The 144,179-nt window shown below is 39.3% G+C and overlaps 4 protein-coding genes and 1 pseudogene across 8 annotated transcripts; 1 reads left to right on the top strand and 4 right to left on the bottom strand.

Moving 5' to 3' along the window:
- Positions 1-30,940: 30,940 nt before the first annotated feature.
- On the bottom strand, positions 30,941-38,003 carry rps14 (ribosomal protein S14). The gene is made up of 5 exons (XM_041802224.1): positions 37,895-38,003; positions 36,061-36,212; positions 34,210-34,371; positions 32,509-32,585; positions 30,941-31,050 (listed from the first exon to the last, which is right to left on the bottom strand). The coding sequence occupies exons 2-5, from the start codon at positions 36,207-36,209 to the stop codon at positions 30,983-30,985; spliced, it is 456 nt and encodes a 151-aa protein (XP_041658158.1). The 5' UTR covers positions 36,210-36,212; positions 37,895-38,003; the 3' UTR covers positions 30,941-30,982.
- Positions 38,004-41,718: 3,715 nt separating this feature from the next.
- Positions 41,719-86,139, bottom strand: camk2a (calcium/calmodulin-dependent protein kinase II alpha). Of its 2 annotated transcripts, XM_041801123.1 has the most exons (18): positions 85,929-86,139; positions 82,642-82,736; positions 72,832-72,891; positions 62,137-62,191; positions 59,952-60,017; positions 59,743-59,815; positions 58,858-58,960; positions 58,671-58,754; positions 58,484-58,578; positions 58,192-58,314; positions 58,015-58,098; positions 57,335-57,377; positions 54,447-54,487; positions 52,317-52,365; positions 52,141-52,216; positions 51,970-52,064; positions 50,712-50,940; positions 41,719-50,629 (listed from the first exon to the last, which is right to left on the bottom strand). In XM_041801123.1, exons 1-18 carry the CDS (start codon positions 85,988-85,990, stop codon positions 50,626-50,628), a joined length of 1,437 nt encoding a protein of 478 aa, XP_041657057.1. In that variant the 5' UTR covers positions 85,991-86,139; the 3' UTR covers positions 41,719-50,625. The 2 variants fall into 2 exon arrangements, with proteins under 2 accessions (XP_041657057.1, XP_041657058.1); XM_041801124.1 differs by lacking the exon at positions 41,719-50,629 and having other exon boundaries at positions 50,708-50,940.
- Positions 86,140-99,389: 13,250 nt separating this feature from the next.
- Positions 99,390-104,153, bottom strand: sra1 (steroid receptor RNA activator 1). Of its 2 annotated transcripts, none has more exons than XM_041801603.1 (6): positions 103,924-104,153; positions 102,163-102,276; positions 101,625-101,711; positions 101,391-101,554; positions 100,889-100,997; positions 99,390-99,939 (listed from the first exon to the last, which is right to left on the bottom strand). In XM_041801603.1, the coding sequence occupies exons 1-6, from the start codon at positions 103,946-103,948 to the stop codon at positions 99,662-99,664; spliced, it is 777 nt and encodes a 258-aa protein (XP_041657537.1). In that variant the 5' UTR covers positions 103,949-104,153; the 3' UTR covers positions 99,390-99,661. The 2 variants fall into 2 exon arrangements, with proteins under 2 accessions (XP_041657537.1, XP_041657538.1); XM_041801604.1 differs by having other exon boundaries at positions 101,391-101,551.
- A 4,122-nt stretch (positions 104,154-108,275) lies between these two features.
- On the top strand, positions 108,276-134,181 carry apbb3 (amyloid beta (A4) precursor protein-binding, family B, member 3). Of its 3 annotated transcripts, XM_041801744.1 has the most exons (13): positions 108,276-108,566; positions 119,868-120,031; positions 120,207-120,265; positions 120,395-120,443; positions 123,065-123,214; positions 125,530-125,657; positions 128,060-128,065; positions 128,258-128,372; positions 130,067-130,145; positions 130,224-130,307; positions 130,690-130,805; positions 131,607-131,786; positions 132,019-134,181. In XM_041801744.1, the coding sequence occupies exons 1-13, from the start codon at positions 108,518-108,520 to the stop codon at positions 132,286-132,288; spliced, it is 1,449 nt and encodes a 482-aa protein (XP_041657678.1). In that variant the 5' UTR covers positions 108,276-108,517; the 3' UTR covers positions 132,289-134,181. The 3 variants fall into 3 exon arrangements, with proteins under 3 accessions (XP_041657678.1, XP_041657679.1, XP_041657680.1); XM_041801745.1 differs by lacking the exon at positions 128,060-128,065; XM_041801746.1 differs by lacking the exon at positions 131,607-131,786.
- Positions 134,182-139,493: 5,312 nt separating this feature from the next.
- LOC121519120 lies at positions 139,494-139,855 on the bottom strand (annotated as a pseudogene).
- Between the last annotated feature and the right edge of the window lie 4,324 nt (positions 139,856-144,179).

Raw genomic sequence — 144,179 nt, 5'->3', positions numbered from 1 at the left:
TACTTGTGTTTAAATTCTTACTTGTGTTTAAATTCTTACTTGTGTTTAAATTCTTACTTGTGTTTAAATTCTTACTTGTGTTTAAATTCTTACCTGTGTTTAAATTCTTACTTGTGTTTAAATTCTTACTTGTGTGTTTAAATTCTTACTTGTGTTTAAATTCTTACCTGTGTTTAAATTCTTACTTGTGTTTAAATTCTTACTTGTGTGTTTAAATTCTTACTTGTGTTTAAATTCTTACTTGTGTTTAAATTCTTACCTGTGTGTTTAAATTCTTACTTGTGTTTAAATTCTTACTTGTGTTTAAATTCTTACTTGTGTTTAAATTCTTACCTGTGTGTTTAAATTCTTACTTGTGTTTAAATTCTTACTTGTGTGTTTAAATTCTTACCTGTGTTTAAATTCTTACTTGTGTTTAAATTCTTACTTGTGTTTAAATTCTTACTTGTGTGTTTAAATTCTTACTTGTGTGTTTAAATTCTTACTTGTGTTTAAATTCTTACTTGTGTTTAAATTCTTACCTGTGTGTTTAAATTCTTACTTGTGTTTAAATTCTTACCTGTGTGTTTAAATTCTTACTTGTGTTTAAATTCTTACTTGTGTGTTTAAATTCTTACTTGTGTGTTTAAATTCTTACCTGTGTGTTTAAATTCTTACTTGTGTTTAAATTCTTACTTGTGTGTTTAAATTCTTACTTGTGTGTTTAAATTCTTACCTGTGTGTTTAAATTCTTACTTGTGTTTAAATTCTTACTTGTGTGTTTAAATTCTTACCTGTGTGTTTAAATTCTTACTTGTGTTTAAATTCTTACTTGTGTTTAAATTCTTACCTGTGTGTTTAAATTCTTACTTGTGTTTAAATTCTTACCTGTGTTTAAATTCTTACTTGTGTTTAAATTCTTACTTGTGTTTAAATTCTTACCTGTGTGTTTAAATTCTTACTTGTGTTTAAATTCTTACTTGTGTTTAAATTCTTACCTGTGTGTTTAAATTCTTACCTGTGTGTTTAAATTTTTACCTGTGTGTTTAAATTCTTACCTGTGTGATTAAATTCTTACCTTTGTGTTTAAATTCTTACCTGTATGTTTAAATTCTTACCTGTGTGTTTAAATTCTTACCTGTGTGTTTAAATTCTTACCTGTGTGTTTAAATTCTTACCTGTGTGTTCCAACTTTTACCAGTCTACGATGGCATATTGCATTCACTTGAAACTAAAATCCCTTTTGTTTTTAAGACATACCTATCTCATAAAACCACGATTTCTAAAAATTTGTTTTTAAATTTCTGGTTTTTATGACATAACTATCTCATATAAACGGGATTTTTTTTTCATTTAGTTTTTCCTAAAAACAGGAATTTATTCTTAATTTCCTGTTTTTCTGAGACAATATCTCGTATAAACAGGAAAATCAAAAATAAATTCCTGCTTTTAGGAGATAGTTATGTCATAAAAACAGGAGGATTTTTTTTCTATTTTCAAGTGAATGCAGCACGCCACTGTACCTGTCTGTTTAAATTCCTTAAATAGAAATTTCTCCCGTCGTCTAGTGAGGACTATCTAGATTTAGGACTTTGTTTTATCTTGAAAATGTAAAACTTTTGAGGTTTAAGTTTAACAACACTGACACGTAATGGCGCAGTGAACTTATTAAAGCTGTTTTATACTAACTTGCAAAGGCACAGTGTTAATTTTGGTAAGTAAAACTATTCGTTGACAGCTTTTTTTTCAATGACAAAAACTAGCCTTAAACTAACATAAAATAGATCTGTGATGACTAAAACTGACATAAAGTTTCTTTTGTCAAGATGACTAAAACTAGACTAAAATGTAATGTAGTTTTCGTCAGACATTCAAAAGCCATGATATTTCTCCACTGTGGGTAAATCTGTCAAAAAACAATGCATCTGTATCTATTCTGCCTCTCAGCTGTAGAAAGCAGGGACCCCAGGTTTGACGGAGTGTGTGGAACACACTACCCTGATTTGGTATCAGAGTTAGGCAAGAGAATAAATGCTTGGACTAAAAGTAAAAACTAAAATATGAGGACTTTTTATGGACTAAAACTACACAAAAAAGTTTTGAGCTTTCGTGGAGTAAAACTGGGCTAAAACTGAAAAGGAAATTACACTAAGTAACTTTAAAGCGTACATTGTAAAATTTGCTAGAATTGTCATGAGATGTACTCCAATGCTTCAAACAACTTGTAGGACACACAGTATACCTCTGTTCTGCATGACTGATTGTGCCTTTCCTCAACCACAGACCAATTCATGAGAGTTGTACTCAAATGTTTAAACTGGGTAGGTAAGTGAAATATTGGGATGGGATAAATTGTTGACTTAAAAATGTGTAGGCGCGTACAGCTCTTCAGGAGGAATGGCAGGCAATCCCACAGAGACAGATTAATGGCTTCATAACATCTATGCCTCGGAGAGTGGCCGATTTGGTGCAAGCAAATGGAGGTCATACCAGATACTGAAATTTGGACTTGTAAGAATGGGTGGTACTGTCAACTTTTTATTGCGTGATTGAATAAACTGTTTCCTTGATTCCTGATTTTTGTGTGTATGTCTCCCCCAAGATGTGTGCAATAAGATCAATACCTACAATTGGAAATATAGTTCATGAATTTCAAGTAATATATTCATGAATTTCAATGTGCATTTTTAAAGTTACTTAGTGTACTAAAATGGGACGAAAACTAAAATGTATTTTATTTAAAAACTAGTGCTGTCAAACGATTAAATTTTTTAATCAGATTAATCACAGGGTTGCTGTGGATTAATTTTGATCAATCATGATTAAATATCATTCATATTTAATCTGTATTAATCATGTTTCATTTTGCATAAGCAAACAGACTCAAGAAAAAAGGGAGTATGCCAGGCCTGTTCAATTACATATTCAACTGGGCCAAATTTTTAAATCTAGAAATGTAGCCAGGCCAGACATGTTTGGTGCCCAGTAAGCAGCTGGTAATGTCAAATCTCGAAACAATACCGATCAATTAGAGGAAAAATATTCACTTTTATTCATAGTCTCCCTTTTAAATTTGGCAACATGACAAAAGCACATCAAATAGTGCATAAAAACAACAGAGCTGTATTTGAACATAACTTGAGGTAGTAGAATTTTTTTCACCTGAATAAAAATTAAATAAATGGAATGAAAAAAATAAAATGAAGTTCCGTAAATAATAATTTTGGTCACATTTTACTGAGGCATATCTTAAAGTGCATAGAAACTAAATTTACACAGCTGTAACTACTGTTGAAATGGACATGTTTAATACTTGCTACTTCTGCCAGCATCACTAGCATCACTATTATCATATATTATACACATATTATCATAGCATCACTATTGAATTTCCCTTTGGGGTTAAATAAAGTTCTTGTATTGTATTGTATTGTATTGTAGCCACGCCTCAAAATAGAAAAGTGCATTATAGATGGAATGTCTTGCCAGAGACGTTTCAGGGATTTTGAGTCATTCTGTGCTGTAGATGGGTTAATTGGGTTAAGATTTTTAATCAGATTAATCATGATGATGGATTAATCTGCATTAATGCATCAATTTTGACAGCCCTATTAAAAACTAAAATTAAAAATTAGGAATGCATGATAATTATCGGTACCGATAAATTATCGGCCAATATTGCATATATTTTACATATTTTTATTATCCCAATAATAAAATATTAACTGATAAAATCCACCGTTAATAAAGGCGTTTGTTTTCTTTCTCACAAGACTACACATTCAAAACAGCAGGTGGCGCCGCAGTACATGACCCATTGTTAAGCACCAGAGAAGAAGAGGAAGCAGACCCTGTGCTAAATGCTAACAACACGGTGGCGTTATTCTTATTGGTGTTATTATTACTTAAGGGGAAGATAACATGACCGCGTGTGTAGAATTTGCAAAGGTCCCGAAGAGTAGAAAGAAGTCCTTGACAGATCTTATAAGTCACTTATAAGTGGTATATAAGGTGAGGGGGCATTAGGACCGAGTCAACGGCTTATACCAGGCAGAGCACTGATTGTAAACAGGCATTAAAAAAACTACAGAAAGTTTGCCAGAACCAAAAGACGCAACATTATAATAACAAAATTAGTCTGACAGTCTCCTGATCCATCACTACTTTCATAGACGTATACCTGCCTGCTCTGTTTGGCGTGGTTTCAACAAATGCGTTCAAACCTGGTAGGACGTTGCAAAACGAGAGTGCGCTCAAGGCTTTCAAGCCTAGCAGTGGATACTGTACTACTTTTCCACTGAACTGCAATTACATTGTTGAATCTGAGGTAACATCAATAAACTGCTCTTCTTCTGCAGTGCTGAAGTTATAAGCTAGTGTTGCTTAGCCTTGCCGCGCCCCCACTGTCATGGCCCTGCGCCCCCCGGGGGGGCCCTTGGCCCACTTTAGGAACCACTGGCTTAGCCACTTCATTATATACAGGTGCATCTCAAAAAACTAGAATATCATGAAAAAGTAAAATATCTTTTGTCACTTTTCTGAAAGTGAAACCCATATGTTATATAGACTTGTTACACATAGAGTGAAATATTTCAAGCCTTTATTTCTTGAAATGTTGATGATTATGACTTACAGATAAGAAAACCCAAAATTCAGTGTCTCAAAAAATTAGAATATTACATAAGATCAATAAAAAATGGTTGCTTTAAACAGAAATGTCAGGCTTCTGAAAAGTTATGTTCATTTCTATGCACTCAACACTCGTTTGAGCCTCCTTTTGCATGAATTACTGCATCAATGTGGCGTGGCATGGAGGCAATCAGCCTGTGGCACTGCTCAGGTGTAATGGAAACCCAGGTTGCTTTGACAGCGGCCTTCAGGTCATCTGCATTGTTGGGCCTGGTGTCTCTCATCTTCCTCTTGACAATACCCCATAGATTCTCTATTGGGTTCAGGTCAGAATCAAGCACAGTAACACCATGGTCATTGAAGCAGCTTTTGGTACCTTTGGCAGTGTGGGCAGGTGCCAAGTCCTGCTGGAAAATGAAATCGGCATCTCTAAAATGTCCTGGTAGATGGTTGCGTCAACTGTAGACTTAGAAAACACAGTGGACCAACACCAGCAGATGCCATGGCAGCCCAAATCATCGCTGACTGTGGAAACTTCACACTGGAATTCAAGCAATGCGGATTCTGTGCCTCTCCACTCTTCAAGGTCCCGGAGTCTGGAGGAAGAGTGGAGAAGCACAGAATCCACGTTGCTTGGAGTCCAGTGTGATGAATCTATGGGGTACTGCCAAGAGGAAGATGAGACACCAGACCCAACAATGCAGACGACCTGAAGGCCGCTGTCAAAGCAACCTGGGTTTCCATTACACCTGAGCAGTGCCACAGGCTGATTGCCTCCATGCCAAGGCGCACTGATGTAGTAATTCATGCTAAAGGAGGCCCAACCAAGTATTGAGTGCATAGATATGAACATACTTTTCAGAAGCCTGACATTTCTGTTTAAAGCAACCATTTTTTATTGATCTTATGTAATATTCCAATTTTTTGAGACACTGAATTTTGGGTTTTCTTATCTGTAAGTCATAATCATCAACATTTCAAGAAATAAAGGCTTGAAATATTTCACTCTGTGTAACAAGTCTATATAACATATGGGTTTCACTTTCAGAAAAGTGACAAGATATTGAACTTTTCCATGCTATTCTAATTTTTGAGATGCACCTGTATACATTTATTTCTGATGGTTTTTGTTTTGGTCTTATTTGTGTAGTTTTAAAACAACATACAAAGTTTAAACTGACATTCAATGGGATATTTGTGGCAAATGTCAGAGAAAAACTTTTGCAGACTGACTGAACAAATGCATCCATCTTTCAAACATGCTTTTTAGTACTTGGCACTGTGCCTTGTTGCACAAGCTACATCTTAGTAAATGTTTCAAATGTTAGCAGTGAATGGAAACTGAATGGAATGGACATCAGCCTTTTTTTTTTTTTAACTTTTTTTTATGGATTGTGGATCCAAAATAAATGTTTTTTTTCCTTTTCTCACAGACTCCAGTCATCAGAGGCAAAGCGTTGGTCTTCAGAGTTATTCCTGACTCCCATCAAACTCAGCCTGAACATGGACAGAGACTTCATTTCCAGGAAGGTATCCTCAGCTACACCAGGATTCAAAGGTAGGTCACAGCCCTCTCCATCAGTGTCCTGACCAGCCTCAGGTAAGTCCCGCTTTTTTATTGGCTACAGGGAAAGCTTAGGAGGTAAAACAAAGAAAAACAAACAAGTCTAGAACAATAAAATGCTGCTAAAACTATGCTGGACAAAAAAAAGAAACGTAAAACAAACAAAACCAAAACTCCCCAAGTAAACTGTACCCAACTGCCTCAGCCCAGTAAATAAAACGTGATCAATACAACAGAAATGACATTAAAAAAACAACTTTAAAAAAAGCGTGTATCGCAACATAAACATTTTTTAACATTTATGACGGGATCAAATATGTTTAACTTCTGCTGGTTTAAAGAAGAAGTGGACAACATTTGCATTTCGAAGGATGCAGTGATGATCCAAGGCCACGTCTGGACCTGACCATTGACCCTGAGATGTCAAAGACCAGGTAATGGTAGGTTAATGATTTTTAATTTTACCTTTTAAACATCATTTTTAAGTTTGGACTGCTTTTATCTTTAGTTTTGCTAATGATAAAAATATGAGCAAAATATGGTAAAACAAAACTGAGCATTCATGTAGAAAGAGGGCTTTTTATTTTCATTTACTTAATGGTTAATCAAAACTAGTATTTGTGCTGGAAATGGGCCTGTTATTTCACAATGCTAATGGTAATACAAAAAAAATTGTCATGCGAGCAATGGGCCATTTTTATTTGACATTGCTAATGGTAAAATAAAACAAACATTCGTGCTGTAGGCAAGCTTTTTTCATTTCATGTGCTGGATATAGGCCTTATTTTTCAAACTGCTAATGGTAATACAAACACGCATTCTTGCTGGCATTGGGCCTTTTATTTCACACAGCTAATGGTAAAATAAAACAAGCATTCGTGCTGTAAATGGGCCTTATATTTCACACAGCTAATGGTAAAATAAAACAAGCATTCATGCTGGAAATTGACCTTATATTTCACACAGCTAATGGTAAATAAAACAAGCATTCCTGCTGGAAATGGGCCTTATATTTCACACAGCTAATGGTAAATAAAACAAGCATTCATGCTGGAAATGAGCCTTATATTTCACACAGCTAATGGTAAATAAAACAAGAATTCTTGCTTGAAATGAGCCTTATATTTCACACAGCTAGTGGTAAATAAAACACGCATAGGTGCTCAAATTTGCATTTTTTGTTTTAAACAGCTAATGGTAATACAAAGCAAGCAGTCATGCTGCAAATGGGCCCTTTTATTTTAAACACAGCTAATGGTAAATAAAACAAGCATTCATGCTGGAAATGGGCCTTATATTTCACACAGCTAATGGCAAATAAAACAAGCATTCATGCTGGAAATGGGCCTTATATTTCAGACAGCTAATGGTAAAATAAAACAAGCATTCGTGATGGAAATGGGCCTTATTTTTCACACAGCTAACGGTAAACCAAGCATTCATGCTGGAAATGGGCCCTATATATCACACCGCTAATAGTAAATAAAACAAGCATTTATGCTGGAAAGGGGCCTTATATTTCACACAGCTAATGGTAAATAAAACAAGCATAGGTGCTCAAATTTGCATTTTTTGTTTCATACAGCTAATGGTAATACAAAGCAAGCAGTCATGCTGCAAATGGGCCCTTTTATTTTAAACACCGCTAATGGTAGAATAAAACAAGCTTTCATGCTGGAAATGAACCTTATATTTCATACAGCTAATGGTAAACCAAGCATTCATGCTGGAAATTGGCCCTATATTTCACACCGCTAATGGTAAATAAAAAAAGCATTCATGCTGGAAATTGGCCTTAAATTTCACACAGCTAATGGTAAATAAAACAAGCATTCATGCTGGAAATGGGCCTTATATTTCCCACAGCTAATGGTAAATAAAACAAGCATTTATGCTGGAAAGGGGCCTTATATTTCCCACAGCTAATGGCAAATAAAACAAGCATTCATGTTGGAAATGGGCCTTATATTTCAGACAGCTTATGGTAAACCAACCATTCATGCTGGATATTGGCCCTATATTTCACACCGCTAATGGTAAATAAAACAAGCATTTATGCTGGAAAGGGGCCTTATATTTCAAACAGCTAATGGTAATAAAACAAGCATTCATGCTGGAAATGGGCCTTATTTTTCACACAGCTAATGGTAAATAAAACAACAATCGTGCTGGAAATTGGCCTTATTTTTCACACAGCTAATGGTAAATAAAACAAGCATTCATGCTGGAAATGAGCGTTATATTTCACACAGCTAGTGGTAAAAAAAAACAAGCATAGGTGCTCAAATTTGCATTTTTTGTTTTAAACAGCTAATGGTAATACAAAGCAAGCAGTCATGCTGCAAATGGGCCCTTTTATTTAAAACACAGCTAATGGTAGAATAAAACAAGCATTCATGCTGGAAATTGGCCTTAAATTTCACACAGCTAATGGTAAATAAAACAAGCATTCATGCTGGAAATGGGCCCTATATTTCACACCGCTAATGGTAAATAAAACAAGCATTTATGCTGGAAAGGGGCCTTATATTTCAAACAGCTAATGGTAATAAAACAAGCATTCATGCTGGAAATGGGCCTTATTTTTCACACAGCTAATGGTAAATAAAACACGCATTCATGCTGGAAATGGGCCTTATATTTCAGACAGCTAATGGTAAATGAAACAAGCGTTAAAGCTGGAAATGGGCCTTATATTTCACACAGCTAATGGTAAATAAAACAAGCATAGGTGCTCAAATTTGCATTTTTTGTTTCACACAGCTAATGGTAATACAAAGCAAGCAGTCATGCTGCAAATGGGCCCTTTTATTTTAAACACAGCTAATGGTAGAATTAAACAAGCATTCATGCTGGAAATTGGCCTTAAATTTCACACAGCTAATGGTAAATAAAACAAGCATTCATGCTGGAAATGGGCCTTATATTTCCCACAGCTAATGGCAAATAAAACAAGCATTCATGCTGGAAATGGGCCTTATATTTCACACAGCTAATGGTAAATAAAACAAGCGTTTATGCTGGAAAGGGGCCTTATATTTCACACAGCCAATGGTAAATATAACAAGCATTCCTGTTGGAAATGGGCCTTATATTTCAGACAGCTTATGGTAAATGAAACAAGCGTTAAAGCTGGAAATGGGCCTTATATTTCACACAGCTAGTGGTAAATAAAACAAGCATAGGTGCTCAAATTTGCATTTTTTATTTCACACAGCTAATGGTAATACAAAGCAAGCAGTCATGCTGCAAATGGGCCCTTTTATTTTAAACACAGCTAATGATAGAATAAAACAAGCTTTCACGGTGGAAATGAACCTTATATTTCACACTGCTAATGGTAAATAAAACAAGCATTTATGCTGGCATTGGGCCTTATATTTTAAACAGCTAATGGTAATAAAACAAGCATTCATGCTGGAAATTGGCCTTATTTTTCACACAGCGTCCTGTAAAAAACAAAAGAAGCATTCCTGTTGGAAATGGGCCTTATATTTCACACATCTAATGGTAAAATAAAACAAGCATTCATGCTGGAAATGAGCCTTATATTTCACACAGCTAATGGTAAAATAAAACAAGCATTTATGCTGGAAAGGGGCCTTATATTTTAAACAGCTAATGGTAATAAAACAAGCATTCATGCTGGAAATGGGCCTTATATTTCACACAGCTAGTGGTAAATAAAACAAGCATAGGTGCTCAAATTTGCATTTTTTGTTTTAAACAGCTAATGGTAAATAAAGCAAGCAGTCATGCTGCAAATGGGCCCTTTTATTTTAAACACAGCTAATGGTAGAATAAAACAAGCATTCATGCTGGAAATTGGCCTTAAATTTCACACAGCTAATGGTAAATAAAACAAGCATTCATGCTGGAAATGGGCCCTATATTTCACATCGCTAATGGTAATACAAAGCAAGCAGTCATGCTGCAAATGGGCCCTTTTATTTTAAACACCGCTAATGGTAGAATAAAACAAGCTTTCATGCTGGAAATGAACCTTATATTTCATACAGCTTATGGTAAACCAAGCATTCATGCTGGAAATTGGCCCTATATTTCACACCGCTAATGGTAAATAAAACAAGCATTCATGCTGGAAATTGGCCTTAAATTTCACACAGCTAATGGTAAATAAAACAAGCATTCATGCTGGAAATGGGCCTTATATTTCCCACAGCTAATGGTAAATAAAACAAGCATTTATGCTGGAAAGGGGCCTTATATTTCCCAAGCTAATGGCAAATAAAACAAGCATTCATGTTGGAAATGGGCCTTATATTTCAGACAGCTTATGGTAAACCAACCATTCATGCTGGATATTGGCCCTATATTTCACACCGCTAATGGTAAATAAAACAAGCATTTATGCTGGAAAGGGGCCTTATATTTCAAACAGCTAATGGTAATAAAACAAGCATTCATGCTGGAAATGGGCCTTATTTTTCACACAGCTAATGGTAAATAAAACAACAATCGTGCTGGAAATTGGCCTTATTTTTCACACAGCTAATGGTAAATAAAACAAGCATTCATGCTGGAAATGAGCCTTATTTTTCACACAGCTAATGGTAAATAAAACAACAATCGTGCTGGAAATTGGCCTTATTTTTCACACAGCTAGTGGTAAAAAAAAACAAGCATAGGTGCTCAAATTTGCATTTTTTGTTTTAAACAGCTAATGGTAATACAAAGCAAGCAGTCATGCTGCAAATAGGCCCTTTTATTTTAAACACAGCTAATGGTAGAATAAAACAAGCATTCATGCTGGAAATGGGCCTTAAATTTCACACAGCTAATGGTAAATAAAACAAGCATTCATGCTGGAAATGGGCCCTATATTTCACACCGCTAATGGTAAATAAAACAAGCATTTATGCTGGAAAGGGGCCTTATATTTCAAACAGCTAATGGTAATAAAACAAGCATTCATGCTGGAAATGGGCCTTATTTTTCACACAGCTAATGGTAAATAAAACACGCATTCATGCTGGAAATGGGCCTTATATTTCAGACAGCTAATGGTAAATGAAACAAGCGTTAAAGCTGGAAATGGGCCTTATATTTCACACAGCTAATGGTAAATAAAACAAGCATAGGTGCTCAAATTTGCATTTTTTGTTTCACACAGCTAATGGTAATACAAAGCAAGCAGTCATGCTGCAAATGGGCCCTTTTATTTTAAACACAGCTAATGGTAGAATTAAACAAGCATTCATGCTGGAAATTGGCCTTAAATTTCACACAGCTAATGGTAAATAAAACAAGCATTCATGCTGGAAATGGGCCTTATATTTCCCACAGCTAATGGCAAATAAAACAAGCATTCATGCTGGAAATGGGCCTTATATTTCACACAGCTAATGGTAAATAAAACAAGCGTTTATGCTGGAAAGGGGCCTTATATTTCACACAGCCAATGGTAAATATAACAAGCATTCCTGTTGGAAATGGGCCTTATATTTCAGACAGCTTATGGTAAATGAAACAAGCGTTAAAGCTGGAAATGGGCCTTATATTTCACACAGCTAGTGGTAAATAAAACAAGCATAGGTGCTCAAATTTGCATTTTTTATTTCACACAGCTAATGGTAATACAAAGCAAGCAGTCATGCTGCAAATGGGCCCTTTTATTTTAAACACAGCTAATGATAGAATAAAACAAGCTTTCATGGTGGAAATGAACCTTATATTTCACACTGCTAATGGTAAATAAAACAAGCATTTATGCTGGAAATGGGCCTTATATTTTAAACAGCTAATGGTAATAAAACAAGCATTCATGCTGGAAATTGGCCTTATTTTTCACACAGCGTCCTGTAAAAAACAAAAGAAGCATTCCTGTTGGAAATGGGCCTTATATTTCACACATCTAATGGTAAAATAAAACAAGCATTCATGCTGGAAATGAGCCTTATATTTCACACAGCTAATGGTAAAATAAAACAAGCATTTATGCTGGAAAGGGGCCTTATATTTCAAACAGCTAATGGTAATAAAACAAGCATTCATGCTGGAAATGGGCCTTATATTTCACACAGCTAGTGGTAAATAAAACAAGCATAGGTGCTCAAATTTGCATTTTTTGTTTTAAACAGCTAATGGTAAATAAAGCAAGCAGTCATGCTGCAAATGGGCCCTTTTATTTTAAACACAGCTAATGGTAGAATAAAACAAGCATTCATGCTGGAAATTGGCCTTAAATTTCACACAGCTAATGGTAAATAAAACAAGCATTCATGCTGGAAATGGGCCCTATATTTCACATCGCTAATGGTAAATAAAACAAGCATTTATGCTGGAAAGGGGCCTTATTTTTCAAACAGCTAATGGTAATAAAACAAGCAGTCATGCTGCAAATGGGCCCTTTTATTTTAAACACAGCTAATGGTAGAATAAAACAAGCATTCATGCTGGAAATGGGCCTTATATTTCACACAGCTAATGGCAAATAAAACAAGCATTCATGCTGGAAATGGGCCTTATATTTCACACAGCTAATGGTAAAATAAAACAAGCATTCCTGCTGGAAATGGGCCTTATTTTTCACACAGCTAACGGTAAAATAAAACAAGCTTTCATGCTGGAAATGGGCCTTATATTTCACACAGCTAATGGCAAATAAAACAAGCATTCCTGCTGGAAATGGGCCTTATATTTCACACAGCTAATGGTAAATAAAACAAGCATAGGTGCTCAAATTTGCATTTTTTGTTTCACACAGCTAATGGTGATACAAAGCAAGCACTCATGCTGCAAATTGGCCCTTTTATTTTAAACACAGCTAATGGTAAATAAAACAAGCATTCATGCTGGAAATGGGCCTTATATTTCCCACAGCTAATGGCAAATAAAACAAGCATTCATGCTGGAAATGGGCCTTATATTTCACACAGCTAATGACAAATAAAACAAGCGTTCATGCTCGAAATGGGCCTTATATTTCCCACAGCTAATGGCAAATACAACAAGCATTCATGCTGGAAATGGGCCTTATATTTCACACAGCCAATGTTAGAATAAAACAAGCATTCATGCTGGAAATGGGCCTTATATTTCACAGAGCTAATGGTAAATAAGACAAGCATTCATGCTGGAAATTGGCTTTTTTAAAAATGCTTATAGTATTACAGAGCAAGCATTCATGCTGCAGATAGCGCCTTTTATTTTAAACAGCTAATGGTAAAATAAACAAGCTTTCATGCTGGAAATGGGCCTTATATTTCACACAGCTAATGGTAAAAAAAACAAGTATTCCTGCCGGAAATGGGCCTTATTTTTCACACAGCTAACGGTAAAATTAATCAAGCATTCATGCTGGAAATTGGCATTATATTTCACACAGCTAATTGTGAAACAAGCATTCATGCTGGAAATTGGCCTTATATTTCACACAGCTAATGGTAAATAAAACGACCACTCATGCTGGATATGAACCTTATATTTCACACAGCTAATGGTTAATCAAACAAGCGTTCATGCTGGGAATGGGCCTTATATTTCACACAGCTAACTGTTAAAAAAAAAAAGAAGCATTCCTGCTGGACATGGGCCTTATATTTCACACAGCTAATGGTAAATAAAACAAGCATTCATGCTGGAAATGGGCCTAAAAAATTCACACAGCTAACTGTTAAAAAAAACAAGCATTCATGCTGGAAATGGGCCTTATATGTCACACAGCAAATGGTAAATAAGACAAGCATTCATGCTGGAAATTGGCTTTTTTTAAAAAAGTTATAGTAATACAGAGCAAGCATTCATGCTGGAAATTGGCCTTATATTTGACACAGCTAATGGTAAATAAAACAAGCTTTCGTGCTGGAAATGGGCCTTATATTTCACACAGCTAATGGTAAATAAAACAAGCTTTTGTGCTGGAAATTGGCCTTATATTTGACACAGCTAATGGTAATAAAACAAGCATTCATGCTGGAAATGGGCCTTATATGTCACACAGCTAATGGTAAATAAGACAAGCATTCATGCTGGAAATTGGCTTTTTTAAAAAAAAGTTATAGTAATACAGAGCAAGCATTCATGCTGGAAATTGGCCTTATTTTTCACACAGATACCTGTAAAAAACAAAAGAAGCATTCCTGTTGGAAATGGGCCTTATATTTCACACAGCTAATGGTAAATAAAACAAGCATTCATGCTGGAAATGATCCTTATATTTCACACAGCTAATGGTAAATAAAACAAGCATTCATGCTGGAAATGATCCTTATATTTTGCACAGCTAATGGTAAATAAAACAAGAATTTTTGCTGGAAATGGTCCTTATATTTCACAGCTAGTGGTAAATAAAACAAGCATACCTGCTGGAAGTTTGCCTTATATTTCACACAGCTGATGGTTAAAAAAAAACAAGCATTCATGCTGGGAATGGGCCTTATATTTCAAACAGCTTATGGTAAATAAAAAGCATTCATGCTGGAAATGGGCCTTATATTACACACAGCTAATGGTAAATGAAACAAGCATTCATGCTAGAAATGGGCCTTGTATTTAACACAGCTAATGGTAAATACAAACAGTGTTCCTTCGGCCTCCGGGTCCTCCTCCACCTTAGAAAGGGTTCCTCTGGTCTCTGGGTCCTCCTCCACCCAAAAAAGGGTTACTTCAGCCTATGGGCTCTCCTCTTACCCTAAAATGGGTTCCTCCGGCCTCCGGGTCCTCCTCCACCCAAAAAGGGTTCCTCTGGTCTCTGGGTCCTCCTCCACCCAAAAAAGGGTTACTTCAGCCTATGGGCTCTCCTCTTACCCTAAAATGGGTTCCTCCGGCCTCCGGGTCCTCCTCCACCCTAGAACTAGTTCCTCCGGCCTCCGGGTCCTCCTCCACCCAAAAAGGATTCCTCCGGCCTCCGGGTCCCCCTCCACCCTAGAACTGGTTCCTCCGGCCTCCGGGTCCTCCTCCACCCAAAAAGGGTTCCTCTGGCCTCCGGGTCCTCCTCCACCCAAAAAGGGTTCCTCTGGCCTCCGGGTCCTCCTCAACCCAAAAGAGTGTTCCTCCAGCCTCTGGGTCCTCCTCCACCCAAAAAGGATTTCTCTGGCCTCCGGGTCCTCCTCCACCCAAAAAGGGTTCCTCTGGCCTCCGGGTCCTCCTCAACCCAAAAAAGGGTTCCTCCAGCCTCCGGGTCCTCCTCCACCCAAAAAGGATTTCTCTGGCCTACGGGTCCTCCTCCACCCAAAAAGGGTTCCTCTGGCCTCCGGGTCCTCCTCCACCCAAAAAGGGTTCCTCTGGCCTCCGGGTCCTCCTCAACCCAAAAGAGTGTTCCTCCAGCCTCTGGGTCCTCCTCCACCCAAAAAGGATTTCTCTGGCCTCCGGGTCCTCCTCCACCCAAAAAGGGTTCCTCTGGCCTCCGGGTCCTCCTCAACCCAAAAAAGGGTTCCTCCAGCCTCCGGGTCCTCCTCCACCCAAAAAGGATTTCTCTGGCCTCCGGGTCCTCCTCCACCCAAAAAGGGTTCCTCTGGCCTCCGGGTCCTCCTCAACCCAAAAAAGGGTTCCTCCAGCCTCCGGGTCCTCCTCCACCCAAAAAGGGTTCCTCCAGCCTCCGGGTCCTCCTCCACCTTACAAAGGCTTCCTCTGGCCTCCGGGCTCTTTTCCACCCTAGAAAGGGTTTCCTCCGGCCTCCGGGTCCTCCTCCACCCAAAAAGGGTTCCTCTGGCCTCCGGGTCCTCCTCCACCCAAAAAGGGTTCCTCTGGCCTCCGGGTCCTCCTCAACCCAAAAGAGTGTTCCTCCAGCCTCTGGGTCCTCCTCCACCCAAAAAGGATTTCTCTGGCCTCCGGGTCCTCCTCCACCCAAAAAGGGTTCCTCTGGCCTCCGGGTCCTCCTCAACCCAAAAAAGGGTTCCTCCAGCCTCCGGGTCCTCCTCCACCCAAAAAGGATTTCTCTGGCCTACGGGTCCTCCTCCACCCAAAAAGGGTTCCTCTGGCCTCCGGGTCCTCCTCCACCCAAAAAGGGTTCCTCTGGCCTCCGGGTCCTCCTCAACCCAAAAGAGTGTTCCTCCAGCCTCTGGGTCCTCCTCCACCCAAAAAGGATTTCTCTGGCCTCCGGGTCCTCCTCCACCCAAAAGGGTTCCTCTGGCCTCCGGGTCCTCCTCAACCCAAAAAAGGGTTCCTCCAGCCTCCGGGTCCTCCTCCACCCAAAAAGGATTTCTCTGGCCTCCGGGTCCTCCTCCACCCAAAAAGGGTTCCTCTGGCCTCCGGGTCCTCCTCAACCCAAAAAAGGGTTCCTCCAGCCTCCGGGTCCTCCTCCACCCAAAAAGGGTTCCTCCAGCCTCCGGGTCCTCCTCCACCTTACAAAGGCTTCCTCTGGCCTCCGGGCTCTTTTCCACCCTAGAAAGGGTTTCCTCCGGCCTCAGGGTCCTCCTTCACCCAAAAAGTGTTCCTCCGGCCTCCGGGTCCTCCTCTGCCCAAAAAGGTTTCCTCCAGCCTCTGGGTCCTCCTCCCCCCAAAAAGGGTTCCTCAAGTCTTTTTTATAGTGTTTAGCTGTGAATTTTAATTCACAACCTGACCTGACCCACAATCAGAGGACCCCACTGGCCGGCCTTGTGTTGGTGTTCAGGTGGATGGTTCATGTGACCTGTTGGTCCACTCCCACCCTTTAGCGGGTTTCTTGGCCTGTTGGTCCACTACCTCTCTTCAGAGGGTTCCTTGACCCGTGAGTCTACCTCCTCCCTACAGAGGGTTCTTTTGCCAAGATGGTTCACCTCCACCCTTCAGTGGGTTCCCCTGGCCTTCTGCTACACTTCTATCCTGCAGCAGGTAGGTCACAATCACCAGGTGAGTCAAGTTTATTCAGTTCCTAAATGCTGCTTGGTTGATCACTTACAACAACCACAATAAATAATATGAAACACAAAAAGCAAAAATCCAAAACAGAAAATTCCTCAATATAAAATTAAACTGAATTCAAATGAAAAACCAAACATCTGTTCTAAATGAAAAACTAACTTTTCAAGGTTCAAAAAGTGTGTTCAATATCAATGAAAAAAGCTGTCTTTCATATTACCAAAAAATCAATACAAAACATAAAATGTGTTCAACACAATTATAAAAAGAATCAAAGAAATAACAATATTCTTCCAAGGGAAACCAACCACTGAACAACAAATTTCAAAGTGCTATGACATCAATCGTGGGTAAAATCCTTTTAAGGAAACAATGAAACAGCAAAAAGATGTTCTCAAAGAGCTTTCAAGGAAAAACAGACCAGCTTTGGAACAACGACAAAAAAACAAAATTCTCAAAGAGCTTTCAAGGAAATAACTATGGAACAACAAAATTCAAATTGCTCTCAGGAAAATATCACATAATTAGCAGGTTTTTCAAGGAAACTACAGAACAGCAGCGAAAACATTCACAAGGTGCTCTGGAAGGAGCTACAGCCCAACACCAAGGAAGAATTGTGACAACCAGAGAGGCATCAGACCTTGTTTTTATCGCTCCTGCACAGTCACCCAGCATTATGAAGAAAAGGAAATGATGAAGATGACAATAGGACCCAGAAGCCATGGCGTACAATGATAACCTGTCCTGTTTATGTGTGTGCTGTACTGGTCGTGTTTGCAGTCCTTTGTGTATTTGTATATCTCTCTCCCGGCTGGTCTTAAGAAGTTGCCAAAATACCCAATGCTGCAGAATTGGGCATTTTGGCAAAAATTTCAGGGACGTGCTGCTGTTTTACATCATGACGTCAACAAGGAGATGGTCTTTGGTTCCTCGTCCACATGAGAAGTTGAGCCAGGCATCCTCGTGCTGGGGTGGGGACCATAGCTGAAGGTAAGAGTTGGGAAAAGTTGGGACTTAACACACTCATGTCATGTTTCACTCAAATGATTTCTAACTTAAGCCCAACTTTGGATGGGTTAGGACCATGGTGTACAGATGCTGTTATGATGCAGACCCCGATGCCCTCCATCTCTGATGCGATGCAGAGCCAGGATTCAGATTGGGTCGTCGACTAACCATTGGATACCTGAAGCCATTGGAGTCAGAGCTGCTCTAACGTAGATCCAACAGCAACAAGTGCGTGCAGGTGAGCATCACATTCTGCTTTTTAAGTTTTATTTTTGGGCCTCGACTTTAACACCATATTCTTAATATGATGTTGCACTCTTGGTGGGAAACTTAGTCATACTGCCATTTTTTGAGATTTTAGCTAAAGCTTTAGAAATCTGAGTGTTATTTTCCATCACTTTACCCTCAAAACCAGTTAAAAACGTTTTAACCTTCCTTATTAATGGTTTTAATCTTTTATAGAAGTATTCATTTCAGTCATTGTTTGGGGAAGTGTAAATACTAAATGGAACTCTTAAAGGGATCCATAAATCTACAATCTACATTCTTTTACAGGTCCTGCTGGTGTCAGCCCTGACTCCTGAAGGACTGTGCAAACTGCAAGAGGCTTCTGGTCATCATCAACCTGAGCCCAAGTCTGGAGGGGATCCTGACTTTGTGGAAGACTTCCTGCATGGTTCCGGTCCTGAAAACGTCTCACCTCAGGGAGCTGAACCACTTCAGACCCTCGCCTTTCATCTGATGAAGTCCAAGAGGAGATCAACCTTGGCACACCTGTCCCTTGGTGAGCTCCAGCCTGGACCCCCTGCAGCTCGCCTACCAGCCAGACATCAGGGTGGACAACGCCATTGTCTACCTGCTGCACAGGTCCCCGGTTCACCTGGAGAACCCCAGCAGTGCTGTGAGGGTCATGGTCTTTGACTTCTCCAGTGGAGTACAGGCAGATCATTGTTGGCAGAGACTGGACATTAAGAGGGTGGAGATGTACAAATACCTGGGCGTTGGACTGGTCACACCTGCACCTGCTGAGGAGACCGAGGTCCTTCGGAGCATGCAGGACTCTTGTTACAGACATTTTACGATAGTGTGATGGCATCTGCTCTCCTGTATGCAGTGGTTGGCAATGGAGGAGGGAGCACAGAGAAAGACTAAACTGGTCAGGAGGGGCAGGTCTGTCCTGGACTGTTCCCTGGACTCTGAGGAGGATGCTGGCCAAGCTGGCATCCATCATAGACAACCCCTTTCATCCTCTGCATAACACTGTTGGGGCCTGAGCAGCCCCTTCAGCCAAAGACTGTTACTCTGACCCTCTAAGGAGTGTGAGATCATTCAAGCCAGGGACGGGCAACTTTGGTTGCCAAGGGGGCCACATAAATTCTGTTTTGTCCTTCCTGAGTGCGACGTTGTTTTAAATTGTCAGAAAGGACTGTTGTAATAACTTATAACCAGGGCTTTCTAGATTAATTGCGATTAATTATGATGCATAATTAGTGCATTATTACTTTAAACCAGAGTAATCTCACACTGAATTGTCTCTTTCAACACACTCTGGTTCAGCTGCTTCAACGTGTCCCTAAAGCCACAGTTATGAAAAAGAAGTCAATCACTGATCCTCATTTTTTTACTTCCCTTTTAAAAACTCAGACAGCTCTATAGACAAGTCAAAAGTCATCTGCACCTTACGTAATCAAACGTTTACTTTACCTTCACTTGGAATTTAAATTATGATTAATGTGATTAAACTTGATGTCATTGATTGCAATTAACTGCAGGGATTCTGAGATTAATCCCAAATAAAAATGTTGATCATTTGACAGCTGTACTTACAAATATTTCATCAAATTTAATGAACCAGCATTTATGTTTTGAAAGCTCGAATGTAAATAGAACATCTTAATGAGTTAACATGAAATAAAACAGGATTTCAGCTTCTTCTTAAATGGCATGACCAGTTTTTGTGGCCAAAGTATCTTTTACTTGCATCTCCTTTTGAATGAATGAATGAATGAGCTTTTATTGTCATTATACACAAGTACAATGAAACTCTGTGTGGCTTTCTCTTCGATTAAATACAAACCAAAAAAAAAGAGGTAGACAAGAATAAATACAATAACATAAAACAAGAACTGCGAAAATATTTACATTAAAGCTTGATAAGAAAAAAATAGCTAAAACCAAAAATAGCTAAAAAGCAGCACCTTGCATGCATGTTTTCAGAGCAGCATTGTGAAATGGATAAAGTGACTGAAGTGGACATAAATTGACTGAGGCATATGAGCAAATGTTTCCAATTCCAGTTGTTCCCCTAAATGTATCTATTAATGCTTCTTTAAAGGGTTCTACTTCAGAAAAACACAGCAGGTGGATTAATTATCGGTATTATTCACACCAATGCCTAGTAAATTCTTCCACTGAATCCTTTGAAGCTATTGAAACAAAAATTAACAAAGACATTATGTTGGCTGATAGAGGGGGATTATGTGCTTTTATAAATGCAGATGAAGGATGTTGTACTAATGTGAAAAAATTATCTGACATGTCTAATATCACTAGGGCTACCCAAGAAATGAAAGACCTCAGGCAGGAGTTTATCAACATTAATGCTCTGCTGAATCAGGACTGGTTTAATAGATGGATGCACAGTACTTTTGGTCCTTTTTGTAGTATAATTACATCTATTTTCCTCCATGCTGCATCAGTTATTATTTTGATATTGTTGACTTTTATGTGAATACCATGCATTATGGGTACAGCAGCGACTTACAAAGTTAATGCTTGTTCGTACCCCTGACCTTTATCCTGTACCAGACTGGGAGAAGCCAGACTGGAGGACATCATGTGAGTCCTCAGATGACAAGGAGGAAGAAAGAGTAGGATTGTTTGTGCTTAATGTGTAAAACTGAGAAAAGCAGCAAAAAAAATGAGTTACAGGTGGCAAAAAAGGTCCAGAAGTAGCAAAAAAAGAGTGAACAGTGACTAAAATGGGCAAAAATCAGAAAAAAAGGTGGAAAAAATTGGCAAAAAGAGGCATTTTATTGTAGCAAAAAAGGGCAGAAAGTGGCAAAAAAGGTCAAAGTGGCAAAAACATGGTGAAAAATTAATGAAAAGTGACTACAATAGGCAAAAATCAGAAAAAAGGTGGGAAAAATGGGCAAAAAGTGGCATTTAATTGCAAAAGGCAGCTTATAAGTTGATTAGGGACCTGGGTTCTGAGCAGGTTCGGGTGACGGCCGTCAGGTCCACCAAAGACTGTGAGGTTCCCTGGGTTTGTAAAGTTAAAATGTCATTTCTTTTTTATGATCATAGAAGAATCAAAAGGGTGGAATGGTGTAAGGTAGACATTGTTTCCGACATTATTTCTGATTAGTCTGCATGACTTTGCAATTTGTAATTAGTTGTATAATTCAGGAAGTTCTTGTGTAATGAACAACGGGTAACTCAAACCTAAAGAGATCATGTATCATGTAATATCTTTTAATGGCTGGTATATGTAACTCTGGACAGAGTGCCCTGCTACGTGTAAAACTTGCCTTTGTTTGTCACACTGTATATTTCTCTGGGATATGTCTGTCAATGGTGAGTAGGCATCTGAATTACTGGATTTGCTTAAAGAGTGTGGATACGAGGAAAACTATTCAAGTATAACCAGTGTGAATTTAGATGAATTTAGGTCAGAAAAAGGGATAAGTGGACCAAATCATGGGCAAATCAAATCCTGCTAAAGCCAAAATAACAAACTTATTGCTTAAGAAAATTTATGACTGTGAAAAACATGTTGAATCTAACTTGCCAAAAAGCCGCAGATCCCTTTTTGCACAGCTAAGGTGTGGTATATTGCCACTAAACATCGAAACTGGTAGATATAGAGCGGTGGACAGGATGAAAGAATCTGAATACTGCAAACTAAATGAGGTGAAAAATGAAATTCATTTTATTCTGTACTGTTCATTGTATCATGATCTACAGGAAACTTTGTTTAGTAAAGTCCAGGATTCTGGTCTTGATTTAATTTATATGGACGACAGTACTTTAATGAAATATCTTTTTGATAATGCCTTTGCTTTGTCTGACTATCTCTTTAAAGCATGGGGAAGGAGAAGAAGAGTTACTTACAACAAATAAATGTATCAGACTGTTAAGAGGCTTATACATTTCTTTTGAATATATATTTTATTTTGTTTTATTTTATTTTATTTTGTGCTGGTTTATAGTTTTGGATTATAGTATTGTTGGCCTGATTCCAGAATATTTACTGTTTTGTCAGTTAATGTGTCTGAATAATTCCATATGGGATGGGTCATGTAAATGACCAGACACGTAAATAAAATATTCATTCATTCGTTCATTGTATATAAACTCATGTCACCCTGCAATAAATTGGAGAGAATGGAAACATGCACTTGTTTAGTGGTCCTCTTTCTCTTCCCTCTGAATCAGAGCTGTTGGCAGGGCCAAGGGCATCAGCAGCATTTTGAATGTGGGGGGGGGCATATTTTGCCAGGGTCCTCCCCCAGAAAATTTTTAAAGAAGTAGATGCAATTTCCCACATTCTGGTGCATTTTATCAGTTTTTAGATTGAAAATTATCTCCTTCTTTCATTGTTTTTCCTTGGAGCCAAAATGGTCTGCAATACTGACAATTACTGAGGCACTGGGCATTAGAAGATGTTGAAAATACTAAACTTCCCAATAAGCCATGCGACATTTTCCCTAACTACCTGTCACCTTTCAGCACTCACCTCAGCAACAGAGCTGTCTCCACTGCCCCTGCCACTCACTCTCAATCTCAACCACCTACATCAGGAGACATGGAGATGCATTGAGCATTCTTTCATATTGATAATTGAAATAAACTTAATGTAAATTGATCATATGAAGATTTCTGTGATGTAGCTCAGTCGTGTTATCAGCATATCAGATACACAGGTAGTATAGCAGCCTAACAATATTAAGAAGAGATGTCTTAGGTCCAAAGTTATTTGGGGTTTTTCTTATTAGTCGAAAGGCGTGGCCATGGCGGCCCCTTAAATTGAAATGCTTCATCATGTGATAAAAGTGGCTGGTGCTCACTAAAAAATTTCCAATTATTACAAGATTGGCCAAATCCTGCTGAAATTAGCCCAGGCACATTCCTCAAGGTTGATAGTACTCAAATTTGAATGTCAAGAGTCCTTACCTAAAATGGTGTGGTGGTGACAATTTTTCATTCGCCATGTAACAGAGAGTAGAATTATCTAGTGCTCACAAAAGTTGTAAAGCCATGAAACTTGGCAGAAAAACACCCAGTAGCAAAACGAGATGATTGATAGGATGATTGTCGGTGGGCACAGCTTTTTGGCTCAGTAACGCCCCCTACATTAATTTGAAAATTCAGCCCCTGCAGCAGGATTAACTGAGGATTTTGAAAATTCTTGAGATTATAAATCATTTTAAGTTCTACAAAAATGCCTTTCGGACCCATGCTGTAAAACAAACAGGAAGTCTGCCATTTTTATTTTTGTGGTGAAAAAGCAGCACATTTAGCATGATTATCACTACAGCCATTTTTACACAACTATCCTCTGAGAACAGAATCCCTTTTCTTCTTTTTTTTTTTTTTTTCTTTTTTTTTAAGGTTTGGTATTTAAATGTCAGTCAGATCCACTAATGTGCCTGAAACTGCTGTAGTATGCATGCCAGGCCAGTAGTTGGCAGTGTGACTGACAGTGAAACACATGCATGCACACCTTTCCTTCCTCCTGGTGGTGTCAACAGACAAACATGGCTGACACACAAATGTTTGTGTGGACAGATGAAGTCGGGTTGCTTCCTAGTGACAGTCAACCACTAAATAAATAGATATTTCAAAAATGGGAACATATAAATGTTGGCAGGAAGTGAGCAGCACAAACAAACAGCACATTTTTGTGTGGTCTGTGCAGCACCAGGCCAAGATCAAGTCTCTGACGGACTACATGCAGAACAAGGAGCAGAAGAAGAGACAGCTGAAGGAGAGCCAGGACGCTCTGACCGAGGAGCTCGCCAAATAACTGTTTGGAGAAATTTCCAGAAAGCAGAAGAACAAAATGAATCTATGTTGATGTGGTTTGTTGACATTTCTCCAGACAGTTACTCTGCCGTTAAAAAGCGCCCAATCAGAGCTTAGCGAGCGTCTCCTCTCAGTCTGAACCAGGGTCTGCTGCTGGAGCAGGAGAGGCTGATGTCAGACGAGGACAAACTGAAGACTGAAGAGCAGGAGAAGGACGCCAAGCTGCAGGAACTCATGTGAGTAAAGGACTCATCCGTACGTTTATGTGGAATGTGAGTTCATGTGGTTTTTGTTTGCAGGCTGCTGAATGAGCAGAGGGAGCAGGCCAGAGAGGACCTGAAGGACCTGGAGGGTCAGGGTACCAAAGTATCATTTATTTTGACAGGGCCTGGAGGGTCAGGGTACCAAAGTATCTTTTATTTTGAAAGGGCATTTGAACGTACAGAAATCAAGAAAATGGACAACTTCACTCGTTTTTCGATTTGTGTGCAGAATCGAAAAACAAGTGAAGTTGTCCGTTTTCTTGATTTGCGTACGTTCAAATGCCCTTTCAAAATAAAAGATACTTTGGTACCCTGACCCTGCAGGAGACCGTGGTCAGTATTTCCTGTTTCTACAGTGGAGGAGATGAAGTTCCCATGAGGGCTCAGTGATCATCCATGCATGCAAATAAAGACTCCATCCTGTAAAACTTCAGCTGTGTCTGCGTTTTTGTTGCATAACCCCCTGCTTCCATCTCTGACGGCTCCTCAGGGGGGCGCCGCGCCACGTCCCCCCTTCCCCATCAGGCATGCCTTGATCCAGGTACCAGCCACAGTGGGGTTTGAACCCCAGCATCCCTGTACAGAACTGGTCTAGTCCAGTCCTCTGTGCCACCGCCACCATACCTTTCACACTACCGTCTCTTCTCCTGGCGCATTTATCCTCTTTGTTCAGGATGTGGCTTTAAAATTCAGTGAGACCAAGATGGGAGTCGAACCTGGAACCTCCAGACTCTGAGTCAGTCCACTATCTCTTTAGGCTACAGAGCCAGACCTGCAGCAGAGCCTCAGAGGGGCTTTTCCTTCTTTATTTGGACTCAAATCTTGAAAACTTGAAGACATTGGTTAGATTTGAAAGGCCAACTCCTGTCCAGGTCTCCTGAAGTCTAGATTTGGAATCAGACTTTTAAAATAAATAAACCCATGGTAAGATCTGATCTTGTGAACTCCTGATTCACAGTCAGTTGGCTTTTCCACTGATCCACTAAGACATGCACCTGTTTGATAATCTTTGCTGCTGAAGACCGTTTTCGCATCTTGAGTTGCACATCTCTTTACTCCTGAGTCAGCGATTTACACCAGCAGCTTCAAAAATCCAGAGAAAATTTGAACCAACAACCTCATGACTCCAGGGCAGATACCTGTCCAACTGAGCTAACACACAGGCTAAAGCTGGCTGCACTTTCTCTGAGATTTCACATGTGGAGTAGAACATCTCTACGATCCACAATCTTTGCTGCTGGAGACCATTTTCATACTAGAGTAGAACATCTCTACGATCCACAATCTTTGCTGCTGGAGACCATTTTCATACTAGAGTAGAACTTCTCCATCATCGACAATCTTTGCTGCTGGAGACCATTTTCATACTTGAGTTGCACATCTCCATGAGTGATGATCTTTGCTGCTGAGGACCATTTTCACATCTTGTGTTGCACAGCTCAATCTTGAAAACTTAAAGACATTGGTTAGATTTGAAAGGCCAACTCCTGTCCAGGTCTCCTGAAGTCTAGATTTGGACTCAGACTTTTAAAACAGATCATCCCATGGTAAGATTTGAACCTGTGACCTCCTGCTTTGCAGTCAGTTGGCTTTTCCACTAATCCACTGAGACATGCACCAGTTTGATAATCTTTGATGCTGAAGACCATTTTCATACTTGAGAGGAGATATACATAATAAAAAAGCATTGACGAAAAATGATAAAACAATCTTGTACACATCTTGAGCTCTCTTTTTTCTCCTCTGGTTGATCTCTATCACCAACAATTGGAACATTCAGTTAATGCTTTCAGCCACTCAGTCATTTTTTTCCTGTGGAGTGAGCATGCACACAAGGGAGGCTGCAAGCATGCAGGAGAGAGAGATAGAGGAACAGTGGCTGAGCCAAGCAGAACAGAAAGAGGAGCTGTGAAAATGATGATACAGTGATTTGTTCTTAATTTGGAGCTGCATTCAAAATTTTCAGGGTGCATGCCTCCTTCCCACTAGTTTTACTGCCAAAATAATGGCAAGCTCTGGAAATTAATGACGTAACATAACCCATTGGTCCTTTTTTGTGTTTAACCAGGATGTGATTTTAAATTACAGAGCCCTGTGACTCTATGGCTGCAGCTCGCTAAATGACCACTTGATGTCAGTGTTTCTCCTCATTATTCAGCACTAATGTGTGTGAAGAGTTTTTAAGTTTGTTATTCTCCTAAACAAAGCTTTATTTCTGAGACAGACCACTACTGTCCACTGTTCACCATCATCTCATTCTTTTTCCTGCTTCAGTAATGAGCAGAAACAGCTGATCTGATTTTTACTTCCCTGATGTGATTTTCTGATAGACAGAAACACATTTCAACATTTATTAGACCAGTGTTATTAACCAAAGAGCCAAATTGTTCAAAATAAATTTGCAAGAGCCACAAGCTAAGTGGAGAATAGCGGCAATTAAAATAAGTTAAAGGTGGCAAAAATGGTCATAAAGCAGCAAACACTGGGAGAAAAGTGGCAAAAATGTGGTGGGAAGTGACCAAATAATGAGTTACAGGTGGCAAAACTATTTCAAAAATTAGTGAAAAGTGACTAATGTGGGAAAAAATCAGAAAAAAGGTGGTAAAAATGGGCAAAAAGTGGCATTTATTTGCAAAAGGCAGCTTAAACGAGAGAGAAGTTGCAAAAAATTGCAAAAACCAGGAGAAAGTGACAAAAAGCAGTGGCAAAAAAGGGCTTAAAGCGGCAAACACTGGGAGAAAAGTGGCAAAAAAATTGAGTTATTGGGTGGCAAAAATGGTCCAAAAGTGGCAAAAATGTGGAAAAAAATGAATATATAGTGAATAAAATGGGCAAAAATCAGAGAAAAGGGTGGTAAAAAATGGGCAAAAGAGGCATTTAATTGCAAAAGGCAGCTTAAATGGGAGAGAAGTTGCAAAAAGGGCAAAAAAGTGGCAAAAAGCAGGATAAAAGTCTCAAAAAGGGGAGAAAAATGACAAAAAGAAGTGGCAAAAGTGGGCTTAGAGCAGCAAACACTGGGGGGAAGGGCAGAAAGTGGCAAAAAAAAAAAAGAGTAATAGGTGGCCAAAAATGGTCCAAAAGTGGCAGAAACGTGGAGAAAAATGAATGAAAAATGATATGGGCAAAAATCAGGAAAAAAAGGTGGTAAAAATGGGCAGAAAGTGACGTTTAATTGCAATAGGCAGGTTAAATGGGTGAGAAGAGGCAAAACGGGAAAAAAAAATGGCAAAAAGCAGGATAAAATTCTCAAAAAATAGAGAAAAGTGACAAAAAGAAGTGGCAAAAATGGGCTTAGAGCAGCAAACACTGTGAGAAAAGTGACAAAAGGGCAGAAAGTGGCAAAAACTGGGAGAAAAGTGGCAAAAAAAATGAGTTATTGGTGGCAAAAATGGTCCAAAAGTGGCAAAAACGTGGAGAAAAAAGGAATATAAAGTGACTAAAATGGGCAAAAATCAGAAAAAAAAAGGTGGTAAAAATGGGCAGAAAGTGACGTTTAATTGCAATAGGCAGGTTAAATGGGTGAGAAGAGGCAGAACGGGAAAAAAAATGGCAAAAAGCAGGATAAAACTCTCAAAAAGGAGAGAAAAGTGACAAAAAGAAGTGGCAAAAATGAGCTTTAAGCAGCAAACACTGGGAGAAAAGTGGCAAAAAAAATCAGATCCACGACTGAAAATAATTTCGACCTTAAAGAGAATAATGGAGACACTTCTTGTGGGATTTTGCACAAATCTAATCTTTAAAAGTCTACAGAATGTTTTTCTAACTTCTTTTTTAAATATATCAGTTTTTTAATGCACCACAGATTAAATTTAAAATAATTCTGATTATTCTAATTAAATGAAATTGAGAGGTTCAGTCAGCCACTTCACAACAGAAAATACCCCATAAATAAGTTTTTCAGGTATAATGTAGGCGAGAATTACCAAAGTTTTTCTGGGTTTCAAGGGATGACACACTTGTAAATTGCAATTAAGGTGACAATTAACCTTTCATCACATTCACACTGTTAGTCAGTAACGGATGTTTATTTTTGTTGTTGTGTTGATTGAGCTCTGACGTCGTGAGAAGGTGCCTGCAGGTGTGGCGCCACCTCCTTCAAGAAGTCCTGCCCCATTGAACAAACCGTCTGCCTGATGAAGGTCTAGTTCAATGTCTTTAACAATGTAAACAGATGGCAAGATTTCACAAATCTGCACTTTTTTCAGCTCCTCATAACTTTGGCACTCTGGGCTATTTTCACTATTCTACTATCAAACTCGTCAGCTTCTTGTGCTCTTTTCAGCAAATTTTAATACTTTTTTATACTATTTATACTTTTTCTACTATTTTTTTTTTTTTTTTTTTTGCTGATCAAACTTGATCAAGATTTTCTCTCAGACGTTTCCAGTGGCGTACATGGAGAGACTTAGAGTGATGACATCATCACTAGAGTGCAGGAGGGGAATTGTGAGAAGAGGCCGCACTTCCGAACAAACTGCTCTCCTGAAAAAATATTTAGTCCACATTTATAATATAAACAGCAAAACGTAGCCACACAGCTCCTCTTGTTCCCCAAAAAAGATCTGAGGTCAAAAGGATCAATGGTTTTGGCACAATGAGCTTCAAAGTGTGACCGGCATCCCTTCAGCTCCCCATCTGCAGCAATACAATTGTTGAACGAAGATTCCTGAGTGCAGATTTTGGAACCACTTTTTTTTATCTTGCTCTTGGAGCATGACTTTTCACTTCCCACACATAAAAAATGTATCACTGCACGCAGCAACTTCTGCTGATTCTCATGATACCTTTCGTTTTCTGCTAGGTTTCACAAGTACAGCTCAAATTGACTTTGAGTGCATGTTCTGACCACTCAACTCAGTTTTCTGAGCTGTTTTAACAGAATCATGCATCAACACTCTTAAACGGTCACATAGAAGTGGCTTTATCGTTTTTAAAGCACTCTTCTGAACAATATAATAAAACAATGTGCTTAAGTGTAAATCTTGAGTCAAATTATAAATGGCTCTTTTTAATTTTTTTAAATGTATTTTTCACTAATCAGGTATTGCACTCTTCAGCTTTAATGTAATTTTCAACAACTTTTACACTTTTTAGCTATTAATATGCTATTTTTTTTTAGATTTTTTAAGGTATTTTCAGCTATTCTTTTGCTTTTTCAGCAGTTCAGCTCTCAGCATCCCCACACAATTTCAGCTGAAAATGCTTTTGTATCTAGTTTGAAATATTCCCCCAGAAAACCTTAAAAAGGGAACTTTGACCTCAGAAATTATCCATTGCAGGTTACATTAATCAGTTTCCCTTTCTTGTACAGTTGGCTTAAATTGTCACCTTTGTTTGTATATTTCCATTGCCCTTATGTGCAGTTTTCCCCTTTATTTGCCATTTTTAATCTATTTTACAGCTTTTTAAGCCCATGTTTTGCCCCTTCTCACCCATTTAAGCTGCCTTCTTCCATTAAATGCCACTTTTCCCATTTTTGTCTTTTACACCACATTTTTAGTTTTTTGACCAATTTTGCCACCTGTAATTTGGTTTTTATCAATTTTTGCTGTTTTTCATCAGTTTTGCCTCTTTTATCTTGCTTTTTGCTACCCCCCCCCCCCCTTTTTTTGCCTGTTCTTGCACATTTAAGCTGCCTTTTGCCATTGAATGACACTTTTGCCTGTTTTAGTTATTCAGATTTTGCCACATTTCACTGTTTTTGACCATTTTTGCCACCTGTAACTTTTTTAACCAGTTTTTGCCATTTTTTGACCATTTTGTCACTTTAACCTGGTTTCACCACTTAGATTGTGGCTCTTAGAAATGTATTTAACAATTTGGCTCTTTGGTTGAGTAACACTGGTCTAGTATCAAAATGTTGCAAATACATACCTTTCTTGCAAGCTGGACAGTGTGCAGGTGTTTTCGTTGAACAGCTTGCTGGATACCTTGCCCTCTGACGTACCGGTCCTGAGAAATAGATGTGTGAAGCAACCTTTCCATTGGGTTTCAAGGGATAAAAGCAAAATATGCTAAATTAAACAAATCTTTGACCTTTTGTTCTGGGACCACAGGTGGATTTATTTAGCTAGAATGGCTCATGTGCAGCTTTAAACACAGAAACAAGACTGGGAAATAAACTAAATGATCCATCAGATCTCTCTGGGACATCCCGTCTGCAGAAACATGGAAACAATGTTTCTCCATCTATGTTTGATCTTCATATAGAAATCTGACCTGGAAATTTATCCTAATGTAGACTCATTTGTACTGCCTGCTGTAAGCACTGAACTTTGACCTCTGAACTGTCTCTATAGACCTTACAGTACTTCCTGATGAGCAGTCTAGCTCGTATCTGTCGATAGAACTGATCAAATCTGCAGCCACAAACACGTCCAGTCTGGCTGTGAAGGATTTCAGTGACTTTTCTAATCATGCCCTCTGACTTTCACTTACATGATGAATATTTCTAAATCCTGATGAAGTGGTTTATCTGGCTGTAGTTCATGCTGAGCTGGGTCCCAGAGGAATGAATGGACTCCAGCCTCCTCTCCTCCATAAACATCAAACTCTAGAGACTAGTTTAGACCCTCAGACAGTCCGATAAAGAATAAAGCAGTCTTTAAGTTTAACCTCTAAACATGTGAATGTGGATCAACACCAATGAAGAAACAGATCTCACACACACTGGAATTTAACGCATTTATTTTCTGAAAATCTTTGCTGCAGTTTACAGACGGCGACCGCGACGACCGCCCTTCCTCCTGGTCGAGTCTGACGGGATCGGAGTGACATCCTCTGAAAATACGGAGAAGAGACAGGAAAAGGAGGGGTTAGACTTTTAGATCTGCATGAAGAAGAAATCTAAACCAACAGGCCAAAGCAGACAAGACGACAGGAGACAGCGGTCTACACAGACATTAGGGCTGAACGATTTGGAAAAATAAACTAATTGTAGTTGTTTTTTTACCCAATATTGCAATGGTGATTTGAAATGCGACTATTCCTGAAGCTCCTCATTTTGTGTATTTTCCAACACGAGCAATAAAATCATTCGATATCACAACCAACACAATATTAGACTAAACAAAGGCTGAACAGTTTAGAAAATATATATAATTGTGATGGTTCTGACTTTTATTGCTAACTGGATATGAATTGTTGTATTGTCACTCATATATGAAAAGAAAAAAGTATAGAATTGAAGGATTTTTTTGAAGGATTTAAAAAAGGCACCTGAATGATTGCATAATTATATAATGCTTAACATCTCTGCTGCAAAAAAATAAGGTATAAACTGGTATTTTGACAAAAATTCAGGTTAAAGAAATAGTGCACCTTCAGCGATTTGAAAATTACAGCAGGATATACTGCAGTTTAACCTAATTTTCGACTAATTGCCCAGTCTATATGGCCATATCAGGATATTTCATACTGGGATTCCTCTGATGAGGAGCAGACTCTCGTCATTCTTCTAGAGATCAGGACAAAGTTTAGTTCTTTCAGATGAAAAAGACGACAAGGCGGCTCAGGAATAAACCAACCACTGGTTTACAGGCAGAAAAATACCAAACATCAGCCACTTTGCTTCACATTCTTGTCCAGGCACTTTGTTTGTAAAACCAGTCCACCAGGGGGCGCTAAACCAAATCAGTAAATGACCATCCCCACTGTAAATGTCTTGTTTTTAACCGAGGACTGCTCATTAAAAAACGGCTCCTCATACTTTACTAAACAGGAAGCCAATGCTCTGTTCACAGTCATTCATTTCCACTGCGGGAGAAAAACGGTTATAAGTGCACTTCAGCGTTCACAACCCAAGCGTCCCTTTGCTCAGTTTCTGTGCTGCATTCCACCACTGTTCTCAATCATGGGGTCAGGAATACACCCCTAGGAGGGAAAAGGGGGCATGGAAACTAGAGAAGCCCTGAGTGGACATCCATCTTATCTGGTCATTGTTGGATGTTTTCTAGAAATCTTGACTCATTTATGATGTTTTTTAGCAGGCGGTGTAGATTTGATCTCCCAGTGCAAACTAACATTTCAACTACAAACTACATGTTCTAGGAATGTTTAAGACTTTTAAGTTCTTTAAAAATTAAAGGACTTTCTGAGGACCAGAGCCACAACTACATTCACGCGTTTGATGAGCCGCAGCAGAAGTCCAGAGTTTTAGTGACTGGGGAGAATCAGTCTGCTCTGACAGCTGATTGGATGATCGACCCTGAACCGCTGTACGAAGATCTTTGTACTCACCGATGCGTCCGATCTTCATGCCGGAGCGAGCCAGAGCTCTGAGAGCAGACTGAGCTCCAGGACCAGGAGTCTTCGTCCTGAAACAAATTTATGGATTAGTGATCAACAAAATGTTATTGATCAGCTGAGTATCAGTGAGAACTTAAATAACACCCGTTTGATATCACAGCTTACAAAAACAGAACATGAAATTTACTGATTTTAGTTTTCACACACTCATGCACAGCTTAAAAAATACACAAAACATTGGCAGTTTAATTTTGAGTTAAAACACTCCCTTCAAAAACACATCAAAATACATAAAGGGTCACAGTGTAGTAGAAACATGGCAGAAATGTGTGCAAGAATGTGCAAAAAAAGAATCCAAAACAGATTTAAATTCTATCCAAATATTTTTTAAAAATATGAAAAATTTAGATTTTTCTAATAATTTAGTCTTTTTTTTAGTCATTCATCTCCACAATTTTGATAATTTGTTCAAATGTTTTAAAAATTTAAACATGAAGTTGAAATGAACTTTCAGAAGTTTGTTTAATTTCATTTGTGTTGTGAAAAGAATGTAAACATTACAGTCCTCAATGGAGACCAACTCTGGTCATCACTCCTCTCCAGATTCATGATTATATATAATAAATCAGGCTTTAAAATAACTCCTTTTCGATAAATTCAATTATAATTTAGACCTTTAAAGAGAGAGGAGAAATTAAATTAAAAATATTCAATATTAAAATGATTCAGAGAGAAAAGCACAGCAATAAATGAGTGAAATACAGAGAGAAATAAAAATATACAAAATTAGAAACAAGAATTAAAGAAAATGTAAATTTTAACTTTTTACGGGTACATTTTCAGAATTACAGCTGATAGAAACTCCAGGGCCTGAATTTCAATGAAGGATGACGGGAACCACACTCTACATTTAATTCCTGCTGGTCTTCCTCTCAAAGCAGGAAAATCCCACATAAATCATTCAACAGTCACGTTGTTGTGTTGTGAATGTCTGCACAGGTGAGAAATGAAGGTCGGTCTCAGCAGATGAGTGACACGTGTGGATCATTAGAGCTTTCTCTCCTCGCACCTGTGGGCAGGTGTGAGCTGAGGCGACAGCGTGGTGTCTGTCGCCCGCTGGTGTTCGGTTAAACCAGGTAGGCTCTGGCTGAGAGAAGATCTGTGATGAACTCATCCATAATCTCCCCCAGCTCTGTGCGCTGTTACAGCAGCGTCAGACAGACTGACAGCAACGATGTGCTCTTGCTTCATGAATAAAACGACTGGCTGAGGCCTAATAATCCCGGGTGTCAGTATGAGCAGGCAGCAAGCCGTCCAGCAGGTTCTTTACATGAGACAAATAAATCAGCCAACATGAAAACGAGACACTATTACCATAGTTACAGATGCCAAACAAGACAGTGGCATGTACTTGAGTGTAATAAATGTAATCTTTATGCCACATCCTATCTTAAGTCCAAAAGTTTGTCCGCTTTACTTTCACACCTCAAACGAACCACTCCAGGGTTTGTCTGGAAGCCGGCTGAGACCGCCGTTTTTAAGCAGACCAGGGTGGTGCTTTCACGCCACCCCAAAGTCTGCTTTATGAAATCTTTGGTAGTTTCAGATTAAAATCATTGGCAAATCTGACAGATTTGATCATTTCAGAACGGGAAACAGAAAAACATTGACCGTCTTGAGCGCGCATGTTACCTGTTGCCCCCAGTGGCCCTCAGCTTGATGTGCAGCGCTGTGATGCCGAGCTCTTTGCAGCGCTGAGCGACGTCCTGAGCGGCCAACATGGCGGCGTACGGAGAGGACTCGTCTCTGTCAGCCTTCACCTTCATCCCACCGGTCACACGGCAGATCGTCTCCCTGGAAACACACGAGCCAATCAGAGAGCTGGTACACAAACGCTACGACACAGCTGGAGAAGTTATGATACGTTTAGTCGTCACCGCTGTTTTCTAGAATTAACCCTCCTAGGTCCCTAAAAAAAGTGCGACACCCAGGTCTCTAAGGGTAAAAAATACTCTCCAATAAAGAGTGCCTTAAAAAATTATGGAATTATCATTCCAGTTTTTTTTTTTGCATAAATACCTGAAGAAACTTCAGTCCTCCCCAAGTGCAATGAAAAATATCGGCGTTTCAAAATTTTAACCCCTTAAATGCCAGCTTTTGTAATGAGAACTTGTTTTTGTTGAAAGAAAAAACACAAAAAGTGAATTATTTTCCATCACATACATGCAAAACTGAATTTTTTTGTTTGGCACGATCTGGGCCTGGGAGTTTCAAAGATTGGCATCAAGATTGATTTTTTACAATTTTTAATATTTTCGTAGTGCCCGATTGTATATAAAGTGCAACACCCAGGCGCCTGAGGGTAAAACATACCCTCCAATAAAGAGTGCCATAAAAAAATCAGGTATTAATGTATCATTCCATTTTTTTTGCATAAATACCTGAAGTAACTTCAGTCCTCCCCAAGTATAATGAAAGATATCAGCGTTTCAAAATTTAACTCCTTAAATGCCAGTTTTTGTGATGAGAACTTGATTTTTTGTTAAAAGAAAAAACACAAAAAGTGAATTATTTTCCATCACATACATGCAAAACTGAATTTTTTTGTTTGGCATGATCTGGGCCTGGGAGTGTCAAAGATTGGCATCAAGACTGATTTTAAACAATTTGTTATTTTCGTAGTGCCCAATTGTATAAAAAGTGCAACACCAAGTGCCTTCATTCTGTTCCAAAATTTTAACCCCTTAAATGCCAGTTTTTGTGATTATTACTTCTTTATTTTCAACCCTCCTGTGTCCCTAAAGGTATTTTTTTTTTTACCCTTTTGGACTTTATTTTGTGGATAACTTTGGTTGTGCTGATGCACATGCCATAAATTTTGCTGAGGGTTTTTATTTTGGGATTTCAGGGAAAAAATGTTTTTAAAGTCTTTAATTCACTGTGTAAAAAAGTAGTCACACCTGACTCCCTAAGGGTATTCTTTTACCCCGTCTACTCCCATTATAAACACATTTTTTGAGTACACTGCCATTGCAGTTTTTCTTTCATTCCATGGTGTGGAAATTCCTTCAATTTTTTATTTTTCATTGCTTTTTAGTAAGTGGTGATATTTTCTCATATGCTGTATAGCCACCATTGAGAGGCGATGTCAGCATTTTTACATCATATTATATCAAGCACGATGTTTTATTGATTAACTAACAGTCAGTGAATCTCATCAACCATCTTCCAGCTAGGTTAACTATGTCCTTTAAGAGCGTGTTTATGACAACATGGGAGAGAATAGCTGTTTAAGAGGCGCCACTGGCCTCTTAACTGATGGCTAACTGTCCCCCCATCATTTGATCAGCATGTAGAGATACCAGTCCACGCTCCGAGAGCCTCAGAGATGATGGACTGTTGGAATCAGAGTCCTGATATCAGACTGATTGTTCATGTGGGAGATGAAGTGACTTCACCTGGTATCTGAGTGACTAAAGGGATCATTAATGTGGAGTATAAACAGACAGTGATTTTTAAGGGGGGGGTCTGGGTTTGACTTACTTCCCGGAGAGGTCGGTGACGTGGACGAAGGTGTCGTTGAAGGAGGCGAAGATGTGACAAACTCCAAAGACGTTTTCTCCTTCAGCCACCTGAGGACCCAGACTGATGACCTGCTCCTCCTTCTTCTCTTTTCCTTTACGAGGAGCCATCGTCTGAGGAGGAGAGAAGGTTAGATAGAAACTACAAACCCTGAGGAAAATTTAAGTTAGACAGTCATCAAACTGCACAGTGGTATAAAGATGACCTGTAATAGTCTCCTGTCATTTCCCAGTATCAACTTTTTATTTTATACCATGAATCCAACATTACTGCTGACCCTCCAACATTTAGGGGTGGACTTCTACTCAGCCCATTTCCCTCACACCATGCCAAAGTCAAGTACACATCTCTTAAACCTCTCCTTTATAAAATCAGTCCCGATGAAACTCATGACATGTCAGTATTCTGTTTCAAAGCTAAGGATGCCTCAACACAAAGCAATGATCTACAGAAGACTAATCATTAGAGATTCGGCACAGGTGTAAAATCAATTATCTTGACCTTAATATCAAATAATCAGAATTATGTTTACTGCCATAATAGAGTAGATCTAGAAAGTCTTTCAAAGAGCAAGGTGCCAAAGTGCATCACAATAAAAGAAAACAAAAATCTCAAATGTTCAAATCTGTATCATGTAGTTAAAAGCTCATTTTAAAGGAGAGCCCTGAGCTCCTGTTTAAAAAGGTCTGACAAAGTGGAGAGGAGGAAGAGCTCCAGAGCCAGCACCACAAATCCACAACCCTCTTCAGGTTGTAACCACACACACGGGACAACAAGACTCAAGTCAGCAGACCTGAGGGTGGACTGGGACAGAGCAGGCCAGTCAGAGACATGTCCATGCTGAACTTTGTCAACAAAACAAGGATCTTTAGGGGGTTTAGAAGCTGATTGGAACTGATGTAAGGTATTTAAGAAGTTGATCATGTGAGTTTACAGAATCAGTAGCCTAAAAGCTGCAAATAAGGTTCATGTTTATCCATAAAAACTACTTTTAGGAGCTCTTATAGATGATGCAGAACTCATGCATTACTACAGTTATGTCAGCTCTACTTGGAGTAACACCTGCAGAGGAGACTAGCATCCTGGCATTTACTGGGCTCTAATAACGCAGACCCTGCAGTCTGGGGACACTGTCACACTAATGCTTTCAATAAACAATTACCTGTCATTCAGGTGAAATATCAGACGGGGAATAAGTTTGTCCTTTTTTATGCAAAAACACCAAATAAGCCCCGTCCGATAATGGAAGCACCGGGTTAAGACGCTCACACGGTGGATAATGCTGACTACAAGCTAACACAGAGGCTGACAGCCAGCGTTCGCAGTTAAGCAGTCATGTTAAAAGTCTGACTAAACATTTTAATCAATACACCAATACATCGATTACAAGAATAGCCTAGAGTAGACACATGACGTGCTAGCATTAGCATGTTAGCTCTGGCCAACAGTGTAGTCTCACCCTGACATCGTATCCCAGTTTTTTATATATCTCCCGGTCTAAAAACTCTTAAACAACCCTTCTAGAACACAAATATTGCTCATTATTCAGAATACGGCATAGCTATCCCGCCTTTACACCCTCCGCTTTGAGCTAAGATGGCGACATGATGCAGAAACACCGAAACGAACGCAGAGAGAAAAACACCAATAACCGGTAAAAAATATTTAAACCAGAAGATAATTTCACCTTTACCTGGCAGGTAGACTGTCAAAGATCGATTACAGACACGGTTAATGATCGGATGATTGAAAGAAAATTAGATTTATAAAGGATTAAACTCAGACGTGAACTCACCTCTGTGTGTCTCTGTGAAGCACAAACTAGAAAGGAAAGAACTTCCGCTTCCGGGGTACACTAAAGACATCCGGCGCGGGAAAAGTCTGCTGCTGCCACCGCGTGGTTATTTCAGGGGACAGAACGCTCTTTTTGTGTTTATTTATGGATTTAAAATATTGACCATTTGATCGTTTCCATTTATTTATTTGAACTGAAAATAATTTAGCTACGATTAAACATGCCTTTAAAAAAACTGTTGTAACCTCTGCTGTTTTTTGGTTTTGTTTTTATTTTATTTTACTTTTGACGTGTTTTATTGGTAAAAGCGTCCCATCCTGGTATTTTGGCCAACCAATCACAGCCCCGCTCCTTTCTGAACAACGTTCAACTAGATGAACTGCGGTCAGTAGAAAAGACTGGAATTTAAAGCTGAAAATATAAAAACTGTAAGGTTTAAGGTTTTTAAGGTTACTTAGAGCCTACATCTACCTACAAGTGAGCTAGTATGAAAATATGAAACTCAGAATAAAGAAGCATCTTAAATTATAAAATAAACAATAGGATATTTCTACAAATAATTCATACTGGCACCTTAAAATGCATGCTGTTAAAGAATCATGTCGAGCTTTCACTCCCCCTCTAAATCACTGTTGTAGTGTTTTGTAGGTTTGTTTTTAATTCTAAATGTTGTGACTTAAACTGTATTTAAATTCTATATTTATTAATAAAAGTGTTTTAATTTTATTTAATTTTAACATTGACTTTTAGGGGTTTAATACCTGTTTTTTTGTAAAACCTTCTTTTTAATTGTTCATGCCTTAGAACTCCTGGTTAACTTATCTCGAATGCCAACCCAGGAAAAGAGTGGTGCAGGAATGAGTCCTCAAACACGGAAGTAAGTTAGCATTTTAGCACTTCCGGTTCCCTCGTCTGAAAGTCTATGGGAATTTTGAACGTTTTTGGTCAAATGCCTGAAATAAGGTCTGTGGTGAACACAAGTTCAGGAGAGTTTAACGTTTTATCCTACGGCATAAAATACATCCGAAACGTGCCCCACCCTTGAATCGTGAATCTTTTCCTGTCTTAATAAAGGCGGTTGCTATAAGATAGCTAACAAGGACTACATACGTCATCATCCAAAGCGCAGCGGCAACTGAGCCGTTCAGTTGTAGCCGCGTGTGATGGCGTAAATTCAGTCGACCTTGTTGTAGTTCAATACAGCATGACGTTAGCTTTTTACTTTCGACAGTTAGATTAACGAACCAGATATGATGCTTATATTATCAGTTTATGAAGATTATGAGCAAAACATGTAAGTTTTATAAACTTTTATTGGACACAGAGCTTATTCTCAGCAATAATCCAAAAACCCATTTAAAAATCCCATGGGCTCGATGACGAGAGAACCCGTGATACACAAACTTCCGGGTCTGCCTACAAAATTACGTCACGACTGCACCACTCTATACACAAAATAAACCAAGAGTACCTTGACGCAGACAAGATGGCCGACATACATCCAATCCATCCCAGAAGTCTCAGCTGGAAGTCTGTACGTCTAAGGTTAGGCTTCGGCATTAAAACCCCAGTGGTTAGGTTCAGGGTAAGGCCGTGGAGAAGGTAATTTATTTCAGATCCAGCACCAAGGGTTGGGCTTAGGCACAAGAAAGACTGACAAACACTGGCAGCTGAGTCCAACACGAAGAAGAAACATCTGCTTGGGACTTCTGGCTTGGATTGGATGTATAGCGACGCCCATGTCGGCCATCTTGACTGCAGTTGGGTCCCTCTCAAATAAACCGGATGTTTGGATTGAACCATGTGGAATCCAAGCTCATCCAAGGTGTCTTTAGAAAGGTAACACTCTGAAGGTTCCTTATAAACTATCAGACTCACTGTAGCTGCTACTGGTTCTGAATAATTTTATTTATTTTATTTTATTTAACCTTTATTTAACCAGATAAAACCCGCTGAGATCGAAATCTCTTTTACAAGGGTGACCTGGCCAGGAGGGCAGCAGCACACGTCATAATAAATAAATAATAAATGTTTATAGCAGGGTTATTATAGTTAACTAAAGCTGACTAAATAACTAAAACTAAAATTTAAAAGTCTTTTTAGTAACTAAAACTAAATAAAAACTAAGCTTTACTAATAAAATGAAAACTAACTTAAACTGTATTGTGCGCTTGCAAAACTAACTAAAATGAAATAGAATTAGGGACAAAATCTCCTTAGTTTTAGTCTTTGATACTAGTATACTGACTGACATGAACACCCAAGCCTGGAGAGAGTAAAACTGCCTGATTTGATTGAAGACAACTTCACACAATGGTAATTTTAGGTCCTCAGTTGTATACCAACATTAAAATTGAATAATTACAGTGAAAAGTGTAGAGCCCTTTTGGGTGTCGCCCCTGGCAGTTATCCCACATTGCCGCAAAACTAACACTAAAACTAACTAGATAAGAACTCAGAAAGAGCAGACCTTCGCCATTAGCCTTATCTCCCAATAGTGAAGAATCCTTTATAAAATTCCTGGATCCATCCCCATGTGCCCCCCACCAAGGCATTCGCTGATCACTCCCTCCCTGGTGGGGTGGAAACATGGTGAGAAAAAGCATCGGCCTCGCTAAAGGTGGACTGTCATGGTGGAAGCATTGCCTGCCGGTGCCAACAGATGCACTGACAGTCTCACCCATGATCTCACCGGACGACTGGAAGTCATGGCAGAGGGTGAATATTCCTCTATTCCTCCCAGCATTGTGAGTATTCTCGAGACAATTCGCTGTCTTTCTCTCTGTTACACTCTGACTCGTCTCCTTGACCGGGCGTGCGTCTCTCAGACTCTATAAACTCCAAAACTTTGAATAGAAACACACTCACAAATGCTGCTGGGATTGAAGTTACTCATGTCTGCCATCTCCTGGTGTAAAGTGGTAACAGCGCAGACTTCAACCATTAGCCCTATCTCCCAATAGTAAAGAATCCTTTGAAAAATTCCTGGATCCAGACGCTGATCCGGATCACTCCCAAATTCTAATCAGTACTTCCTTATGCCATTTCTGACATTTGCTTAACTTTTGTCCATAACTTTTTGAGTTATGTTGCTAACAAACTTACTAACATGCTAACTAACTAACAAACCCTGCCAATCACATAAGCTCCTTGGCATAGGTAGTAAAAACTAAACTCAAATGAAGCATTTTTGCACATAAAGGCTAAACTAAACTAAACTAAAAAAACAACAACAACAAAAAAACAGCAGGAAAAACTAATGAAAACTCAACTGAAATTAAAAACAAAAGGTAAAAACTAAATAAAAACTAGAACCAATGAAAAATCCCAAACTATTATAACCCTGGTTTATAGTGAAACAGAGGCCTGTAGATGACTGTCGCTGCGAGGGATTAGACGGAAAACTCAACAGGACTAAAGCACGAAGTCTTAGCTAGATCGGGTTCAAAGCAGAGAACAGGAAATGAGGATTTATCAGCTGTTTTTATGAGGAAAATACCAGGTGGTTTATAACTGGAGACTCAAAATAACCATGGTCATATAGCCTCAGCAAAGAGGCTGCTACTCCTGAACGCTTCAACATACAGACATCATCCTGGTCTCTATGGACAGGGTTTTACAGAGGAATCCTGTCCATAGTCCAAATGGTGAGCTGTGGCACTTTAACTGTTGTTTGTATTCTGATGAATGCATTAATCATGTCTATTGTGGTGGATTTATCCTAAAATGGTTTACATGGTCAGAATCCTGAGAAATCGATCGACCAGGGTCAATCAATCAATCATTAAATCTATCTATAGAAATACAGACCAATCAGACGCAGCGTTTGACCACCTCCGTTTATTTACAGAAGCACTTTAAACACGATGCAGAAGAAATACTCCAAAAAACTACAAAAAGGTTAAAAACACTCTCTCTCTCTCTGTCGCTCGCTCACACGGTTACACACAGAGCATGCAGCTTCAGTTAATACAGTACAGTACAATATTGATCATAGTAGAAAAGCTGAGTGAGTGATCGAGCTGATTATTGGATCTGCAGAGCGCTGACACGGCCGACACAAGACCAAGAGGAGACGCTTTGGATTTTATTCTGACCAAACAAAATAAAACCTGCTAATATCCAGAAATGTAAACATGTTTATTATTGTTGGATATTTTATTGATGGATTATTTTGTTCTTATTTGTCTTTCTGAATTAAATCCAAAGATTAAAGATCATTGATGGAGGAGCTTCAGACAGTTTTAAACCTTTATAGTCAAGTAGATTTTCATATTGCCACGGTGGGAGACTTTCATCTGAATAAGATTTCTACGGAGGCCCTTAAGGGACATGAGCTGGAAAAATACAAATGCTTCTGCTGCCCCAAAGAAACTCTACCATAGTCCTGCAAAATCAATCAAATGCATCTGAGTTTTTCATTTTTCATAATCCACACATGCTGCTAGCTGAGATTAGCTCATGCTCAGAACCAGCCATTTGGTAGCGAACAGCCAATGATTGCTAACAATGCTCAGCAGCAACTGAAGCTCCTCCTCCCCCAGTGTCGTATCCCGCCGTGGCCGGTGAGCGCTCACAGCTGCAGTTTAAAACAGAGACTTCCACCTCGAAGCTTTAGCATCAGGTACAGATGTGAAGCTGTCGGTCTGAGCCAATTAGAAAAGAGATTTCAGTCAGACGGACATTCAAGGTTGGAAGTCGGTGCTTTGGATGGATGAGGATAAATATGAAGCAGCCACACTCACTGGTAGAAACAGGAAATAAACATCGTAGCATCTGTTCGTAGAATAAATCTGCTTTAAGATGAGTTCTTCAGTTTCAAGCATTAACACCAAAAAGAGTTTTTAAAAAATGACATCTCAGATATCAGCAGGCAGCGTCTCAAAGACTTCCACCAACCACAAATCAAACTTTCAAGTGTCAGAAAAGGTTTAAGGTGAGCTTTAGAAAACACACGCCAGTCTAGTGTAGAAAAACAGCCATTCAGTCTGCAGGCGCCATCTAGAGTCCAGTCTGAGATCACACTGTCAAGGCATAAACCACCCTGGTTTAAGGTTGTCAAACATTTATATGTTGTTTTATCTGAGGTCAGAACCTGTTATTATATTTCTTTACATGATAACAGCGCCATGAAACAGGAAGTTCAAGGTTGACTAACAGTAATATGTTGTTTTATCTGAGGACGGAACCTTTTATTGTATTTCTTTACATGATAACAGTACCATGAAACAGGAAGTTCAAGGTTGACTAACAGTAACATGATGTTTTCTCTGAGGACGGAACCTTTTATTGTATTTCTTTACATGATAACAGCACCATGAAACAGGAAGTTCAAGGTTGACAAACATTTATATGTTGTTTAAACTGAGGACAGAACCTTGTATTATAGTTCTTTATATGATAACAGCGCCATTAAACAGGAAGTTAAAGGTTGACAAACATTTATATGTTGTTTAAACTGAGGACGGAAACTTTAATTATATTTGTTTACATGACAATAGCGCCATGAAACAGGAAGTTCAAGGTTGACAAACATTTATATAGCGTTATATCTGAGGATGGAACCTTTAATTTGTTTCATCTTTACATGACAACAGCGCCATGAAACAGGAAGTTCATGGTTGACCAAAAATTAAACATTTTAGGACGGAACCTTTTATTTTGTTCAGGGTTCCCATGGAAAACAGAAACTTACAGAGCCTTCAATTAGGGTCATGTATACTGTGTTCAGACCATATAAACGCCCCCCTATCATGGGGTTCACAACTTCACTTGATGGCAGCGTTATGCACACACTCATTACAACTCTGGTCAAAAGCCATTTAGAAGAAATAGAGACCTGATTCTCTAAGGCCACGTCGACATGATAATTCATGCTGTATATAGTCAGAGTCTTAATTTTAAAATCACGAAACAAGCTTTCTACCAGTAACCATTAAAAAAAAGGAAAGAAAACACAGAAAAAACCTGCCCCCAGGATCAGTGTACTTTCAGACAGCTCAATTTTGATCCTCAGAAATCCACAGAAAGTCACGTTTGTTTTCAAATTTCCATTTAAAATAAAATAAAGAAAAACAAAGCCATTTAGCTATTGTTCTGGAATAAACAAAACATTCATTCGTCTCATTTCTTCCATTTGAGTAACAAAAACAGAAATATGTTTTCTTGAATGGGTCCAATTTTATTATTTTGTTGTTCCATCTGTTTTTTTTTTCTTTTTTTTTGATTTCTTGTTTTAAAGAAAAACTGGAAGAACAGGAAAACATGTGACCCTATGAGGAATATAAATATTTCCCAATAAAGCATGCAAGTCCAAATAAAGCCAATAACCCCGTCAGTTATTTCATTTAAGTTGAAAATACAAAAACAAACAAAAAATAAAAATCCAAAAATAAATAAATTTAAAAAATATAAAAGAAAAACGGTTCATTTTTATTTGTTTTGTTGTGTTTAGAAATTAAAAAGGAAGATTAAAGAACAGAAAACTGGGGATGTAACATTCTTTTATTCACAACATCTGCACCAGGCCACACATACAGGGCAGAAAAGAATGTTATATTATCTGTGTTCTGTTCTTTGATCTTAATTTTTTACATCCAGAAACAAAAAACAATATTCTCTGAAACATTCGGTTTTTGATCTACTTGGGTTTAAAAAAAAAAAAAAAGTTTTGTATCTAAATGGGGTTTCATAGGTTTTTTTCTTTAATTTGTTTTTTAATCAAATTATTTAAAAAAAAAGTTTTTTATCAGGTTATTTTAAAATACAAAAGAATTAGTTTTACAGAATCAAAATTTTTTTTAATCCAATTAGGGTTTTTTTTTTAAAACCATGTCTTTTTATGGCTTTTTCATGGCTTTTTAAAAATCTAATTGGGGTTGGATTTGTCCTCAAACAGGTGGTTCCTCCATCTAGCCTGAAAGGTCAAAGGTCAATGGGAAACCTGGACAGTGTGTTTTCGAGCTGGGACACCAAATGGCGCAGAGATGTCAAGTAAAACAAACAAAAAAAAAAGGCAGCGGCGCCGGGGCGAACACATTCAGCGTTGCTAAGGAAACTGGTGTCACACGCTATACTGCATATCATACCAACAGAAAAAAAGCTGATAAACACTAAGTGATCTCTACAGGGTGATTCACACGAGCCGAGTCCAACATTAAAAAGCTTTAATATACAAACGCCAGATACCGATCAATCAATAATAATAATAATAATCATAATAATATCGTCATCTTGGTAAGAATCTGATTGTACAAAGTTCTACATTCTCCTGACGGTAAAAAGCTGCTGTAAGCGTCCCAGACGAACACAACGGGTCAAAAACCGCAGAATATCAAAGACGGCACTGCTGACGTTTCGTTAGCTCGCGGCTAGCAGACGCCACAGCTCCCAATGAGGGATGCTAGCAAGGCTAACTGGGCAGAGTCCGCCGAGCGCCACCGCGAACATCAAAACGCAGCAGAGGCCGAAGCCGAAACACAAAAACACAAACCGTGCATGCAGAGAATCACATCGTCTGTACAGAAGGTAAACGCCATCACAGCAGAGGAAGTATACTCGCTCTCCCAACAAACGCCACCCAGAAATCCAACGCTTTAACTGCGCCGCCATGGCAACAAAACCTCATATCTCCTGGGACAGAAATCGCCAACTAAATCTGAAAACAGCGGCTCTGAGTGGGCGGGCTCATCTGAAGGTCACGCCAAAAAAATGGAGGGTTGAATTTGAGTCATTTTGAGTGTTAAGGCCCCGGAAAGACGAAAACAGAGATATGAGGTTTCACACAGCCACCGCACCACCAACCACCAACGCATACGGCTAAACTCCAACGCCAACTGCCAGCCACCAATGGTTAAACAGCTACAGCTAAACTCCAACACCCACGCCAGTGTCAGAGGTCTGTTGTATGGAGGCTCAGAGGAGACATTGACCTGCTGCTCTTTTATTGCCCCGAAAAAAGTATGAATTATTTCCCTCACGTTTTTATGTGTACTTCTCTGAGTTTTATCAGTGAGGAAAGTCTGATGTGATTGGCCGATGATTCAGTGACAATACTGTCATGTTTTTTATTCTAACTTGTAACATTAGACAAAAAAAAAAACATTGATTACTTTAAGTCATCGCTGGGACTCTGTGGTACGGTGGCCCAAAAAGTCAACTGCAAAAACATTCCACTGAATGAAAACATTTAAAAAATACAAAAATATCATGACACACAAAAAGACTGTGAAACCAGATGTTTAAAAAAAATGGCAAGATGCAAAATAATTTAATAAAAACACGAAAATCAAAAGTGAAATGCAAAAGTGCATCATAAAACTCAAAAAGAACTTTGGGAAACAAAAAAATCATGCAACAAAAACATTTTTTGGGTGATGAAGGAAAATTTTATGAAGGATGAAAATAAATGTGAACAAAATATTTGAATAATTCCCAAAATGAAAAAAAAAATGAGCTTAAATTGAAACAGGAAAAGTCAATGAAACCTGAAAAAAAAAACCTTCTGTGAGATGCAAAATCATTTTGTGGCACTAGAAAATATTCAATGAAACTACAACAAAAAAAATTCATAAAACTGAAAATTCTAAAAACGTTTTACTTACAAAAAATGAGATGCAGGAACAGTTTTTTAAAACACAAAAATTTATGAAATGGACAAAAAAAAAAAAAAAGATTTGAAAAAGATTTGATGAAGCAGGAAACAATTTTTTGAAACAGCCCAGTCCGGCTGCAGACTGCAGATCTCAGACACCCTCTTTTGCAGACCTGTAAGACACCATCTCTGTCAGGAGGAAACACACACTAAAACTTTCAAAATAAAACCAGATTAAACCTCCAGTTAAGGTAATGGCAAGGCGAACAACACCAGCTGATGCCTTCAGCCCTGCAGCGAGGATGACATCTCAGATTCAACGACGGGGTTCCAGTGTAAGACCAAGACCTGGTCTTTATGGCCAGACTTCTCTCTGCAGTCAAAGATCAAACAGTGTAAAAAATACTGCTAAATAAAGGTGTACTCTCTAGTATGAGTGGGGATGTTTTAGTCCACTAGGGGGCAGGTTTCCTCAGTACTACTGTGTATGTAATGTTTTCTAGTTAAAAGGTTTTTATGGATCCTTTTAAAGTTCGGCTTTTCTAATGGTTGATAATCAATGATGGTTCTAAACGATTTAATGTTGCTGGGTTGCTCTGGGTTAGGACCAGAAGAGAACAAGGCTGACTAACCCGTCTGCTTAGAAGAATAAAGCGGTCCTTAATGAAAATTCTAACAAAGCTACCATGGTCAGAGTGAGCCTCCATTTGTCTAACTACTTCTAAAACAGGAAATACGCTAGACCAGCACATTACATCACTTCCTTCCTGACAGAGGCTTCTTCACAGTACGGGTCTGCAAGATGTAGCGTCTGAGATGTGGGGTCTACAGCCAGACTTCTTTGAGATGAAAAAACTTTAAACAAAATACAAAGTACAGTAGAGACACAAAGACGTTTCATAAAACTTGTAAACATTTAAACATTTAAGGACAGAATGTATTCGGAAACATAAAGACTGTTTCAAAAACGGAGCTTCTATTCCTGGAAATCTTTTTAGCATTTGACCATTTGGACCACCGTACCATACAGAGGACATCATTATGAAAAACTGTTGATGTTTCACTGTGTAAAGGATTTGATTAGCTGTCTGTTTTTTCACTGGAATTTCTGGTAAGCTTTTTTTGCTTCACAAATTTCAGGATATCATTATCTACTTCCTTCCTTCCTTCCTTCCTTCCTCTCTCAGCAGGTTTCCTCTCTCTCTTCCTTCCTCTCTCTGAAATTTTATTCTCTGATCAGGATCACATTAGAGCCCACAGAAAGCTCGTTAAGGTACCTCATTAAGGCCGAGCTCGTTAAGACCCATGGCGGGAGGTTGGGTGGTGGCGGAGCTGCGGTGACCGTCGATGGAAGATCTCCGGTGAAAGAGCAATGGAAGATTGGCGAGCTCTCTGAGCCCGATGGAAGCAGAGACAAGCGTCCTGAGGTGGACGCCGTCGTGAACATCTCATATTTAATTGTAAATTATTACTGTTATTACATCATCTCTGTTAAAACAAGTTATTGATGCTGAAGTTAGTGTCGGACCCAAACATCTCCACGCCACATCTACAATACACCAGTTTGAGTTTTTCATCATAAAACTATAAAACAAACATTCTAAGACTTTATAGATGAAATAAAAATATAATAAAGAATCTATCTCTATTATCACGTTATAAACATTTAAACTGGCATGACGAGGAGATGATGGGTCTCATTATAATAATCGGTTACCATGACAACAGCTGATGTTATGTAGCACTATCTAAAGGTTTTATGTGGAAACCTCGTATCTCCAGAGCACATTAATGATCGCTATTTTCACAACATATGAAGCCCCGCCCCCAGTCAGCAGCAGAAGTAAAGAATAATTAATCGCATTTATTCTCAGTGAATCAGCTTCCCTGGTTTATAACTAATAGGAACATTTATTCCTGTAGGTAGAGGTCTGATTGTTTCCAGTCATTCAAAGCTGCTGTATTTATGCAGAACAACAACGTCAGTAAATGATTTTTAATACAGCCCTCCATCATGGCCCCCTTTATACCTCACATTAACATCCGTGCTGGGTAATCTCATACCAGGTGGTAATCCTCAATGTGGACCCATAGGTCTGTTCTGATCCAGTACTTTGTAGGCTTTAAAGCAGGGGTTCTCAGCTGGTCTAGGATCAGGACCCACCCACCCTCCTGAATGAGTAAAGCCGGTTACACACCGCCGCGTGGTAACTACCCTGAAAACCGCCTCCCTGCCGGAGGAGTCCCCTGAAATGCTGAGCGTTTTTTAAAGCAGCTGCTGCCGCCGCAGTACAGGGCAGCAATGACCTAGAGGTGCTTCGGTGGACGTCACAGCAGAGCCCGCCCACAAGTCCGTCACACACCCCCTCCCCAAAAACATGTGGAGTACCTCACAATCCCTGTACATTAACATGTATAATGTACTATAAAACGGGGGGAAAAATATGGTTCTGTCATCAAAATAATTCCCCCTAGAAAACACGTTTCAGTGGTTGGTTCCACAACTTTTCTTCTGGTTGTCTTTGTACAACGGTAGAGCTCAGGATATTCCGACACCAACATTATGAGCTCCTCCATTGTTTGCTTAGACGCATGAAGTCTGCTATTTCCAGGTTCTCTCCCTCCTTTGGAGTGATTGGCTGTTGCCAGGCGGCTGCCACCAGAAAGTTCAACATGCTGAACTCCGAGCGGCAGGGCAACACCTGTGCGCGTTCACGTGGGCGGCAACCGCGTCTGGGTCCTACTGCCGTTAAAACCGCTTCCCGTCTGCTGCCCGTCCCTCATTAAAATGACTGGAGGCGGTGAGTTGCCGCGTGGCGGTGTGAAAAGGGCTTAACTGAGAAATTTTCCACAATTTAACTGTATTTAATAGAGTTCTGAAGTTACTGTAGAACCCTAGTCCCTGTCCTGTGACGAGGTGAGGTGGACATTTGGGCTTTTTTCTAAAGATTCAGAGAAACTAAAACATCAAAATCAGAAAAGCAGAGGGTTTTTCAGAAAAGGAGCTAAACAGGCGTAGAACTCGAGTCTAATAAAATAGAAGGATTTATTTCAGAGTGGGCCCTCCAGACATCATGGACTCTTACCCACACCTTTGTGACCCACTGAGACCAGCACTGCGACCCACTTTCGGGCCCCAACCCACCAGTTGAGAACCTCTGTTTTACAGGAATGACATCATTTCTTAAAGGCAAAGATGGAATGTTTTATGTGCTTGGATGACATCACCTTTCAGGATTCAAAGGATGACGTCATCAAAGTCAGAGGACAAAGGGATGTTAGTGAAGCTGGGGTTGTTGGGTGAGCTCATGGATGAGCTTGATTCTAACGGCAGGTTCTTTTAGTAAGCTAAAGATACCGACTCACATTTAAGAGCTGCTTTCAATTGTTGTTATTTAAAGTATAAAAGCTAAGCTGATGGATCATCCAGATTCATGTCTGTCATCGAGCAGATCCACCCGTCAAAGCTCCGGTGTGAAACCAGGTCTGAGAACGAATCTGACCAATCAGCATCATTAGAAGAAAACACAGCCGTATATACCATCGAAACATCACCAGGAGACAAGCTGGGCCGAAAATAAAAAAAGAGGGTTTCACGTGGATGGACTGTGAGTTAGACTCTCTGATTCTAGATTGCTCTAAATAGATCAATAGCTCATTGATTGGTGTTAATAAAGGTGATGTCATCAGTTATGAATAATGTGATTGATCAATGCTGACCTATAAAGAGTTAAATAAGAAGGATTCATATTAAACATGCCAAAGACTGATTAATTTGATCTAAAGCTTTTTGTTGGGGTCAGTTGTAGAGCGGAGCGTGACTCCTGTCAATCATCCTGAAACAGGGAGTGAATAAAGCTGGAGATACGAGGTTTCCACACGCCATTACAATCTTTGCTGTGAAGGTGATTGGTTAATTACGAGGTGGAGGGCGCGACTGAAGTCCAGATGAGCTGAAAGAAGGAAGCTGATTGGTTGGTTGTGCAGTTCACTGCTTTCTGGCCCCGCCCTCTCCGTCCTCCATCTTGTTTTTGTCAAACTAAATCCACATCGGTTGGTATCAGACGCCTGGCCTGCTGTCAATCAATCGGTTGTCAAGGCGAGAGTTGATCCATCAATGACCCGCCCACTGTGGTCGTTAACTAGAAGGAGAAAAAATAAATAGCTTGAAAACAAAAAACATACCTTTGACAATTTAAAAACCGACCAATCAGCTGCTCTTACTTGCTGAGCGTGGAGGGAGAGCCTGAGCGGTGGAAGTGGACAATCTGCCACTTGCCATCCCGGCGGTGCCACACCCTGGTCTCTTCTGATTGGGCGGTGCGTGGCGTGCCGTTGGCGTCAATGTACTGCGTGACTCTGATGTAAGCGATGCAGGCGGCCTCGTCACCCACCAGGTGGATATGAGGGTTCAGGATGGTGGTGTGGACGGGTTTACTGTTCTTTGACCACACTGGGGAGACACGAAGAAAGGTCACCTGGACAGAAATGACAGAACACGGACTACAAACATGGCTGCAGACAGCTGGGACCACAGGGACTACTAACATGGCTACAAAGAGCTGGGACCACAGGGACTACAAACATGGCATTAAAGAGCTGGGACCACAGGGACTACAAACATGGCTACAAACAGCTAGGACCAAAGGGACTACAAATATGGCATTAAAGAGCTGGGACCACAGGGACTACAAACAAAGTTACAAACAGCTGGGACCACAGGGACTACAAACATGGCTTCAAACAGCTGGGACCACAGGGACTACAAACATGGCTACAAACAGCTGGGACCACAGGGACTACAAACATGGCTACAAACAGCTGGGACCACAGGGACTACAAACATGGCTACAAACAGCTGGGACCACAGGGACTACAAACATGGCATTAAAGAGCTGGGACCACAGGGACTACAAACAAAGTTACAAACAGCTGGGACCACAGGGACTACAAACAAAGTTACAAACAGCTGGGACCACAGGGACTACAAACATGGCTTCAAACAGCTAGGACCAAAGGGACTACAAATATGGCCGCAGACCTGTTGAGATCATATGGACTACAAATATGCCGACATATGTCTGGAATCTCAAGGACTCATTTGGGGTTCACGTCCATCTCAGAGCCTTTCTGACAGTTAATCATGTATTCCAGAGTGTGCTCTTGACTCAGAAACCCAAAGAAGCCTCATTACCCAGGGTTACCTGCTCAAAGTAACTCAGAAAAGGATATACTTGGATGTATTGGGAATTTCTGAGTTCAGAGATCTAATGGAAAGTACCAGGAATCCCAAGGACTACAAAAATTGCTAAAGGATCTCTGAGCTGGGATTTAGACTCTTGAGGACTTTCAGGACTACATATCCAATGGGAATTTTTGTACTTATGAATTCCTAGATGAGATGGAAGGAACCAGGAACACAAGGACAAAAAACATGGCTGCAAACAGCTGAACAATACAACAAACAGGATGTTCAACTTACAGTTTTCAAAATAAAAGCGGTGGAAATCTAACCCTTCGACCAGGTTTCCCAACGCCTCAGGCTCGAACGCCGTCACTGCCGGGTCACACATCTTCCTGTGGGCATAATTTCACAATAAGAGTCCGACTTAATCAGAGGACAGTCAGACTTTAGTGACAGTGTTTTACGTACGTGTAGCTCTCAAAGTCTCCATTGCTGATGGCCTCGATGAGCTGCTCTGTGACTTTAATGATGTCCTGCTTCCTCACTGACACAAACACAGAATCACGTTTTATTTTCAACAAAGTTTCTGAATGTTTTTGTCTGTCAATCACTGATCGATCATGAAGGTTCTTGTGTATGTGTACCTCTGGTATCCTCGTCCTCGATGGTGGTGTTTGTGCTCTCAGACGACTCCTACACAACAACATGATGATCAGAATCAGTGACGATGATTCAGAACGTTGTCTTCTTCTGAACGAAAGCTCATCTCAATCATGTTGACATTTGTGAGGATGTCTGTGTGGACGATGGAGTCCACCCTGCTACTATGGATGGTGCTGTTATTTCTGAGACGCTAACAATGACCCTCTTCCCACTTCCACATCTACCCCGCACACAGCGTCATTATTGCTGAACAACTCAAGAGCACATTTGAGTTTGTCTGAAAAATCAGAGATTGGCAGTAGGGGGCAGTAGAGGGCAGGTCCCACAGAACCCTGCATTCCTCAGGAGCAAGACTTTGACTTTGCCACTGCAGGTCCAAGATAATCCATTCTTTTTTACAGAAACTAGAGTACTGTGACTGGACTCAGTCTGGACTGGACTCCTTTTTGATCATAATTCCATTAAAATGGCTAAAAAGAAGTTCAATATCGGGTTTACTGGTGTGGATTTAATCATTAAAGTCCCCAAAAGACACAGGAGTTACAGGCCCACTGAAAATGCTGCCGCAAAGATTTAAAGGCATCAGTAGTGTCAATGGGAAAACACAACGGCTAGCTTGAAGAGGAAAAAGAAGTAAGATGCAGCGGTTTAAGGTTCAAAAGTTATTTAACTTTATAAATTGTGTCACTTCTTGTCTTGTATGACAGCACTGGTCTGGAAGGCATTTTAGCGATCACATTATGAGGAAAAATGTCATGCAGACAACATTCTTTGCAGCTTGGTTGTCCCTTGGTTGTTCTTTGCTGCCGCTGCGCCAAAAATGGAAGCCCGTTCATACAGTGGAAGCAAAGAAGAATTGATTTCTGGTTAATAGCACTAACAGCGAGCATGGCTAAATGAAGCAAAATATAAAGTTAAACTAAACAGTATCGGATCGGTGCATAAACTCGTGTACTTGCCGATACCGATACCTGAATTTGAAGCAGTATCAGACGTATTTCCAATACTGGTATTGGCATCAGAACAACCCTACTTTTAATCTCACAACTGTGACTATGATTGCCTTACTTTCACATTTTGTATTTTTTATTTGGTGGAAACGAGCTTCCACAGAAAACAACTCCTTTAGAATAATAGCGAAAATAGAACTAACATGATTGGTCCATCCTTTACTTCTAACAATAGGCTCTATGCTCGCATCACATCCACATCTGGCGTTAGGCCGCTCATAGGCTTCCGGTCAGAAGAGCGAACGCAGAAGAGAACGGCGTATGATGGCAGATTCGTTGCTGTTTACCGGCCATTTGCAGGAGTTAACTGAAAACAGAATTCAATTCGGCTAAAGATGAACATATCAGCACACAGCAATGATGTCCAGATGTGTTTTTGACCTGACTTTGAAACGTCATTTTAGCATGTTTGGATGCCATTATGCTGAAGAGTAAACGAACAACAATGAACAAAAAAAGAGAAAACTTGACACTTAACCGCAATATTGGAAGGTTTACGATGACAGAAGGTTACGTTTTGGCTTAGCACATATCGCTTGGTGAAGTTGTCAGGATGGCTAATTTTTCACCAGAAATACGTCACACCCCGCCGTGCATAGAGCCCATTGGTCAGTTCATCAAAAAAAGTCCAAGAGCAGAAATACGAGACAAAGTTTGGTACAAAAAAGATCCGAGTGTCACTTTCGCAAGTTAATGGACTCAACCTGAATGAGAGGAGAATGAACTGGACAGAAAATCTGATATCTAAAGATTAGAGATCAATCAGACGTTTAGAACAGGGAAGCAGTTTAGAGCACAAAGGAAGGTTTGAATGAAAAGACTGAAGAATCTGAGACTAGAACCAATGAGTCAGGATCTTAAAACATTAAAATGTGCTCTCGAGTTTTTCAACAATAATGACTCCATACTATCTTCAGACTCTGTAGAGCAACAGACCCAGTATGGACATACTTTATCTAACGGATTCTCCAGTTTAATATCATGATCGATCAATAGCCATAGCTATAATAATCAAAAATAATCAATAATCATAGCTTTGCGTGTAAGCAAAGTGGCATCATGGGTTACAGAAGAAAATAAAAATAGTGATGATAGTGTTACCTTGACGCCGTCTGCCTTCTTGTTGCCTCCACTCTTTCCTCCTGAACGAGGGATGAGGATGAAGAGAAAGAGAAGCAGCAGAGTGAGAAAGAACGGAACAAACGCAGAGAAGAGCAGAGACGGCATCGTACCCACAACCTCTGACACCTAAGACACCAAACACAACTTTAACGCCACAGTACGGGACTGACCGGAGACTTTTCAAACCAGACACTCAAACCACAGAGAAAGAGGAAGAACTAAATGGTCAGTTCAAAGAGAAAAGTCTGGTTTTTAGTCTCATGGTTGGTCCAAAATGGCAAAAATCATCCATGTGGTCTCGGTCTGTCTCTGTAAGCACAGTGGGGGAGGAGGGGAGGGGTCAGGCAGAGGGTGGAGGTTAATTTTAGTCGGAGCTGCTGATGGTTGGAGAGCAGAAAGTCAGAAACACATTCCTCCTGTTGGACACCAGCTGACAGACAGACAAGGCCCTGGGGCCACAGATAACACACACAAACACACACACATGTAAAGGGTAGGAGAAACACACTTCACAGGTTTTTAAAGGAACAATACGGAGAATTTCCTCTCTGAAATCTCAACATTAAACAAACTAGAACCACTGCATGGTGGTGATACACCTCCAAACAGTGAAAGTACGGCGATGGGCTGTTTACTGTGATACAAATGTCAGAAGCAAGGACTGACCATGAAGCCTAATGACCTTTACATTTCACCTTTGACCTCCAAATTTCAAACAGTTGAATAGGATGAACAATACTGGAAGTTTGATGAAAATCTGTCAAAGAACTCTTGAGATATGGATATTGGTGTACAAAGTCGGAAAGACGGCTAAAACCTCTGTCATCAGCGATCACTGAGGCGCTAGAATTAGGGCTGTCAAGATTAATCGCAGTCATTACAATTAACTGCAATTAAGGGTGCCTGATAAAGCAATCTTAGGTCGTGAAGAAACAGAATGTATTGAGATCTGCCAGAACTGTTTTATCGTAGAATCAGCTCAATTACTTTTACCTACATCCCCAAGCAACGGTGGTTCATGGCTGGAAGCGAAACTGAACGTCAGTTACGTTTTATTTGTAAATAGTTTCATACAAATAACTCTGGTCATGTCTGTTGTCAGACCTGGCACAATCGTTTCAGATTGGAGATTTGTAAGACAGAGTTGTCTGATGACAGATATGGAATCTTGAAATTTGCAACATTTGTTTTTTTTTTTTTTTTATTACAAAAATGGACCAGTTCACTGTATTTTTTTTTTTTTGGAAAAAGGAACCAGCTCTTAGAACCAGCTCTTAGAACATCTCATGAAACAAGCTCTTAGAAACAGCTCTTAAAACCAGCTCTAAGAAACCAGCGCTTAAAACCAGCTCTTAGAACATCTCATGAAACTAGCTCTTAGAACCAGCTCTTAAAACCAGCTCTTAAAACCAGCTCTTAGAACATCTCATGAAACAAGCTGTTAGAAACAGCTCTTAAAACCAGCTCTTAGAACCAGCTCTTGGAAACAGCTTTCAGAACAAGCTCTTTGAAACCAGCTCTTAGAAACCAGCTCTTAGAACCAGCTCTTAGAACCAGCTCTTAAAACCAGCTCTTAGAACATCTCATGAAACAAGCTCTTAGAAACAGCTCTTAGAACCAGCTCTTGGAAACAGCTTTCAGAACAAGCTCTTTGAAACCAGCTCTTAAAACCAGCTCTTAGAACATCTCATGAAACAAGCTCTTAGAAACAGCTCTTAGAACCAGCTCTTAGAACCCGCTCTTAGAACCAGCTCTTTAAACCAGCTCTTAGAACATCTCATGAAACAAGCTCTTAGAAACAGCTCTTAGAACCAGCTCTTAGAACCAGCTCGTAAAACCAGCTCTTAGAACATCTCATGAAACAAGCTCTTCGAAACAGCTCTTAAAACCAGCCCTTAGAAACCAGCTCTTGGATACAGCTTTAAGAACCAGCTCTTAAACCAGCTTTTATAACCAGCTCTTAGAACGAGCTCTTTGAACAAGCTCTTAGAAAGAGCTCTTAGAAACATCTCTTAGAAACATCTCTTAGAAACATCTCTTAAAACCCGCTTATAGAACCAGCTCTTAGAACCAGTTCGTAGAATCAGCTTGTCCTCTGTGCCGACTATGGCCTACTATAAAAATAGATGTGGAAAGCTCCCAACATCCTCAGCTTCACCAACATTCTCTCCTCTGTCTTTGATGATGTCATCCTTTCTATACTTTGATTGGTTTTAGAACGCTGACATCCTACGAAGCATCTAAAAAGTACATTAACATGAAGGAGAAAAGCTGTTAAAGAGGCACTTAACTGCCCTTCTTCATTCTTATCAGCAGCATCTTCACTGCACAAAGCATGCTGGGATACGTAGTCCTGCCTCCATGTCTCTTTGTCCTCTAAGGACTACTGTCTTAAAAAAAACTTCTGGTAAGTGATGTATATCCACAAACCAAGATAAAATGCTGTCAGGTATGACAGAGCATGATGATGGGGTGATCACCAGAGCCCTTAGTTTCTCTCTCTCTCCCTCTCGCTCGCCCTCGGTGGTTTCCATGCTATCTATAGCTCAGTGGTATCCCGAGTGTGTATGAAACTCAACGACAGCTGCTGACACATACACACATGGTGTTAACCCGTTAATTGTGTGTAAGCTGGCAGCTGATTGGTTGATCTCTGACAGTTTAACCCTCAGCTACTGTAGGTCAAAGGTCAAACTTGACTGATCACATAATAACCAATATAAGGTATTCTTTTTTTCCCAGTACTTTTAAAATCAACAAGTTATAAAGTGATTGACACAATGCAGAAACCAGGACGACTAATGACCAATAAGAAGCCTGGAGTCAGTTTACCTGAAGACAGGTGAGCATGTGAGCGGTGATCTTACCTGAGAAGTTTCTGGTGGCCAACATGGTGGTGAGGATAGCTCCCTAAAACAACCGAGGACACAAGGAAGGAATTAAATCACGCAACATATATTTCTGCTATAAACATCAGTCTACATCAGCTGTGAACATCAGTCTATATCAGCTCTAAATACCAGCCTATGTCAGCTGTTAACATCAGTCTATATCAGCTGTTAACATCAGTCTATATCAGCTGTAAATATCAGTCTATATCAGCTGTAAATATCAGTCAGATCAGCTGTAAATACTAGTCTATATCAGCTGTTAACATCAGTCTATATCAGCTGTTAACATCAGTCTACATCAGCTGTGAACATCAGTCTATATCAGCTCTAAATACCAGCCTATGTCAGCTGTTAACATCAGTCTATATCAGCTGTAAATATCAGTCTACATCAGCTGTAAATATCAGTCTACATCAGCTGTAAAACTCAGTATATATCACCTGTTATTATCAGTCTATATCAGTGGTATGTACTGGTACATTTTGAGGGTCTTAGACTACATTAGCTGTCTTCCTTCCTTTCTCCTTACACATTAATGTATTTTCAGGACTGAGGTTTTAGCTTTAACTACATTTACATACTGGTATCATTTATCTGGTTAAGTGAACCGTATCTGTTTTCAGAGGTACTAACCCCATGTTTAGACGAGGCCTTACCTTCAGTTTCCTCCTGGCGTTGAACTTCTTCAGACACTCGACCGTCTCCTGTCTGTGCATACAGGACGCCACAGTGGAGCGGTGCTAGAGGAACATCATCACCATCGTTATCATCATCTTTAAATCTATATATAAAGTTAATATAAAGATATGACAGAGGAGAGGGGTCAGCCTTACAGATATCCACGGGTGTTTGAGCGCCTCTGCTGCTGTGATCCGTTTAGACGGATTTATGGTCAACATCTTATTAATAAGATCTTTGGCTTCAGGAGTCACTGTGTCCCACTCTGGGGAGGGAAACTACCAGGAGGAGATTGAGGAAGGAGAGGAGAAAGCAAAGGAGACAAATAAGTAAAGGAGACAGGAGGTGACAAGGTAGCAGAGGAGGTAAGAACAGGAGACACCAAGTCAGAGGCCTGCCCCAAGTACACATCATGACCAATGAGAGCTCTGCCATCATGTGACCTACATCATACGCTCCAGCTTTGATCTGCTGGTAAAGACGATGTTGATCTTCATCCCAGAATGGAGGATAACCAACCAGGAGGATGTACAGGATCACACCTGAGGAGACAAGGAGGCATGAGAGGAGACAAGGAGGCATGGGGAAGGACAGGAGACAAGGTAGGACAGAGTAGAGCAGAATGGAATCTGACCACAGGCCCAGAGGTCTACAGCTTTCCCGTAAGGATCCTTCCTTAGAACCTCTGGAGACAGATACCCAGGAGTTCCTGCAAAACCTGCAGATAAAAAAGACACAGTGGTATCAGAATATAGCTTTAAACAGAGACGCTGCTCAGCAGTCATAGTACAACAGGACTAGAACTACAGGATCTGACATACCGAACCATGCCTGCTGATCTCCCTCCACCTCAATGGCGAGGCCAAAGTCAGCCAGTTTCACAGCCGCTCCTTTGGACTTGGAAGCCAGAAGAAGGTTCTCTGGCTGGAGAAACACGGAAAAGATGCTAACCATGCTAACTATGCTCAGTGGTGAAGAAAGGATGAACTGACAAAGCTAATACTGCTTGGTTTACAATGGAGGTGCTAACATGCTAGCTCCTGTCATTTGTAGACATAGGACATGATACTAATGCTAGAATTATGTACTGGTTTACACAGGGAATGCTAATAATGCTAATTCTGCTGATTTGATGAGATAGACAAGACTAACAATGCTAACTCTACTCTTTTGTTTACATAGGAGGTGCTAATAGTGCTAAATCTGCCTAATCCACTCATTTATTTATTGCTAACAGTGCTAACTCTGCCTAAATCCATTTATTTGTTTATATAGGAGGTGCTAACAATGCTAACTGTGCCTATCTCCTCTCATTTGTGTATACATGAGATGCTAACAATGTTAACTCTGCCTAACTGCACTGATTTGTTTAAATAAGAGATGCTAACAATGATAACTTTGCCTTACTCTTGTCTTTTGAATGTTGTTTAGGGCTCGCTCTTGTTTCTTCACATGAGGATGCTAGAAATGTTTTTATAGGAGATGCTAACATGCTCACACAGCTCACATGCTTACACCCTCTTTTAGTCTCCTGAACCCAGAGGTGACCCAGCGCTGCACTAATTAGCCTAGCACTCACACCCGTACTTCCAACAAATGTGCAATTCAAGAAAGAGCTTGGAAAAATACCAAGTCGATAACTTATTATATTAATACTAACATTACATTAAATATACATTATGTTAGATTTTTAAACGGTCAGGTACCTTCAGGTCTCTGTGGACCACGCCCATCTGATGACAGTGAAGCACCGCCTCCAAAATCTGCTGGATACAGTGACTGTGGACACAGAGGTCAAAGGTCAGAGCCTGTTGTGTGTGTTGAGGTGTGTATTCATGTTTAGACAGATGTAAAACTACAACAGAACATGACACTGATCCAGATTGGAGAATTTAACGCCGTTTCGGTGTCTTACCTGGCGTCAGCTTCACTGTAATATTCTCTCGCTACAATATCTTCAAATAGCTCTCCACCTGTTACCCTGCACACAGACACAGAAATGAAGGTTATATGGAGATTTTACTGGAAGAAAACTGTAAGTGTACAGTGACACATTTAGCCTTTGCCTAATTCACCCCTTTGAATTAGTACTGCAAGCAGCTTCAATTCACATGCTAAGATCCGGAGCTGGAGGCTAGTGGCGCTTCTTTAACAGTTTTTCTCTCTCATGTAGTTTTCAACACAAATTTAACATGCAACTCAGCAAATAAATCATGTAGGGTCAGATTGACATGACAAATGGGGGTCAAGACAGGCCAACGTGCAAGGATGAATTGTAAAGTAAAAGACAGTCTTCAAAGGCAGGGATGGAATGTTTCATTAACATTAAAGTTTGATGTCTTCGAAGGTAGGAATGGAATGTTTCATAAACATTAAAGGATAATGTCTTCAAAGTAAGGATGGAATGTTAAATAATCATTAAAGGATAACATCTTCAAAGGCAGGATTGGACTGTTTCATAAACATTAAAGAATTAAATCTTCAAAGGCAGGGATGGAATGTTTCATAAACATTAAAGAAATACATCTTCAAAGGCAGGAATGAAATGTTTCATAAATATTAAAGAATTAAAACTTCAAAGGCAGGGATGGAATGTTTCATAAACATTAGAGGAAAACATCTTCAAAGGCAGGAATGAAATGTTTCATAAATATTAAAGAATTAAAACTTCAAAGGCAGGGTTGGAATGTTTCATAAACATTAAAGAATTAAATCTTCAAAGGCAGGGATGGAATGTTTCATAAACATAAAGAAATACATCTTCAAAGGCAGGAATGAAATGTTTCATAAATATTAAAGAATTAAAACTTCAAAGGCAGGGATGGAATGTTTCATAAACATTAAAGAATTACATCTTCAAAGGCAGGAATGAAATGTTTCATAAATATTAAAGAATAACATTTATAAAGGCAGGGATAAAATGTTAAACAAAAGCATAACATCATAAGATTCAGGGATGGAATGTTAAATAAACAAAAAAGATTTACATCATCAGACGCAGGGATGGAATGTTTCATAAATGTAAAAGGATGTCTTCAAAGGTAGAGATGAAATGTTTAATACACATTAAAAGATAACGTCTTCAAAGGCAGGGACGGAATGTTTTATAGCCATTAAAGTATTACATCTTCAGATGCAGGGATGGAATGTTTCATTAACAATAAAGTATAATGTCTTCAAAGGCAGGGATTGAATGTTTCATAAACATTGAAGAATTACATCTTCAGAGGCAGGGATGGAATGTTTAATAAACATTAAAGAATTACATTTATAAAGGCAAGGATAGTATCTTAAATAAATGTAAAAGAATAATGTCTTCAAAGGTAGGGAGGAAATATTTAATACTCATTAAAGGAAGACGTCTTCAAAGGCAGGGATGGAATGTTTAATAAATATTAAAGGATAATGTCTTCAAGTAAGGGATGGAATTTTAAATAAACATTAAAGGAAAACGTCTTCAAAGTTAGGGATGGAATGTTTTATAAACATTAAAATATGTCTTCAACGGCAGGGAGGGAATGTTTCATAAACATTAGAGTATAATGTCTTCAAAGTTAGGGATGGAATGTTTAATAAACATTAAAGGAAAAAGTCTTCAAAGTTAGGAATGGAATGTTTGATAAACATGAAAGTATAACATCTTTAAAGTTAGGGATGGAATGTGTTATAGGGTTTGATGACATCATCTTTCTAAAGCCTATTAAATACTTTAAAAGATGACATCATCAAAGCAAATGATGGAATGTTGGTGAAGCTGTTTGTATATCAGTGTTGTAATGTTGTCATGTCATATTCATGCTTGTAAAGAACACACATGTTTACCAGGTAGCTCATTAATCCTCTAGGTACTGGTTAAACTGAATGAATCTCAGTTCAATGTGTCTAGGTTGGTGCTGCCAACTCTCCGTCTCAGCTAATTCACCCTCTTTTCATTTACAACACCAGCAGCTACACTGTGCATAGCGTGCTGGGTTACTAAGGCCAAAAGCTCAGTGTGTCATACTCATGCATGTTAAGAAAATGATGAAATCACTCATATGGAACACAAACCAAGTATTAAAGAGCATGAAATCATATTAGATAATAGAGAACAGACTCACAGGTCAAAGATGAGGTAATGATGAGCCTCCTCTGAAATGCTGTCATGTAGCCGAACTGAAAGAAAGAATTATATCATTTTTCAGTAGAGGTATTTCTACCTGACAGTTGGGTTTATAAACTTCTTCCACAAGGACCTACACCTGTGTTATAAATGTCCACATCTAAGAATAGATCGTCCCTGGTTCTGGTTGGATTGGGAGGATAGGGTGTCCTGATTGTACTTGGACTACAAGGGTGGGGTTTCCCAAATTTTTGATAGTTTAGAAGGGGAGGTGTTGGACCAGAAGTGTATTGTGCTCTAATTCTTGTTAGATTGAAATGGTAAAGTGCTCCGATTCTTACTGGAATGGAGAGGTTTGGGTGCCTCAATTTATGATGGATCACAGTGGAAGGCGGCCCTGTTCTCCTTAGAGTTGAAGTGTAGGGTGGCCCAGTTCACGTTGGAATTGCAGGGTAGAGTGTCCTTAATTCTAGCTGGATCTGAAAGGAATGGGTGCACCTGTTGTAGTTGGATCTGGACGGTGGGTAGGGGTGCACCTGTTCTAGCTGGATCTTAAGGGTAGGAGTGTCCTGTTCTTGCTGGATCTGAAAGGAATGGGTGCACCTGTTGTAGTTGGATCTGGACGGTGGGTAGGGGTGCACCTGTTCTAGCTGGATCTTAAGGGTAGGAGTGCACCTGTTCTTGCTGGATCTGGAGGGTGGGGGTGCACCTGTTCTTGCTGGATCTGGAGGGTATGGGTGCACCTGTTCTAGCTGGATCTGGAGGGTAGGGGTGCACCTGTTGTAGTTGGATCTGGAGGGTATGGGTGCATCTGTTCTAGCTGGATCTGGAGGGTGGGGGGGCTCCTGTTCTTGCTGGATCTGGAGGGTAGGGGTGCACCTGTTGTAGTTGGATCTGGAGGGTAGGGGTGCACCTGTTCTTGCTGGATCTTGGGGGTGGGGGTGCACCTGTTCTTGCTGGATCTGGAGGGTAGGGGTGCACCTGTTCTAGTTGGATCTGGAGGGTAGGGGTGCACCTGTTGTAGTTCGATCTGGAGGGTATGGGTGCACCTGTTGTAGCTGGATCTGGAAGGTGGGGGTGCACCTGTTCTAGCTGGATCTGGAGGGTGGGGGTGCACCTGTTCTAGCTGGATCTGGAGGGTGGGGGTGCACCTGTTCTAGCTGGATCTGGAGGGTGGGGGTGCACCTGTTCTAGTTGGATCTGGAGGGTAGGGGTGCACCTGTTCTAGTTGGATCTGGAGGGTAGGGTTGTCCTGATTTCTACTGGGATGGATGGGAAGACCACTGTATAGGCTCACTGTTAGTGTCTTATTTGTTCTTCTGACTCTAACAGACATTTGGATTTATTCATAATTTTATCACACAGTAATCCACCCGTTCATAGTCCCAGTCTGTCTATAAAGTTGTATCGTACTACCATTAGACTGATATGAAGACATTTGGGGACTTTCTGAGGGACTTGGACCACGGTGTTGTGACCAGGGGTCCATGGGGACTTTTCAGATAACCGAGATCTGTTTCTATGCTGTTCCATTTACTTTAGTCCCCTTACTGATATTCACATACATGTCTAAATCATTGACATATACTTCATACTTGATGCACATCTTTTAGGACTTTATCTGGAGGTCCCTTGGAACCCGAGGCCCCTGGAGGTGGCCTACCTTTGCCTGATGGTAAATGCAGTGATGGGGATGATGAAGATGAAAAAGCTGTCTGTTGCTGCTCTCTGCATAGATTGTATAATAGGATATATAACAAGCTGCCTACATCCACACTGATCCCTCTGCTGCTCTGTGTGGGAGTGTTGGAGAGAAAAACCTGATTATTGCTCTCTGAGTGCTTTCACACAGGTACGACTGTGGCTGTGTGCTTGTGTAGTTGTGTATGTGCTTGTGTAGTTGTGTATGTGCTTGTGTAGTTGTGTATGTGCTTGTGTAGTTGTGTGGTTGTGTAGGAGGAGAGAGGGTTTGATGCCTTCACCTAAGGACACAGTTTCCTAGCAACACACACACATGGAGTTATGTAACACTCCTCAGTATCTGCGGAGCATCACCTGCCCACACAGCGCTCTGATTGGATGCTGGGCTCAGCTGCTGCATGCTGATTGGTTGTTTGGTCCTGGTGAGGTCATATTTGAACACCTTCCTGTCTGTAGATCCGTTTGACTTTAATAAAGTTTGTTTAATGATCACATCATCAGCCCCCTCCATCAGCCCTCATCTTCCTGCGGGGCTTTTATTGTGAAGTATCACAGGAAATATTGTTCAGTCATTGGGAACAACTGCTCCAGCCTTTTCCCGCACTCTGACTTTAACACATGATTTGAGTTTCATATGCTGGACGTGACATCACAGGAACATGGCTGCCATGGTTATATGGTTGATTTGGACCTACTAATGAGTAATACCTTGGGATGTCTAATGATGGACATTTTTAATCGCGATTAATCTCTGAATTTCTGTAGTTCATCGCAATAATAGCATCTTTTTTTGGTCTTTAAAAATGTCACGATTTTGCATTGTAAACTGTTGTTGTGTCCTGTAGTATTTCTCTGTCCTAAAGTACGGCTGGGTCAAGGATGACATCATCAAAGCAAAGGATGGAATGTTGGTAAAGCTGGGGATGTTGGAGCCTTTTTCCCTACATTTTTGACAAATAGAAGGCAAAATTTGGCAACTTTTGAAGAACTGTGTGGAACTGACGAGAAGCAAGGGTTTCCCTTTATAATGGATGGAATCATCTTATACAGCAAAGATGGAATGTTTTAAAAGCTTTACAGGATGACATCCTCTTCAAAGGCAAGTATAAAATGTTTTATAAGCTTTAAAGGATTACATCCTCTTTAAATGCAAGGATGGAATGTTTAAAAAAACTTTAACGGATGACATCCTGTTTCAAGGCAAGGATAGAAAGTTTTAAAAGCTTTAAAGGATGACATACTTTTCAAAAGCAAGGATGGAATGTTTTATAAGCTTTAAAGGAAACCATCATCTTCAAAAGCAAGGATGGAATGTTTTATAAGCTTTAAAGGAAACCATCATCTTCAAAGGCAAGGATGGAATGTTTTACACTCTTTCAGCCATTCTCTTAAAAGGCAAAGGTTTTTCAGCAGTAGAAGAAGTCTTAGAAGTAGTAGTAGTAGTACAGGTTTGCCCTGATTAGAGAATTAGTATTCTGGTATTTCAGCAGCAGCAGCAGCAGCAGTAGTAGTTGTAGTATTAGTACAGGTATGGGTTAAACGAAGTAATGGTATTCTGATATTTCAGCAGTAGTACTAGTACTGTAGGTAGTAGTAGAAGTAGTAGTAGTACAGGTATGGCCTAAATGGAGTAATGGTTCTCTGATATTTCAGCCATAGTAGTAGTAGTTCTAGTAGTAGTTCTAGTAGTAGTTCTAGTAGTAGTAGTAGTAGTAGTAGTAGTAGTAGTACAGGTATGGCCTAAATGGAGTAATGGTTCTGTGGTATTTCAGTAGTAGTTCTGGTAGTAGTAGTAGTTGAAGTACAGGTAGGGCCTGATTGGAGTATTTGTGTTCTTCTGGGGTGTTTCAGCAGAGGTATCTCCTCGCTGGTGTTCCTCTCTCTGTGTTTCCTGACTTCAAACAGACGCTCTAACAGTGAATTATTCATTCAGGTGTTCTCCTCCTCACTGCCTCTCTCATGTGTCAATCGGTTGACATGAAACACTCTGGCGCTCTGATGTTTCTGGCGCTTCTGACGGGTAAAATTAACCAAAGAGGAGGAAAAACAAACACGCAGCTTGAATCTGGAGTCAGCCTCATTCTTTATCATCACTGACAGAGAAAGGTCAGTGAAATCAGGAATGCTAATATCTCATTAGCAGCTGCTAACAGGCCCTTAACCCCCCCCCCCCCGTCTCCCCTGTGCAACTCCTAAAAGAGGACGAGAGATGAACCAACATGACCCTGGTGTCAAAAACCCTGTTTCTACAGCCTAATAAAGTCTCTAAAGGATGATGTCATCAAAGGAAGAGGATGGAATGTTTTGAAAACTTTGATTGATGACTTTATCAGAGGCAGAGGATGGAATGTTTTGAAAACTGTCACTGACGACTTTATCAAATGCAGAGGATGAAATGTTTTATAAACTTTAAAGACAGAGATCAAATGAAAAATGGGCTCTAATTGTCAGTCTGAGACAAATATTTAAAGATCTCTAAAGACAGTCACATTCCCATCACTCTGAATGAGGTGGAACGAACATAAAGACATGGTCTTAGTTTACTAACAGAATACAGGCAGCTATACCTGGTTTTATAGCATGTGCTTTAACGTGTGCCAGTATGTGTTGCATCTACACAACCAATCCAGTCCAGATGAAGTCATCCCAGACCACCTCTGTAACGTCTGAGCTATCAGGTATCAAACTGTTCCCATCACACATTGAAGTGTGTCTGCAGAAAGCATTCAGGATTACCACTTAGATCCTGTATGACCATCACTGATATAAATCCAACTTAAAGCTCTGTATAAATGGGGTTTCAGCTAGACTGGTGATCTATGACAATGGGCCAATCCATACAGCTCAGTTCTGTGTTTATAACAAGCACATGCATGCTATGCCCCTGCCTTCACTTCTCTATCTCTGTCTCTACAGAAGCATCCTGTTGAGCTGTGTGTCCACTTAAAGCACGACTCGGTCTGATCCCTTCAGCTGTGAGGAATAAAATCCTGCTGCTGCTGCTGCCTTCACATTCTGCCCACAGGCTTCATCTGCAGCACTGACAGCATGTCTCCACTCTCAGCATGTTCATACTGAGCCCGAGGAAAAGACTGCAAAGACTGCACATATGAACAAGTGAGAGGAAGAGACATTTCGCACAGCAATCACAACCATCATTTTAAAGTCTCAGAGCTGGCCAATCATGACTCTGGATTATTTACTGATTTCCTTTAATACCAAAAATAGCACACAAACTCCTGCAGACAGTCTGAATTATACAAGATATTAAGGCAAGATTCCAATGAGTGAAGCTTAAGCAAAATACACTTCAAACCATTAGAATGAACTTTACAAGGATTCACATGACCAGACGAGGTGTTGAACGTCTCATCAAGGAAAAACACATCAGATCAATATGATATTTACAGCTGATATAGACTGATATTACAGCTGGTATAGACTGATATTTACAGCTGATATAGACTGATAATTACAGCTGATATAGACTGATATTTACAGCTAATAGCAACTGATATTTACAGCTGATATAGACTGATATTTACAGCTGATATAGACTGATATTTACAGCTAATAGCGACTGATATAACAGCTGGTATAGACTGATATTTACAGCTGATAGCAACTGATATTTACAGCTGATATAGACTGATATTTACAGCTGATATAGACTGATATTTACAGCTGATATAGACTGATATTTACAGCTGATATAGACTGATATTTACAGCTGATATAGACTGATATTTACAGCTGATATAGACTGATATTTACAGCTGATAGCAACTGATATTTACAGCTGATATAGACTGATATTTACAGCTGATATAGACTGATATTTACAGCTGATATAGACTGATATTTACAGCTGATATAGACTGATATTTACAGCTGATATAGACTGATATTTACAGCTGATATAGACTGATATTTACAGCTGATATAGACTGATATTTACAGCTGATATAGACTGATATTTACAGCTGATATAGACTGATATTTACAGCTGATATAGACTGATATTTACAGCTGATAGCAACTGATATTTACAGCTGATATAGACTGATATTTACAGCTGATACAGAATTATATTTAAAACTGATATAGACTGAAAATTACAGCTGATATAGACTGATATTTACAGCTAATAGCAACTGATATTTACAGCTGATATAGACTGATATTTACAGCTAATAGCAACTGATATTTACAGCTGATATAGACTGAAATTTACAGCTGATATAGACTGATATTTACAGCTGGTATAGACTGATATTTACAGCTGATAGCAACTGATATTTACAGCTGATATAGACTGATATTTACAGCTGATATAGACTGATATTTACAGCTAATAGCAACTGATATTTACAGCTGTTATAGACTGATATTTACAGCTGATAGCAACTGATATTTACAGCTGATATAGACTGATATTGACAGCTGATACAGAATTATATTTAAAACTGATATAGACTGAAAATTACAGCTGATATAGACTGATATTTACAGCTAATAGCAACTGATATTTACAGCTGATATAGACTGATATTTACAGCTAATAGCAACTGATATTTACAGCTGATATAGACTGAAATTTACAGCTGATATAGACTGATATTTACAGCTGTTATAGACCGATATTTACAGCTAATACCAACTGATATTTACAGCTGATATAGACTGAAATTTACAGCTGATATAGACTGATATTTACAGCTGTTATAGACTGATATTTACAGCTGATAGAAACTGATATTTACAGCTGATACAGAATTATATTTAAAACTGATATAGACTGAAAATTACAGCTGATATAGACTGATATTTACAGCTAATAGCAACTGATATTTACAGCTGATATAGACTGATAATTACAGCTGATATAGACTGAAAATTACAGCTGATATAGACTGATATTTACAGCTGATATAGACTGATAATTACAGCTGATATAGACTGATAATTACAGCTGATATAGACTGATATTTACAGCTGATATAGACTGATATTTACAGCTGATATAGACTGATATTTACAGCTGATATAGACTGATATTTACAGCTAATAGCAACTGATATTTACAGCTGATATAGACTGAAATCTACAGCTGATATAGACTGATATTTACAGCTGTTATAGACTGATATTTACAGCTAATAGCAACTGATATTTACAGCTGATATAGACTGAAATTTACAGCTGATATAGACTGATATTTACAGCTGATATAGACTGATAATTACAGCTGATATAGACTGATATTTACAGCTGATATAGACTGATATTTACAGCTAATAGCAACTGATATTTACAGCTGATATAGACTGATATTTACAGCTGATATAGACTGATATTTACAGCTGATATAGTCTGATATTTACAGCTGATATTGGTGGATATTAATAGCTGATATTGGTGGATATTAATAGCTGATATAGACTGATATTTACAGCTGATATAGACTGATATTTACAGCTAATAGCGACTGATATTTACAGCTGATATAGACTGAAATTTACAGCTGATATAGACTGATATTTACAGCTGTTATAGACTGATATTTACAGCTGATAGCAACTGATATTTACAGCTGATATAGACTGATATTTACAACTGATACAGAATTATATTTAAAACTGATATAGACTGAAAATTACAGCTGATATAGACTGATATTTACAGCTAATTGCAACTGATATTTACAGCTGATATAGACTGATATTTACAGCTGATATAGACTGATAATTACAGCTGTTATAGACTGATATTTACAGCTGATAGCAACTGATATTTACAGCTGATATAGACTGATATTTACAGCTGATACAGAATTATATTTAAAACTGATATAGACTGAAAATTACAGCTGATATAGACTGATAATTACAGCTGATATAGACTGAAAATTACAGCTGATATAGACTGATATTTACAGCTAATAGCAACTGATATTTACAGCTGTTATAGACTGATATTTACAGCTGATAGCAACTGATATTTACAGCTGATATAGACTGATATTTACAGCTGATACAGAATTATATTTAAAACTGATATAGACTGAAAATTACAGCTGATATAGACTGATATTTACAGCTAATAGCAACTGATATTTACAGCTGATATAGACTGATATTTACAGCTAATAGCAACTGATATTTACAGCTGATATAGACTGATATTTACAGCTGATATAGACTGATATTTACAGCTGTTATAGACTGATATTTACAGCTGATAGCAACTGATATTTACAGCTGATATAGACTGATATTTACAGCTGATACAGAATTATATTTAAAACTGATATAGACTGAAAATTACAGCTGATATAGACTGATATTTACAGCTAGTAGCGACTGATATAACAGCTGGTATAGACTGAAATTTACAGCTGATATAGACTGATATTTACAGCTGATATAGACTGATATTTACAGCTGTTATAGACTGATATTTACAGCTAGTAGCGACTGATATAACAGCTGGTATAGACTGAAATTTACAGCTGATATAGACTGATATTTACAGCTGATATAGACTGATATTTACAGCTGTTATAGACTGATATTTACAGCTGATAGCAACTGATATTTACAGCTGATATAGACTGATATTTACAGCTGATACAGAATTATATTTAAAACTGATATAGACTGAAAATTACAGCTGATATAGACTGATATTTACAGCTGATATAGACTGATATTTACAGCTGATATAGACTGATAATTACAGCTAATAGCGACTGATATTTACAGCTGATATAGACTGATATTTACAGCTGATATAGACTGATATTTACAGCTGATATAGAATTATATTTACAGCTTGTATAGACTGATATTTACAGCTGATATAGTCTGATATTTACAGCTGATATAGTCTGATATTTACAGCTGATATTGGTGGATATTAATAGCTGATATAGACTGATATTTACAGCTGATATAGACTGATATTTACAGCTAATAGCGACTGATATTTACAGCTGGTATAGACTGAAATTTACAGCTGATATAGAATTATATTTACAGCTTGTATAGACTGATATTTACAGCTGATATAGTCTGATATTTACAGCTGATATAGTCTGATATTTACAGCTGATATTGGTGGATATTAATAGCTGATATAGACTGATATTTACAGCTGATATAGACTGATATTTACAGCTAATAGCGACTGATATTTACAGCTGTTATAGACTGATATTTACAGCTGATAGCAACTGCAGCTGATATAGACTGATATTTACAGCTGATATAGACTGATATTTACAGCTGTTATAGACTGATATTTACAGCTGATAGCAACTGATATTTACAGCTGATATAGACTGATATTTACAGCTGATACAGAATTATATTTAAAACTGATATAGACTGAAAATTACAGCTGATATAGACTGATATTTACAGCTGATATAGACTGATATTTACAGCTGATATAGACTGATAATTACAGCTAATAGCGACTGATATTTACAGCTGATATAGACTGATATTTACAGCTGATATAGACTGATATTTACAGCTGATATAGAATTATATTTACAGCTTGTATAGACTGATATTTACAGCTGATATAGTCTGATATTTACAGCTGATATAGTCTGATATTTACAGCTGATATAGTCTGATATTTACAGCTGATATTGGTGGATATTAATAGCTGATGTAGACTGATATTTTCAGCTGATGTAGACTGATATATACAGCTGGTATATGGCAACGTTTCCAGCAGCTATGTTGATATTGCAGTCGATAGGTTTATGCCACACTGCATCCAGACCATCAGGACACTACAACAGAGTACAATAGACGTTGGGTTGTCTGCATAGTTTACCTGAATCAACCAACTACCATGACTCATCCATGGTAGTTAACCCTTCAAAAGGGTAAACCTGGTGCCTTGTGCTCCAAGAGGTATTAAAACATAATCCTTAAATGTGTGCATCTAATATGAGGATTTTGTCAAAGTTTCCTTTCAGTGATTCCACAAGCTGGCTGCAGATCTTCACTGTAAGGCATCCTATGAACATGTCAATGCACCAAACCCTTGTAGTCCACCAGAATACATCTAATGCTGGTTAGAATTACTCCCTCAGGGTAGAGGAAAGGCTAGGGTTAGGGTCAGTTCTAAATCCACAGAAAAATCACTGAGAGATCGTGGTGTAAAAGGGTATGAGAGAAGAGGGTACAACATAAGAGGTCTCTAGGCTGCAGCATTACCGGTCTCCTTGAGGGAGGCCTGACAGTGGAGATCTGCAGCCTGACCCCTCTAAATAATTTAAGAATGTTAATGGGGGGTAAAGAGTGAATAAAATATCATCCAAAGAGATTAAGAGAAATACATTCCCTGAGGCGGACCCCTGACCACAAATTCAAGGTCCAAGCTGCTCAAAAAGCCCCAAATGTGTTCATATCAGTCTAATGATAGTACAGTAGATCCCTATGGACAGACTGGTGGTAAAATGGATCAATAAATCCTAACATCTGATTTGAGTCGGGAGAACAGATATGTCACCAATGGTGAGCATCCATTTTTATAACCAAGTCTGCATGATAAGGACTTTTGGATATTTGGGGATTTAGATTTATCATTTGGGTATGTCCTGTAGTCCTCTGGCTTTGGGACCTGAAAAGAGTTGCTTCAGAATATTTGGTTCACTCACTGTGATCACGTAGGTGTCTGTTTGGGGCCTCTGTTATTGAAACTGACCCTGCACAGGTGCTAATTCGCCAACAGTCTACCAGCATGAATCCTCTGCTCCTCTGGCATTTTTCTCTGATGGCCTTCTGTAGTTACTGCATCAGTTATAAAAATGAAATACAATTAAATTTAAACTGATTTAAACGTAGGTGTCAGCCAAGATCCTCATCTTCTCTATTATATAGAGTAGCAGGAAGCATTCTTGCTCAACAAGGGGTGGAGCCATGATAGTGTGACATCACGTTAAAGCTATAAACACTGTAGTTGTACTCACCGATGTTGGGGTGCTTCAGTAAACGACAGATACGGGCTTCACGGTCCAACTTCTGATGATCTGCAAACACAGACAATATTGATCAGAGATCAAAGTATTGATCAGGTTTGATAGATTGGAGTTTGTCTAGTGAAAAAAAAACACTTTCTTAACAGAGAATGCTTTTCTAGACAGGTCTGCATGATGAAGGGAGAGGATGGAATGTTTTAAAAGCTTTGATGACATCATCTTCAAAGGAGGAAGATGGAATGTTTTATAAGCTTTGGTGATATCTACAAACAAAAGAGAATGGAATGTTTTATAAGCTTTGGTGGCATCATCTTCAATGGAAGAGAATGGAATGTTTTATAAGCCGTGATGACATCATCTTCAAAGGAAGAGAATGGAATGTTTTATAAACTTTGGTGGCATCATCTTCAATGGAAGAGAATGGAATGTTTTATAAGCTTTGGTGGCATCATCTTTAATTGAAGAGAATGGAATGTTTTATAAGCTTTGGTGGCATCATCTTCAAAGGAGGGTAATAGAATGTTAAGCTTTGGTGGCATCATCTTCAATGGAAGAGAATGGAATGTTTTATAAGCTTTGGTGGCATCATCTTCAAAGGAGGGTAATAGAATGTTAAGCTTTGGTGGCATCATCTTCAATGGAAGAGAATGGAATGTTTTATAAGCCTTGATGACATCATCTTCAAAGGAAGAGAATGGAATGTTTTATAAGCTTTGGTGGCATCATCTTCAATGGAAGAGAATGGAATGTTTTATAAGCTTTGGTGGCATCATCTTTAATTGAGGAGAATGGAATGTTTTATAAGCTTTGGTGGCATCATCTTCAAAGGAGGGGAATAGAATGTTAAGCTTTGGTGGCATCATCTTCAATGGAAGAGAATGGAATGTTTTATAAGCTTTGGTGGCATCATCTTTAATTGAAGAGAATGGAATGTTTTATAAGCTTTGGTGGCATCATCTTCAAAGGAGGGTAATAGAATGTTAAGCTTTGGTGGCATCATCTTCAATGGAAGAGAATGGAATGTTTTATAAGCCTTGATGACATCATCTTCAAAGGAAGAGAATGGAATGTTTTATAAGCTTTGGTGGCATCATCTTCAATGGAAGAGAATGGAATGTTTTATAAGCTTTGGTGGCATCATCTTTAATTGAGGAGAATGGAATGTTTTATAAGCTTTGGTGGCATCATCTTCAAAGGAGGGGAATAGAATGTTAAGCTTTGGTGGCATCATCTTCAATGGAAGAGAATGGAATTTTTTATAAGCTTTGGTGGCATCATCTTCAATGGAACAGGAAGGAATGTTTTATAAGCTTTGATGACATCATCTTCACAGGAAGAGAATGGAATGTTTTATAAGCCTTGATGACATCATCTTCAAAGGAGGAGAATGGAATGTTTTACAAGCTTTGGTGGCATCATCTTCAATGGAAGAGAATGGAATGTTTTATAAGCTTCGATGACATCATCTTCAGAGGAGGAGAATTGTATGTTTCATAAGCTTTGGTGGCATCATCTTCAATGGAAGAGTACAGAATGTTTTAAAAGCTCTGGTGACATCATCTTCAAATGCAGAGGGCAGAATTTTGTTGTAGGTGGGGATGTTTTGGCTCTTTCCCTTCTTTTTTTTGAGACAGCAGGGAAGAACAGAAGTGGGCTGAGTGGGCTGGGCTTCAAAAGATGAATACAGAGGTTAGAGTCCTCAACGTGATTCTGACGCTGTTTAATGCAGTGATACCTGTAAATCCAACACCAGTTAAACCATGACACCCCTTCTGTACATCAGACAAAATACATGATATAAAGGTGACATTTAAGTCAGATCCGCAGGCTCTGTTTTTTTCCTGGGACTTTTCAAAAAAGGAATTTTAATGCGATCAAGTATTTTATGATTATTTAAAACTATGCTGTGTTGGTGGTTTCAGTAGCAGTTTACTTGTGACGGTTACTAGTTAGATTTCATGCTTGAGCACTCTGTGCCACTGAAGTGAAGGGAAAATGAACTGAAAGCCTAAAACATGGAATAAAGATTGGAAGGCTGAATGAAATAAAGAAGCTGATTCACACTGAAATATCTGAATATGTTGGGAATATTTTAAAACTTTAGTGGAGTTTCTGACTGGAAGTATGAATGAGGATCGAACAATGTTAAAATTTGCCTATTTTGAATATTATAAGCATTAATTTTAATAGTCCCACTTTTTTGTAAATAAATGAATATCTCTGAAGGGTTGAATGCCATCTAATTGAAAGGGGATTCTAATGTTGTCTTAATCATGATGAATATTTTGGCCTTTGAATTGTTTGAATCTGCTGAATGTTGTGGAAGAAGCGAGCCAAAATAAGAACATATGCTGTGAATGCTTTGCAGCATACACAGCAACTATATAGAATAACTAGAGCCCACTGCAGATCTCTGACTATCATCCTCCTGATAATTATACATGTAGAAAAACCAGGGCCCACAGTAGATCTCTGACCATCATCATCCTGATATTTATACATGTAGAAAAACCAGGACCCACAGTAGATTTCTGACTATCATCATCCTGATAATTATATATGTAGAAAAACCAGGGCCCACAGTAGATCTCGGACTATCATCATCCTGATAATTATACATATAGAAAAACCAGGGCCCACAGTAGATCTCTGACTATCATCATCCTGATAATTATACATATAGGAAAACCAGGGCCCACAGTAGATCTCTGACCATCATCATCCTGATAATTATACATATAGAAAAACCAGGGCCCACAGTAGATCTCTGACTATCATCATCCTGATAATTATACATATAGAAAAACCAGGGCCCACAGTAGATCTCTGACCATCATCATCCTGATAATTATACATATAGAAAAACCAGGGCCCACAGTAGATCTCTGACCATCATCATCCTGATAATTATACATATAGAAAAACCAGGGCCCACAGTAGATCTCTGACTATCATCATCCTGATAATTATACATATAGGAAAACCAGGGCCCACAGTAGATCTCTGACTATCATCATCCTGATAATTATACATATAGAAAAACCAGAGCCCACAGTAGATCTCTGACTATCATCATCCTGATAATTATACATATAGGAAAACCAGAGCCCACAGTAGATCTCTGACCATCATCATCCTGATAATTATACATATAGGAAAACCAGGGCCCACAGTAGATCTCTGACTATCATCATCCTGATAATTATACATATAGGAAAACCAGGGCCCACAGTAGATCTCTGACTATCATCATCCTGATAATTATACATATAGAAAAACCAGGGCCCACAGTAGATCTCTGACTATCATCATCCTGATAATTATACATATAGAAAAACCAGGGCCCACAGTAGATCTCTGACTATTATCATCCTGATAATTATACATATAGAAAAACCAGGGCCCACAGTAGATCTCTGACTATCATCATCCTGATAATTATACATATAGAAAAACCAGGGCCCACAGTAGATCTCTGACTATCATCATCCTGATAATTATACATATAGGAAAACCAGGGCCCACAGTAGATCTCTGACTATCATCATCCTGATAATTATACATATAGGAAAACCAGGGCCCACAGTAGATCTCTGACTATCATCATCCTGATAATTATACATATAGAAAAACCAGGGCCCACAGTAGATCTCTGACTATCATCATCCTGATAATTATACATATAGAAAAACCAGGGCCCACAGTAGATCTCTGACTATTATCATCCTGATAATTATACATATAGGAAAACCAGGGCCCACAGTAGATCTCTGACTATTATCATCCTGATAATTATACATATAGAAAAACCAGGGCCCACAGTAGATCTCTGACTATCATCATCCTGATAATTATACATATAGAAAAACCAGGGCCCACAGTAGATCTCTGACTATCATCATCCTGATAATTATACATATAGAAAAACCAGGGCCCACAGTAGATCTCTGACTATTATCATCCTGATAATTATACATATAGAAAAACCAGGGCCCACAGTAGATCTCTGACTATCATCATCCTGATAATTATACATATAGGAAAACCAGGGCCCACAGTAGATCTCTGACTATCATCATCCTGATAATTATACATATAGGAAAACCAGGGCCCACAGTAGATCTCTGACTATCATCATCCTGATAATTATACATATAGGAAAACCAGGGCCCACAGTAGATCTCTGACTATCATCATCCTGATAATTATACATATAGAAAAACCAGAGCCCACAGTAGATCTCTGACTATCATCATCCTGATAATTATACATATAGGAAAACCAGAGCCCACAGTAGATCTCTGACCATCATCATCCTGATAATTATACATATAGGAAAACCAGGGCCCACAGTAGATCTCTGACCATCATCATCCTGATAATTATACATATAGGAAAACCAGGGCCCACAGTAGATCTCTGACTATCATCATCCTGATAATTATACATATAGAAAAACCAGGGCCCACAGTAGATCTCTGACTATCATCATCCTGATAATTATACATATAGAAAAACCAGGGCCCACAGTAGATCTCTGACTATTATCATCCTGATAATTATACATATAGAAAAACCAGGGCCCACAGTAGATCTCTGACTATCATCATCCTGATAATTATACATATAGAAAAACCAGGGCCCACAGTAGATCTCTGACTATTATCATCCTGATAATTTTACAGATGATTATGTAACAGTGCTGAAATTCTCTGCAGTGATGTCTCACACACACACACACATATAGAAAAACCACACACACAGTAGATCTCTGACTATCACACACTGATAATTCAACTTTGTAAGGTGTTGCTAAGTAGATTCTCAAAACCATCAGTGATAATTATACAAATATAGAAAAACCAGGGCCCACAGTAGATCTCTGACTATCATCATGGAGATGGAGAACATTTTAGATTTATGGACAGGCTGAATGTTGGAAATCCCATCAGGATTACTGTGCATTATAGAAAAACCAGGGTCCCACTGGTATGAGCCTCTCTGACTATCATCATTAATTAATGGAGTGTTTACATGAGGATCATCGTTGTTCTGCCTTCTTGTAAGGTGTTGCTAAGCAACCGAAGGGATTCTCAAAACCAGAACAGTGATAAAAAAACAAATCAATGGAACCGAGAGAGAGAAGTGACATCTGAGTATGAAAATATGGAGATGGAGAACATTTTGTTTTATCTTATCTTATCTTATCTTATCTTATCTTATCTTATCTATTGTATATAAAGTTTCATATTGCATCATATCCAATCATATCATGTCATGTCTTATGGTATGGTGTTGAATCATTACTGAATTACTGCAATTCTGAATTTATTATACCTATCATATGGTATTGGATCTATTGTATCTATTGTATCATATCGTATCACATCATCTTGTATTGTATCATTTTGTATCATTTTTTATTGTCTTGTATAATTTTGTATAATTTTAATCCTTTTTTATAGTTGTGTATCTTGCCATATTTTATCATTTGTATCCTATCCTATTGTATTCTATTGTATTATCAAATTCTTGTGCAACATTTTGTGTCGTTTTGAATCTCTTTGTATCTACCAATCAAAAAAAACAAAAACAAACAAACAAAAAAAAAAAAAAAAAAAATGCCCAACCAGCAACTTAAGAACTGACAAAACTGATTAGCCAAGCAACCAACTAACCAATCAACACACCAACCAAACAACCCAAACCCTAAAACCAACTGGCTGTGCAAATAAACTAATTATAAACCAACTAAACACCCAACAAACAGACCAAAGAAATTAACAATCAAACAGCCAACCAAACAACCCACCAGCAAACCAACTGACTGACCAAATGGAAAAAAAACAACCAACCAACCAACCAACATAACTGACTAGCCAAGAAAGCAAAAAAACAGTCAACCAACCAAACAACCCACGGCAAATCAATTGACTGACCAACCAACCAACCAACCAACCAAAAAACCCACTGGAAAATCAACTGACTGGCCAAATAAAGAAATTACAAACCAACCAAACAACCAACTGACTGACCAAAGAAATGAACAAACAACCAGCCAACCAACCAACCAAACTACTCGACCAAGACTAAAGAACTGACAAAACTGACTGACAAGCAAGCAGCTCACCAATCAACCAACCAAACAACCCACCAGTAGACCAACTGACTGACTCAATGAATGATTGAATGAATGAATGACCAACCAACTAACCCACCAACCAACCTGCCTCACCAAAAACTTAAGAACCAACAAAACTGACTGGCCATGCAAGCAACAAACCAATCAACCAACCAAAAAATCCACTGGCAAATCAACTGGCTGACCAAATAAAGAAATTACAAACCAACCAACCAAACAACCAAAGAAATGAACAAACAACCAGCCAACCAACCAAACTGCACAACCAACAACTTAAGAACCAACAAAACTGACAAGCCATGCAACAAGCCAAATGACCCACAGGCAAACCAACTGACGGACCAAATGAATGAATGTCAGCCAACCAACCAAGCAGCAGACTGAACAAATGAACAAACAACCAGCCAGCCAACCAACTAACCAACCAACCAACCTGCCTCACCAACAACTGAAGAACCAACAAAACTGACTAACAAACTAGCAACAAACCAATCAATCAGCCAAACAACCTACCGGCAAATCAACTGACTGACCAAATAAACAAATGACTAACCAACTGAACAACCAACCAACCAACCAACCAACCAACAACAAAAATAGAATACACCAACCCAACCAACAAAACTTACTAACCAACAAAGTATGGTTATCATCAAACCAAAGCTAACATTAGCATTTAGCCTCTACCTGTTGAACATCTGTGAGTTTAAGTGGTAGCTCTGGCAGAATGAGCTCGTAAGACACCGATGTTCATTTTTAACTAACTAATGACTCTACAGGTGTAAAGAAATGTTCTGTCATTGTGTTATAGACTTTAGTTTCATTTTTAACTAACTAATGACTCTACAGGTGTAAAGAAATGTTCTGTCATTGTGTTATAGACTTTAGTTTCATTTTTAACTAGCTAATGACTCTACAGGTGTAAAGGAATGTTCTGTCATTATGTTATAGAGTTTAGTTTCATTTTTAACTAGCTAATGACTCTACAGGTGTAAAGGAATGTTCTGTCATTCTCTTATAGACTTTAGTTTCATTTTTAACTAACTAATGACTCTACAGGTGTAAAGGAATGTTCTGTCATTCTCTTATAGACTTTAGTTTCATTTTTAACTAACTAATGACTCTACAGGTGTAAAGGAATGTTCTGTCATTGTGTTATAGAGTTTAGTTTCATTTTTAACTAACTAATGACTCTACAGGTGTAAAGGAATGTTCTGTCATTGTGTCATAGAGTTTAGTTTCATTTTTAACTAACTAATGACTCTACAGGTGTAAAGGAATGTTCTGTCATTCTCTTATAGACTTTAGTTTCATTTTTAACTAACTAATGACTCTACAGGTGTAAAGGAATGTTCTGTCATTGTGTTATAGAGTTTAGTTTCATTTTTAACTAGCTAATGACTCTACAGGTGTAAAGGAATGTTCTGCCATTGTGTTATGGAGTTTAGATTCATTTTTAACTAGCTAATGACTCTACAGGTGTAAAGGAATGTTCTGTCATTGTGTTATAGAGTTTAGTTTCATTTTTAACTAACTAATGACTCTACAGGTGTAAAGGAATGTTCTGTCATTGTGTTATAGAGTTTAGTTTCATTTTTAACTAACTAATGACTCTACAGGTGTAAAGGAATGTTCTGTCATTGTGTTATAGAGTTTAGTTTCATTTTTAACTAACTAATGACTCTACAGGTGTAAAGGAATGTTCTGTCATTGTGTTATAGAGTTTAGTTTCATTTTTAACTAACTAATGACTCTACAGGTGTAAAGGAATGTTCTGTCATTCTCTTATAGACTTTAGTTTCATTTTTAACTAACTAATGACTCTACATATGTAAAGAAATGTTCTGTCCATCTCTTATATAGTTTAGTTTCATTTTTAACTCTAACTATGGACTCTTCATGTGTAAGGGAATGTTAGGTTATTATGTTATAGAGTTTAGTTTCATTTTTAACTCTAACTATTGACTCTACATGTGTAAAGGAATGTTAGGTCATGGAGTTTAGTTTCATTTTTAACTCTTACTACTGACTCTACATGCGTAAAGGAATGTTCTGTCATTGTGTTATAGAGTTTAGTTTCATTTTTAACTAACTAATGACTCTACAGGTGTAAAGGAATGTTCTGTCATTGTGTTATAGAGTTTAGTTTCATTTTTAACTAACTAATGACTCTACAGGTGTAAAGGAATGTTCTGTCATTCTCTTATAGACTTTAGTTTCATTTTTAACTAACTAATGACTCTACATATGTAAAGAAATGTTCTGTCCATCTCTTATATAGTTTAGTTTCATTTTTAACTCTAACTATTGACTCTTCATGTGTAAGGGAATGTTAGGTTATTATGTTATAGAGTTTAGTTTCATTTTTAACTCTAACTATTGACTCTACATGTGTAAAGGAATGTTAGGTCATGGAGTTTAGTTTCATTTTTAACTCTTACTATTGACTCTACATGCGTAAAGGAATGTTAGGTCATGGAGTTTAGTTTCATTTTTAACTCTTACTATTGACTCTACATGTGTAAAGGAATGTTAGGTCATGGAGTTTAGTTTCATTTTTAACTCTAACTATTGACTCTACATGTGTAAAGGAATGTTAGGTCATGGAGTTTAGTTTCATTTTTAACTCTAACTATTGACTCTACATGTGTAAAGGAATGTTAGGTCATGGAGTTTAGTTTCATTTTTAACTCTAACTATTGACTCTACATGTGTAAGGGAATGTTAGGTTATTATGTTATAGAGTTTAGTTTCATTTTTAACTCTAACTATTGACTCTACATGTGTAAAGGAATGTTAGGTCATGGAGTTTAGTTTCATTTTTAACTCTAACTATTGACTCTACATGTGTAAGGGAATGTTAGGTTATTATGTTATAGAGTTTAGTTTCATTTTTAACTCTAACTATTGACTCTACATGTGTAAAGGAATGTTAGGTCATGGAGTTTAGTTTCATTTTTAACTCTAACTATTGACTCTACATGTGTAAAGGAATGTTAGGTTATTATGTTATAGAGTTTAGTTTCATTTTTAACTCTAACTATTGACTCTACATGTGTAAAGGAATGTTAGGTCATGGAGTTTAGTTTCATTTTTAACTCTAACTATTGACTCTACATGTGTAAAGGAATGTTAGGTCATGGAGTTTAGTTTCATTTTTAACTCTAACTATTGACTCTACATGTGTAAGGGAATGTTAGGTTATTATGTTATAGAGTTTAGTTTCATTTTTAACTCTAACTATTGACTCTACATGTGTAAAGGAATGTTAGGTCATGGAGTTTAGTTTCATTTTTAACTCTAACTATTGACTCTACATGTGTAAAGGAATGTTAGGTCATGGAGTTTAGTTTCATTTTTAACTCTAACTATTGACTTTACATGTGTAAAGGAATGTTCTATCATTCCGTTAAAAATTTTGGTTTGGTCTGATGACCCTAAAATAATTCGAGATAAAACCTTGAGTGACTGAGGCGGATCTCCTCAGTCTAAAACCGGGAGCACTTTGTTCCAGTTTGTGTCCACTGTTACTGTCGCTGACATCACAGTTTCCTCTCCCCATTGGTTAATGACATTGATCATGTGACAGCATCAAATACGCAACCTTTCACTGTGTGTTTATGTCTGTGTTGTACTGCAGTCCTCCATCAGGTCCTCACCTCTGGCTGATAGTTTCTTGGTGTTGATGATCTTGGCAGCGTATTCCTGACCTGACAGTACCTTCACGCAGCGCCGCACCACTGAAAACGCTCCCCTGGAAACGAAAACAGGAACCAATCAGCTCTTCACAAAATAGAACGACAACAATATAACACAAGACGCTGTTATCCTTGAAAACCTCACTGGTCAACCCAGGCTGTTTGTGAGTGTGCATGAGGAGAGACCAAATAAACTTGTGGACCAGCAGGAGCAACGGCGAGGCGTCATCTAGATCTAGATCATCACCTTCAGCGTCTTCTCTCGTTTCTTTATGTGGCATTTAACAAATACAGATAAAATCATTTTGGTATTTAGGTTAATAAAGCCAGGAGAACACACCACCTCTTGGCGTTGCCTTTTCCTCTTAACGGTTTTCCTCTACAGTAACCACATGAACGCCAGACAAAACTTCATGGGTTCACGGGGAAGGCAGAACAGCGTCTCAAATGCGATCATGTTAACTTTAATCACAGGAAGACATCATATAAACGCCCACCTTTTCTCGTTTTAATTGCATCGTAACTTAGACATTTCCTGCAATGTTCCTGTGTTTTTTTAAGGAAATACATAAAAATTTGGGGAAAATTGTTAAAAAAAAAGTTGGTGAATTTATTTGGGAATTTTTGAGGATTTTTATTGAAATTTTAGAGAATTTGTTTGGAAATTTTCAAAAAATTTTTTGTTTTTAGGGATTTGCAAGGAACTTAGGGGGAATTTGCTTGGACGGTTTTCATGACTTTTCTTAGGAAATTTGCTTGATTTTTTTTTTCGGTGGAATTCACAGGAAATTTTCAAGATATTTGATAAAAATTTGGTACATTTGGTTGTTGAATTCGAAATGAGATGCTTTTTCATGGAATTTGCCTGGAAATTTGGGGGAATTACTTTTAAACTTTTAGGGAATTTGATTGTTATTTTTCAAAGAATTTGAATGGAATTTTAGAAGAATTCACAAGAAAAAATAAATAACTGTAGGGAATTCTAATGTGATTTTTAAAAGGAAATTAATAAGAGAAATCTGGGCAGCTTGAATTTCAATGTAATTTTTTTTCAAGCATGGAAATTTTGAGGAAACTTGTTTGGAAATTTTAGGTGACTCACTTGGAAATTTTGAAGAACTTTGATTTTAAGGGAATTGTTTTGAACAATTGGTGGAGTTTGAGAGGATTTTTTTTTTTTGTTGAACCATTGTGATTTCTAATTTTTAAGGGAAATCTCAGAAAATGTGTCACTAATTTAATTTGTTTTGTCCCCACCAAAAATTTTGATAATTTTCATAGAATAATTGTGTGATTTTTTGTTTGTTTGTTTGTTTAATTTTAAATATTTACAGGTTTGTATTAAATTTCACTGGAACTTTTGTGAATATTGCAGGTAATTCTGTGGTATTTTACGTTTTTTTTTTTTAATTAGAAATTTAAGTTTAAGTTTTTGAAATTTTAAGAACTTTTTAAAAAATTCTTTAAAGGTCTTTGTTTTTTATTTTTTTATTATTTTTTTAAACCAATTTTCCATGATTTTCAGAATATTCGTGTACTGATGGATCAGGAGAAGAAGTTTAGCCCCCGACCACTTAGCCCTAACCTTAGTGGTCCTGTCCAGGTTTACAGGGTCCCAAATCTTGTTGAATAAAGGGGTAGTGGGCCCTGGTTCTTGTTGAATAGAGGGGTAGTGGGCCCTGGTTCTTGTTGAATAGAGGGGTAGGGGGTCCTGGTTCTTGTTAAATAGAGGGGTAGTGGGCCCTGGTTCTTGTTGAATAGAGGGGTAGTGGGCCCTGGTTCTTGTTGAATAGAGGGGTAGGGGATCCTGGTTCTTGTTGAACACTGGGTGTTGTGAAAATCTCCCAGAATGCTTTGGGAATCAGCAGAACTGATTGGAACATTTTGGCACCAATCTAAAATCAGTTTTATGTTGTTTCGGTGATTTTTGGTCATTTCGATGTAAACGAAAGTTTTAAAGGCCGGCTTAAGCTCGTAACAGGAACCAAAGAGGGCGGGACTTAAAAAGACTCAATTAAAGGTGAAATCATGATTAAAAAAAAGCTGCATTATGGGAAATGTAGGCTCCACTGTTTCTGGATTAATCCCTGAGATGTGACAGGTTTCCTGGGTTGATCAATAACAGAATGATTGATAATAATGGTCTGATTTCCTCCTGATCACTGACTCACAGCTCGAACGTTCTCTACTGAAGATTTCTGCGTCTGTTTCTTATGAAAGCTGAATTCTGCCACCCACCATCGCATTATGTAAGAGACCTGGCATTATGTGTGTGCGTGAGAGTGGGCGATGAGTGGGATGGGGTCAGAAAGGTGATACACTCATCTCTTCATCCCTTCATCCTCCATCTATCCGACGGAGACTGATCACATTAGCAATCAATAAATCCTCCATAGCTCTGATTTGACTTTTCTTTGGTTTAATGATGGATTCAGAGCTGACAGCTCAGATCAATCAGGATGATTTTATCTCTGCAGTGTTGTTTATTCTCTAAATATTCTCTGTGATTGATCCTAAAGGCTTCTGTGTGATAATATCACTTTGGTTATGGTTTTTACTGAAAGAACAGCGTGCAGGTCGACCATTAACGGGCGTTTGAAACTTTAAAACAGGCGTCTTTGCGAGCTCTTCATCCTGACTTGATTGATTCACTCCATGGTGCTTATTTAAGCATTTTTGAATGCAGGATACTTGATGAATATGAGCAGATTTAATGTCTGGATATGCACTTAATTGAGAACATTTTTGTTTCTGCAATGCCAAACTTCCATCAGCTCGTCAAATTTACCTGTTAAGGTGTGATTAAAGACCCTGAAACCTTCAAGAAAAAGGATGCATTCTTCAGGATATAAGACATTAAAGGTCATTTTTCCATTTACTTCAAGTAGAAGCGAAAAAGTGCAATCAATGCCAACGTCAGTGAGGATGTAGAATCAGACTGCATCCTGTGATGCAGTGAAGTTTGAACAACGAGGTTTGATCTAAAATGTGAAAAAGTCACCAAAAAGTGAAATTTTATCATTATTATGACATAAAAACTGCAGGATATTTTAGTTTTAATTTAAAAAAATGCTGAAATAATCAATAGACAATAAAATGCTGCAGATAAGGAAGAAAATGCGACTGAATTGTTTGAATTCAACGTGCTAAAAGCAGGAAAAAAGATGTTTATTTTAAATCCAGGAGTTCTGACTGTTAGAGACAGCAGTGAAGAAGAGGAGAAGGATGAAGATGATGGGGATACTCACTTGCCCAGCTCCTCATACAGCTGATACTCTTCAGTGAAACGAGTGCAGATGACCGTTGCCATGATGACCCGGTGCGGCGAGGGTCAGCGGGGTCCCTGTCCGTCTTCCTCTGAGGATGATGATGACGATGAAGATGAGGAAGGGGGAGGCCAAGAGTGAAGGGTGGAGGAGAGAGAGGAAGAGGAGGAGGAGGAGGAGGAGAAGAGATGGAGGGAGAGACGAGGCCGTGGACGGAGGAGAGGAAGAGGAGAAGAAGAAGAAGATGGAGGGATGAAGGAGAGAGCAGCGAGGAGCTTCGTCTCTCTGTCTCTCTGTCCCGATCTGTGGGAGAGAGAGAGGACAAGTGACGCTTTCACATGCTCCGCCTGCCCGCCCACTCCGCCCCACAGCCAATCAGAGGCCAGGATCCAAACACATACACATACACACACAGGGTCGTCATGGTAACTGCATCCTCTCTGTCTGTGCTGGAAAGTAAGACTGCAAACATCGCCAAGCCAGAGAGTCAGACTAAAAATATTTCTACTGCAAATACACCGAGTACTCCTAACACCAAATACACCAGATACTGCTCAAGATACTTCAAAAATACTGCTAATACTGCTAATACTTCAATGATACTGCTAATACTTCAATAATACTTCAAAAATACTGCTAATACTTCAATAATACTGCCAGTACTGCTAATACTTCTATAATACTGCTAAAACTTCAGTAATACTTCAATAATACTGATAATACTTCAATAATACTTCTTATACTTCAATACCACTGCTAATACTTCAATAATACTTCTTATACTTCAATACCACTGCAATACTTCAATAATAGTGCCAGTACTGCTAATATTTCAATAATACTGCTAATACTTCAATAATACTGCCAGTACTGCTAATACTTCTATAAAACTGCTAATACTTCAGTAATACTTCAATAATACTGATAATACTTCAATAATACTGATAATACTTCAATAATACTGCCAATACTTTAATAATATTGCCAGTACTGCTAATATTTCAATAATACTGCTAATACTTCAATATTACTTCAATAATACTGCCAATACTTCAATTATACTGCCAATACTGCTAATACTTCAATAATACTGCTAATACTTCAATAATACTGCTAATACTTCAAAAATACTTCAATACACTGATAATACTTCATTAATACTTCAATAACACTGCCAATACTTCAGTAATACTTCAATAATACAGCTAATACTTCAATAATACTGATAATACTTCAATAATACTGCCAATACTTTAATAATAGTGCCAGTACTGCTAATATTTCAATAATACTGCTAATACTTCAATATTACTTCAATAATACTGCTAATACTTCAATAATACTTCAATATACTGATAATACTTCAATAATACTGCTAATATTTCAATAATACTGCCAATACTTTAATAATAGTGCCAGTACTGCTAATATTTCAATAATACTGCTAATACTTCAATATTACTTCACTAATACTGCCAATACTTCAATTATACTGCCAATACTGCTAATACTTCAATAATACTGCTAATACTTCAATAATACTTCAATATACTGATAATGCTTCATTAATACTTCAATAATACTGCCAATACTTCAATTATACTGCAAATACTGCTAATACTTCAATAATACTGCTAATACTTCAATAATACTGCCAATACTTCAGTTATACTGCCAATACTGCTAATACTTCAATAATACTGCTAATACTTCAATAATACTGCTAATACTTCAATAATACTTCAATATACTGATAATACTTCAGTAATACTTCAATAATACAGCTAATACTTCAATAATACTGATAATACTTCAATAGTACTGCCAATACTTCAATGATAGTGCCAATACTGCTAATACTTCAATAATACTGCCAATACTTCAATTATACTGCCAATACTGCTAATACTTCAATAATACTGCTAATACTTCAATAATACTGCTAATACTTCAATAATACTTCAATATACTGATAATACTTCAGTAATGCTTCAATAATACAGCTAATACTTCAATAAAACTGCTAATACTTCCATTATACTGCTAATACTTCAATATTACTTCATTAATACTGCTAATACTTCAGTAATACTTCAATAATACCGATAATTCTTCAATAATACTTCTTATACTTCAGTAATACTGCTAATACTTCAATAATACTGCTAAAACCTCAATAATACTTCGAAAATACTGCCAATACTTCAGTTATACTTCAATAATACTTCTTATACTTCAGTAATACTGCTAATACTTCAATAATACTGCTAAAACCTCAATAATACTTCAAAAATACTGCCAATACTTCAGTTATACTTCAATAATACTTCTTATACTTCAGTAATACTGCTAATACTTCAATAATACTGCTAAAACCTCAATAATACTTCAAAAATACTGCCAATACTTCAGTTATACTTCAATAGTACTTCTTATACTTCAGTAATACTGCTAATACTTCAATAATACTGCTAAAACCTCAATAATACTTCAGAAATACTGCTAATACTTCAGTAATACTTCAATAATACTGATAATACTTCAATAATATTGCCAGAACTGCTAATACTTCAATAATACTTCAATAATACTGCTAATACTTAAGTAATACTTCAATAATATTGATAATACGTCAATTAGTTCTTATTATACTTCAATAATACTGATAATACTTCAATCATGCTTCAAAAATACTGCTAATACTTCAGTAATACTGCTAATACTTCAATAATATTTCAATAATACTGCTAATTCTTTAGTAAAACTAGTAATTCTTCAATAATACTGTTAATACTTCATTTATACTGCCAATACTGTTAATTCTTCAGTAATACTGCCAATACTTCAATCATACTTAAACAATACTGTTAATTCTTTTATAATAATGCCAATACTGCTGATATTCAATAATACTGCTAATACTTCAATAATACTGCCAGTACTGCTAATACTTCTATAAAACTGCTAATACTTCAGTAATACTTCAATAATACTGATAATACTTCAATAATACTGATAATACTTCAATAATACTGCCAATACTTCAATAATATTGCCAGTACTGCTAATATTTCAATAATACTGCTAATACTTCAATATTACTTCAATAATACTGCCAATACTTCAATTATACTGCCAATACTGCTAATACTTCAATAATACTGCTAATACTTCAATAATACTGCTAATACTTCAAAAATACTTCAATACACTGATAATACTTCATTAATACTTCAATAACACTGCCAATACTTCAGTAATACTTCAATAATACAGCTAATACTTCAATAATACTGATAATACTTCAATAATACTGCCAATACTTTAATAATAGTGCCAGTACTGCTAATATTTCAATAATACTGCTAATACTTCAATATTACTTCAATAATACTGCTAATACTTCAATAATACTTCAATATACTGATAATACTTCAATAATACTGCTAATATTTCAATAATACTGCCAATACTTTAATAATAGTGCCAGTACTGCTAATATTTCAATAATACTGCTAATACTTCAATATTACTTCACTAATACTGCCAATACTTCAATTATACTGCCAATACTGCTAATACTTCAATAATACTGCTAATACTTCAATAATACTTCAATATACTGATAATACTTCAATAATACTGCTAATATTTCAATAATACTGCCAATACTTTAATAATAGTGCCAGTACTGCTAATATTTCAATAATACTGCTAATACTTCAATATTACTTCACTAATACTGCCAATACTTCAATTATACTGCCAATACTGCTAATACTTCAATAATACTGCTAATACTTCAATAATACTTCAATATACTGATAATACTTCATTAATACTTCAATAATACTGCCAATACTTCAATTATACTGCCAATACTGCTAATACTTCAATAATACTGCTAATACTTCAATAATACTGCCAATACTTCAGTTATACTGCCAATACTGCTAATACTTCGATAATACTGCTAATACTTCAATAATACTGCTAATACTTCAATAATACTTCAATATACTGATAATACTTCAGTAATACTTCAATAATACAGCTAATACTTCAATAATACTGCCAATACTTCAATTATACTGCCAATACTTCAATTATACTGCCAATACTGCTAATACTTCAATAATACTGCTAATACTTCAATAATACTGCCAATACTTCAGTTATACTGCCAATACTGCTAATACTTCGATAATACTGCTAATACTTCAATAATACTGCTAATACTTCAATAATACTTCAATATACTGATAATACTTCAGTAATACTTCAATAATACTGATAATACTTCAATAATACTGCCAATACTTCAATGATAGTGCCAATACTGCTAATACTTCAATAATACTGCCAATACTTCAATTATACTGCCAATACTGCTAATACTTCAATAATACTGCTAATACTTCAATAATACTGCTAATACTTCAATAATACTTCAATATACTGATAATACTTCAGTAATACTTCAATAATACAGCTAATACTTCAATAAAACTGCTAATACTTCCATTATACTGCTAATACTTCAATATTACTTCATTAATACTGCTAATACTTCAGTAATACTTCAATAATACCGATAATTCTTTAATAATACTTCTTATACTTCAATAATACTGCTAATACTTCAATAATACTGCTAAAACCTCAATAATACTTCAAAAATACTGCCAATACTTCAGTTATACTTCAATAATACTTCTTATACTTCAGTAATACTGCTAATACTTCAATAATACTGCTAAAACCTCAATAATACTTCAAAAATACTGCCAATACTTCAGTTATACTTCAATAATACTTCTTATACTTCAGTAATACTGCTAATACTTCAATAATACTGCTAAAACCTCAATAATACTTCAAAAATACTGCTAATACTTCAGTAATACTTCAATAATACTGATAATACTTCAATAATATTGCCAGAACTGCTAATACTTCAATAATACTTCAATAATACTGCTAATACTTAAGTAATACTTCAATAATATTGATAATACGTCAATTAGTTCTTATTATACTTCAATAATACTGATAATACTTCAATCATGCTTCAAAAATACTGCTAATACTTCAGTAATACTGCTAATACTTCAATAATATTTCAATAATACTGCTAATTCTTTAGTAAAACTAGTAATTCTTCAATAATACTGTTAATACTTCATTTATACTGCCAATACTGTTAATTCTTCAGTAATACTGCCAATACTTCAATCATACTTAAACAATACTGTTAATTCTTTTATAATAATGCCAATACTGCTGATATTCAATAATACTGCAAATACTTCCATCATCTTTCAAACATACTGCTAATACTTTAATAATACTGCTAATACTTCAATTACACTGCCAATACTGCTAATACTTCAATAATAATGCTAATACTTCAATAATACTGATAATACTTCAATAATACTGCCAATACATCAATAATAGTGCCAGTACTGCTAATATTTCAATAATACTGCTAATACGTCAATGATACTGCCAGTACTTCAATAATAGTGCCAGTACTGCTAATACTTCAATAATACTGCTAATACTTCAATAATACTTCAATTATACTTACGTAATACTTCAACAATACTGATAATACTTTAATAATACTTATTATACTTCAATAATACTGCTAAGACTTCAATAATACTGCTAATACTTCAACAATACTTCAGTAATACTGCTAATACTTCAGTAATGCTTCAATAAAACTGCTAATACTTCAATAATACTTCTTATACTTCAATAATATTGCTTATACTTTAATAATACTGCCATAACTTTATTAATATTGCCAATACTTCAAAAATACTGCCATTACTTCTTTAATACTGCCAATACTGCCAATACTTCAATAATACTGCCAATACTTCAATAATACTGCTAATATTTTAATAATACTGCTAATACTTCAAAAACATGTCTCATACTTCAATAATACTTCAATAATACTTCGATAATACTGATAATACTTCAATAATACTTCAATAACACTGATAACACTTCAGTGATACTTAATACTACTGCAAACATCACAAAGCCAGAGAGAATCAGACTAAAATACTCCTACCACCAAACACTGCTCATAATACTTCAGTAATACTATGGAGACTAATAATACTTCAATAATATTTCAATAATACTTCAATAATACTACTGATACTGATAATACTTCAATAATACTTCAATAATATTACTGATACTGATAAAACTTCAATTATACTTCAATAATACTACTGATACTAATAATGCTTCAATAATACTTCAATATTACTACTGTTACTGATAAAACTTCAATAATACTTCAATAATACTACTGATACTAATAATACTAAAATAAAACTTCAATAATACTACTGCAAATATCACCAAGCCAGAGAGATTCAGAATGAAATGACTTCTTCTTCATATACACCTCATACTTCTAGAGCCAATTAGGCCAAATACTGATCAAAATACACTAGTAATACTATTAATGCTGCTAATAGTTCAATTACACTACTAATAGTGCTAATTCTTCAATAATACTACTACAAACATCACCAAGCTAAAGAGTCGGACTAAAAGTATTTCTACTGCAAATACACTAAGTACTCCTACCACCAAATACTTCAATAATAGCACTAATACAGCTAATTCTTCTATAATAGTACTAATTCACTTAATTCTTCTATAATAGTACTAATACAGCTAATTCTTCTATAATAGTACTAATACAGCTAATTCTTCTATAATAGTACTAATTCACTTAATTCTTCTATAATAGTACTAATACAGCTAATTCTTCTATAATAGTACTAATACAGCTAATTCTTCTATAATAGTACTAATTCACTTAATTCTTCTATAATAGTACTAATTCACTTAATTCTTCTATAATAGTACTAATACAGCTAATTCTTCTATAATAGTACTAATTCACTTAATTCTTCTATAATAGTACTAATTCACTTAATTCTTCTATAATAGTACTAATACAGCTAATTCTTCTATAATAGTACTAATTCACTTAATTCTTCTATAATAGTACTAATACAGCTAATTCTTCTATAATAGTACTAATACAGCTAATTCTTCTATAATAGTACTAATTCACTTAATTCTTCTATAATAGTACTAATACAGCTAATTCTTCTATAATAGTACTAATACAGCTAATTCTTCTATAATAGTACTAATTCACTTAATTCTTCTATAATAGTACTAATTCACTTAATTCTTCTATAATAGTACTAATACAGCTAATTCTTCTATAATAGTACTAATACAGCTAATTCTTCTATAATAGTACTAATACAGCTAATTCTTCTATAATAGTACTAATACAGCTAATTCTTCTATAATAGTACTAATTCACTTAATTCTTCTATAATAGTACTAATACAGCTAATTCTTCTATAATAGTACTAATACAGCTAGGATGGGTCTTATCTATAGTACTTAATTCACTCCGGGAATTCACCACTGTTCACAATTTTCTCCATTTGTGGATAATGGCTCTCACTGTAAATTCTTGGTAGGCTGGCCTCTCCATGGAAGGCTCACCACTGTATAATAGTACTAAGTACAGCCAGTTCTACCCATGTTTCCATAAGTTGACTAACTATGGCACTATTTTTGCCTGTGAAGGTACACGTCTTTAAAGTTAATAAACATTCCATCCATACCTTTGAGGACCTTTAGATGTTGTTCTGGGTCCTTCTGGGACCTCCTGGATGAGCCATCCATGTGCTCTTGGAGTCATTTTGGTTGGCGGCCATTCCTGGGAAGGTTCACTACTGTTAGTACTTTCCCTATTCTTCTGGATAATGGCTAATCAGTGTTCTTCTGGAGTCCCAAAGCCTTAGAAATTTCTTCTATAACCCTATACTAATTCATAATTCTTCCATAATAGTACTAATACAGCTAATTCTTCTATAATGTACTAATTCACCTGAGATACCCAGCTGGCCAATCACAGAGCTTTAAATGTGCCTCAATGTTGTGTGTGGTTATATTTGAAGGAGGAGCCTGTTGGCTTCATAATAGCAATTCAGGTCTATGAGGACCTACAGTGTAGTTATGAGTCCATCCATGGATCACGGTACCCTGATCCTCTATTCTTTTGGTCTCTTTGACCAAAGTTTGAATGTTGTGAATACTTAAAGTCACTCTGGGTGTTGGTTTATCTTAATAGAGAATAGTACTAATTCACTTAATTCTTCTATAATAGTACTAATTCACTTAATTCTTCTATAATATTACTAATACAGCTAAAAAGTCCAATAAATAATTCTTCTATAAGTAAGTAACAAACTCTTGTTTATACTAGAACTAGTGATTGATTAGAATAGATAATTCTTCAATAAATTTCACAGCTAATTAGCTTCATAACTCTGGATGGATCATGTAGGTTTCTTCACCCGTGGTCAGAGGACTCTCCTCCTCCTTCTCCTCTATTTTTAGTTTGTCTCCGTGGGGATGAGCTAATCTCTTTCTGTTTCTCTCTGTCTAATTCTGTCACTAATCTTTTCTGCTTGGCTTCCTCTTTTCAGCCCCCTCCCACCTCTAACTGGCCCTCCCAGAGACATGTCTAATACAGCTAATTCTTCTAACAGGATGTGAATGAATCATATTAACAGATGTTTTTCTAGAGCTCTCCTTTTTCTTTTCTGCGTCCAGACCATTCAGAATCCCAGGTCTAACAGTGAAGTTTATTCTGCTGTGTTACCATAATAGTACTAATACAGCTAATTCTTCTATAATAGTACTAATACAGCTAATTCTTCTATAATAGTACTAATTCACTTAATTCTTCTATAATAGTACTAATACAGCTAATTCTTCTATAATAGTACTAATACAGCTAATTCTTCTATAATAGTACTAATACAGCTAATTCTTCTATAATAGTACTAATACAGCTAATTCTTCTATAATAGTACTAATTCACTTAATTCTTCTATAATAGTACTAATACAGCTAATTCTTCTATAATAGTACTAATACAGCTAATTCTTCTATAATAGTACTAATACAGCTAATTCTTCTATAATAGTACTAATACAGCTAATTCTTCTATAATACTACTAATATAGCCAATTCTTTAATGATACTACTAATACAGCTCATTCTTTGATAGTATTACGAACACTTAGCAGACACTTTTAATACCTCCAGGATGGGTTATCTATGCGTACTTAAGCCGGCCACTCCCGGGAAGGTTCACCACTGTTCACAATTTTCTCCATTTGTGGATAATGGCTCTCACTGTAAATTTGGTAGGCTGGCCTCTCCATGGAAGGCTCACCACTGTAGTTTATACCAACAGTTTTACCCTTATCATGACTGTCCTTTGTTGGCAACTTTTGGGAAAGTGATTGGAAGTGGCCAGTTCTACCCATGTTTCCATAAGTTGACAACTATGGCCCACTATTTTTGCCTGTGAAGGTAACGTCTTTAAAGTTAATAAACATTCCATCCATACCTTTGAGGACCTTTAGATGTTGTTCTGGGTCCTTCTGGGACCTCCTGGATGAGCCATCCATGTGCTCTTGGAGTCATTTTGGTTGGCCGGCCATTCCTGGGAAGGTTCACTACTGTTCACAGTTTTCCCTATTTGTGGATAATGGCTCTCAGTGTGGTTGGCTGGAGTCCCAAAGCCTTAGAAATTTCTTTGTAACCCTATCCAGACTGATAGATGCCCACTGCACTGATATTGTCAGATGTCACCCTGAGATACCCAGCTGGCCAATCACAGAGCTTTAAATGTGCCTCAATGTTGTGTGTGGTTATATTTGAAGGAGGAGCCTGTTGGCGACATGTGCAGGGTTCAGGTCTATGAGGACCTACAGTGTAGTTATGAGTCCATCCATGGATCACGGTACCCTGATCCTCTAGTCGTGTATCGGTCTATTTGGTCTCTTTGACCAAAGTTTGAATGTTGTGAATACTTAAAGTCACTCTGGGTGTTGGTTTATCTTAATAGAGAACAGAGTCCAGAGTCCTCCAGATACTGGTCTTTGGATCCCAGCAGGTTTGTGCATGTCTTCTCCTACTCTCTATCCTCTTATTTCCTGTCTGTATTCACCTGTCCTTTCAAAATAAAGGCAAAAAGTCCAAAAAATAATCTGCAAAGTAAGTAACAAACTCTGGTGTTTATACAGAACTAGTGATTGATTAGAAAGATAATCAATAAATTTCACACTTTAGCTTCATCTCTGGATGGATCATGTAGGTTTCGTCACCCCGTGGTCAGAGGGACTCTCCTCCTCCTTCTCCTCTATTTTTAGTTTGTCTCCGTGGGGATGAGCTTCTCTTTCTGTTTCTCTCTGTCTTTCTGTCACTCATCTTTTCTGCTTGGCTTCCTCTTTTCAGCCCCCCTCCCACCTCTAACTGGCCCTCCCAGAGACATGTCTGGCCCTAACAGGATGTGAATGAATCATATTAACAGATGTTTTTCTAGAGCTCTCCTTTTCTTTTTCTGCGTCCAGACTTTTTTGAAGGAAACATTCAGAATCCCAGGTCTAACAGTGAAGTTTATTCTGCTGTGTTACCTTTGCAGACAAAGGCCGGTCTACCTGCTGGACCAGGTAACATTCATACTGGAACAACAGTTCATAAACTCTGCTCTCATAACATGACAGAAGGAGAGCACTCATGTGTAAATTAATGTGTTGACTCCGGACTTGATAGAGACCAGTGGACCAGATCTCCCTATCAGTGATCTGATTTAGTCTAGACCTGAGCCAGAAAAACACAAAACAAAAGCAATGTGGACAAACAAGGGAAGTATTTCTGCCAGACTTGGCTATACTTTAAAAAAACATGAACAGGAAGTGTAACAGCACTGTGATTTATCTTTCCTGTGATGGATTCTACTGATGGAGACTTACATTTCTGCTAGAACAGGCTAAATACGGCTCTATCATTGTCAGGTCTATGTTGGCTGAGAGACCGGCACACTTCACTATAACAGACCAACGTTCTACTCTAGAGGAGAGGTTCTCAGACCGTGGTCCTGATGGTACTGTGGCCGTGGAAATGTCCATACATCAAAAATAAAACTATACAACAACTAAACACAAGCTCTAATTAAGGGACTGAAGGATGTGACTATGGCCTTGGTGTTCTGGCTCGATCTCAGGTGGGAAGGGCTAAAATGTTTCTCTAGATTCAGGGATTGAGACGCTACGTTAACACCAGCAGTCTGAAAAACATTTTAACATGTTCACTAAAATAACAAACTGAGATCCAACCATCCATCCATCATCCATCCATCCATCCATCCATCCTTCCATCCATCCTCTATCCATCCATCCATCATCCATCCATCCATCCATCCTCCATCCATCCAACCATCCATCCTTCCATCCATCCTCCATCTATCCATCCATCATCCATCCATCCATCCTTCCATCCATCCTCCATCCATCCATCCATCCATCCATCATCCATCCATCCTTCCACCCATCCTCCATCCATCCATCCATCATCCATCCATCCATCATCCATCCATCCATCCTTCCATCCATCCTCCATCCATCATCCATCCTTCCATCCATCCTCCATCCATCCATCCATCATCCATCCATCCATCATCCATCCATCCATCCTTCCATCCATCCTCCATCCATCATCCATCCTTCCATCCATCCTCCATCCATCATCCATCCATCCATCCATCCTTCCATCCATCCTTCCATCCATCCATCCTTCCATCCATCCTCCAGCTATCCATCCATCATCCAACCGTCCATCCTTCCATCCATCCTCCATCCATCCATCCATCCATCCATCCAACCATTCATCCATCCATCCATCCAACATTTATCCATCAAGTATCCATCCATCAATCCACCGATCCAACATCCATCCATCAATTATCCATCCATCCATCCATCCATCATCCAAACCTCTTTTACTCCATCCATCATTCAACTATTCATTATCCATTCATCCATCCATCATCGAACCATCCATCATCAATCTATCCATCCATCCAACATTCATCCATCCATCCATCCATCCATCCATGTGTCATCCAACCCTCTATCACTCCATCCATCATTCAACCATTCATCCATCGATCCATCATCGAACCATCCATCATCCCACCATTTATCCATCCAACATTCATCCATCCATCCATCCTTCCATCCATCCATCCTTCCATCCATCCATCCACTGCGATTATCAATAATTCATAGAAATCATCATGTTTTCATGGTCATGTATAGTTTTAGTGTAAAATAGAAATTATTAATCCAGTGATTAACCCTAACCCTATCCTCTGTCCTCTTCTCTAAATGAAGGTATAAAAGCCTGAAAAAATGTCTTAAAAAAAAAAAAAAAAAAAGGAACAGCTCAGTCCCTCTTCTTGATCCACATCTGTGCTACTACTATCAGCTACTGTTGATTTAATTTTGTGTTCTTAAACACTTTAATGGGCACATTAGTGAAGAAATATTATAGTCTGTCTAAAGACGAGTGTTTAAATTAAAACCAGATCCTTCAGGCTCATTCACTGAGGCCTGCTGCCCTCTGCTGGTGAAAGAAACACAGCTGTAGTTCTATTCACTTTCTTCCTGATGCATTGTGGGTATTCCTGTCTTAATTTTTTCCTTATTTCAGAGATTTGGCAAATCTAGGAAAACAAAAACCTTTCCCCATAATGCACCTCAGATATTATAACCTTGAAAAAAAGACGAAACCAGATTCCCTGATTTACCTCCACAAAGTCAGAAGGATCTTGATTTTCTTTTTTTTTAACCTCAAAGGTTAAAGATTTCTACAGCCATGGCTAAGATCCGAAAAACACCTTCAGGGTACCTGGTTTACCTGGAAAGGAGGTGATCCAGATCACTTATGACTTAGTCCTGGGGACCTCCTACTACAGGTCTAGACAAGTGAAGGGAGACCAGAGTCTAAAGGAGTCTATGACTGAGGACTGAGTCCAGAGAAGTCTAGGACTGAGACCAGATTCTAGAGGAGTCTAGAAGTGAGACCAGAGTCTAGAGGAGTCTAGGACTGAGCTAAAGGGATAGAGGAGTCTTGGACTGAGACCAGAGTCTAGAGGAGTCCAGGATTGAGACCTGAGTCTAGAGGGGTCTAGGACTGAGACAAGAGTCTGCAGCAGTCTAGGACTAAGATCAGTCTAGGTCTAAGACCAGAGTCTTGAGGAGTCTTGATCTAAGATCAGAGTCTAAAGCAGTCTAGGATTAAGACCAGAGTCTAGAGGAGTCTAGGACTGGGACCAGAGTCTACAGCAGTCTAGGACTGAGACCAGAGCCTAGAGCAGTCTGGGACTGAAACCACAGCCTAGAGGAGTCTAGGACTGAGACCAGAGTCTAGAGGAGTCCAGGATTGAGATCTGAGTCTAGAGTAGTCTAAGACTGAGCTAAGGGGCTATGGAGAATTAGAAACAGGTGCTACGCCAAGGTTAAAGAGCGAGTATAACTAAGCTTTATTCAAATCCAGGTAAGTGGACATAGCAGAGCTCTGATTGGTCGATTCCATCATTTCAAGGTAACAGAAATTTAAATACAGTTTATATGATTAATATTAGACCATTTAAGACGTGAAAACCATCCCATAGTAACAGCTGACTGAGTCCAGTCAAGCTCAAAATGAAAATGGAGGAACAGAGCAGTCACTGTGCTCTACAGCGCCCCCTAGAGGAAGCACAGAGTCCACAGTCAGCAGCACTAACAGAGTCAAGATTCACATGCTGCCTCCTGATCCAGTTCTTCTAGATCTTGATGTGCTATTTCTGGATTCTGTTCAGGTTTTTCTTGATCCTGGTCCAGGTTTTCTGGCTCCTGCTCTAGTTCTGCTGGTTTGCAGAAACCCTCTAAGCGGTCCGGCGTGAGATTTCTAGTCTCAGCGATGAGTCGTTTGACACCAACCATCCACTGGCTGACTTCAGTCACATGGTCGACCATCAGAGAGCGATGGATGTCGTCGGCTGAATCCCAACGGGCCGAGTGTAACTCTGAGAGAGAGACAGACAGGGGAAGGATGGGACAGGTGTTAAAGACAGGAGGAACATAGTAGGTAGGGCTGCCCCGATACCAATACTGATGATACTGATCATGGTCACTGATGAGTAAGCTCAGCTGATATTTGATAACTGGGGTTGTTCAGATGATAGGTTTTAACCATCCATCATCTCTGTGGCTCCATGAGTGGACTGGTATCTCCACGTGCTGATTAGAATAAATGGAGGCCAGTTAGCCACCAGCTAGGAGGCTAGCTGAGCCTCTTTAACAGCTTTTCTCCCTCATGCCTTTAAAGGACACACTGGTATACTATTTAGACAATAAATCTGTGGGCTACTGGTTAGACTGGAACGACAACTGGGGGTCTAGACTGCTCTGCATCAAAAAGGCAAGGATGGAATGCTTTATTGGCAAAAAAGGATGATTTCATCTTTAAAGGAAAGGATGGAATGTCAAAAACTTTTATGGATGACATCATCAAAGGCAGACAATGGAATGTTGGTGAAGCTGGGGGTGTTGGGCCCTTTTCCCTCCATTTCTGCTGAATAGTCAGTCATAGTTGGCAACTTTTCCTAAAGCAACAATCCCCATCTTTGATATTTGCCAGTTCATGTTCTGTCTACAGAACCAGACCAGGTTCAGTCCAGATGAAGACATCCCAGACCACATCTGTACCATATGTGGATGGCAAAATTGGATAAGAATCCCTGATAATCACTTACAAACAGGGTATCTGATACTTAACTTTATTGTGCTTGATTCTGATTGGCTGACAGTTCAGTGAGCTGATACAATGACACTACACGACACCTGAGGATTAACCACAGCTGATTGGTTTGGATCACCATTGATCCTAAACTACTGATCATGTATGCTTCATTAGAATCAGCTGATAATAGTCCTGACCAATCAGGGCGGCCCTAATACTGAGACAGTTTTTACCTTTAGACAAACAGTCCATGCGTCTCTTGACAGGTAGACTCAGTCTCCCCGACCTCCAGCTGTCCTCCAGGAGGCGGAGTCTCTTTGCTACATCATTACACACCTGAACCTGCACACAGAGATCAAAGGTGTGAATAGCAGTCCTCCTAGTGGTCAGCTATGGTACTGCACTCACAAGCATGGCATGTTTATGTCTGGAAGTTTCTCTAAAGCACAGTTCAGAACCCAAAGTTTGAAAACCAGTGCAGCAGTCTCAGACTGACTCAGACAGACTGGCTCAGTTTGTAAAGTCACCAACAGTTGGTTTTAGAACAGAGGTCAGTACAACAGTTTGAGCGGTCTGAAATGAATGACTTTAAGAGCAGCGGCATGTTTCAATCTTTGGTCTGAATGCTTCACATCATCTCAGCCACAATCTCAGTTACCATGGCGATAAGTGTATGTGTTGGTCATCAATCAGTGTGGCACCCCCTCCCAGTGGGAAGTTCTGTCTCAAACTCACTTTAACCGTCTCTCTGCAAGCGGCCAGCGCTCCGCTCAGCACTGACATCACAGCCTCCAAATCTGGCTCGCTCTCTGATTGGCTGCTGTCTGCCTCTGTCTGACATCTGACTGGTCCTGAAGGAGGAGGGGGCATGGCTACACAGCTAGGAGGAGGACCAGCTGCTGGGAGAACAGGATAGATTCAGAGACAAGGTTCTGGACGTTAGACCAACCACCTTCTTCTGTTCCTTACCTGGATTTAGAGGGGGCGGGGCTTGACCTATAGGTGGTGGAGCCAGAGGACCAGAGGAGGGAGGAGTCATTGGAGGGGGTCCAGAGCCTGAAAACCAATCAGCGACAAGATTACAAGTAAAAAATATATATAAATAAAACATATACCACAACCTGAGATGACCGAAGCCCTACTAAGGATTAAGAAAAAAAATATAAATGCCAGATATCAGAAAGAAAAGACGAATAATAATAATAAAATAATAATAATACAGAAAAGGTGAAAATGTCAAGAAGTCCTGAGGGTAAACAGCAAAAAAAAAAAAAAAAAATGTTTGTGTTGTAACACAACAGAACAATCACAGAGCGTTTAATTTCATGTGAGACAAGAACATGTGTACCTGTGTTTCAGGAAATGTTTTTGTCACACTTGAAATGAAACGCTCTGTGATTGGTCTTCTGTGTCAGGAGGAGGAGTCTGTTAAAACAGTTTTAGTCCAGTTTTGTCCTACTGGTGGAGAGCGTTCTGTGGAGACAAGCTGGTTCAGGATCTTACTGACCTGCTGCTGGAGGTGGAGCTGCTCTCTTGTTCAGGAGGTTCTTATTTGGTCCGCGGGCCTTTTGAAGGCCATACGAGAATTGAGGAGGATCATTCCAACCTCGCTCCTGGTTACCTAGGCAACACAGAGATAAGGCCAGTTCAAAATACAAAATACCAATCATAAGATTACGAACTCACGATTTGATCAATCTGAATAATTGGAACCGAGGAAACAGCAGTCTTATTTTATAGAAAGCTATTTTCAAGTTCCCACGATCCCCAACAGGATAAGCACTGGGGAAGAAAGAAGGTGGGATGTTTTCAAGTTAAACATTTTTTAAAGTTCAACATTTTAATTTTTCTCAGTTAAATGGCTGCTAAGTCAACTTAAGTAGTAATTTCTGAAAATATAACAAATTTCCATGTTTATAATCAATTTTCATATTTTGGACTCACAATTTTATAGTAAGGGCAAATGTGTTTATGAATGTTTTGTTGCGTGCTACAAGGGGACTCTAAGAAAAAAGGTCAGATCTTTATTACAACTCTAAACAAAAACAAAGCAAAATACTGACTTTGATCTCAGAATTCTGACTTTGATAACAGAATTCTGACTTTGATCTCAGAGTTCTGACTTTGATCTCAGAATACTGACTTTGATAACAGAATTCTGACTTTGATCTCAGAGTTCTGACTTTGATAACAGAATTCTGACTTTGTTCTCAGAATTCTGACTTTGTTCTCAGAATTCTGACTTTGATAACAGAATTCTGACTTTGATCTCAGAATACTGACTTTGTTCTCAGAATTCTCAGAATTCTGACTTTGATCTCAAAATACTGACTTTGTTCTCAGAATTCTGACTTTGATCTCAGAGTTCTGACTTTGTTCTCAGAATTCTGACTTTGATCTCAGAGTTCTGACTTTGATAACAGAATTCTGACTTTGATCTCAGAATACTGACTTTGTTCTCAGAATTCTGACTTTGTTCTCAGAATTCTGACTTTGATCTCAGAATTGACTTTGATCACGGAATTCTGAATTACTACTTAAATATCAAAATTCCTTAGGGTTAGGGGTTAGGGTTAGGGTACTTAATATGAGAATGCTAACATAAATATCGCAATTCTGACTTTGATCTCAGAGTTTGAAAACAAAATTCACAAACTAAAATAAATAAATAAATAAATAAATAGAGAATAAAAAATAGTTAGAATTCTGAGGAAAAGGTCATTTCTCTGAATTGGAAAAAAGAAGTGATTTCTTTTATCTATTGGTCCTACTCCTTCTCCGTAGTTACCCAAACCAAACATGATTTCACAGATTTTGGCCATTTTCTTTTTCAGGTAAATTTTGCATTTTAAACGACATACAGAGGATAAATATTTTAGTTAATTATAGAGTTAAACTGAAGGCTTTTGACACGGGCATAAATTCCCACATTATCGATAGAAAATAGAAAAACGAGGAGCTAACCTCTGAAAACAGTCTGTTCTTTAATGCAGTGTTTCACTTTGGTTAATATTCATAGAAGCCGAACTAAAAGCAACCTTTCTGACATTTTATTTCTGATTTTCTCAAAGACTGAAGCTCAGTCTATGAGCAGAACCGACGATTTGAATTAAATCCTGTTTTTTTTAGACCAGGTTCGGTGGATCGATTCTGAAACTGGGACATAATCTGACTTTAGACACCAGCAGAGCTCTGGGTTAGCCGTTAGCCTCACATGAACATAAACTAGGCTAATTCGGGAGTTTATAATAAATGTTAACTTAATTACCTGGTTTAATGTACATGTCCTCCATGTTGGACTACTGCGTGTTGTATCGTCTTCTTCTTCTGCTCAGTACAGCTAAGCTAACGGCTAAAGGCTATGCTAATTTAAAGAGTAACGACATCTAAAGCCTCATCTAGCCGTGGTTAAGAGCTCATATTTATTTATACGGACATTTAACTAAACTGTCATCTGTGCCGTAATGTTTACTTTTAAATGGGCTATTTCCTGATCAAAGACACGGCACTAACTACAGCTACTTCCGCTCTAATTTCAAAATAAAGCTTAATGCCCGTCGACTTAAAGGTCGATGCAGCTGGTCTATTTTTAAAAATAGCATCTTTGTGTTATTTGTTGTCAGAATTATATATATCTATTGTTTTTTCCCCACTGTTGTGATTAAGGTTTACGTTTCCAAATGAAAACCACAGCAGAATAAGGTTTTAACTTGTTCCAGTGCCAGCAACTTTATACTATGATACTAAAATAAAAATATAACAGTTTGATAACACAACAACAGAAGCAGAAGTCCTTCACACCCAATTCTGAGTACTCTATTCGTTTCACTTGTCAAGAATGGCAAGAAACCACCTTCACAAGGTCTTAAACTAACATTAGCAATTTTTGTTGTCAACAATGTTGGCAGTTTATTAAATATGGACCGCATACAGGTCAGTTTGCTGGTGTTACCGTGCTAAGTGGTAACCAATTTACAGTTGTTGACAGATTTATGTATCTGGTAGAAAATTAATGTAGTTTTTAAAAACAAAGATTGTTCCACTAAAAACCATTTAGAATCAAAACAAGTTGAACATTTTGAAATGATATTAGATTATATAAACACAGTAACAGGCCTAATGATTTCAGGTAAGGTGTTAAGTTGTGTAAAAAATGCTTTGCGCTCTTGTGTATCTTAACTACGTCCTGACTTTTATTTTGTGGGACCACTGGTCCGTCTTCCTGTCCCGTTTAAGATCTGTACCCACCTCCTGCCGTCAGAGCTTTTCCTGGACACGTGGACACCGTGTCATACCTGTGCTGACGTAGTCTGACCTCTGGGGAGCGCCAGGTGAAGCATGATGAAATCCTTTGTTTGTTTTGAAAGAGATGGACCAAGCTTCTGATCAGTTTTATCGATTAAGGAACAGCAAAGGGTACATTTCCTGTGGTTAATGAAATTCAGAGATTTACAAGGACACGGTTTAAAGATTTCAACCTTCAGCAAAGACGTAGTGTTGTAGATTTCAGATGGTGAGGGCTTTACCCTCCATTTCTCCAGAAATTAGGCCATAGTTGGCAACTTTTGGAAAAAATGAGGGCAGGGTTTGTGTCTTTGGAGTGTTATATGAAGCAGTGACCACCGACACCATCAGGCAAGGGTGGAATATGTTATGGGCTTTAAAGTAGGGCTAAAAAAATGGGGAAAATAATGTAAATGTAATCTTTTTCCCAATATTGCAATTTAATATACAATTATTTTTTAAGTTTCTTATGTCAAGTATTTCTTCACAAACAAATGATTCTAGATTATTTAGATTTAAACAGAGTGAACATCTCCATCTGAAAACGAATTAAACTGCTTTTTTGAAACACATAAGTAAAATATTGCACGTTCTGAGATCTGAAAATTGCGGTAGGACGTATTGCAACTGAACCCAGCCCTACTTTGAAGGGTAACCTCATGTTCAAAGGCAAGGATGGAATGTTTGAGAAGCTTTGAAGCATGACATCATCCTTAAAGGCAGGAAGAGAATGTTAGTGAAGCTGGGCATGTTGGGGGCTTTTCCCAATCATTTTTGCTGAATAGTCAACACCAAACACTAGAGGATTATTTAGACAAATAATCATTTATGACGAGTCTTGCTTAGGGACAGGCGTGTGGCCAAACTAAAACTCTGTTCTGGTGTGTTCGTAAAAATCCTCTGTTAGATACCTGCCAATGTGTGGACGAGGCATTTGACTGCACAGAGCTTTTTTTGGAAGTTTTGATCATTAAAATCATAAATTGTCAGATATCAAAGATTTTACTTTTCTTACTGTGGTATCATTAGTTAACCTGGCAAAGCAGATGGATTTGTCCGTTTCCATGTTCCTCACTGGCGAATCCATCTTGCAAAGCTCCCATCTGAACAGTTTGGGCCCGGTTAGAAAGTGACAGGACCAATTGGTGTTGAGGGGCAGTACTTTCGGTCGTGATGGAGTCGTGATGTAAGCAAGCAGCAACGAGAGGCTGGTGCAGTTATGGTGGAAGAGCTTAGCGCGAATGCTGCTAAAGCGCCAGTTTAATAAGAACTTGACGACATTTCTTTCTTAAAAGAAGAACAAAGAACAGCAGTGAGTTGTTTTCTTTTCATAAATGATGAAAGCTGTGTACTGACATGTCTACGGTCGCCATTGTTCACGTTATGCAGTTCTCTATGGAGTTTACTGCTCGGAAGCGGCTACATCACGTATTTTGTTGCTCTGATTGGCCCGTAAAGATGTGACAGACCGACCATTCATTCAAATATCCCTCCAAGGTTTTTTTTAGGAAGGCTCTGCCCTTTCTCAAACACTGTCTATGGGAGGTTTACCAGATGGATGTGTGAAACAATTCCATCTGGCGTGTCAGGTTAGACATTAGCTGCATTTCCATTACCCTTAGAAATGCTTAAAATCTAAATAGCGCAATAAAAATCTGGTAATGGCAAAACTTGAATATCAAAAAACCTCTCAAATATCACTAAAGAGTTTTTACGCTCTCATAAGGAGGTTTTTCAGATATAGAAATGTGTCGCAAAACTACACTTTTTCCACATTAACACGTCACAGGACGTAACGTACGGTGTCACATGACCAGTTCACTCCAAGACAACATGGTGCGGTACGTGTGGACAGAAGAGAGGACCATGGCTGTTTTCAAATTGGCCTACTGTATACTCCTGCCAAACGCAGTATGCTGTATGTATTGCGCACTGTGCACTGCGTACTGCGTTTGACAGTAGTATGCAGTATGACTGCCAGTCGGACCTTATTGTGTAGTATGCTTGGCCTGGTTTAGTTGGTTTCCGGTATACAGAAGTACTCAATCCTGGTCAATATTATATGACGCTACAGTGTTTTCCATCCATTTATGTACAGAAAAAATCTGGGAAGTGTTTTTATTTGATTTTTCGGGATTTTTATAGCCGTTGTTTTTAGCTTAGCATGTATAGTGCAGTGAAAGGACACACCTGACAGCACCTTTCTGGCCGTTACGAGCCATAACGGCAAAACAAAAACAACAGTGACCTTATTACAACTTATATCGCTATAGTACATGTTAAAAAAGTAAAGATAAAAGGTAATGGCACTTTTTGTAACCGTCAGCCGCTCTGGTAAAAGTTCCACCGCTCTCCGCTATTATGAACTCTAACCCGCCGCTTTGCATTGTGGGTAACAGTAGGCGAAGCAGACTGGTCCGATGCATCCTGTGAAATTTTCCCAAATCAGTACGTCATCCGGGTATTTTTTGGCATACTTCAACTTTCGCATTTGTTCGCATACTGCGTACTGCATTTTGGGCAAATCAGTATGCATCATACTTACACCCTTATACGTGGCTTTTGATATTCATACGGACATCTGTTGCCAACACACCACAGGTTTTGATCGTCCATCTTCCTTGCGGTGGAGTCTCGCGAAATGAGATTTTACAAGAATTATGATGCTAATGCCCAAAACACCCTTCAACGGAAACACATTCAAAGCACAATTGTACTTAGTCGAAATTTTAGAAATATCACTTTTATTTTGCGAAAAACTGTAATGGAAACACAGCTAGAGAAACATCAACAATGTTTGTTTTTTAAATATATAAAATCATTTTGTTGCAAAACTCTAGGGTACTTTTAAAAATTTGAAATCATTAGTTATTGATTCTGGTCTCAGATTTTTCTTCAGTCTTCCATCTCTAATCTTTAGAAGATAATCAGCTTTCCTGTTCAGTCCATTCTCCTCTCATTCAGGTTGATTCTGATTGTCAAACTGACACCTTTCTGATTTTTCGTATGGAGATTTGAATGTAAAGGCTGAAGAAAAATCTGAGACCAGAATCTATAAGTCAGGATCTCAAAATGATAAAATGTGATCTTGAGTTTTGTAACAACAATGACTCCATACAATAAATGATTTCAAAGTTTTACATTCTGGTGTCATGACGATCCCAGTGGCTGAGATGTGAGTGTGCTTGAATGTGAAGGGCGAGCGAGGCAGAGAGGGAGGGAGGGAGTGATGACATCATCAGGGGGAGGAGAGAGAGGAGAGAGAGGGAGGGCGAGGAGGAGGAAAACAGCATCCTTCATCCCACAGAGAGGAGAGGGAGAGAGGACGAGCAAGAGCAAGGAGGGACAAACGACAGCACAGACAGAGGAGAGAGACGCCGGGACAGGAAATACAAATAAAAGAGAAGAAGAGGAAGACTGATGGTGTCGTCTGAGAGAGAGTCAGACGGAGGGACTAGAGACACCGACACTGAGGGAGAGAGAGAGGCGGCCAGGACAAGGCTTTAACATCAGTCAGCTGGGCCTGTGAGAGTGGAGGGCCATCAGCTGATTGGACGCAAACGTAGGAGGGTGGAGCCATGATGGGCAAGGATTACATGTTGGCCATCATCATCGTGAACTATGACGGTGAGACTCTCACACTCAGGGGCCAGCAGGGGACTGATCTAGGGCCATCAGGGGACTGATCTGGGGCTGCTATGGGACTGATCTTGGGCTGTTCGGGGACTTATCTGAGGCTGTTATGGGACTGTCAGGGGACTGATCTGGAGCCGTAACGGAACTAATCTGAGACTGTTATGGGACTGATCTGGGACTGTAAGGGACTGATCTGGGGCTGCTATTGGACTGATCTTGGGCTGTTCAGGGACTTATCTGGGACTGTTATGGGACTGTCAAGGGACTGATCTGGGGCTGTTAGGGTACTTATCTCTGACTGTAATGTGCCTGATCTTGGACTGTCAGGGAACTGGTCTGGGACTGTCAGGAGACTGATCTGTACTGTAAGGGGACTGATCTGGGACTGTAATGGGACTGATCTTGGACTATCAGGGAACTGGTCTGGGACTGTCAGGGGACTGATCTGGAGCCATAAGGGGACTGATCTGAAACTGTTAGGGGACTGATCTTTGCCTGCGAAGGGACTGATGTGGAGCTGTTGGGGGGCAGATCTAAGACTGTTATGGGGCTGATCTTGGCCTAACAGGGAACTGGTCTGGGACTGTCTAGGGACTGATGTGGGACTATTAGGAGACTTATCTGGAACTGTTAGAGGACTGATCTGGGACTTTCAGCGGGCTGATCTGGAGCCATTAGGAGCTGATCTGAGACCATCAGGGAACTGATCTGGGGCTGTTAGGGGACTTATCTGGAACTGTTTCAGGCCTGATCTTGGGTCATTGCCAGGGGTCTAAACTGAGACTGATCTTGGATTGTCAGGGGACTGATCTGGAGCCGTTAGGGGACCAATATAGGGATGCTCAGGGGACTGATCTGTGGCCGTTACAGGACTCGTCTTGGGCTGTCAGGGGACTGACTGGGGCCATTTGGAGACTAATCTGGAGCTGTTAGGGGACTTGTCAAGGGCTGTCAGGGGACTGACCTGGGGCCATTGGGAGGTGTCAGGTGACCTATCAATGGCCTTTTGGGACCTGACCTGTGGATGTCAGGGGATTGACCTGGGGGCCATTAGGGGACAAATCTGGGACTGTTAGAGGAATGATCTGGGGCCAAGAGGGGACTGATCTGAGGAAGTCAGGTGACTGATCAAGGGTTGTTAGGGGAGGGATCTGGGGCTGTTTGGTGAATGATCAAGCGCCATTAGGGGACAAATCTGGATGGTTATTGGTGTATGGGGCCTGTACTCTCTGTGTCTGTAGCCAATGATTACGGGGCCTGTCCTATCTGTGCCTTTGGTTTTTGGCATCTGGGACCAATCCCTTTTGTGTCTGTGGTTGTTGGCATTTGGGGCCTGTCCTCTGTGTCTTAAGTTGATAGTATTTGGAGCCCGTCCCCTGTATGTCTGTGGTTATTGAATACGGGACCTGTCCCATTTGTCTCTGTAATTGTTGGCGTTTGGGGCCCGTTCCCTCTGTGTCAGTGGTCCTTGGCATTTGGATCTCTCCCCTTTCTGTCAGTGGTTTTTGATACTTGGGACCCATCCTCTCTGTGACTGTGGTCCTTGGCATTTGGGGCCCATCTCCTCTGTGTCTAAAGTTGTCAGTATTTGGGACCCATCCCCTGTATGTCTGTGGTTATTGAATATGGGGTCTGTCCCCTTTGTGTCTGATGTTTTTGGTGTTTGGGGCCTGTCCCCTTTGTGTCTGATGTTTTTGGCGTTTGGGGCCTGTCCCCTTTGTGTCTGATGTTTTTGGCGTTTGGGGCCTGTCCCCTTTGTGTCTGATGTTTTTGGCGTTTGGGGCCTGTCCCCTTTGTGTCTGATGTTTTTGGCATTTGGGGCCTGTCCCCTTTGTGTCTGATGTTTTTGGCATTTGGGGCCTGTCCCCTTTGTGTCTGATGTTTTTGGCGCTTTGGGCCTGTCCCCTTTGTGTCCGATGTTTTTGGCGTTTGGGCCTGTCCCCTTTGTGTCCGATGTTTTTGGCGTTTGGGCCTGTCCCCTTTGTGTCGGATGGTTTTGGCGTTTGGGGCCTGTCCCCTTTGTGTCCGATGTTTTAGGGGTTTGGGGCCTGTCCCCTTTGTGTCTGATGTTTTTGGTGTTTGGAGCCTGTCTCCTTTGTGTCTGATGTTTTTGGCGTTTGGGCCTGTCCCCTTTGTGTCTAATGTTTTTGGCGTTTTGGCCTGTCCCCTTTGTGTCTGATGTTTTTGGCGTTTGGGGCCTGTCCCCTTTGTGTCTGATGTTTTTGGTGTTTGGGGCCTGTCCCCTTTGTGTCTGATGTTTTTGGCGTTTGGGCCGGTCCCCTTTGTGTCTGATGTTTTTGGTGTTTGGGTTCCGTCCCCTGTATGTCTGTGGTTATTGAATACGGGACCTGTCCCATCTGTCTCTGTAGTTGTTGGCGTTTGGGGCCCATTCTCTCTGTGTCAGTGGTCCTTGGCATTTGGGTCTCTCCCCTTTGTGTCAGTGGTTTTTGATATTTGGGACCCATCCTCTCTGTGACTGATGTTTTTGGTATTTGGGGCCCATCTCCTCTGTGTCTAAAGTTGTCAGTATTTGGGACCCATCCCCTGTATGTCTGTGGTTATTGAATATGGGGTCTGTCCCCTTTGTGTCTGATGTTTTTGGCGTTTGGGCCTGTCCCCTTTGTGTTCAATGCTTTTTGGCGTTTGGGGCCTGTCCCCCTTTGTGTTCAATGTTTTTGCTGTTTGGGGCCTGTCCCCTTTGTGTCTGATGTTTTTGGCGTTTGGGGCCTGTCCCCATTTGTGTCTGATGTTTTTGGCATTTGGGGCCTGTCCCCTTTGTGTCTGATGTTTTTGGCGCTTTTGGCCTGTCCCCTTTGTGTCCGATGTTTTTGGCGTTTGGGCCTGTCCCCTTCCTTTGTGTCTGATGTTTTTGGCGTTTGGGGCCTGTCCCCTTTGTGTCTGATGTTATTGTTGTTTGGGGCCTGTCCCCTTTGTGTCTGATGTTTTTGGTGTTTGGAGCCTGTCTCCTTTGTGTCTGATGTTTTTGGCGTTTGGGCCTGTCCCCTTTGTGTCTAATGTTTTTGGTGTTTGGAGCCTGTCCCCTTTGTGTCTGATGTTTTTGGCGCTTTGGGCCTGTCCCCTTCGTGTCTGATGTTTTTGGGGTTGGGGGCCTGTCCCCTTTGTGTTGGATGTTTTTGGCATTTGGGGCCTGTCCCCTTGGTGTCCGATGTTTTTGGCGTTTGGGGCCTGTCCCCCTTTGTGTTCAATGTTTTTTGGCGTTTGGGGCCTGTCCCCCTTTGTGTTCAATGTTTTTGGTGTTTGGGGCCTGTCCTCTTTGTGTCTGATATTTTTGGCGTTTGGGGCCTGTCCACTTTGTGTTGGATGTTTTTGGGGTTGGGGGCCTGTCCCCTTTGGGTCTGATGTTTTTGGCGTTTGGGGCCTGTCCCCTTTGTGTCTGATGTTTTTGGCGTTTGGGGCCTGTCCACTTTGTGTTGGATGTTTTTGGGGTTGGGGGCGTGTCCCCTTTGGGTCTGATGTTTTTGGCATTTGGGGCCTGTCCCCTTTGTGTCTGATGTTTTTGTTGTTTGGGGCCTGTCCCCTTTGTGTCTGATGTTTTTGGCATTTGGGGCCTGTCCCCTTTGTGTCTGATGTTTTTGGCGTTTTGGGCCTGTCCCCTTTGTGTCTGATGTTTTTGGCGTTTGGGGCCTGTCCCCTTTGTGTCTGATGTTTTTGGCGTTTTGGGCCTGTCCCCTTTGTGTCCGATGTTTTTGGCGTTTTGGGCCTGTCCCCTTTGTGTCTGATGTTTTTGGTGTTTGGGGCCTGTCCCCTTTGTGTCTGATGTTTTTGGTGTTTGGGGCCTGTCCCCTTTGTGTCTGATGTTTTTGGCGTTTTGGGCCTGTCCCCTTTGTGTCCGATGTTTTTGGCGTTTTGGGCCTGTCCCCTTTGTGTCCGATGTTTTTGGCGTTTGGGGCCTGTCCCCTTTGTGTCTGATGTTTTTGGTGTTTGGGGCCTGTCCCCTTTGTGTCTGATGTTTTTGGTGTTTGGGGCCTGTCCCCTTTGTGTCTGATGTTTTTGGCGTTTTGGGCCTGTCCCCTTTGTGTCTGATGTTATTGTTGTTTGGGGCCTGTCCCCTTTGTGTCTGATGTTTTTGGTGTTTGGGGCCTGTCCCCTTTGTGTCTGATGTTTTTGGTGTTTGGGGCCTGTCCCCTTTGTGTCTGATGTTTTTGGTGTTTGGGGCCTGTCCCCTTTGTGTCTGATGTTTTTGGCGTTTTGGGCCTGTCCCCTTTGTGTCTGATGTTTTTGGCATTTTGGGCCTGTCCCCTTTGTGTCTGATGTTTTTGGTGTTTGGGGCCTGTCCCCTTTGTGTCTGATGTTTTTGGTGTTTGGGGCCTGTCCCCTTTGTGTCTGATGTTTTTGGTGTTTGGGGCCTGTCCCCTTCCTTTGGCCTTTGGTAAATTTGTCACTGCTATGATCAGAGCGTGACCCAGACACCATGACCTACTGCTCACAGGGATCTTTAGACCCCTCCTATTTACAGTCAGGGGTCATTGATTATTTGTGTGTTCAAACAGGGTTGTGTTTACTGTGTTGACAATAATATGATTTTAACAATATAATAATAGTGTGCTTTTTAGCTTACCCAGACTAAAAATTCTCTTTTCAATGGCTGACACAGGATGTTTGAGGGGTAAGGGTAAAAATAATAAGCGGGGGGGGGGGCTGCTGTATGTGGAGGACACCAGCATGGAAAGTGGAAACATAGTTCTCATAGTAACATAATTCAGAGGAACACAGGGCACGTTGTTGTTTTTCTCCACAATCAGACTTGAATTTAAGGGCACTTAGCAACGTTTGTCCATTTATAGGACACCAAAGAGGGCACTTTATGAAGTTTTGGACTCTGAGCGGGCCAGTGTAATTTTTCCACACTGAACTCATCCACACTGTACTCTAGTCACAAACTTTAATGTCTGTTTATTTAGTATTGTTCCGTCAGGTCTTGTTTTAAATTAATATCACACTTAAATCAATGATTATCAAACATAGAGTCAAACTGGTGGTGGATTTTGTAGCTGGCCCTTTAAGGATACAGTTAATACTAATGTGGTCCAGGTTGAAACTGGGTTCCCTGTTCAGTCTAGTACTGCTGCTCAAAGTGAATTTAACGGTTAATTCAAGAAGAAAACGGTTTCTATTGGCATCAAACATGCATCATCATGCTAGGCATAACTTAGAATATTATCTACTTCATTCTAGGATGAACATGCTTGATTTGTGATGACCCTCAACAGTACTACATTACCCACAATCCTCAGTGTCTAGATTTGGACCCTAACTGATAGTTCTTCTAAATCCACCGATTCAGCGTTCTAATTTGAATGAAGGACTCTGAGGGGTCACATGGCCTGTAAGTGTTGTCTGTCCGGATTTGAACTCTGCTCTAACGTGTGGTAGTAGAAAAATCCGGGTGGCAGCAGTGACTAATGGACCTCAGGCACAGCTCTCTGACCCTCTGATTGGTCCTTGGATGTCCTCCATCAGTCACATGACCTCGCTCTGAAACAAGGTCAGCATGGACGTCACTTAGATAGAAGAACAGGAGGACGGCGTGTGAGGTCAGAACACACAGAGAGGGAGAGGCGGCGATGAGTCAGCAGTTAGACAGTGTGACACTGACCTCTGATCATGGTTTATTTTTGTTTTAATCTTTTTTGCTCTGTCAGCGTTTTATTCTGGTTCAACATGACGACGCAGAGGAGAGGGAGGGAAGATGAACGAGCGGGGTCAGCTTTAAGAACATCATTTATCCAGCTTTATTTTATATTTTAATTTTGAATATGATATAAAGGGAATGAGAGACACTGGAGAGAGTCATACTTATATTAGAGAGTTTTTTCCTTCTGTCTCACAGGATGAACTCGGGGCAGAATCAGACAACGTACATTTAGCCAGACTTTGACCTCATTGTGTCACGGCTGCCCATCGTCAAACGTCAGGTCCAGGACTGTCAAATGCTCCTGTAGGGTGACAAAATCAAAGATGAGTCAATCTGCTATGGCAAAAATAATAATCACATTAATAATCAGTTATTTTGATTGAAAACAAGCAATTGATTAAATAAGTGAAAAATTAGGAAATATCTTTAGATATTATGAATAAAATATAGATAATTTTCTCAACATCACAGACAGCAAATTTGTGGCCCACATTCAGAGGTGAATTTTGGCCAAGACCAGGCCCACGTGTACTAAAGCTCAACCATTACAAAGCCAGACCTCTACGAAGCCTAAACCAGCTAATATCTAGGCTGAGTGCTGCACTTACAGGAGTGATCCTGAAGAGAAACCCCTCCAATATTGAAGGTACAGCAAAATGTATGTGGTTATGACTATGCCCTCATATGTACTGCCATGTCACATTTGCCAATTACATACCAGACACGGTGCAAGAACCAGTTCTATAATCTGAGCCAGTGTATGGAGTTATTATTTACTGAAGAACACATTTGAGAGCATGACTGGATGGAATGTTTTAACAGCTCTTAAAGGATCATGTAATCAAATGACAGGATGGAATGTTTTATAACTTTTAAAGGATGACAGGATCAAAGGCAAGGATGTAATTTTTTTTATAAACTTTAAAGGATGACATCATAAAAGCAGTAATGGAATGAGCCATAAGCTTTAAAGGATGATGTCACCACAGCCAAGGGTGGAATGGCTTACAGCTTTTAAAGGATGACATCAACAAAAGCAAGGATGGAATGTTTTCTTAGCTTTAAAGGATGGTGTCATCGGGGGCAAGGACGGAACATTTTAGAAAATTTAAAGAATGACGACCTGAAAGGCAAGAATGGAAATTTTTTATAAGCTTTGAATCATGACAACATCAAAGGCAAGGGCAGAATGATTTTTTAGGCATAAAGGATTACGTCATCAAAGGCACAGATAGAATGTTTTAGAAACTTTAAAGAATATCAAGGATGGACTGTTGGTGAAGCTGGGAATGATGGGAGCTTTTTCCCTCCATATTTTGCCAAATAATTGGCTATATTCTGCAACTTTTGATGAAGTGGTTGGAATCTCTGGAACCTAGAATTGTAAATATCAAACTTTTATAATATTTAATATTCAGGAAACAGGTAGAGGATGGACCTATCACGTTAGCTCTGCCTGTTGTTGCTTTGCTGTTCTCCAGGAAACTTTTGCTTTCTATCACACACACACGGTAAAAATCTGAGAGCCAAAAACTTAATTAAACTTTAGCAGTAATTATTTAAAATATTTATATAACTATCATTCAAATAGTTGAATGATTAGCCTTCTTTTTAAAGCCAAAATGAAGTCTGAGGGAGGTACTGAGGTGGAGTTTTAGGGCTTTTGTCCTCATGATGTGAACTCGGTCCATCAGAAAATTCAGTGGTGTACTTTTTAGTAAATACACCTCATGGGGAGCAGTTTTTACTGAACAGTCCTCAACTCAAAACAAAAAGTAGGCAGAAGAGCTGAGCAGAGCGTCTGGTTTCTACCCAACCTGGAAATGTCTAGTGGGGTCACAACACTCAGGGGTAGGGGGTTAGAATAATGGTGGTCACTCAGAGTAAGCAGGACAAATGTGAATGACATACAGCAACAGAATGGCAGCTTCCTGTAACAGCTCATGCTTAATTATCGAAGAGTCTTAGACATGACAGCCACCATAACTAGACACGTCCTGTCACCACTATTAGAACTGAAGATTAAAAAAAACCTTTGTATATAACGTAGAGTAGTCATTTTTCAGTGATAAACCTCTATCTACCGATTCTCTCCCTCTGATTATAACTGGATTTATTTTTTCTCTTTGTGATAAAGTACAGACACAGAGAAGAAGTCATTTTAGATAAATAACCTCTGACTGATCTCTCAGAGTTATTTTGCCCTGACGCTGCATCATCATGTCTCTGGTGTTCAGTAAAACATGGGGCTGTTTTAGTAAGCAGAGGTCAAACTGTTGTACAGGAAGAGATGAAAGAGGAGAAGGAAGTGAAGAGCATCTGAATTATTAATAAATCAGCAGAGACACAAAACGCTGAATCAGCTGATTGAGAGACGATATGACTGGAAGAGGTCAGGGGAGGGGAGCTGTGATCAATACAGTTGACCGACACAGATATATACAGTTTATAGTGCAGTCAGCGCTCACGCTTCAACACAACTTTACAACTAACAGCATGTTCACCAGAAGACTGCAGCCTTAGTGCTCACTGGAGGGATGGCTACAGGAACACCAAGGCTGGTTTCACATCAGGGACCTGGATCTGAGTAGACTTGACCTCAAAGTCTGGTTCATTTAGTCAGTGTGAACACAAGCGTACAACACCCTGGCTCTGTGCCCATCCCGTCCATATCCGTGCAGGACTGGCCCACTTCATACTTTGAGCTGAAGGTTCTGTAGATGTGGAAGTAGCAAGAGAACACCTCAAAAATGATAAAAACAGCCACAGTAACAGGATGGACTTCATTGTCCACACAGAGAAGAAACTACTGTTGACCTGGGGGGGTTGTTTCTGCTTTCGTCTTCTAGGTGGATTTATGAATCAAATACAATACTTCATCTCTATCAGTATTAAAACACAGATATACAAACAATCTTTCCTTTATGTTGACTGTCCTGTGTTGGCAACTTTAGGAAAAGCTGCCACTTATGACCTTCTTCCTGGCAAAAATGTAGGGAAAAAGACCCCAGCTTCACCAGCATTCTGTCCTCTGCCTTTGGCAATGTCTTCCATTAAAGCTTTAGACATTAAGTATTATAAAACATTCTGCCCTCTAATTTGATGATGTCATAAAATAACGCTTATAAAACACTGTCCTCTACCTTTGATGATGTCATCCATGAACACTTATAGAACATTCTATCCTCTGCCTTTGATGATGTCTTCCATTAATGCTTATAAAACATTCCGTTCTCTACCTTTGTTTAAAGGTGCAGTGTGTAAAATTGGGACTATCAACATCTAACAGTCAATTCTGGAGTGTGATGCTCATTTCTCTGGTGATAACTGTGGGAACCAGTGACGTTTAAAAATCAATACATGCTTAACTGTTATTTGGTTCCTTCTATGGTGCCATAGAAACAGGCAAAATGCAAAAATCCAAGATGGCAGCGTCCTTGGAGGGGACCCTCCCTATGTATGAATAAAAGGCGTATTCTGGGTTAATTTAAAATATAAATTTAAAAAATGTGTTATCAGATGTCAACACTAATTTAGATCAATCTACTTATAAATGTTATGTTTCATTTTAACCAAGCTTGTTTTGCTAAATGCTAATAGGCTAAATATAACACACTGCACCTTTAAGTCATCCATTAAAGCTTATAAACATTCCGTCCTCTGCCTTTGATGATGTAACCCAATAAAGCCTATAAAACACTCCGTTCTCTACCTTTGATGATGTCATCGAATTAACACTTATCAAACATTCAGTCCTCTGCCCTTGAAGATGCCATCCATTAACACACTTTTTAAACATTCCATCCTTCAAACTAACTATATTCATCTCTCTTTCTACTGTATCAGACTGTGTACTTACATAAATGTCTTCAGGCACAGAAGGATGTTACTGATGTGAACTCAGACCAGTGGGGGAAAAAGGGGAGCAATCATGTTCATGCTCGGTTTAAACAATCAGTCCTAATGTGGAAATGCTCCTAAGAACACAGGAGAGAGCAGTTTAAGAACACGTCATAAAGGCACAGTTTATATTTCTTAGGAACTGAAGAGCAAATGTAAGAAAAATCTAGATATATTTTTGAATTAGGTCTAATGTCAGCTCTCAGACAAATGATGACAATGTGTCTGCCATAGTATCACAGGGGTATCATAAGGTTTGACTTCTACTAGAATCATATCAGAGTTTGTATTTCTTGCGTGCTGACATTCTGCCAATAATTACATCAGACACGTTCATTTTTTTGGTGGCATGATGGGCAGGACTTTTGAAGTTGAATCAGAGTGAAGGAGCATCTGAGATGTTTGACTGTAAATGATGAAAGCGGGTGAAAGTGAGAGCTCCAGAAATATCTGACACGTGAAGTGTGGATGTTTGACGGGTCGGCTGGGCGCCGAGCAGACACGGCAGGATGAGACAGTGTGTGTGAGCTTTGGTGTAAAAAATCAAAGGGTGATTATGTCTGTATGAAAAGTCAAAACGTTAAAACAGCACAGAAAATATAACCGCTTCTGTCTGATATTTGGTCCCAGTCTTGTTCCAGGAAAAGAGGCTGTTGGAAAAGAGCTGTCGAGGCCACGAAAACCAAACTGGTGGGTCCAGAACAGAAGAACTGACTAGACAATAAACCTTGTGGGGTACTGGTTTGATTGGAATCACAGCTGTGGGCTAACACTGGCCTGCATGCAGAAAGCAAAGATGGAATGTTTATAAACTTTAAAGGATGACATCATCAAAGGTAGATGGTAGAAATGTTTTATAAACTTTAAAGGATGACATCATCAAAGGTAGATGGTAGAAATGTTTTATAAACTTTAAAGGATGACATCATCAAAGGTAGATGGTAGAAATGTTTTATAAACTTTAAAGGATGACATCATCAAAGGTAGACAGTGGAATGTTTATAAACTTTTAAGGATGACATCATCAAAGGTAGACAGTGGAATGTTTATAAACTTTTAAGGATGACATCATCAAAGGTAGACAGTGGAATGTTTATAAACTTTAAAGGATGACATTATCAAAGGCAGAGGGGGGAATCTTTTATAAACTTTAAAGGATGACATCATCAAAGGTAGACAGTGGAATGTTTATAAACTTTTAAGGATGACATCATCAAAGGTAGACAGTGGAATGTTTATAAACTTTAAAGGATGACATTATCAAAGGCAGAGGGGGGAATCTTTTAAAAACTTTAAAGGATGACATCAGCAAAGGTACAGGATGGAATGTTTCATAAACTGTAAATTATGATATCATCAAAGGTAGAGAACGGAATATTTTATAAACATAAAGGCTGGGTGCTGACTCCAGTTTTAGAGACTTTGTCCTTTGTATTTGTTTTGTTTTTTGTTATTTCTAAGACATAAAAGGTCACACTGGTACAAAATGAAGAGCTGTTCAGAAGCTAAGAGGTCAGCTCTTATTACTGAGCCCTTATGTTTCTGTAGAGCTAGAGTTTCTTGTCTTTCCTATGTTACTAGCAGAATCCCTCATATGAAAAAGATGACGGGGCAGTCTCTAATGAGTGCCAGTACATCTGATACCACCTGTATCCGTCTGAGCTATCAGATATCCAATAATGACGGTAATCCAGCTGTTTCTCCATGACTCAGATGACTCCTTTATATGTTTGCAGACAACATCTGGACTGATCAGAACCTGCTGCTGGACCCTGACCTCCCCTCTGGCTGGAGAACCATCAAGGACTCAACAGGAACTTATTACTGGCACGTTCCCACTGGCGCCACCCAGTGGCAGCACCCCCGCCTCAGCATGACACCACAGCTGCTTCACACGCAGGTAAGACCATGATCAACCATCCCAGTAAGACCAGTTAGATTTAACTGGTTAGATCAATCAGACAAGCTAGATCAAACCCGTAAGACCAGTTAACCAGGAGACTGGACTAGTACAACCAGATTAGATTTTTGTAGTAGACTATGACTTCTTCTTCTGTGGTGTTTATGTGTTCCAGCAGGAAGAGGCTGAGCAGCAGAGCTCTAACACAGAGACAGATGGAGCTCCTGAGGCCAGGTAACACACTCACAGATTCTTACACACACACACACACACACACCCACACCCCCACACACACCCACACCCCACACACGCACACACATATATGCCATCTGGTATGTTTATATTCTTCTGTTTTCCCCTCAGGTCGTCTTGGCATGAAGATTATCTCACCAACCATGATCCAGATGCCAAGGTGACACTGCAACAACAAAAACAAAAACAAAAACAACAAACATCAGTTTTAGCAGGGACACCACCTACATTAACATTTAAACATCAACAACAACAACAATAAAAACAACAACAAGAGTCCAACATTCTATCACACACACATAATCTCAGTCCACTTCCAAGCCCCATAATTCCACCTCAGTTCCCCCAACAGACTTTATTTTGGCTTTAAAAAGTAGACACATTATTGAGCTATTTATGCTTGATTCTTTTTTCTTTTTTATTTTTTTTTTTTTTTTTTTTTTTTGCTATTTTCCACAGATTTTTAATGGTAACTGTTAGAGTCTGGTGTTGATTTTTGGCTCTCAGACTTTGACCATGGGTGCAATTGTCTCCTGTAGAACTGCACAGCAACAATGGGCAGAGTCAACATGATTGGTCCATCTTCTACCTGTTTCCCATTGGCTGGTTTATCAGAGCAGAAATACTTTAAGAGCTCAGAGAACGTTTCTTAAGCTGCAGAGAAAACTCAGAGTCTGTTTGTTAAACAAGCAGAATCACACTGAATGAGAGGAGGATGTGGTCACCAACTAAAGATTAGAAATTATTTAGAGCCCAAACAGAGAAAATCCAAGAAAAGGAGGCAGTTTAGAGCACAAAGGAGATTTGAATGGAAAGACTGAAGAAAAATCTGAGACCAGAATCAGTAAGTCATGATCTGAGAATGTAAAATTTGCTCTATAAATGAGGCCTGGGCTGCTGCTGTTCAAAAAAGCATCATATGTACACAGCCGCCATCTTGGAGAGGTATAGCCATAACTTACAATATATTGCCAAAAGTATTCGCTCATGGCGTACCAGTCATCAAGTGGTTAAGGCGCGCGCCATGTACGCAGGCGACCCGGGTTCGAATCCGGCCCGTGTCACTGTTTCCTGCATGTCTCTCCCCTGTTTCCGACTCTATCCACTGTCCTATCTAAAAAAGGCAAAAAGGCCAAAAATAAGTCTTTAAAAAAAAAAAAAATATTTGCTCACCTGGCTTGACTCGCATATGAACATCCCATTCTTAATCCATAGGGTTTAATATGACGTTGGTCCACCCTTTGCAGCTATAACAGCTTTAACTCTTCTGGGAAGGCTTTCCACAAGGTTTAGGAGTGTGTTTATGGGAATTTTTGATCATTCTTCCGGAAGCGCATTTGTGAGGTCACACACTGATGTTGGACGAGAAGGCCTGGCTCTCAGTCTCTGCTCTAATTCATCTCAAAGGTGTTCTATCGGGTTGAGGTCAGGACTCTGTGCAGGCCAGTCAACTTGGTCCCCACCAAACTCTCTCCTCCATGTCTTTATGGACCTTGCTTTGTGCACTGGTGCACAGTCATGTTGGAACAGGAAGGGGCCATCCCCAAACTGTTCCCACAAAGTTGGGAGCATGGAATTGTCCCAAATCTCTTGGTATGCTGAAGCATTCAGAGTTCCTTTCACTGGAACTAAGGGGCCAAGCCCAGCTCCTGAAATCAAGCCCACCCCATAATCCCCCTCCACCAAACTTTACACTTGGCACAATGCAGTCAGACATGTACCGTTCTCCTGGCTACCGCCAAACCCAGACTCATCCATCAGATTGCCAGATGGAGAAGTGCGATTCGTCACTCCAGAGAATGCGTCTCCACTGCTCTAGAGTCCCGTGGCGGCGTGCTTTACACCACTGCATCCGACTACCGCTTTGCATTGCACTTGGTGAGGTATGGCTTGGATGCAGCTGCTTGGCCATGGAAACCCATTCCATGAAGCTCTCTACCACTGTTCTTGAGCTAATCTGAAGGCCACATGAAGTTTGGAGGTCTGTAGCCACTGACTCTGCAGACAATAGGCGCTCCGTCATTTTACGTGGCCTACCACTTGGTGGCTGAGTTGCTGTCGTTCCCAATGGCTTCCACTTTGTTATAATACCACTGACAGTTGACTGTGGTATATTTAGGAGGGCTTGTTGCACAGGTGGCATCCTATCACAGTACCACGCTGGAATTCACTGAGCTCCTCAGAGCGAGCCATTCTTTCACAAATGTTTGTAGAAACAGTCTGCTTGATTTTATACACCTGCGGCCATGGAAGAGACTGGAACACCTGATTACAATTATTTGGATGAGTGAGTGAATACTTTTGGCAATATAGTGTATTATGAATTTAATTCTTCGCTCTTAACTCATGGAAATATTAATAGATTTAAAATAGGGATGTACCACTATTGTCAGCATAATATTGGTGTCGCAGATATGAACATTCCTGTCAGCATGTACAGCCCAAAGGTCTACCTTGATATCAGCAGTATGAGCCCGAACATTTAGAATAAAGTCCTAAACATTAAAAAAAACTACCAGACTGTTGCGTTTGGACATAAAGTGCTCTAAGTTTCTGGTATCTGTGGATGTAGACTTGGTGATGTCAGAGGAAGTAAACCATGACATCATAAGGAGACAGCCTGCTCGCCGTATTATTGTGCTGATTTAATCTGGGTGTGTCACACTTTAATCATAATACTGATTTAATCTGGTCTAATCTCTCTCTCTCTCTCTCTCTCTCTGTCCTCGATTTATTTCGACTCACTGACCCGTTAATCCCGTCTGGCTCCCTCTCTCTCAGTGTTTCGCCGTGCGCTCTCTGGGCTGGTTGGAGGTCGAAGAGGAGGATCTGTCTCCCGGTCGCAGCAGCCTGGCGGTCAGCAACGTCATCCAGCAGCTGTCTCACTGCAACAGCCCCGAACAGCGGGAACGGCCGGGAGCATGGGGGGAGGTGAGACACCAGTTTAGGATTTACCTTTATGTCAGGGTCCGGGAACAAATATCACAGTCAACAACTACATAAACACGCCCCGTTTACTCTGACCTACGTAAAAAGAAAAACGTAGGTCAGAGCTCTAAACCCAAGAAAACCAAAGAACAGAACACTGACGATGCAACATTCTTTGTTCACAACACCTTTACCAGGAGGTGTCCTACCTCAGAAACCTTTTTTTTTTCTTTCTGTTTCTCATTTTTTTTTCTTCCACTTTTGTGTTCAGACAACAACAAAAAAAGAAATAAACATTGGTATTATTAACATTGACCCCTCTGGCATTTTTGCATACTCAGACCCCCCAACAGTCCCAGTTGTCCCTGGATGGAGCCAGCTATTGGGTCAGTTGATTCTACCCTATGTGGGGATGGATGGCCACTTGTCTGGCAATGCTCCTCAAACCCTCTCCTAGTGAAAGAGGCCATGCCCGCCCCTTCATAGCCCACCAAGCTGCCGAGGCTAGACGACCATGTGCTGCTTCCAAACTGCAGTCCCTGGTGACATGGTGCCCCCCCCCAGCTTGTAGTTAGGTACCTGGTTGAAAGGACTGGTGTATGATTCCTGTCCCATTCCAGTCCAACAAAAATAATCCTGTTCCGTTGCAGTCCCAGCCAGAGTACTTTAGGGGCCTAAACACAGCCTGGCCTGGGATTACTAACGTATCACACTCAGGTGCTGGGCCCAGGTCTGGGGAGAAGAAACCCCCTGTTACCACACACTCATGTCACCTTAGAGTGATAGTTTGAGACCCCACAATATATTTGGTGCAGTAACAAGGCAATCTGATGTAAGATTTCAAAATTATAGCCTTCTCAAATATGCCATATTCATTGTATTCATTCATTCAACTGCCTAACTTTAAAATAAGATAGTAATTAAGACTAGAAAAGCACTCAGAGAGCGCAGACCTCTGCCATTAGCCCTATCTCCCAATAGTAAAGAATCCTTTAAAAACATTCCTGGATCAAAACAGTGATTTGGGTCAATCCCAAAATCCAGTTCATTACTCCCTCCCCGGTGGGGTGGAGACACAGTGAGGTAAAGCCTTGGCTTTGCTACGTGTGGACTGTCATGGCGGAAGCACCCACGGTCTCACTGGATGTCTGGAAGTCATGGCAGAGGGTGAATATTCCTCTATTCCTCCCAGCATTGTGAGTATTCTCGCTACAATTCGCTGTCTTCTCTCTGTTACGCTCCAACTCGTCTCCTCGATTGGGCGTGTCTTTCAAACTCTATAAACTCCAAAAACAGACACCAAAAACATGCTGCTGGGATTGAAGTTACTCATGTCTGCCATCTCCTGGTGTAAAGTAGTAACAGCGCAGATCTCCGCCATTAGCCCTATCTCCCAAAAGTATAGAATCCTTTAAAAAATTCCTGGATCCAGATAGTGATCCGGATCAGTCCCAAAATCTAATCAGTTCTTCCTTATGCCATTTCTAATATTTGCTGAAAATTTCATGAAAATACATCCATGACTTTTTGAGCTATGCTGCTAACAAACGAACAAAACCACCCGATCACATAACCTCCTTGGTGGAGGTAAAACTAAATGCCCAACTTTAAATTGAAATATTTAAGAAATCCCCTGTTACCACACACTCATTCCATCTTATAGTGATAGTTGAGAACCCCACAACATATCTGGTGCAGCAACAAGGCAATCTGATGTAAGATTTCAAAGGAAACGCCTTCTCAAATATGCCATATTCATGAAATATGAATGAAATATAAATGAAATAATTAAGGAAATAACTGCCCAACTTTAAACTGAGGTGGTCTCTGGCATGATTTAAGTACATTTAAGTAGACTCTGGCAGGAGATGTGAACCCAGCCATGCCATGATACGGGACAGACCAGTCAGCTACATGACGACATCCTAACAACAAAAATCTTCACCATTTCTGCAGTCTCGCCAAACTTTTCTAAATAATATCATCAGAATCTGATCCACAATGGTCTGACGTAGCTCATGTAGCACCATAGAAACAAGCTACATTTCCTATACATTTCCCCCTCTGTTCCAGACTGACTGAGTAGACTCGGTCAGAATTATGTGAAAGCAGAGAAAGAAGATGGGGGACAATAACGCACCCTGAAAGGTCTAACATTCTGTTCTGCTTCCATTTTTAATTTGGCTCACATGTCAAAGTGAAAAGCACCAATCTAGTAAACTTTTCTGCTTCACAAACTCTGGTTCTATGAGTTCAGAACGTTAAGAAAGACCGAGGTTAAAGGACGGATCACCAACATCGCCCCTCTCTGGTTTTAGGGTCGTGAGATGATGCTTGTCCTGAAGAAAGACACTCTGACGTTACTGGACCCTTTAGACCACACCCCTCTGCACTGTCAACCAATCATCAACATCCGTGTGTGGGGGGTGGGCTGCAACAACGGCAGGTGAGCCAATCAGAAAGCAGCAGCGACAAAGGAAATTGTTTATAAAACCAGATGACTATAAATGTGACATGAATTTACTGTAAAACTTCAGTTAAAATCCCAGACTATTTTAATAAAGAGCCTTCATGAGGGACAGGCTTTAATATCAGACACACATTTTTTATTGTTCCCTGCTGTTCGACAAATAAATTCTGATCTGGTGCCACTTTTTAAAACAGATTTTCTCCTACATTGTGTGAGATTCATCCATGAAACAGAAATGTTGGTTTACAGTCTGTCTCTACACGGCTTAGATGGATTAAGAGAGCCGGACTATGAAAGCTCTGATTTTTCAACATTGAAAATCAAGCTGTGACACTTCTGTCCCTCAGGTCGGCTTTTACAGTGTCTATACGAAGTATTGACCCCTTTAGATGTTTTACCCTTTTATTGATTTTATTAATCAATCACGGCCAATATAATTTGTGTTTTTTATTAAAAAATGACAAAAAAAAACCTTTTCAATGTCAAAGTGTAAAACAGATTTCCACAAAGATTTCAGTTAAATAAAGATCTGTCATGTAGAAAAGTGACTGTTTTAATATTCCCTCCTTTAAAGTGACTGACCTTATTCAACAGAGGTCCAGACAGTTGGTGCTAGTACTCTCCCAGTTAGTGAAATGAGGATCACCTGAGGCCAGTGAATGTGTCCCAGTGATTGTAGTATAAAGACACCTGTGTCTGGAAGGTCCAGTCAGTTTATCAGTATTCGTGGCTACCATTACACCATGAAGACAAAAGAACACTCAGAAGAAAGGTTATTGAAAAGTCTAAGTCAGGGGATGGAGACACCAACATTTCCAAGGCTCTGAACATCCCCCAGAGTTCAGTTAAATCCATCATGAAGAAATGAAGGAATATGTCACATGATAAATCTGCCTAGATCAGACCGTCCTCACAAACTGAGTGGGCGTGCAAGAAGGAGACTAGTGAGAGAGGACACCAAGACACCTATGACTACTCTGAAGGAGATCCAAGCTTCAGCGGCTGAGATGGAGAGACTCTGCAGACAACAACTGTTGGCCGGGTTCTTCACCAGTCAGAGCTTTATGGGAGAGTGGCAAAGAGAAAGACACTGTTGAAGAAAACTCAGATTCAATCTGGACTAGAGTTCACCAGAAGGACTGAGGGAGACTCCATGGTCAAGAGGAAGAAAGTTCTTTGGTCTGATGGGACCAGAATGGAGCTTTTTGACCATCAGACAAGACGCCAAACACTGACATCACCACAAACACACCATCCCCACTGTGGAGCATGGTGGTGGCAACATCATGCTGTGGGGATGCTTCTTAGTCAGCATCATGCTGTGGGGATGCTTCTCAGCAGCATCATGCTGTGGGGGTGCTTCTCAGCAGATTCCCAGGCCTCAATCCAATAAAGGATTAGTGGCTGGACTTGTAAAGGGATGTTCACGCCTAATCCCTGTACAACCTGACAGAGCTTGAGCAGTTTATCAAAGAAGAATGGAGTTAAATTCCAGAGCTCAGATGTTTGAGCCTGACTGAGACTGTAATGTAACTTCAGCTTCTTTGCCTGTCTCTTTCCTCGGCACCCCCCACGGTGGCTTTTCTGTTGAGCCTGCCGGGGTGTCGACCCTCTTGGGGACATGTATAGAGAAACACAGACATGGGGGGGGGCGATGGGGCAAGGAAGGAGTCGACTTTACTGCATATATAAATACAAAGCAACAAAGGGTGACTGGGCCAGTTCCTGATTAGGTGTGAAACATGGGGCCCACCACTGAATCAAAAGGTCCTTTTGTATTTTAAATTGTGATGTCCAGACCACCTGGAAACAAAGCCTGGTCTTGGTGAAGGTCCCCACAATAGATGGAGGGGGCAGGAAGTATATCTTAGGGGTGTTTCCTTCTGTATAAAATGCTTAAGCCTCCCCATGTTCGGGCTCTTCTCGCTCTCGCTCTCTCTCTCTCAGAAGTCTAATATTTCATTCCTCATCGGCAACAGAAAAATTTCCATAACAAGACCTATCCACACAGACTTAGAGCTGTGACTGCAGCCAAAGCTGACTACTAAATACCGACTAAGGAGGGAATATATACACTACAGATTTTTTAAAATTGACATTACTTTGTAGAGTTGTACATGAAGTATATTAGGATGGGCTTTTGTCAGAAGTTTTACAGTAAATGTAGCTCAAGGAAGCTATGCTAACAGCTCCCTCTGCTAAAGCTGGCTACAAACAAGTAAGGCACTGCCTCATCTGTATCCACGGTAACGCTGCAGTGTCTCAGAAGTTTGAGCATGCTCAGATGTTAGCCCACCTTTCAGTTTGCTGACATGTTTCTCACTAACACTCTCTCTGTTTCTTTAACACGCCCACCCCACCCCCCCTCACATGGGCAGGGACAGGTAAACTCTCTACCTTTACCTCTAACATCCACAGACATGCACGCTCGCGCTCACGCCCACGCTCGCGCTCACGCCCGCACCCCCGCTCACGCTCACGCCTTCATAAGACCATGCATGCTCACAGCTCCACCATGCTGACCGCCGATCACTGATCAATAATCCATCATGATCTATCAATGTCTGTCTGTGTAGGGACTTTGCCTTTGTGGCGGGCGATAAGGACAGCTGCGTGCTGAAGTGTCATGTGTTTCGCTGCAACGCTCCAGCCAAAGCCATCGCCAAGGCGCTGCACGAGATGTGCTCCAAGGTCAGGCTCAACATCAGCTGTGTGATATCATCTGTTATTTTACCTGTTTCTAGAATCTAAATCTGTTGGTGTGTTTGTTGGCATGTTGGCGTGTTTCTGTTGTGTTGTTGGTGTGTTGCTGGCATGGTTTTGGTGTGTTGTTGGTGTGTTTGTTGGCATGATGTTGGCGTGTTGTGTTCTTGGTGTGTTGTTGGTGTGTTGTTGGTGTGTTGCTGGCATGATGTTGGAGTGTTTTTGGTGTGTTGTTGGCGTGTTGTTGGCGTGTTTGTTGGTGTGTTGTTTGTGTGTTTGTTGGTGTGTTGTTGGTGTGTTGTTGGTGTGTTGCTGGCATGATGTTGGCGTGTTGTTGGTGTGTTTGTTGTTGTGTTGTTGGTGTGTTGTTGGCGTGTTGTTGGCGTGTTGTTGGTGTGTTTATTGGTGTGTTGCTGGCATGATGTTGGCGTGTTGTTGGCATGATGTTGGCTGTGTTGTTGGTGTGTTTGTTGGTGTGTTGTTGGTGTGTTTGTTGGCATTATGTTGGCGTGTTGTTGTTGTGTTGCTGACATGATGTTGGCGTGTTGTGTGTTTGTTGGTGTGTTGTTGGTGTGTTTGTTGGCATTATGTTGGCATGTTGTTGGTGTGTTGTTGGCATGATGTTGGCATGTTGTTGATATGTTGCTGGCATGATGTTGGCATGTTGTTGGCATGATGTTGGTGTGTTGTTGGTGTGTTGTGTTGTTGGCATGTTGTTGGCGTGTTGTTGGTGTGTTGTTGGTGTGTTGCTGGCATGTTGTTGGTGTGTTGTTGGCATGTTGTTGGCATGTTGTTGGCGTGTATTTGGCATGTTGTTGGCTTGTTGTTGGTGTGTTGATGGTGTGGTGTTGATGTGTTTGTTGATATGATGGTGCCGTGTTTCTGCTGTGTTGTTGGTACGTTGTTGGCGTGTTGTTTGCGTGTATTTGGCATGTTGTCGTCATGTTGGTGTGTTTCTGCTGTGTTGTTGGCATGTTGCTGGTGGTTTTTTGGTGTGTTGTTGGCATGTTGTGTGTGTGTGTTTTCGGCATGTTGTTGGCCTTGTTTTTTGGCATTTTGTTGGTGTGTTGCCTGTATGTTATTGGTATGTTGCTGGCATGTTTTTGGTGTGTTGTTGGCGTGTTGTTTGCGTGTATTTGGCATGTTGTCATCATGTTGGTGTGTTTCTGCTGTGTTGTTGGCATGTTGCTGGTGGTTTTTTGGTGTGTTGTTGGCATGTTGTGTGTGTGTGTTTTCGGCGTGTTGTTGGCCTGTTTTTTGGCATTTTGTTGGTGTGTTGCCTGTATGTTATTGGCATGTTGCTGGCATGTTTTTGGTGTGTTGTTGGAGTGTTGTTGGTGTGTTTTTGTTATGTTGTGGGTGTGTTGTCTGCGTGTTGTTTGCGTGTTTCTGCTGTGTTTTTCCTGTGTTGTTGGTGTGTTTATTATGTCTTCGTGGTTTGTTGTTGGCTTGTTTGTGCTGAGTTGTGTGTTGTTGGCATGCTTCTGCTGTGTTGTTGGCATGGTGTTGGTGTGTTGTTGCTGTGTTTGTTGCGTGTTGTTGGCATGTCTTTGACGGGTTTGTGCTGTGTTGTTGATGTGTTTCTGCTATGTTTTTTGTGTGTTTTTCCCTGTGTTCCTTGTGTGTTGTTGGTGTTTTGTTGGTGTGTATCTGGTGTGTTGCTGGTGTGTATGCGTCTGCAGATGATGTCAGAGAAGACAACTAGGCCGTCTCGCTCTCTGACAATGGAGAGTATCTCACCTGAAGACTTGCCCAGACAAGGTAACTCACTATCCTGCTCTATCCTCGACTGCTGCTCTCTGATTGGTCCTTTGCTGACTCCTCCTGTCCGTATTTCAGTGGAGTTCCTAGAGGCTGTCCGGCAGCAGGTGCAGAAGTTTGAGGTCCAGTACATCGGGAATCTTCCCGTGTCCAGAGCCATGGGTGAGAATGCACCTGATACACCTGAATGCATCATCTAGCCATGTGACCATCGTAAACACACTGAGGATCTGATTCACTAAAGAACTGTTACAGCTGTGCAACTTTCAAATGAGACAGAACGATGCTGTCTAATCAACAAATAGACACGTAGAGTTAAAGTCTGCACTAACTGTGCTGCAGAGCAACCAGCTTCTCCATGCTCCATTGCTGTTTTGATGTAAATAAATTTATCATGCAACCTTCTAGGGAACAATCTTCTCCTCTCTTAGCCTCTTTTATACAGCAGCCTTTTCGTGTGTAACAGATGATGAACAGATGTGACCTGTGGTCTGAACAGGGTCTTTAAAGCCAGATACATGTGTGTAAATGTACCTGTGTTTAGGTATGGAGGTGTTGAACAGAGCCATTGAGAGCATCATGAACTCTACAGACAGAGACGAGTGGGAGCCGATCGTCATCCATGTCACTGACAACATCCTATCTCTTTGGCGGGGGGAGGTATGCCGTCATCTCTAATCTCACCTCTTTATTTCAGGCCTAGTTGATATGTAGGCAGGTATTTTTGAAAACTGAGTTTTTTCTATGTGTTTTGTCCTCCAAAACAGCATTTTAGGTCCCTGAAAACACCCCTTTAAACAAAATCTGAAGCAGTCGGCAACCCCCTTTATCAAAGTTGGCAACTTTGGCCTGTTATTTGGTAAAAATGGAGGGAAAAAGCCATTACATCCCCAGCTTTGGACCCCAGCTACTGATGACATCATCCCTTAGGATTTATAAAACATTCCATCTTTGACTTTGAAGGTCACGTCATCCTTTAGAGTTTGTAACACATTCTGTTCTCTACCTTTGACGATATCATCCTTCAATAGAAGATCCTGTATAGCCTTTGATGATTATGGTGTCATCCTTTAGAGCTTATAAACATTCCGTTCCTGCCTTTGAAGATGATGTCATCCTTTGGAGGTTATAAACATTCCATTCTTGACTTTGATGATTATGGTGTCATCCTTTAGAGCTTATAAACATTCCATTCATGCCTTTGAAGATGACGTCATCCTTTAGAGTTTATAAACATTCTGTCTTTGCCTTTGAAGATAATTTCGGAGGTCATTGCACCCTCATACAACACTTCCAGAACACAAACCTTTCCCCCAGTGTTGGATCAGACCTGGTTCAGGTTTATGAGACAAGTGTGAAAATTAAATGGTCACTGCTGGGGAATGTCCCTTTTCAATAACCTCCACCTCCATGCTGACTAGGCCTCAAACTGAGTCTCTGCTCTCTGATTGGCCCTAACAGGAGGGGGAAGAGCCTTTCTGGGAATGTCAGGTGCGTTTCCTCACCTTCCTGGGTGTTGGCCACGACAGCCACACCTTCGCTGTGATCGTGGATGGCGGTACGCAGCGGTTCGAGTGTCATGTGTTCTGGTGTGAGCCGGATGCAGGGATCCTGTCCGAGGCGGTGCAGGCAGCATGCATGGTGAGAACCAGAACCAGAACCAGAGGTGGAGCCACAGAGATGTCCTGATCACCAAAACAACAAACAGACATCACATTTACATCACATTACATCATATTAAACTGACATGACATTCCATTATATTCAGTAAGATTACATCATTGTCCAGAGATCATCTGCATGGTAAATGTCTCTTATTTGAACCCAGACAGACTGTTGCTGGTCACTGATGTTATCACTTTCTGTGTCCCAGGTTCAGTACCAGAAATGTCTGGTGGCTCAGACTCCTCCTCCCAGGAGCAAGTCTTGGCGTGGGACCCCATCGAAGGTCAAACGGGCCAACTCCATGGACGGCGCCGCCTTCCCTCCACTTACATCACATTACCACAGCAGCAGTAGCGGGAGCGGCAGCTCCATGATGGTGCCGAGGATCACCAAAGGCATCGGCAGCAGTGGCAACGTGAGGAAGGGGATGATGGCTTTCTTCGAAACGTTCCGGAACAAACAGGCAGCCACCTCCTAATGATGGGGGTGGGGCCAGCGGAGACACGTGTCAGGAGGGACTGCCCATCCTCTGGGACTCTGACCTGCAAGCAGTGATGAGGATGGCGTCTCAGGACCGACACGTCACTCTGGTGGTCCTCTTCCTACCGCCTTCACTTCACCAGCGACGCCCTGAGAACACCGCCGCTGCCGGGACACCTGTGGTTAGCTTAGCATCAGAGAGCTAGCTACCTGACTGCTGGTAAAACATGAACAGAGCCTGGACAGGAAGTGATGGAGCGGACTGATCAGCTGATCCACAGAGGATCAGTTCACCTGAAAAAACACAAAACGACAACCTGGATGCCAGGTGCTTATCCTCTTTCACTCAGGAGAGTAAATATCAAAAATATCACAAGAGAAACGATGACTATTAACAGACAGATGATAAACATTTATTTTACCATGACGACTGGAGTCTGATTGGTCCTCAAACTTTACCCTGAATGTTTGAAACAAGGGGCAAATGTAGAACTAATGTAGAGCTAATGTTGAACTACTGTTGGGCTAATGTAGAGCTAATGTAGAGCTAATGTTGGGCTAATGTTGAGCTAATGTTGAGCTAATGTTGGGATAATGTTGAGCTAATGTTGAGCTAATGTCAAGCTAATGTTGAAATATTGTTGGGCTAATGTTGAGCTAATGTTGAAATACTGTTGAGCTAATGTTGGGCTAATGTGACGCTAATGTTGGGATAATGTTGAGCTAACATAGAGCTAATGTCAAGCTAATGTTGAAATACTGTTGGGCTAATGTTGAGCTAATGTTGGGATAATGTTGAGCTAATGTAGAGCTAATGTCAAGCTAATGTAGAGTTAACAGTCAGCTACTATTTTGCTTACATTAAGCTATCACTGGGCTACTGCTGAGCTAACACTGAGCTACCTTAGAGCTAACATTGATCTACAGCACTGTGAAAAAGTGTTGCCTCCTTCCTGATTTCTTATTTTTGTCCCACTTAAACGCTTCAGATAATCAAACTAATGTTAATATTAGACAGAGATAACCTGAGTGAATACTAAAGGCAGTTTTTAAATGATTATCTATTTATTAGGGGTAAATCACTGAAACCTACCTGGCCCCATGTGGACAAGGTCATCACCCCCTAAACCTAAGAACTGTTCCATTATGGCAGCAACAACTGAAGCAAGCATTTGTGATAACTGCCAGTGAGTCTTTCACATCACTGTGGAGGAATGTTGTCCCACTCTTCTTTGAAGAATTGTTTTAATTCAGCCATTCATAAACTTTGATGACATCAACTTTCTAAAGTCTATTAAAGGTTCTAAAGGAGGACATCATCAAAGTCAAAGGACGAAACGTTTGTGTAACTGGGTTTCCCTCACTTCCCACCAGTTCCACCCACTTTTTTTGGAGGGAAAAAGAACCAACATCCACAGCTTCACAAACATTCTGTCCTCTGCCTTTGATTATGATGTAATCTAGGCTTAAATACATTCTACCCATACCTTTGAAGGTGTTTAGATGTTAGAGTTGTCGTTGCACCTGGAGTCATTGTGGTTGGCGGGCCACTCCTGGGAAGGTTCACCCTGTTCACAGTTTTCTCCATTTGTGGATAATGGTTGTCACCATGGTTGACTGGAGCCCCAAAGCCTTAGAAATGTCTTTGTAACGCAGTGCTACTCAACCCAGCTCAACTAAAGAGCTAAATTGTTGAAAAATATATTTGCAAGAGCCACAATCTTAGTGGTGAAAAGTGGCAATTACAATAAGATAAAAGGTGGCTAAAGTGGTCAAAAAGCGGCAAACACTTGGAGAAAAACGACGAGAAAGGGCAAGACATGGCAAAAATGGGCGGGAAGTGACCAAAAAATAAGTTAAAGGTGGCAAAAAATGGCAAATATCAGAAAAAAGGTGGCAAAATGGGAAATCGGTGCCATTTAATTGCTAAAGGCAGCTTAAATGGGCGAGAAGTGGCAAAAATAGACAAAAAAAGTGCAAACACTGGGGGAAAAGAGGCAATAAAGGGCAGAAAGTGGCAAAAATGGGTTACAGGTTGCAAAAATGGTCCAAAAGTGGCAAAAACATGACAACAGAAAATGAGTGAAAAATGGGCAAAAATCAGCAAAAAGGTGGAAAAATGGGAATTAAGTGGGATTTTACTGCAAAGGGCAGCTTAATGGGTGAGAAGTGGCAAAAATAGGCAAAATAGGGGCAAAAAATGCAAAAAGGCAGGATAAAAGTATCAAAAATGGGTGAAAATTACTGAAAGAAATGGAAGAAAATGGGCCAAGAGCTGTAAAAACTAGGAGAAAAGTGGCAAAAATGGGTGAGAAGTGGTAATGAAATGATCAACAGGTGGCAAAAAATGGTCCACAAGTGGCAAAACCTTGGCAAAAAAAATGAGTGAAAAGTGACCAAAATGGGCAGAAATCAGCAAAAAGGTGGAAAAATGGGCAAAAAGCATCAAAGAGTAGCAAAATGGGAAATAGGCAGCATATAATTGCAAAAGGCAGCTTAAATGGGCAAAATAGACGAAAAAAGGGGCAAAAATGTGCAAAAAGCAGGATAAAAGTGTCAAAAAGAAGTAGCAACAATGGGAATAATATTTCAAATCAAGACATAAAAGAGGTGAGTATCACTGTTGTGACCCTTTCAGACTGACAGATGTCAGTGGCTTTGTTTCTCATCTGTTCTTGAATTTCTTTTGATGGCTCCATGATGTGATAGAGATCTTTTAGCCTGCTTCACTGTCAGACAGGTTCTGGTTAAGCCGTTTCTGTATTCAGCAGGTCTGGCAGTAATCAGGTCTGGGTGTGGATAGTCAAACTGAACTCAGCTTTAAAAAAAAATGTGAATAATCACAGATAATTCATGATTTAACAAGGTGGGCAATGACTTTTTCACATAGGACCAGGTAGGTTTGGATGGTTTTTACCTTAATATCATCATTAAAAACTGGCTTTAGTATTAAGTGGGGTTATCTTTGTCTAAAACTAATAATAGTTTGATAATCTGAAACATTTAAGTGACAAATATGGAAAAAAAGAAAACAAAAGCATTTGGCTAACGTTGAGCTAGCATTAAGCCAACATTAGTTAGCACTGTGCTAAGATTGGTGTAGCTGGTTGTGCCCCTGGTAGAGCAAAAGCATGGTTACTGGCTGGATACGAGTCAGATATTACCTGTGCAGGTTAAGGGTTGTCAGATATGACCTGTATGGGTTAGGGTTAGGGTTAGGGATTGTCAGATATTACCTGTATGTATTCGCTTCAAACTTCATATTTAGAGATTTATTAAAGCTGCACTGACTGATTCTGACGACCAGTAGGCGGAGCCACACACACCTGCTGAGGTGGCGTTTACTGACCTGTCTGTTCCTATAGGATGACAACAAACGGGTGACTGGCACTTCTTTTTTGTTTCTGTGGTGTCAAACAAACTTAAGGAAAGTTTTATAATCTTACAGGTAAATGAAAGAACCATAGGAGCAGTGGTATTTCACCAGCAGCAGAGGCCTTTATTCTACGTATCAAACGATAGATGGCGCTAAATTTCTTCTTCTCTGCTCTGCTTCTATGGCGGACACGCAGCTGTTGTCTCAGGATAACACTCGCCAGTCGTGGCCGCCCGCGCCGAGAGTAGAGCAGTGGTGTGAAGTGCTGCAGCTAAGCTCTTGAATTTTGTAACTGTAGTGACTCCATAATTCCATGCAGATTTTTCCCGTGTATAAAATGTGTTTTGCTTTTCATTAAATTTTCAGTTAATGTTTTTTAGTTGACCGTTGGGGCCACCATACTTACTTATTGTCAATCATAACTCAAAGGAACAGTCCGACAGTTTCCGGGATCTTTTTTTACCATATCCTGGGCCGGTCAGTAAACACATCACAGACAGGAAGTGGCTATCGATGTTTCATTTTGGTGAGTTTGGCAGTTTGCATGTCAGGCACGAATGACAGCATGGAAAATCAGACGTGAATGACGGCGCCATGTTTCTGAACGTCTGAAAGAAGCCCTTTAGAAATATTTAACTTCCTGTGTTTGATTTAAAGGGCCAGCACGGCTGCCTCCTGATTGGCCGAAGCACCTGTAGATAGAAGCTTTAGTGTGTTTAATGTCCGTAGGAGAAACCAGAGCGAGGACGGCGACGTCTGCAGCACAAAACAAACCAATGATGTCAAGTAGAGACCAACCAAAAATGACCAATAAACTCATTAAAACACCCGAGTCTGTGTCCAATCAAACAGCAGGAACAGGGTGATGTCAGAGGAGGATGTTAGCTTCACACCTGTTAGTTTAGCTTCATGTGTTTGTGTCTGTGGGGGCGGGGCTAACGTAAATGTTTGAATATAGAGCTAAACGGCGCCCAGTTTTCAGCAGCCATGATTCCTGAGGTAAACTCACCTGTTCAGATCCCCTACTGAAGTTTGAATATTTTAAATCTGAGCTACCTGAGTCTTCCTGACTATAAAACATCTGATTCAGCTCAAAAACAGGATTAAATAACAGAGAAAACTGAAGAGAGAACAAGACTGACAAACATTTATACCAGGAGTGTCAAACTCAGTCACAGCAGGGGCCAGATTCTGAACTTAGGTCTAACCTGAGGACCTAACAGGGTCCATATTTAACCATAAAATGACAAGCTCATTTCACCAGAAATGAATTAAGGTGGTAAAAGACTTGGCACTGATGAGAAATAATTTTGCAATTTAAAGGTGAACATGATAAGTTTAAAACTCAAAATCTGTGATAAAAAGTCAAATTTATATGTTTAAATTGTAAAAACATGACATTTAAAGTCAAAATAATGTTTTTAAAAGGCAAAATATGAGATAGAATACTGAAACAATGAATTTTAAAAGTCAAAACCTGAGATAAAATTCAAACTTATAATTTTTAACAGTCAAAACGTGAGATAAAAGTCAAAATCATAATTTTGAAAGGTCAAAAACCTGAGATAAAAATAAAAATCCTGAGTTTTTAGTTTAAAAAATGAGATAAAAGTTAAGGTTAGGAGATTACAAAGGTCAAAACATGAGATAAAAGTCAAAATCATGAATTTAAAAGGTAAAAGAAAACCTGATAAAATTTAAAATCAAGAGTTTTATGGTATAAATTGGATAAAAGTTAAAGTTAGGAGTTGAAAAAAGTCAAAAAATGAGATAAAAGTCAAAGTCATGATTTTAAAAGGTCAAAAAACTGAGATAAAATTAAAAATCATGAGTTTTTAAGGTAAAAAATAAGATAACATTTTAAGTTCAGATTTCAAAAAAGGTTGAAATGTGAGATAAAAGTCAGTCATGATTTTAAAAGTTCAAAAAACTTTGATAAAATTAAAAATCCTGCAAATTTAAAGTAAAAAATGAGATAAAAGTTAAAGTTTGGAGATAAGAAAGGTCAATATGTGAGATAAAAGTCAAAATCTGAATTTTAAAGGTCAAAATAGGATTTAAAATTTAAAATTATGAATCTAAAAGGTAAAAATATGAGATTAATTCAAAGTTATGAGATGTAAATGTTAAAATATGAGATAAAAAGTCAAAACCATAACTTTTAGTCATAACTGTGAGATGCAAAATTGAAAATATAGAGAAAACATAAATTTCTTCCCTACGTTCCTGCCTTTTTTCAAATTATTTTTGCTGTTTACTTTTTCTAATTTTTATGACTCAGCAAGGACGTTATAAATCATCAAAGTAAAGTTTATATTTTTATACTGGAGGAAATCTGCAGACCTCATATTGGTGGGACAGTTCTAATAGAAATAAATGATCTGGTGGGCCTGGTATAACTGCACCATGGGCCGGATTTGGCCCCCAGGCCTTGAGTTTGACACCCGGGATTTATACTGAGGATAAAGCAACTGTATATCCCACAATCCTTTGAGAGTCCCTCAAACTGATGCTAAAGTAACTTTTCAAACCATTCAACCAAACACAGAACATTTTTTTTCTATTGCAGTGTCATTATTATACAACCAAAGTTCCAAAAAAGTTGGGATGCTGTAAAAGAAATGTCATTACATACAGAAGTCAGTGATATTCAAATCTCATCAGACAACATAAACTACATATCAGATGTTAAAACTGGGACATTTTAATATTTCATGACAAAAAAAAATGGCTCATTTTGAATTTGATGGCAGCAACACATCTCAAAAAAGTATGGACGGGGCAAAAAAGGCTGGAAAAGTAAGTGGTACTAATAAAAGGCATTGGAAACAGGCATGATTCTGAACTAAAATCACTGCATGGGCACAGGAACGTTCCAGAAGTCATTGTCTGTCGACACAGTTGGCCGTGCCATCCACCAATGACAGTTAGAGCTGGATAAGAAGAAGCCATATGTGAACAGGATAACAGCGCCGTCTTCTCTGGACCAAAGCTCATTTAAAATGGGCAGCTTCTGCAACTGATCTGTCAGTTTTTAACTCGTATGGATGGATAGTTCTAAATGACTTGCAATGATTTATTCAAGTACTTTGAATGTAAATAAGGAACTATCACTGAACTAGAAAAGCACTCGGCGATCGCAGACCTCCACCATTAGCCCCATCTCCCAATAGTACAGAATCTTTTAAAAACATTCCTGGATCCAGACGGTGATCCAGATCACTCCCAAAATCGAATCAGTTCTTCCTTATGCCATTTCTGACATTTCTTGAAGATTTCATGAAAATCAGTCCATAAATTTTTGAGTTAAGTTGCTAACAAACAAACAAACGGACTAACTAACAAACCACACAGATCACTTCACCTCCTCGGCGGAGGTAATAAAATAGCATTGAAATAGATTTTCATGGTCCTACAAAGTCCCTGTGGAGGACCCCTAGACCGACTGGAACTATGAGTTGGTGGAGTACTGTGTGGTAAAATGGATCAATAAGCTGACTGGAGAAGGGCCACATACTGGTTTTTGCCTGGGGCCTCTGATCAGTAAAACCGGCCCTGCACTAATGTAGGTCTACATGTGGTCAGCAGTGTCTGATCTGATAGGATGTTGACGTGACAGCAGAAGCAGAGTGGTGTGTGACTTTGGGGTCATCATTTAGTTAAATCTGGGCCCCAAATAATCCTGGTTCTGGTCTTTAAGTGTGGATTTTTTTTTTAATGTTTAAAGACGTTATCACATGGTCGGTTCTAGGAAGGATGTGGGCGTTCTCAGTGAGGGGTCGTGGTCCTGAAAAGGACGGTTGGGTTGTGGTTGGTTATGGCCCGGTTTACTTGGAGCTGGTGTACTTAGTGACGGCCAGTTCACGGCGTGCTTGGCCAGCTCCCCAGGCAGCAGCAGGCGGACGGCGGTCTGGATCTCCCTGGAGCTGATGGTGCAGCGCTTGTTGTGGTGAGCCAGACGGGACGCCTCCCCGGCGATGCGCTCAAAGATGTTGCCGATGAACAAGTTCATGACGCTCATGGCCTTGGAGGAGATCCCCGTGTCAGGGTGGACCTGCTTTAGCACCTTGTACACGTAGATGCCGTAGCTCTCCCTCCTGCGATGCCTCCTCTTCCTCCCGCTCTTGGTGGCCTTGGGCACCGCCTACTTGGCTCCCTTCTTCGCCGCTTTCCCACTCTCTCCTGCCATGTTGCTCTGTGTCTCCTCTCAGTCTCAATGACTCTGTGCTGATACTCACTCATGATTGGCTGAGCTGAGGTGGGAAGATTGAACACGTAACAACACACAGTAACCGCCCTGAACTTGACGGGGCGGTTTGACCGCATCCTCCAAAAAAGGAGGAGACAGATTCAGCTGCAGACTCATCAGTGAAGAGAGGAGGATCTATGGATGTAGATATGATCTGTTCACATAGATCTATGATTCACCACAACACCACAGAAGTACAACCTAAATACCAAAAAAGTTGGAGCGCTGTGTAAACTGTAAATAAAAACAGAAGTCAATGATTTGAACATTTTATTATTGATTTACAGAAAACCAGCTCAGTCTGGATCTGATTTCATGTTTAGTAATAAACTTTATTGGAATGACAGACTGATAATAATTATTCTTTAAGAAGAATTAATCCACATTAATCCACAATCCAACGTTCATCCTGTAACTGCTTACATGAAAAACATTTTTTTGTTTTAAAAATCTAAATTATTTATTCATAGAACTTTAAAACACCAAAGTACCTTACATCAAGTCTTACAAATTATTTTATCACAGAAATCAAAAACAGATTAAAACGTGAAATTAAATGTCCATATAAGGCGAGGATCTGAAATATGTGGACTAAAGTATAGTGCGCACATTAGTAGGTGAGCACAGGGCCGTCCATAAGGGGGGAAAGGGGAGGGCTTTCTGGGGCTCCTGGAGGTCAGCAAAACCGTGATCCATTATAAAGTTAATCTGTGATTACCATGTTAATATCTAACCTGAACAGTAACCACTCTGATCAATGCTACAAAACAAAGAATTTCATTTACTCAAACTAGGGCCGTCAAGATTAATCGTATTAATCTTGATTAACATCTATCCACAATTAGTGCAATAATCATTTTCTAATCCCTATTAATCCCATGCTTTACTGTCCCTTCAACACACTTTGGTTAATCCATGTCAGCGTCTCTCCGCAGTCTCAGTGATGTAAAATAAATTCTCCACTGCTCCTGAACGTCTCATTTACCTTTAAAACTCACAGATGACCAGACAGGAGACATCTGAACCTTTTCAATGATCTCATTTCATTTTCAGTCCATAGCAAGTTCTCTTTTTCCACCAGTCTACCTCTAAGTGTAGGTCTGAACCCAAACATGAAGTTCATTCTCCCATCAAAGAGGGTAGAAAAATCTAAAATGACCAAAAACAGTTCTAAATGCAATGTAGAGAAATTTTACAATGAAATAAAGGGTGCAATTAATCTCAATCAGCTGCATAAATTCTGAGATTTGCCATGATAAGCAACAGAAATTTTGAGGATAATCCTGACCAACCACAGAAATAGCAAGAATTATCATGATCTATTACAGAAATGTCTGAGATTAATTGTAATAAACCAGAGAAGTTCTAAGATTAATCATAATCAACTATATAATTGCAATTAAAAATAGAAATGTTTGAGATCAACAGCAATCGTGATCAACAGCATAAATTTTGAGCTTAATTGCGATCAATCATTGAAATTTTGAGACTATTCCTGATCAACTAAAAAAAAATTTGATATTAATCTTGTTTAACCAAAGACATTTCTGAGGCTTACTATGATCAGCCACAGAAATTTTGAGATCATTCTTGCTTAAATTCACAAACTCTAAGATTAATTATGACCAACTATAGAAATTTTGAGATTAATCATGATTAACTACAGAAATGTCGAGATTAAGTGTGGCAACCACAGAAATTTCAAGATAAATCGAAACAATGACAGAAATTCTCAGATTGAACGCAACCATCAATAGAAATTCTGCGATTAACTTGGTTAACTACAGAATTTCTGGGATTAATCATGACTGACTGAAGAAAGTTTTAGATGAATCACAATCAACCACAGAAATTCTGTGATAAATCAAGATTAACTAAAGAATTTCTGAAATGAATTGCAATCAAAGACAGAATTTATGAGATTAATCATAATCAGCTAGAGAATTTTTGAAATAATTATGATTAACTACAGAATATCTGAGATTAATCATAATCAACCACAGAATTTCTGTGATAAATCAAGAGTAACTGAAGAATTTCTGAAATTAATTCTAATCAATGACAGAATTTCTTATATCAATTGCAATCAATGACAGAATTTATGAGATTAATCATAATTAACTAGAGAATTTCTCAGATTAATGGTGATTAACCACAGAATTTCTGAGATTTATTGTGATAGAAAACTGAAATTTTGAGATTATTTGTGATTAACTGGAGAATTTCTGACATTAATCATGATTTACTAAAGAATTTCTGAGATTAATGGTGATTTACTAAGAATTTTAGAGATAAATTGTGATTATCCACAGAATTTCTGAGATTAATAGTGATTAACCACAGACTTTCTAAGATTAATCACAATCAACTACAGAATTTCTGAGATTAATTGCAATCAGTGACAGAATTCATGAGACTGATCATGATTCACTTGAAACCCTCTGAGATTAATCACAATTAACTACAGACTATCTCAGATTATTCATGATTAACATTAGAATTTCTGAGATGACTGGTGATTTACCACTAAATTTCTGAGATTAATTGTGATTAACAACAGAATAACTAAGATTAATCACAATCAACAACAGAATTTCTGAGATTAATTGCAATCATTGACAGTATTCTGCCCTCCCTAAACGTTCCAGTTTAGTTCGGCAGACAGCTAAACAGTTCTTTGTGAATGAGAGACCATTTCTTCCTAGATTAATGATGATTAACCACAGAATTTCTGAGATTAATTATGATCAACTACAGAATTTCCTAGATTAATGGTGATTAACCACAGAATTTCCTAGATTAATGATAATTAACTACAGAATTTCTGAGATTAATGCTGGTTAACCACAGAATTTCTGAGATTAATGCTGGTTAACCACAGAATTTCCTAGATTAATGGTGATTAACTACAGAATTTCTGAGATTAATGCTGGTTAACCACAGAATTTCCTAGATTAATGGTGATTAACCACAGAATTTCTGAGATTAATTATGATAAACCACAGACTTTCTGAGATTAATGGTGATTAACTACAGAATTTCTGAGATTAATTCTAATCAGTGACAGAATTTCTTATATCAATTGCAATCAATGACAGAATTTATGAGATTAATCATAATTAACTAGAGAATTTCTCAGATTAATGGTGATTAACCACAGAATTTCTGAGATTAATGCTGGTTAACCACAGAATTTCTGAGATTAATTATGATAAACTACAGACTTTCTGAGATTAATGGTGATTAACTACAGAATTTCTGAGAATATTTGTGATCAACTATTTGCCAATCTTATCGTAAAAAGTGGATCTCACTGATGCCGAGTGCTCGCTCAGATCATGGCTTATCTTTTTGTAATTATGTTTGACACTTGATTTGAAGACTCCATACATGAACTTCACGCCTGCTCTTGTTCCTTCATCTACTCGACTCTTCATCCCCTCCAGTTTCTGGACCTTCTCTTCTTCTCCTTTCTCCTTCATCTTCTCGATCAGGAAGTCCAAGTGGACATGAGTGCACAGTGAATCCACATTCAGAGCGATCTGCTCCAGTTTGACCACATGCTCAAAAGACTCCTCCAACCACTGATCCTTGTCTCTCTGAATCTCTTGCTTTTGCTTCTCCAGATCCCCCAGAAGGCTGGAAATCTTCTCACAGTCTGCTTTGCTCTTTTCATACTTCTCTTTCACGTCCTGAAGGGTCTTCTGAACTTTTCTGGTCTTGGTCACGTAGATCTTCTCCTCTTTGACATGATGAGCCACAGGACATTTCCCTGTGCAGGAAGTACATCGGCCTTTTTTCATGACCTCACAGTCTCTGGGAGACCAGGCCATGGTGCATCCAGGGTGGTGACAGTTCTCCTCACAGACCTTACAGGAGACTGCTCCTTCATAAAATACCAGAAACCACTTCCCACCACGGATTGGTTCTTTCTCTTTGTAGGGCTCGTCCACTTCTACGGTGAAGTTCTCGTTGCTCTTCATCTCTTCTTCGTGTTTCTTCAGCATTTCCTGCGTCTGTTGGATTTCTTTGTGTTGTAGCTCAATCAGCTCGACTCGCTCTTGCAGGTTCTGGATGCTGGCTTCAAGTCTGATGCGTTCCTTCAGGACAGCCACCGTTGTCTCCAGCTTCTGGGGTTCAGTTTGCTTCAGAAACTCAAAGAACTTGCTCCATTCTGTTGTTGTAATCTCATTGAACTTCATGAGGACTTCTCTGTCCTCCATTCGGTCTTCTTGCTGACGGTTATTGAACAGGAAGTGCACCG

The sequence above is a fragment of the Cheilinus undulatus genome, linkage group 12 (genome assembly GCF_018320785.1).
Source record: "Cheilinus undulatus linkage group 12, ASM1832078v1, whole genome shotgun sequence".
Taxonomy (NCBI): Eukaryota; Metazoa; Chordata; class Actinopteri; order Labriformes; family Labridae; genus Cheilinus; species Cheilinus undulatus.
Note: the sequence above shows the minus strand (reverse complement) of the source record. Positions and strands in the feature narration are given on the sequence as shown.

What these genes read in the sequence shown, in the direction of transcription:
- apbb3 (XM_041801744.1), top strand. Translation starts at nt 108,518, where the DNA reads ATGATGGGCAAGGATTACATGTTGGCCATCATCATCGTGAACTATGAC. An exon ending in ACCATGATCCAGATGCCAAG is followed by an intron (nt 120,444 to 123,064) that starts GTGACACTGCAA and finishes CCTCTCTCTCAG; the next exon opens with TGTTTCGCCGTGCGCTCTCT. An exon ending in TGAAGACTTGCCCAGACAAG is followed by an intron (nt 130,146 to 130,223) that starts GTAACTCACTAT and finishes TCCGTATTTCAG; the next exon opens with TGGAGTTCCTAGAGGCTGTC.
- camk2a (XM_041801123.1), bottom strand. Translation starts at nt 85,990, where the DNA reads ATGGCAACGGTCATCTGCACTCGTTTCACTGAAGAGTATCAGCTGTAT. An exon ending in CATTACCTCATCTTTGACCT is followed by an intron (nt 60,018 to 62,136) that starts GTGAGTCTGTTC and finishes GTCTGTGTGCAG; the next exon opens with GGTAACAGGTGGAGAGCTAT. An exon ending in AGATCAGCAGGCATGGTTCG is followed by an intron (nt 58,755 to 58,857) that starts GTATGTCAGATC and finishes TTTTATCTGCAG; the next exon opens with GTTTTGCAGGAACTCCTGGG.
- rps14 (XM_041802224.1), bottom strand. Translation starts at nt 36,209, where the DNA reads ATGGCTCCTCGTAAAGGAAAAGAGAAGAAGGAGGAGCAGGTCATCAGT. An exon ending in GTCACCGACCTCTCCGGGAA is followed by an intron (nt 34,372 to 36,060) that starts GTAAGTCAAACC and finishes GTGTGTTTCCAG; the next exon opens with GGAGACGATCTGCCGTGTGA. An exon ending in AGGGCCACTGGGGGCAACAG is followed by an intron (nt 32,586 to 34,209) that starts GTAACATGCGCG and finishes AATTTGTTTCAG; the next exon opens with GACGAAGACTCCTGGTCCTG.
- sra1 (XM_041801603.1), bottom strand. Translation starts at nt 103,948, where the DNA reads ATGGAGGACATGTACATTAAACCAG. An exon ending in GGACATGTACATTAAACCAG is followed by an intron (nt 102,277 to 103,923) that starts GTAATTAAGTTA and finishes TGTGTTGCCTAG; the next exon opens with GTAACCAGGAGCGAGGTTGG. An exon ending in CTTGCAGAGAGACGGTTAAA is followed by an intron (nt 100,998 to 101,390) that starts GTGAGTTTGAGA and finishes CTCTGTGTGCAG; the next exon opens with GTTCAGGTGTGTAATGATGT.